We start from the raw sequence: 136,101 nt of genomic DNA, 5'->3' as shown, positions 1-136,101 counted from the left end.
CACCCACACACACTCACACACACACACACACACACACACACACACACGGACCATAGCTAATGACCATAATGCACTCTCAAACACGTCTCAAGACATGCTAATGCTGAGAAACAGACCAACACAGAAATGCGTTTGAGAAGTAGACGTACACAAGAAGTTATTTGCTTACCACTTACTATCAAATACACTCAGTATTTATTTAAATAATTAAAATCAGAAGCCATTAAATTAAAATAAATTGTTAATTTTATCAAAAAATGCTACAAGAACTCTCTTTCATATGAATAAATGTGTGGTTTTCACTCAGAAAACTCATTTCTATTTACAACTATTTTACAGGTGAACTCAAGAGGCATGTTGGGGCTTTGAAACAACGAGGGAGGCCGTCCCAGTCTAATCTATTACACCCTAAATCAATCATGTCTGGCTAATCTTTTCCCTGTAAGCAGATGGGAAAATAACAAGGCCGATCAATCCAAGCTGCACAGTTTCCTCTGCTATCTGGTGATTTACTGCTCTCGGTCTCATGTATCACGCCACAAACCAGACTGTGGAATACAAGGTGACTGGGAGAGAAACACAGACAGCTCTGGTAAGGGAGTGAAAGAAACTGAAATACATTTTAAAAAAGGACTACTGTGCTCGTGCTTTTTCATAACTCTTTCATAACTTTCAAGCTCAGTGTGTTAACAAGGCCGACAAGCTCATTTCACAGCATTCCCTTCATTCTGCTTGCACGCTTTAAGGAACAAAACGCTTTGTCATATCTCTCTGCATATAAATAAAAGTGCCAAAACAACATGGAAAATGTGGTGAGGAAGCACACGATTCTTGGCATTATTGCGCGGGTCCTTCCGCTGTGCTGCGTTCAAGCGGAAACGAGCGATTGTCAAGCGATCAACAACGTCCGTCAGTATCAACAGCCTGATTCTGCACCGTAGGCAGCAAATGCAGGCAGCAGCCAAGCCATAGACTCTACAGAGAGTACATTATGTAAACAACTTGTTTTGATGGAGTCAGGCTGCTGCAACCGGCATGTCCCACCAGGCCAGGGTGAGATCAAAACTGCCCCGAGGCCCTTCGTAACACCTCTCTCCACATACACTGAGGCTCTGCCCTCAGGGAAGGTGCTGCCAGGTCACCCTGAGAACCAGGACAGAGTGCGACAGGCCTCCAGGGACTCCCAGGCCCTTCAGCTAATCCCCGGAGAGATGAGGGAGGGCTCGGGGGAAGGGGGGGGGGGGGGGCTCTCTGCAGTGCACACTGGAGAGTGGTCAGTACAGATAGGAGTTTGCAGAAAAGGAGAACAAACATCGGACGCTTTGAATTAAACAGCAGCGCGCACACACACACACACACACACACACACACACACACACGTTGTAAAACAATACATGAACACTTCCAAAAGGGGTCCAATAAATAATACAAAGTGAAAACACGTCTTATTTCTGCTCCATTAAGTGGTTTTTAATGATTTCTTATGTCTTCTTATGCCATACCTCTTAAGTACTCTAAAAATGATTTAAACCGGAATAAAACTACGGACAAACAGTATGTATCCAGTGATGAGTGGCGTCACAAGCCGCTTTGGAAGACACTTATCTGAGATAAAATCACTTGTTAAAAGTCTGCACGTTAAAGCCTCAAGAAGTCAGGACGGTTAAGTAACCTACTGTTAAACTTTAAAGGAACTTGTTAAGAAGCTTGACAGAGATTGCTGTGGATTTCTCTTTTTCTGCCCTCTCCCACCGCTCTCCTCTTTCTCCACCCCCCCCCCCCCCTTTTTCATCCGCTCTCGCTCTCCCATACGCGGTTCTTTCTTTTTGAATGATTCCAAGTGACATGTTTCCAGTTCCTGGCCCCTTAACAGTGTCAATTAAAGCGAGGGAGAGAGAAAGAGAGATTGAGTGGGTTCCAGGGTTTTGGCTGCTGCTCTGCTCTCTTCAGTCCTCTAATCCGGAGAGCTGACATTCAGCCCAGCACAACAACCCCGGGAGCACTGGGAATCAAAGGGCTTCACACAGATTTTAGTAAAGGAAGGGGGGGGGGGGGGGGGAGATATTTGAGAGGTGGGCAACACCGAAAGAAACAATATTGAGAAAAACAGAGAGAATGAGCAAGAGGAATGGATGCAAAATAAAGAGTGGAAGGAATAGGATAGGGGAAAGAGGACAATCCAAGAGAAGAAGGGGAAAAAACAGGCAAAGGAGAGGACGGGTACGAGTGCCAGAGAGCTGAAGAGAGACACTAACAGCGAGTGAAGCACAGAGGAATGGAGGAAGAGAAGGACAGAGTAAAGGTTAGAAGCTGTGAAGCAGAGAGTGCTGCCAAGTCACACACTGAGTGCACTTACAGCATGCTGGGGTCTGAGAGTGGTTAAAAGGGCCTAAACACACACACTGACTTACTCTCTCACTCTCCTTGACACACACTGACACAGGCTCACACATTCTGGGCAACATGTCAGGCCAAATAGCTGCGTGAGGAAACGACCACGGAGGGAATCATAAAGTCAAACGGCCGTGAGGTCCAAACAGCAACACAATCACTGTCCAGATGGCTCGCTTGATTAGAGAATTGTTTCTGGAAGCGCTGAGGTTTTGGGTTTGTAGGATTTGCGGACTTATTTTGGGCCATCTGTGACATTATAGGACATTCAGATTGAGTTTTGCTTTAAGTGAATGAACCCTTCTTGAATATTTGATGCCTCCTACTTGAAGTCTACCTGCTTTCACTCCAAAGAGGCACATTCAGCTGTAGAGCAGTAAGCCACCATGCGGCCTCAGAGGGCAAGTTATCCCTCATGCAATCAATTATTTTCTTTGTGGCGCCACCTTGTGGTAGCTTAGAGTAACTGGGGGGAAAAAACACTATTGTAACAAATAAATATCTAGGTGACAATACGACAACAGGCTATGACAGATTGTTTTAGAGCTGACATTTTCTGTCTGAGTGTGGACGCATTTCTGTCCTCAGAGTAACTTATGTGACAGTAATAGTACATTCCACATAGAAATCAAATATTATAAGCATATCAATTGAGACATTTCTTCTTTGTCATACAGTACAGTATATTTAGAATATAATTGTAGGATAATAGGAAGTGTAGGAATAACAAACACACGCGCAAAATAAGCCTTTTCTCACATTTGGCAGTTACCATAATATCAGTGCAGTCTTCACCAGCGAGCCCTACTGTATGTCTTTGCACTCAGGCCATGGGGGAAGATTACATAACAACTTACACATTTAAATTTGGCCAACAAAAGCAACTATGCATCAATAAATATAACGCTTTGAGAGACGTTTGAATGTGAACTAAATTGGTATTTCTTTCCTGTATAGAAAATAAGCTTTTCAATACTGTGGTGAACCCCACAGGGAACTCATAAAGCAGTTCATATTTTTAATATATTAATAGCTTTAATATATTAAAGTAGTAATTTAGTTTAGTTCAAATGTATTTAATTTAATTTCATGCACTTCACCAATTCAGGTCTGGAGATCCGTTTTAAAGAAAACTTCAGTCGTAATCATTTTGCTCTTATTTTAAATAACGTTAAAAAAAAAATCTAAATAATTAAATAATCCTTCTGATGTCTGTTTAGAACAGCTGAGGCTATTGAACCTTAATATTTCTACTTTTCGATTGCAGATTCAGTTTACCCATTTGTCCTTCTTCTAAATCTAATTACAACTCATTTGCATAACTGCTTTTGCAAATGTGATTTAATTACTTTCAACACACAATTAAGCCCTATTAAGTTGAACGGCAATCAGCACCATGTGTCATCTTTAACAAAGGCCTGACAATGACTGTTATTATTTCTTTTAGAGACAATTACCAACATCAAACAATATAGTGCAAACAAATGCTTTGATATTTGACAGAACGGAGACTGGAAGCAAGCCTGCAGAGCTCCACCAGGAGTAATGCTGCACTTTAATGAATTTACAAAACAAGATAAAGCAACTTAAAGGAGGTACAGTGACACTAAATAGCTGTTGCCTCGATTGCTGGTACATCACTTACAAATACTGCAAAATTATGAGATGTTGTCAAAGGAATTATAATATGAAGAAAGCATGGGGGAATGACAAAAGTGACTATATAGTTGAATTAACCAATGAAAAGATTAATTATGGTATGCTTAGCAACAGATAACACTTTTCTGACCAGTTCAGAGCAATAGAAACATTATATATCATCATTAAAAATATATATTTTGTCTTTTTGTCTTTATTGAAAAGCCATAGACACAGACGTGAAATAAGAAGAGGAAGAAAGAAGTATAACATGCAACAAATGTCACAGTAATATAGTATGCACCTCATCTACTCGACTAACAGGGTGTTTTGATAATATGTGGGACAGCAGTGGAGTTACGAGTGAGGTGGACAAGAGACCATCAAAAAAAGAAATTGGATACTTTCCCACTGCTGAATGATAAAACAAAGAATAACCTTAACTCTGCTGTATAAAAATAACAGTACAGGTCATGGGAAAGCCCATTTCAACCCACACACACTGACCTGCTCTCACTGTCCAGGAAGACAGAGCCGCTGCTTTCACAGAGGGCCTCGCTGACGGGCGACAGGCAGAACGGGGAGGAGAACGTGTCCGAGTCCGAACCCATGGTGCTGTCCCGACTCACTTCGTCCGACAGCTCGCAGGAGCCCTCGTCGCCCTCCTCCCCCGCCGAGGGCAGCTGCTGCTGGTGTGAGGAGGAATCCGCTCCTGCCTCTGCCACCAGGCTGTGGCTCTCTGCACTGGTGCTGCTGGTGATGTTCCTATCCTCGTCCTCATCTTCCTCCTGGGCTGCTGGGTGACGGGGATGGGGTCTGGAGGGGACGTTTATTTTTAAAACATCATCAGTATTATGTATATTACTGATACAGGGGCTGCGGGCCGAGTGCAACAATGTTTATACTGTAACTGCATGCTTCTTTCTAATATGGAACATATTAAGGAGTGTTCTTTAACAGATGTATCATTGATTATCATTGTAATAACAAACTTAAACACTGTTTCTGTGCATCCAAGATATTTTACACTTTTTAGGAAATTGCTTTCCTACCGTCTGCCTCGGCGGCGTGCGTTCCTGCGTACAGGGGAGCTCTCCGGCGTGATGTAGCGCAGCGCCTCCTCATCCTGCCTCTGGATGCGGGAGTTGGGCACCCAGGTCAGAATCAGAGTGGTGCCAAGGCTCTCGTCCTTCTCCGTGTGCACGCACAGGTAGCCTACAGGGGGCGCCGTAAACCACGGTTAAGTTAGGAAACATTATGTTGAGGAAAAATCGGGTAGCATATGAGAGTAAAATGAAAAAACGTTTTATCAGTAGCAGGCAGCTGCAACCCAAAGACAAACATGAAACACAGTAAGAGATGACGACACATCCTGAGAGGTGAGTAGCAACCTTGCAACACACACACGGACAAAAATGGAGGATCACATGAGATAAGAGCTGGAGAAATTAAGGAAATGCTTTTAGTGCTCAGAACGGGGCGTGTTGGGAAATGTAAACCAGTGGCACAGGCCACTAAAGCAGACCAAATGTATACAATATAATATGTAAATAAGATTTTAGTCTGCGTAACAGCTGTCTTAGTGAAAGGAGGAGTTTAGTTCAGCACTATAAAAGCCTGTATTATGACAGCTGTAAATATGACTTGTATTTTATCATTTTTTGGTCAAATATAAGTGAATTCATTCCGCTATATATATTATATCATATATCATATATATCATATATTTGCAGTAGGAGGCCTAGCGTTCAATTGAGTGTTTATTCATCTTCTTTCTTTATTCGAGCTGTTTTTAAACCCTTTTTATTTGCGGTTTTTTTTATATTGCCTTGTGTTTCCTTTATATCTTGCCTTAATGCCTTTTATTGTTTTATGTAAAGCAGTTTGAATGACCTTGCAGTTGAAAGGTGCTATACATATAAACGTGCCTTGCCAATTTGCTGGATGAAATGGATTAGTAATTCTGTATATGAAAATAGGGTGGGACACATGGAGTCATTGGAATTTAAATTAAAACGATTTCTCACCTTACTTCTCGTCTCATTAATAACTGATATTACATTGACTTCATGATACGAGACTAGATGTTAGACGTCGTACAGTATTAGTACAGCACATTAATGTCATTTTCTGATCTTACCAGACTTTTATAGCTGTTCTATTATTTACCTTTACCTGCTAATTATTATATATCAAAAGTCTTATCAAGCAACAATGGTCAACCTCACAATATCATCGCAATATTGATATCGAGGTATTATTGGCTCCACACAGAAACACAGCGGGAAACTGAGTCCAGACTAACCTGGGTGGTGCTCGGCCAGGCCAGGCAGGGGCTCTGCGGGGTGCACACAAACATTATTTTTGGAGAAGATGATCTCGCCATCCAGGCCCGAGCGCAGCGATGAGCCTCCCGCCCCGGGGTTAAAGGTCAGGAGGTCGGAGGCCTTGGAGGAGGCACGCCGCAGGAGCCGACCCAAAGACATCTCCTCAGGCACTGGGACACTTTGCCCATCCTCTGAATATTTGGGAGTAGAAAAGGGAGTTTTATTTAGAGGAGGGGAGGTCAGGGGAATAATAGAAGATTTTAACAACAGTGTGATACGGCTTTGGGACTGCTCACATCCTTCACCTACACTTCACCTCCTCTGTCACATGTGTCCCTGTGTTTACTGCAGTGTCCTCTCTGCAGCGCTCAACCCAACAATGCCCTCTCCCCTCTGCACTCGTTCAGCATTTCCCTGAGACACATTTTCTTTGCCGCCGGCCTCTACCTACTAACACAAGCACGTTCACAGGATCTGTGTGGATACTGTACTACTGTGTACCCAAACGTGTCCCACCTTCTGTAAACACTACACACACACACACAAAGACATGTGCAAACACACTTCACTCCATCCGTGTGAAATTCCAAGCAGATATCAGTAGCCAACAGATGTCATCAACAGCAGCACAGAACTGGGATCAGCACAGCGCACACCGGTGTTTAACTTGTCTGCTTCAGAGAGAAGGTCTCGTGTGATGAGACAAACTCCAAGTCGAACAAAGAGCAACGCAGCTCTTCTGATGTTGCAGCACGGTGTGTTGTTGCGCTTCTCTTTGAAAAGACTTGAAAAGGAAAAACACACTAAAAGCCAACAAAGTCAAACTTTGTTTTCCGTTTTGTTTTATGCTCCTGTTCCATCACACGCCTTGACTTGTGTATCTGTATCTTTGGACTCTATATGTGTGTAACCTTGTTTTTTTTGTTGGTTGAACATTGACATGTGCTCCCCACTCAATCAGAGGAATGTTCCCTCCTTTTTCCTCAGAGGGCATGTTTACCCCGGCCTGATTAAGCAGGCACCCTACTTCCTGATGCCGGGCACCAGACAGGAAGTCTGCTGGCACGAAGTCCAGGCATCACCTCGGAGAGGTGACTTACTGCAGGCCATCATTTAAATAGTGTGGGGGTGTACATCTTGTAAAAAAGAGCAGCCGTTTTGTTTTTTTTGCAGATGTTAACAACCTTGTCAATATCCTCTATCCTCAAGCCACAACATTAGACTACATCTGAATATTAGCTGCGGCGACTGGGCTATTTGCATGGTAACTGCTTCAAATAGCACTACACTAATCCACTTGTAAATCAGGCAGAATTAACTAGTGTCTACATATACTCTGACTCTGCACTCCTACAAGACACACACTCTGAAAAACATGCTGCCTGATCATAATGACAGGCTGTGATCTTAAACATGACACACAGCTGTTTCCAGTAGCTTCATAACAGCAATAACACACTGGGGTGCTGCTATCCAGTGGGTATTTTGGTCCGTATGTGATTACAGGGCCTCTCAGGTCAGTTTGATAGGGCGCGTTCTGTCTAGTCCTCTCACTCCTCTCTTCTCACTTCATCTTTTATGCTGTCAACACCTCAGTGTGCTCACACACGCCCTCTCCTCGCTGACCTTTCACTGTTTTATCAAATGATTCACAACCTGAGGACACCCTAAAGTCTAGTCTCACTCTGACCTGCAGAATACTTCACTTTTTTAACAAGCTTTTAATAGTTTACCTGCCAACAACTTGAAACCTACACCATGGAACTGTAGCAGCGAGTATAGACGCTGCCAGGCTCTCAGCTTCTCACCTCTGGGCTACATTAATTAAGTTGTCACACTGACATTTGAATAGAGGAGCCCGTACTGAAAACCCCTTTACATCTGCGCTGCACACAGGCCTGGGGCAGCTGAAAGGAGACCAGCCACAAACAATCCTGAAAAACAAGGTTCTTGTGGACTCTGCAAAGGCTGTGTAAGTTATGAGGAAACTTTATGGATGACTCAATGGGAGTGTGGAAAGCACACAAACACTATTTGTCTTTCAGGAAAAGTGTTATAACGAGCCTCATGCCATAAAGTAATACAGTGCCCTTAATGTACATACACCTATCTTAGAAGGTGGCATACTAAAAAATTATATATATATATATATATATATATATATATATATATATATATATATATATATATATATATATATATATATATACACACTGTAAATATGATATTAAACATAACGTTGTTGATTTTATATATATAAAGAAACAAAGGTGCTCACATACTTCTGTTATAACATATATTAGCTATTTCAGATACAATTAGTCAACTGATAAGCAACAAGTAATTGCAGTACAGAAATGCCAAAACAACCAGTTTAGAAACAGTAACATCATGAGATAAATTGTCTGCCAGAGAGACACAACAGACACATTTATTTTTCAACTATAAAATGTCCCACTCAGGACATCTCATGGACAGAATATAAGGGCTCCTTATCTAAACAGTTTGTTTATAGTATGTGTGAATGTAAAGAGATAAAAGAAAAGAATATCAGCAAATAGTTTTTTTAAACTCTCAAAATAATATCTTTATCCACCTAGGAAAGAAATCCTGCAATCTAAGTGTGATGTTGATTTAAAATGCATTTCACTAAGAATGTCCACATATAGGCCCACATAACAATCCAAACTGAAGCCTCAAAAAGAGTTGGATTACCTCATGAATGTTTCACATAAGGAGTATTTATGAAATAACTATTGGATTGAGCTGCCTTACAATGTACAAGGGTGTTTGACATTATACTGCTCAGTCAGTGTATAGGGGGAATTTAGGTTAGAAGATGTTTGTGTGAGCCAGTGGGTAAACCACTAAAATAAAAAGATGGCTTGGAATATGGAGGTAATGGCCTCTCCCTGTCCTGACTGTGGCAGGACTGGGAGGGAAATGCCTCAGTGTAGTACGAGCCTGTGTAGCAGAGGCGTGCCATGATGTCGGGGGCTCCATCAGCTATCATTACACTGACAGGCAGCATCCGCCTGACAGCAGGAGAGGGAGGCTGGGACATGGCTTTTGCCACCACAGCATTATTTACACACAGGCACACAACAATAATATATGTGTGTTTTTGTCCCGAGCAGCTATCTGTACCATCTTGAGCATAAATATTTTAGTTTAGCTGCCTAGACCATGGCCGAAATCCTTTGCTAGTTACATTTCACGGTGTCCACCGCGTTTACAGGCAACTTTAAAGTTTGTTCACGCGAACAGCAGCAAAAGACAACGGTATTACATTATTCGCTCGTACCGGAGAAATGTGTAATTTCTTGGCTGTTGGCATACACCTGTTTCCAGCAGGAGAAATGAATGAATAGCAGAAAGGGGCCAAGCGGCTGAGCTCTCACCTTCAGTCCCGCCGCAGAAGTCTACAGCCCATGTCGGACATCCATCTCACAGAGCAGCCGGGGACCGAGCAGCATGTACAGGCGTCGTTTCACCGCCTTTCTCCCGGATTTAGCCCAGCTGTTACGAAGTATAGTCTTGTTTGTATCCCTGTGTTTTCCGACAGTGACACCACACGTTTGACTGCTGCTCTTTCGATAGCAAAAATAACACTTCCGGTTTTACCTTTCAAAGTAAACCCTCCTATTTGGACGAGCACGGTGCTGGCGCTTTAATTTGTAAGCTAAATGTGTCTTACTTCCTGTAATTACTTGGTCATGTATGTCTAACTTGACTTAACAGCTTCAAACCAATCCCCCAAAATCTGCTGCTTCCGGAATATCAAAGGCTTTTTCTATCACACTAACCGGGAATTTTAGATTTTAGATTGAAAACACGGAGAGACATCAGGACACGACTGCACTTTAAAACATACAGACATGTATTTTAAAATAACCAAAGTCATCATCCGACCCAGCCTACCTTAAAAATCTGATCCTCTTTCATCACAAGTGACGTTTTAAAGGTCACTGGAAACGCTTGAATGCAGTTGGACCATCATCAGGACCAGAGCTGGAGTCAGAGCATCTCGTCACACGGCTGCGAGGCTTTACATATCCCTTTAAAACCTGTTCTAGTTCAGGAAATACATTATTTATCTCCATGCTGAATTAATCATTTGCAAATTACAGCCCACGACCTATAAATGAAGTTTAAAATGTTTTAATTTGTTTGGGATTTGTTTAAATTTGGTTTAGGAAAAAACCTTCCCTTATACAATAAATAATTTATATATTTATTCAATATATCCTGTACAATGATGGTGGTACATGTAAATGCTATGGTTTGGAGGCGGCATATTCACACTAAAAAGCGTACAATGAAACTGAAGCTATTACAGCAGCAGTGCTCTTATTACTAACAATTTCTTTGCTGCATCATAACACTTTCATTTCTTCAAACTATTATATTGATCAAAGTGTACGCTATAAATTGTACGCTATAAAAAGGAAACTAGATTAAGACTGCGTTAAACAGGTGAGTCACGTGATCAGCTGGACAAGATGGCAGCATAGATTGAACCGGTTTAACCCAGTGTTGCTAATTCTGTTAGTTTATACCGTTGAGACAACTTGTTTTTAAATATTTTAGCCAATGTGAGTATTTGATTGAAGGCAATGTCTAAATCGAGCAAAAAAAAAAGTCGTCGTGTAGGAATGGTTCCGAAACAAGGCAACAGTGACGCGTTAGCCAGCGCGGTGCTGGAGAAGCAACGAAGCTACTTGGACTCGCGCTTCGACCAACTTCAACAGATGGGGAAGGACACGGAGGGAACATGAGCTGCTATCCAAACAGACTTGGTGGCACTAACTGAAAGCATCGGCACCGTAAAGGCGGAGATGTGCAAGACACGGGGTGATGTGGGGAACAATTCGGAGATGCTAGCCACCCACGAGGCTGCGCTGAACTTGGTGCAACTTAAGCTAGCGGACATGGAGGACCGGAGCAGGAGTTGCAACGTTCAGATATCTGGACTGGCAGAAGGTCTGGAAGGGTCTAACGCCATCCAATGTCTGACACACTCTCTTCCGAAGTGGTTCCCCTCCTTAGGTAATCTACAGGGCGAGTTAATGGGAGCTCATCGGTATCTAAAGCGACAACAGGAGGAAGCAGGAGGGCGCCACCCAAACACCTCCCGCCAAGACATCCTCCGTGCGGCGAAGGAAGCTCCGCCAGCCATGGATGCAGCCCGGGCCAAAGGTGTGGACTTCTTCCTCCTTTACCCCGCGACACTGAAGGTCAAGGGCGCTGGTCAAAATCAAGACGTTTCAGTCCCCGGGACATGCCGAGGACTTCATCGTCTCCCTACCGGCAGTGCAGGCTGGGTACGGGGACCCTGTGCGCTCTTCTGACGGTGAATAGCGGCCCCTTTGGATCGTGTTAAACTACATGGTCTCACTGTTTTGGACTAAATGCACACATGCTCTGCGTGGACTGGGATCTCCTCCAGAGTTTTGGATTATTTCTGCAGGCTGATTTTGGTCTGATGCTAGACTCGTCTGGAGACGGATTTGTCTTCATCTTTGTTTGGCTGGTCAGACTAACTTGCGAGCCTACTGCCTGATTTGTGGATCCCATACGACGTAATATACTTTGGACTTTAAACTAACACAGCCGGTGTGTTTGCTATTTGTTTTTGATCTATATCACGGCGGATCCGCTGTGCATGTCGGATGTGAATGGACAAACAGTGTATGCTATAATGTTAACCTATCTACGCTTTTGTTTCTCTTCTAATGCTCGAGTTAATTTGTGCCTTTGGTAATCTCATTTAGTCTGTTAACAACTGTTTTAGTAAGTTTTAAGTACTGGGTTGAGGTTTAAATTCAATCCTTTTGCAGCCCCATATCCAAACAGGTCACGGATCAATATACGAATATCCGTTTAATTTACCGTTTAGTTATTTTAAGTTTCGTTTTTATTCATTATTTTTCCTTATCTTGTTTTTGTTACCGGGGGAATTCATGGGGAATGGTGTGTTTTCGTCTTTGTCACGTTATGGGAAACGCTCACATGGTCTCAGATTGTTTATTTGGGGAGAGGCTCGTTCACAAGTTCAGTGAATATGGATGTTTGCCATCTGACATGCCACTCAGTTTATTGTTGACAGCTTCCAGAGCAGTGCAGCCCGATGAGTGATCTATCTGTTGTGTGGAACTGCGATGGGTTGAATGCGCCTCACAAGCGAACTAGTGTTTTGACTGTTACATCGCCGTAAAATTAATCTGGCTGTCCTACAAGAGACGCACCTGCTGAGTAAAGATTCCGGGCGTATTGCCAATAAAGTATCACACTATTGCATCCTCTTCAGCTAACTCCAAAGCCAAAGGAGTAGCCATTGTATCTAGACGTAATGTGAGCGTTAAGGTGCTGGACATATGGGACACTGCAGGGAGGATAACTAAAGCCAGGGTGGAAATGTGTGGGAGAAAGGTTTTTATGATACCTTAACACAAAAAAATGCTAGTAGTGGCAGTAGCGCGGCAATCTTGGGCTGGGAGTTTGGGACTAGTGGACACATGGCGAGCTTTTAACCCACTAGTAAAAGATTATAAAAAAAAAATTCAGCCAGACATAAATCTTTTTCTAGGATAGTTCCAGAAAATTGATAGTGTAGTGTTTTGCTTCCTGTTGCGCTCTCAGACCACAAAGGAGTATTCTGCTGTGCCACTGCGCAATTTATCCAAGCGCTGCCACTAGAAGGCGCCTCAACTCCACTTTACTAGGAAATGAAAAATATAAAGAACAATTCCTGACGCAATTGGAAAAATTTCTTGACATAAATATAGGTTCCGTTGAGGACCCTAGAATACTATGGGATGCAGTCAAAGGCTTTATAAGGAGCAACACAATATTGTTCTCTTCAAATGTATGTAAGGATAGAGCCGCCAGATTACGGGCTCTGGAAGCAGAGTTTGCTAATCTAGACTCTATTTTGCAAAAATAATTACTCTAAACAAACAGGCATCTAAACGTGATCTAGTCAAAAAAGAAATAAATGATATTTTGAAGCAAAGATCAGAATTTCTAATACATAGGGTTAGGCAGCGTTATTACTTCCACGGGTTTAGGTCCAGTCACCTCTTGGCTTCCAAAATCAGGTCTAGTGAGCACTTCGCAGATATTCCCTCCATTAAATCTTTGATTGATAATGTCACAACTGAGCCAAAGCAAATAAATGAGACTTTTCGCACCTTTTATTCCAATTTCTATAAATCAGAGGTTCAGTTGGACAAGAATAGATGTGATGCCTTTCTTGGTCAGCTAGACTTACCACAGCTTACAGTCACTGACTCTACCCATCATGATGATACAATTTCCTTAGAGAATTAAAAGATGCAACATGCAACAAAACAAATCGGCAGGTTTAGATGGGATACCTCCAGAGTTTTATGTGGCATTTTGGGATAAACTGGGTCCACTACTTTTGGACATGATAATGTATTTGATAGATAAGGGCAGTTTTTCGAGTGATGTGAACGTAGCCCTGATTTCCTTACTCTTAAAGAAGGATAAGGACCCGACAGATTGTGCTAGTTATAGGCCACTAAGTTTATTAATTCAGATCTTAAATTTATTGCAAAGGTGCTTGCCAGCCGCATTCAGGATTATATGCCAACATTGATTAACTGTGATCAGACGGGGTTCATAAAGTCAAGGCTAGCTGCTGATAATGTTACACGTCTTCTCCATATAATAGATGCTTCAGTAGACAAAAAGGACCCGGCAGCAGTGCTGTCTCTTGATGCAATGAAAGCCTTTGACAGACTAGAATGGTCCTTTCTGTGGTCTGTGCTGGAAAAAATGGGTTTTGGTAATGGCTTTGTACATATGGTCAAGGTGCTGTACTCTAATCCCTCAACTCTGGTGCTCACTGGGCAGTTGTCCTCCGCACTAATCCCTGTATCTAGATCTTCCCGCCAGGGATGTCCACTGAGCCCAGCACTTTTTGCACTCTCCCTTGAACCTCTAGCCCAAATCATATGGCAATCTCCTAATGTACATCCGATCTCTGTTCATGACACTCACCACCAGGTGGCGCTATACGCGGATGATATTCTGGTTTTCATGGAAAGTCCGACTCAATCTATACCTGAATTATTATCTATTTGTGAGGAGTTTGGTTGTCTCTCTGGCTTTGCTATTAATTGGTCTAAATCTGCCCTCTTGCCCTAAACGAGACGGCTAGAATGCACTTTAAGTATCTTGGATAGACATTTTCCCATCTTTAAATTGCATTGTAACATACAAATACTCAGAAGCATGGAACAGAATTAAAATAGATCTGGAAAGATGGATTGGTCTTCAGGCCGTATCTCTATAGTCAAAATGAACATTTTACCCAGGATTCATTTTGTCAGCTCGATGATCCCCCCCCCCCCCTCTCACCCCCTGTTGAATACTGGAACAAAATTCACTCTCATATTTCACGCTGTATCTGGAATTCAAAGCGTCCGCTATACAGAGGAGGAGGGAGGGTGGTGGTCTGGCAGTGCCTAATTTTAAGTTGTATTTTTGGTCATTTGTGCTTCGACCGTTACTGGTTTGGCGTAACCCTAATGCATCCATTTCCTGGCGTAATTTAGAAGAAAATCACATACGACCGTGGAACCTGCAAGATATCCTTTTTGCCAATTTAACAAATAAGCAATGTCAACTACGCTTTGGCCCTATAGTTTCACATCTCATCCAGATCTGGTGCATAGCTGAATCACAATGTAAGATTCCCTGCGAGTGGCACACGCTTTCTCCTATATTTGACAAAGGTCTGCTAATCGGCGGGAGACCGGTTTCATCCTCTCATCGGCGCAACAGCAGTATTCACCACTTGAGTGACATTTATGATGACAGGGGTTTGCGCTCCTTTCAAGAAATTAAGAACGCGTTCAATCTGCCAGGTAGCTTGTTTTTCTTCTATTTGCAGCTCAGATCTGCTCTCAAGGCACATGGTGTCCCATGGCAACAACCTTTACCCATTCATCCTCTTTATAAATTGTTTACTGTACAAGGAAAAAACAGGGGTATGGTATCCACACTGTATAATTTATTTTTGGAGGCTTCCTACGATAACCTACTGCTCGACAGAGTATATAGACTGTCCAGTTTTAGATCCTGATTTCAGTTGGGAGGGTGTTTGGTCAAGCATAAAAGAGGCCTCTCTGAATCCTGATTACCAACAGATCCACTTTAACTATATCCACAGAACATATCTAACCCCCCCGTAAACTTCACTGCATGCAAATGATAGACGATCCCTCATGTAGTTTATGCTCTATGAAGGCCCCTGGCACGTTCATTCACATGATGTGGGACTGTCCTCCAGTCGCACTGTTCTGGAATAAAGTGGCTTCTGGCATGTCACGTCTGCTTCCAGTGACAGTGCCGGTGACGGTGCCCGTCCTTCTGTTAAATGATCTGTCCAAGCTTGAGAGGCACATCTTACTAGCTGGCCTAACAGCTGCTAAAAAGATGGTTGCGGTTCGATGGAAGCCTCCTAATTCCCTCACCTTCAGACACTGGGTCTTTGCATCTCTGGATGTTGTTTATCTAGAGTTGTCGTCTGCCCGAATAAATAGGACAAGTGACACTAATGTAAACAATTGGCGCTTTGCAGTTGATTCCTTCAAAGATCGTGTCTGTCTGTCTGTCTCTTATATTTTTAGCTTACAGATGTATTTTGCAAGTAATTGCTGTATCTCATTTTTCTTTCTCTTGTGTACTTAAGTTATTTCGTAAAATAAATAAAAACCCGTTATGCTCTTGGTTGTACATGTTGTGTGTTAACATCAATACAAATGTGATCACAAAAGACTGCATTAAACAGTATATGCAACATCTTAGGAGAATCATAGTAAACAATAAGCAAAAAGAAACCTGATGAGTGCTCAAATGAAGAGCTGTGGAAAAATATATCTTTTAGACTCATTTTAATTTATAATGCACTCCAGTAACAAAGATATAAAGTCTTTAGTCAGTGTGGCAGTTAGCAGCAAAAATAACCTCGCAGGAAAACCTGATAGGCTAAAATGATGGCTCCCTGTTGGATATTGTCACATTTTAAAAAACTTGCTTCTTCCAAAGTACTATTTGGACAAAGAGGCAAAGCAAGCGTAAGGTGCCTCTCAAACTCTGGGATGGTTTGGACAGCTCTAGGAAATCCTCCGTTGTCAGTTCAGAAAAATACAGCTGATCTTTTCGGTAGCTGTGAAAAATAAAAAGGCTGTCTGTGGTTGTTGGGTAAGAAGAGTTCAGTGCATCAGAGAGCCCATTGGACTGTAAACACCTTCGACATGGGCAAGGCCAGACTGGTCACTGTCAAAACCTGTGGGAAGATCAAAAGAAAACACAGAGTTTGACTTAACGGTTAGATCATTTGGCACAAAGACGGTAAGCAGTAGACAAATACATACAGACCCTAATCTGCAGAATGGGATCAATATCTTTCAGAGTTTAAAGTTTAAAGGAAGTAGTGCCGAGTCACACACAACTCACCTTGGTGTCGCTGCGGTACGTGAAATCCCGGACTTTGTCCCCATTGGCTAACACATACAGGGGTGGTGAGGGCACACCGAACACCTGCAGCCCTCCCAGCACCAGACCGTCCAGAGCCCCATTCAGCCTGAGGGGATCACTCACCACCTGAGACTGAAGACATTTAGGGTCCATTTATGTTTTTATTTTGTCTAAATATATCATCCTGCATCATGCATCCTTCGCTGAAGACACTTTTCAATCAAGTAGCAGTGCAGTAAATTGCAAAAGATTGCCTCATCAGCTTTCCCAATGCAAATATGACTCGTCTCTTCCCCACCTGTCCAGCCATGAAGATAACGTAACAATAATTTCCCATTTCAAAGGTGTCGAGGCTGTCCCCGTCATCCCAGAACAAGTCGCCCCGGGCCCAGCCGCCTGCCTGACAGCGCCACGGTCAGGAAGAAAGGGTTTCCGCGTGAGGCTGCCGTTGTCAAAGCAGGCTCCTTCACAAGAGAAAGGCAGATCAAAGAAAGTGTGACGAAGTTATACAAACTGTGCTCTGCTCTCCAAAGTGTTTGGGCTAGTGTTCATCTGTAAGACGTCCGTCAGGATGTCATGATGGTTAGAGTTCAACACCACCTGATACAACATTTGATCATACGCGTCCATGTCACAGCAATTCTACTGAAAACTAAGGTTACTGCTTGACTAGAGGGGTAACAATTGTGATTACAGAAATGCAAATGTCCATTGAAAAAAATATTTTATGTTACATCAGCCTTAAACATGATTCTGCTAAATAGAAGTAGAAATTGTAAATAGGAATTCTAAGTACTTGTTTCAATGGCTTTAATAGTGTCTTGTGGATTTTTCCCCATCCTCACATATTCTATTAATAAATCATCTACCACATTGTGTGTCTCCGACTGAAACAAAAAATATACAGAAAGTGCTGAGGTCAGCAGACACCCACCTGCTGGGGGATGATATGTCCTTCCCTCACATGAGCGTTGATGGTGTCCAGAGGAGCTGGCAGGAGCAGGTACTGACCCGTACTGTAGAAAGGCTGACCCTAGAGAGCAATACAACACAGTTTACAGTTCACACTTGCAACGGTGAAGGCACTTGCAACGGACAAGGTTTTACAAAATGTAAACTATACTTTGGTGTTTTATTTTGACCTCTTTACTTTAGATTTCATTAAACCTTTTGTTTTTTTCTTTAACAAAATGAACTAAAACACTGACAACGAGGAAGAAGTTAGGTTTTAATTTAAATCAAACACTGTTACTAAGCTTGTTTCAATGCTGATCTATCGAGGAAACCATAAAGTTTAACAACAGAATGAAAATGTTATTAACTATTGTAGGGTATAAAGAATGTATAAACAGTTACTGATTGCTTTGAGTTACTGAAAACAAATACAACTTTCTGTCTACAAATGTTTAAATGGACTTGCTCTTCAGCCTTTCTGCAAATACATCAAGAGATTACAGAGCTTTAGCAGATCCACCACCACTCTGATTGCTTTTTCTGTGAAAGGAGCTCTCTACCGGATCACAAGACATTTGCTGCAGACTTCACCACTTTTAAGAGAGCTACCTGGTTAATTCAGCAACACACCTGTAGTCATGTTAAATTTGTAAATGTAATGTTTTTACTGTGTGCTTCATTGTATCTCGCTGTATTCAGTTTACCTGCTCTTTACCTAGGGACGGATGTTGCAAACACTTGCATCGGATGGTTGTTTATCAAACTAAACCATAAATATTAACATAAATGACCAAATCCCAAAAGGGACACAGGAAGTCATGTGTTACAGGAGGAAGCCTCAAACGTGGTCTTTAACAGTAAACAAACAGAAATGTATTGGAGTTGAGCTCACGCTGTGCAGGCTGTACCAGGTGCCAGCGGGCAGGTAAGCGGACAGCTCTACGGCCCCTTGCTCTAAGACTGGGCTGATGAGAAGTGAGCTCCCCCACAGGAACTGCCGGTCTATGGTCTGACAGTTGGGGTCAGAGGGAAACCTACGGAGGGAGGGATGGATAGACAAGGAGCAGAGAAAAAAGACAACATTATAGGAACTGAAGCATGCGGTCTTAATTGTTTCTTTTATGTCGGAGGATAGAGAGGAGAGCAACAATACTCCATGAAGAGAGGCCTGGCCACCGTTTCAGCAGAAGTGTGTACATGATGGAAGAGTGTGTAGAGGAACGGGAGAAGGGAGTAACGAAGGTTCAATGCACTCCGCATGGTTGCCTGGGCCTTCTGCCCAAAAACATAGGGCTCCTGAGGCTACGGGACACATAGAAACACACGGACAATGAGAAGATATAGAGTTACCTCTATTCATAATACATGAAGCAGATGGACTGCTCTAGACGCACTGGAAAAAAACATACAGGCCAGATTCTGAGGTCCAAAAAAACTAATGTAACGTTAAACAAAACACACTCGAGTTATGAATCACACAAGTTAGCAAACTGATTCAAACATGCAGTAAGTACACAGACACACACAAAAAGTGTCTCGGTCTCACAGCGTTCGGCTTGTCATTGTGGTTTCTCATAAATGGGTAGAAGGCCCCGAGCTGCATCCATCGTACACACAACTCCTCAGTGGTGTTCCCTCCAAAGCCACAGATGTCCGCCCCCACAAGGGGCACCCCGAACAGGCTGAACTGCAGCACGGCTGTGGGGTGGGGGACGGGGGGACGACAGGTGCAAAAGGTCAGTGTCAACCACATACAGATATGTCAAGAACTGGAGCCATCTCAGGCACAATGTGTATACATAGCAACAACACAGTATTATGACATTTCAGAAGCTGCATCTCCTCACCAGGGATGGAGTATCGAAGCTGCTCCCAGTCACTCCGGACGTCTCCCGTCCACACTCCAGAGAAGCGTCCGATGCCAGGGAAGGAGGAGCGAGACAGGACGAAGGGTCTCTTCCCTCGTACCTTCATGAGGGCGCTGAAGATGGCAACCAACCCCGGGATGAATACAGTATACAGAACCAATAACAAAAGCCAAAGAACAACTTGGTCCAGACATTCTGTGGTGTCACATCGACCTCCAGTACACGCAGTTTCATTTGAATTTAAATTGGCATGTTCTTAAAGAAAGTCTGTCTTTCTTTTCTTTCATTTTAAAATACCCAAACATACACTGGCAACCACGATAAAGCAACTTAAATTTCAATGAGCTATACCACTTCTTTCAATATGTTATGTTCATGTTGAACCACCCAAGTCACCACTCATCTCATCTTTTAAGCTTGAGTTTGACTAGAAGGTAAGACATGCGTGACTTTCCTGTCAATTTATGTCAAAAGATTTGACTTTGTTTGTTTGTTACAGTTGTTATCACTGTCCTATAGAGCCGACAGCTTCCATAAGATAGACCATTTTGTTGCTAATTGCGAACTTATTTTATTCTGCAACTCACAGTGAAATAACCAAGTGTCAAGTGCCTTAAACTTGCATTCTTTCAAATGGCCAGCAGGGGGCGACTCCTCTGTTTGCAAAAAGAAGTCTATGACCCACTTGATTTTTCACCTCAGTTAACATTGTAAACATGAGTTTACATGATGTCCATTTTGTAAATGATGGTGCCATTTAGAGTAAATTATATGATAAAAGAAGGAGATGCTTTGGGGAGGGTCAACCTTGTGATTGACAAGTCGCTACTATGGCGTTTTCTGTTTTGGGTGTACAGCTTTAACCCTTTCACAGTGTGTTTTCAGCTCATGAAAGTTAATTATAATATTTTGGTCTCCTAAAAATGTCTTGTTGAGCATTCGGTTGCACTTAGCTCCACCCTCTCATGTCACTTCTGGTTTCAAGTAACCAAGATTGTGACAGCCAAAATGCCAAACTGGAGGCAGTGGGTGACATCACGCTGACTACACCCACTTCTTATATACAGTCAATGGAAATAACCCAGCTCCTGTAAAACTAGCTCTGCATCACTGCATGGTCTAACCTGTGCGTAGCGTAGGCTTCAGTCAGTCCGTACATATTGTGCAGGTTGTAGTGAGTGGACAGCTTCTGCCGGGCCGACATACAAAGAGTTCCCGAGTTCAACTGGCCTCCAACAACCCCTGTTTGTATGACATGTCAGGGAGACACACAGGCTACAAATGAACATATGTAGCGACGAACAGATCAGTTATGCATCGATAAGTCATTTACATGGTATCACATGGTATCTTGTACAATATCCATATATGCACTTTATTGTATAAACTGACTATAAATGTGAAACCAATAATGTTTGAATGCCTTTCAATGCTGATAACACTGATCCAATCAACTTACTGGGTGTGTAGGGCGGGTTCTCAAGATCACTGTCAGGACAGCCCTCCACTGAGCCCTGCACAAAACTGGCTGGTTCATTCATATCCTGAGTGGAGCATGGGAGAAAAACAAGAGAGGATATATTATTCCTTATGTGAGTTTAAGGTGCACAAAACCTAAACGCGTACATGCCTCGGAACAGAAGACCTGATACACCAGAAGTCTTCTGTATTGGTGGATAAATAACCTGTGCTCTGTGTGTTTAACTACTCACAATCCATAGACCATCCACAGGAACTTTAGAATGAAAATCTCTGATGCAGTCCTCCCACCAGCTTCTGGTCTCTGAGCTGGTGAAGTCGGGGAAGGCTGTGGGGCCCGGCCAAACCTAGATGCACAATATGGAAACGTGGATGACATACACACATCACAATGGGACAGAAAAGCATTCATCCCCAGAAAAAAACAATAACAAAAGTCTAACCTTCCCTATCAGGATGTGTCCTGTAATATTTTTAATGAAGACGTCTCGCTTCAGTCCATCATCGAAGGGCGAGTAAGTTCCAGGTGGGCTGGCGCTGCTGATCCCCGGATCCTTAAAACAGAAACCAGGAGAGCATGACTCAGTCGAGTTAAGAAGGTTTTGCTGCCATCTAGTGGAAAACCACTGTACTGATTATTTATGCTAATTTAGAGAATTACACATTACTAAAACCAGTTTAAACTCATGCATGCATTTTAATGTTTTTATTAAATGCTAAAGTATATTATAGTTGTCATATATATGTCATAGTTAAATCAGCATCATCAGTTGGTGAGGTCTTTTAAACTTAGATTAAAGATGTCACACCAGGATAAGGATGTACTTCAAGCCTGTCTTATGGAACTCCTCCACCATCTCTGGGAGGTCGCCGAACCGCCAGGGGTCAAAAGTGAACACCCGGCGCTTATTTGCATAGTCCAGATCATTCCACTGCACATCCTGGTGATGAGAAAAGCAAAAAGTATTTCAATTGGTTGTCAGCATTGAGCACTGCTGATGATAACTAAAAGTATCTGAAGATATCACAGCACATTTTCACGTGATATTAAGACTGATTAATACTCACAATTTGTTCACAAATTCACAAAACCTCTCTGATTATTGTTATATTTGTACATAATAAATGCACATATATAGGAAAAATGTTCTGTGAGCCGTTTCAATTACTTCCCTTTTATAGAGCTTAGTGAATACTTCATTTATTTTTTTGTCAGGCTTGGAGATCATGTGTCAGAGAAGCATGATGCCCACTTTGGAGTTCCACAAGGGAGCTGCCTCGGTCCATTACTGTTCTCCCTATACTATGCTACCACTGGGGGACATCATTAGAGAACTACAGTGTGTGCTTCCATAGCTACGCGGATGACACGCAACTGTACATCTCTGCTGAACCAAATGATGCTACAGCTGTTAACTCCATCACCACCTGTCTGTCAGCAATAAATAAATGGATGAGCAATCATTTCTTAAAATTAAATGAGAACAAAACTGAAATCCTACTAGTAAGTCCTGTAACAAAAAGAGATGATGCTGAGTAACATGGGGAAACTTACTCCTTTGATTAAACCTGAAGTCACAAGTCTTGGTGTTATCATAGACTCAGGTCTAAGCTTTAAATCCCACATAAACAAGGTGACAAAAACATCATTCTTCCACCTTAGAAATATAGCTAAAATCAGACCATTTATAAATCAAAAGGATGCTGAAAAACTAAACCATGCTTTCATCTCAAGCCCACTCGATTACTGTAATGCACTCTTTACCGGCCTCCCAAAAAAAAACAACGGAGAGACTTCAGCTCATCCAAAACGCTGCAGCGAGGCTGCTGACTAGAACCAAGAGGAGAGACCACATCAGTCCAGTGTTAGCCTGCTCTACACTGGCTTCCAGTAACTTTTAGAATTGATTTTAAGGTCCTCCTTCTTGTATACAAAGCCCTAAACGGAACCGCACCAAGTTACCCTGCCAACTCTCTAATCAACTATGTGCCCCCAAGAACATTACGATCATCCACTACTGGTTTATTAAATGTTCCCAGAAACATCCAAAAGAAAATCGGGGATGCAACCTTTATCAATTATGCACCAAAGCTATGGAACACTTTACCTGCAGACATTAGGGAGGCAAGCTCGCTCAATATCTTCAAAAGTAAGTTAAAAACATATCTCTTTACTTTAGCCTTTTAATGGTGATATTTTATATCTCTTTACTTTAGCCTTTTAATAGTGATATTTTATATCTCTTTACTTTAGCCTTTTAATGGTGATATTTTATATCTCTTTACTTTAGCCTTTTAATGGTGATATTTTATATCTCTTTACTTTAGCCTTTTAATGGTGATATTTTATATCTCTTTACTTTAGCCTTTTAATGGTGATATTTTATATATCTTTATCTTAGCCTTTTAATGGTGATATTTCATATATCTTTATCTTAGCCTTTTAATGGTGATATTTCATATATCTTTATCTTAGCCTTTTAATGGTGATATTTTATATATCTTTATCTTAGCCTTTTAATGGTGATATTTCATATATCTTTATCTTAGCCTTTTAATGGTGATATTTCATATATCTTTATCTTAGCCTTTTAATGGTGAATTATTACTGGTTTAACATTGAATGTGTAAAGGTAACTGAGATAAATTGTTAAAAGTGTTTATTTTTGAAAAACTTGAGATCAAATAGACTGAGGAAGAGGAAGTTTCTCTGATAAATGTGTTTGCATGTTCTTTACACAATTAGTGGAAAAGTGAAAGATTAAAGAATGTATTGGAGAAAAACTGGCTTTAACTCATAAAACTTAACAAACAGGGGTTTGTTTATGAAGCGGGCTTTAGAGGTCCACGCTGTAAACGTAAATAATGGGTAGCAAAGGGAGTAAACCAGTTGAAGGGCCACAGGGGCCTATTGTTGATATCATACTTTCAAAATATGGCTCTGATAGTTTAAAACATTTACAAGAATGGTGTGCCAATGTTATTTTATACTATTTTAATTCTGGCTATTTTATACTATTTTAATTCTGCTATTTTTATAATGGTACTCCAGACTAATTTACATCAACACTGTGATTATTGTACTGTAAATGCTCTTATTCTGTCTAATCTTGTACTAATTGTTATGTTTTTGCTCTGAAGCACTTTGGGCTGCAATTCTTGTATGAAAGGTGCTATACAAATAAAGCTTATTATTATATTATTATTATTATTATTATTATTATTATTATTATTATTATTATTATTTACCATGGGAAATTTTGCATCGTGCATGCGCTGTGCCACATTCCGGGTTGTCTTAGAGGTCGTGTAACCCCAGCGACACAGATGAAAGCCCAACGACCAATAGGGAGGCATCATAGGAAAGCCTGGAGATAGATAAATGGCAACAGGGAAACACATCAACTCAAGTTCAAATATACAGTAGACAAACTTTGACAGGTTTTCACCTTAAAAAGTGCTAATTTCTCTTGCTGGTATGTATAAACAACTTTTTTGTTTTGCTACCTGAAGGTGTGTTACTGAATGTCAACACTGAATAGACATACCAATGACCATTAGGTACTGTCGTATAACACTTTGAGGGTCAGGACCCACAAAAACGTACAGGTCCAGGACTCCACCGATAGCCACCCAGGTGAGAGCGGGGGTCGGCTGCAACGTCACTTCTGCAGAGACATTTGGAAAATATATAAAGCAATAATAGTATTCTCATGTGTTTGAAAAATTCACACAAAGAAAATGGCAGTTGTGGGTCTTATACGAACAGTTAGCTCGGTACCGATTGCATTGCTGTTGAGAAGGAAAACTCCATGTGCCAAGCCGTCCTCCTCCTGTACTATGTAGAAGGGGTGGGAGCCATAGAGGTTAGCATCAGCCTGTAGAGAAAGAAACGTTTCAACATTTACAACTTGAACAGGGAATAGGCTGGAAATTACACAAGCTTGACTGTTCTTGATTTAAAAAGTCCAAATATGTAGGGATGTTGTAATATATTTTGCATAATGAACACTGAAAGAAAAAACGATTTGTGAGGCATGTTTTTTTCCTGCGTTAGATTATGTCTTGACCTTTCAGATTTTTCTTGTGACTTTGTGGTTTGGAGCCACTGAAAATGACTCACATGAGGCGCCATGTCTCTGTTCCAGAGGGTGACAGAAGTCCAGTTAAGGTCCAGCAGGAGGGGGGTGTAATGCTCCCCAAGGCCAGACACAAGGGAAGAGGCCAGTGCGGTGGACAGCTGCAGGTACTGGTCAGCAAACAGCAGAGGAGCGACGGTGGTATCCATGCTGCGCAGGCAGGACACAGAGGACAAACATGCACTACATGATGATCATAAGAATATCACCACACCACCGGTCATTTCACACAGTTGTGTTATCCATGACTCACAAGATAACATAAGATAAGAGAACCTTTTGTGCGCCATATATATATATATATATATATAGTATAAATAAGCTAAAATAAAGAAAGAAAAAATAAAAATTAATTAGTTAAGGAGAGCTTCAAAGTACAAAAGAGGGTTCAACACTTTAATGACGATGCAGGGTACTGGTTACAATAAGGTGCATCAGTGGTTGTATTAATATGTTTAAAAAACAAAACAAAAAAACTATACAGATGTGCTCACCTGTGTTTCTATCTTACAAATGTTAGAAATGACAGGCATATAAATATACATTAAGAATGTAAAATTTAAAGAAGTAGTGAATGGGACTATAACGATTAGAATAGACACAATCTGACTAAATATACGTAAGTAGGTTGTTGATAATGATAGCCGTAATTAGGGCTCTACGGACCGTTACTATGATGCCATCTATACAATGCATCTTGCAGTAAAACTACTCACATCACCCTTCCATTCGATTTTCGCCGCACGATGAAGCCAAATGGGTCAGACTGGTATTCAGTGGTGTAGAGGGCATCCTGGGTATCAGCTGTGCTCTGAGGAACACCAGCTGGGAGCTTAACTTCATACCGCTGAGATGATGGATCCTTTAACTTGAGAGAAAAACAAATGTCACTTCAGTTTTGTTTGTTTTTACCAGCAGATCCTAATGAACAGTGTGTATAGAATAGTAGAGGGTCATATCTCTTGATCTCATACATATGAGTGAATAAATTAGGTTTTGTGTTGAGTCATTCACACAACTATACCCAGCCCATATTGTCATACGTCACACCACAAATTCATATAAGAAAGGATTCAGAGTGCTGCATGTACATTTCCAAACAAAACTATTAAAACAATTAAATCGGCTCCAGAGACTTTCACAATCGGACTTTCATCGTACAACACAATCATACATCACTGACAAACACATTTACTACATAATACTAATCCAAATCCAAGTAAATACTAAATAAAAAGTCCATCATGCCTTCCTTTCCAGGCTTTTGGACAAAATGTTATCAAATGTAAACGGATAGAACATTTTAAAAAACATTTCTATTTTTGATCATCTGTACACGATAACATTTCAGGGTTTGTTGAGCCATTTCATGGAAAATCCACTCTCTTAAATCATAACAGTATGTATAATATAAAAGAACATGGAAATCACTTTCCACTTCTCCCAAATCACGCAGCTCACGCAATCTGTTTTCCTCCTGAATGTTTTTAAATCTGCCAACAGGAAGACATATTTGACACACACACAGCATCCATACTTAACATGCAAATCAAAAGGGAACTCCAGTGGGTCCTCCTGCATGTCCTTCATCAACTATTTTGACATGAGTGTTACTCACAGTGAGGTGTAAGCAGCCTGCACTCTCCTCTATGACTTCTAGTTGTAGATTGGAGATATCTCTGGGGAGATACGAGGTGTTAGGCCCGAGTCAGGGTGGCCTCCTGGCCTCGCATGGTGGGAGTGAGGGAACCCATTTTGTAACCAGGGTACAAACTGGGGTAGAAGCACCAAGGTGGTCCGGAAAAATTAGGCAGCGGGGCATAGCAGCATCCCCTCTCTTCACACTCTCTCTGGCTGAGAAGCCTGTCCCTGGCACAGTCGAACCGGCTCTCTGTGGCCATGGTACATTTATTATCTCTGGATATATCAGTCTCTTGGGAGCTTTCTGGATGGACTCTGCTTGTTTCCATTGATGTGTTCTGTAGTTTTGCTGGATTATAATTACAGAGTCTTTCATGTGCATTGGTTTTATTTTGTTTAGCATAGACTGATATAACCAGTCTGGTCTGATGAATAGACAAGTGGTTGATGTACAAACATGACAAAGCCAAGGCCAGGAGGAGCACAGATGCAGTTAAGTTAGTCAGCAGACCCATACTCTTCAGAGCTGCACTGCCAGGTGAGGTCAAAGGACACTCAAGGTGAGCTCTGCAATACACGCCTTGTGCTTCATATGGTGTAAATATTCAATAGTAGAGTAAGTTGTAACTATTACAGACAGCCGTCACGAACATATAACTAAGGAAGAATCGCTTACACTCACAGATTTTATTTCATTTTGTTGACGTTAAACCGTTTTTCATTAGCTCATTGGTAGCTGGATGTGTTAGCTGTAAGCTAGCAATGAGCTATCGAGCAGTTAAGTGTCGGAGCTCGTATTTCGCGTCTCTCTCCAAGCAAGTTACGTGCGAGCTCAGTGTTTGATGTTTCGCAAGGCACCAGAGCAAGCACAATTTCAGTGAAATATAATGTCAACAAACTAACACGTCTATAGCAGACGAAGGAAAGTGCCGACTAACACAAAACTAGGGCAAGCATAGTAGGACAAAAAGTGCTGAAAAAATACTGCTGCCGCTTCGACTTTTCCCTTTTCTTCTTCTATTGTTTTGTGAATGAACGAAAACTACAACAATCTAATTTCAGTAATAAAACTTCAACGTTTCAACCAAGGAAAGAACATGTATATGATAGAACAACAAACGCTATCATCGATATTGATGTTTGGGTTCCTGACCACACTCATTTAGGTATTTTCATAATTATTTTAGCAAATATGTGTGTTTTATTAACCTCCAAAATTGTGTAATACTTTAATCTGAATTATCTCTACCTAGGATCTAGTCCTAATTTTAAAAAATAATTGCATTCTTATATTGCAAGAATATATGTGTGCCATAAGTCATTATTTTTGCTGTGAAGCACTTTGGGCTGCAATTCTTGTATGAAAGGTGCTATACAAATAAATATTATTATTATTATTATTATTATTATTATTATTATTATTATTATTATTATCAATCAAAAACATTTGATGTGAACACCTGTAAATCCTGTGATCCAATCAGACAGCCATCATTTTGGTTTTCAGATCATTTTAAAATGTCTAAAGCTACATTGTTAGGTCCAACATATTTAGTAGGTATCACAATGAAGAGATGAACGGACAACACCCTGACTGAACTCACTGTTCTCATGTAAAAAATGAAAGTTAATCAAGGACTAGCAATTATGACCCATAACCAAAAAAAAGACAAACATCTCATAATTTTACTTTAACTGTTTAATTTAAGCGGGGGGTTTTTCTTTCTGAAGTTACATTTCTTGAATTTGCCGAATTATGTTCACACACTTTAACAGTTGTAAAAAATATTCAAGTTCTTTGGACAATGGTAAAAGTAGTAGTTAAAAAACTTGACGTGTAAGTGTCAATTTGTGTTTACTTTTCAAGTATAGGCCTAACAAGTCTGTCTTATAAAACGTTTATACTTATAAAGTATATAAGTTGCTGCACTATAAATTAATATCTTCTTAAAGACTCACTATCAGTTGATCTTGAAAGGTTGATGTAGGCTAGTTTGTGCAAGGAATGACAGCATAAAACTAACATTGAAGATTTATGAACAGTTTATTGTATTTGGTGATATGTTTTACTTATATTTAATAACACAAATGTTTACAGTCAAATATTTCTGCTGGTATAAAAAAACAAAGCTTTCAATACAAGAATATAAAAAAATTAAGTAAAAATAAAAGTACAGGTATGCTCTTTTTCATTTGTTGTTTCATGTTAAGAAAAGGTAGGTTTTCATAATTTGTGTAGTTTATATTCAACAATCAATACATTCTACTTACTACTCATGTTTTTCTGTTGCATATCAGTATGTATACACATTATTCTCCAACTGTACATAATGTTGCCTTAATACATTTATTGTTAAAACACAAACAATTCCCATTAAAGTAGTTAAATTGAATTACATTGCTTTCTACATTGTATCTTTGAAAATATAGAAGAGTGAATATAAGCCATCATGATCTACTAGAAGCCCAGACATTTAAGAACAGTGAATAAAAATTCATCTTGTGTGACACTTTCTGTCTCGCAGCAATCTAGTTCAGTGTCCAAATTATACCACCAAATTTGAAGCAGTTAGCAAAATCCAGGCACAAATGCTCAGTTGATATGCATTCAAAATGCATTATGATGCCAGGTGTGAACTGCTGTCCATGACACTTTCAGAGCTGTATTTTGTAGTACACGTCGGTTACCTACATATACTATATACAAGTCATAGAGGGAAAAATGTAAATACTAAACTATCTTACAAAACAATACTCATCCCATATTATGTGCGTCTACATTTTTAGTTTTAGTCATAAAAAGCTTTGTGTGTTTTGAATAGATCTTTTTTTTATATGTTCTCGCTCTTAGGGTGAGGTGGATACCAGGCCCAACACTTCAGCAAGTTTATGTACAGCCATATGTGACAGAATCATTGTTCAAAGACAAACTATTGTTTCACAGTGATGTTGCAGGCAACAAGGCCTCTGAAGGTAAACCCCAGGTAGAATATGATGTTTTCATTACTGTGAGGCACTGACGGAACATGAAGAGGCAGAATTCTGAACTTCTTCTTCTCTGGGCCTTCAAGGTAAACCACTCCATCTTCAGTCCATCCAGAAACTTGTTTCAGCATCTGTGGCAATCTCAGGCTTTTTCCATGCCTCTCCCCTAAACCACTTCATGCGTTTCTCAGAGACAGAGAACACCTTTGTGACTTTTTCAAACTTTTTTTTGTGGACAAATCTATCCAATCCATTCCCACTGCCCAGAAAAAAATGGGTATAAAGCCTTCTCTTCCGCTGAGGAATGTCCTTCATCTTGACCCAGTAGCATTTTTCCAGGTGTTCAACTGCTGATTGAACAATTTCATATTTGGTTTCTTTCTCATGATCTGTGTCATGATCCTCTGGCCAGAACAGCAAGGTAAGCAAGAACAGTGCACTTGGTAAACATTTCCTTTTATCGGTTGGGAACTGATGAGAAAGTGCCTGCAGATCTTTCAGAGGAGCTACCTTTCGAGTCTGTGGTGACAGGCAGTTCAGAGCAAGGTGGGCCATGATGTAATTGACAATATCCCTTTGATCAAATTTGGCCTTTTGTGGATTGCTGGGGTAGAGAGAAAGGATGGTCTCTAGACGACGCACGGTCTCCCTCGGGTCAGTTAGCTTGAAGAGGATGGATGTTATGTTACCCCCACCAAGGTGATAGATGACCATGCGTTTTTGGAAAGGAGTTAGATTTGCTGGGTTTGATTGACTGTGAAGTGCAGTAGAATAAGATTCACTGAAGTATTTTCCATACTCTGAAGATTTTTTTGCCAACCATGTCAGTGGATGGCTTATCTTTTCCTCGGGACTTTCAGGGGTCTCTTCTCCATCGACATCAATGTCTGTCTGGAAGTAACTGAGGTCTTCTGAAATCCATTCCAAGGCATCTTGCATCATCTTGGGAAAAGTTTTCAAACGGTCATGAAATGGTTCCCAAGCGTCCTTCACTTCCTCTGGAATGTAATCAGTTAACAGGTACTTCATACACTCTGAATGGCCATTGGCTCTGCTTTTAAACACTTGCGATGACGAGATCAGTTTGAGCAGGCTGCATCCAACCTCAACTTCAGAAAAAAACCCTGAGCTGTTAAGGTTTTCCATATCTTTCTCAGATGCTTTCTCACATTCTTGGAAACACTCCAGGGCATTCAGTGCAGTCTCTATAGCATCTGCTATATTTTGGGCTGTCTTTGGTACATTGTCATTGTCAATAGCTTTGCATTTAGCTTGGAACCATTTCCTGTACACCTGCCCTTTTGTGTCGAGTATGTAGGAGTTTTTGGGCTGCTGTTTCACGGCTGTCTCTGCCCAGCATTTTGCCTCTTCGAACTTTTCATAAGTGTAATGAAGACGAGCAAGTTGTTGTGCAAAGAATGCATCTTTATGGAAACGCTGGAACGCTTCCTTGAGCAACTCAATTGCCTTGTCTGGGCTTTTCTCCTTTTCACACACATGCTCAATCAGAGGAGAGAAAAAACTATCATATTTGTCCCTCTTTGCTTATTCTGGCTCGCCTTATGAAAAGGGCTCTCAGAAAGGACAGATATTCGTCCCTTCCAAATCTGTGCTCAAAAAGCACGTTCTCACAGAGCAATTTCATTGCCAAACTGCTTTGGGTCTGTTGGTTCCCCAAAAGTTGTTGGAGAATTTCTTTTGCAACCAGTGGGTGGATGATTCTGATTGATTCAATGTGCGTCTTGTCATCTCTAAGGTGCAAGAAGACTAGTTTAGCCTGATCGCTGAGTGATTTCTCAAACTCATGGTGGCGAAACCTTTCCAAGTGAATGGTTAAGGCAAGCAAAGCTTGACAATGAGACTGAGAGATGAAGGAGTCTTGAATATAAGTGTTCAGCAGTGCTACATAGAGAATGAGGCGAGTGACAATGGATTTACGGTCAATGCCTTGGAGCAAATTTTCCACAAACTGTTGAACATAACTCTCATTGAATCCTTCACTCATCAAAACAAATGTCAGGATAAAGTCAGGCTCATATCGTTCTTCAAGTGCCTCTCGTTTTCCAGCAAACTTTCTCTTCTCTTGATCAGACAGCTTGTGAGTGACGGACACATTCTGTAATGGAGACTCCTTGCATCTCTTCTCTGGATCATGTGATCGTCTGCAGCTTAACAAAATGAAACATAGAGTTCCATACTGGATTCTTTTGGTGTTTGTGGCAACTTCTAGTTCATTCCTGAGATCATCGAGATATTCTTTGTCTGAGTCTTCAATGAGGAGTAGCACAGGAAGACACGTCTGTGGATCTTTTTCTTCATGTTCTCTTAGTTCAACTGTATGATGCGCGACATCAGTGGCTGAATATGAAGGCTTCACAACGGCACACCTTAGATCTTTCCTGTTGTTCCACAGCACTTGTCTTGCCACAGTGCTTCCACCACTTCCTGGATGATGGTAGATGTTTATACTGTTCACCGGAGTTTGATCTGCATTCCATTTTAAAGCATCATTGAGAAGTTTGGAAACATCCAGATAAGCATCTCTTTCAATTACTTCTCCAACAAGCTCGCGCTCAGCAAGCCAGAAATTCAACCAATTTACTCTCCCACCACGGTAGAACTGCTGTTCAATGTTTGCTTTCTCCTCGTCGATGAAGTCTTCGCTTGTTTCTGAACAATGATCGACCGTCAGAATTTCCAGAGAATACATCTGTTCCTCTTCGTGTGTTTCAAGAAGACAGGTCCCTTTCACAAAGACTGGCAACTGTTTGCTGGCACATGTGTTTATGGGTTGTATTTGCTGCAGAGTTGAATTAATGTGGCTCATCTTCATCCCAACAACACTGGAATTCTTCACAGTTTCTTTTCCACATGACCCCTCTGTAAAGCTTTGCCACTTCTGGAAGTTTTTCTGTGATTCACAGATGCAGATGATGTCTTCATGGCCTTCCATGTCTGTGAAAAACTCATTAAAGGTGTGCAAGAGTGGTTTCTCAACTGGTGATGTGAGAAGAAAAATGACCTGGAATGCCCCTTTTGGCAAGATTTGCTTACAGATCAAAGACACAGATTCCCGCAGGACAGTCATTTTTGTCTTGATCCAAGTCATTTCATCACATGGAGTTTCATTTCCTTTGAAGTCAGTTCGACCGTTACAAAAGATCCAGCTAGTTTGCTCGAACAGATGCAACTGGCTTGTGAATTCTTTGATGCTCATGTCACCGGACATCCTATAGCTTTGCAGAGAATGCATGTTTGCAGCGTGATGCTGAAGGTATTTACTGCAAAGACCTGATATCTTTGAGTCTGGGTCAAAGTCAAACACACAGAACATGTTCATGTTAAGCAGCCAGCCAATGTTGCAAAGGTCATTAGGGTTGAATTTGTTGGTGACGAATATGAACCATTTCTCCTTTTCGATGAATTTCTTCCCACTAGTCATTAGCATTTTGAGTTTCCTTCCGAGGTCTTGGCAGAAATCCGGGGCACTGAGGAACTGATTTTTCTCTGCTTCTTCTCTATGAGCATCCCGATCTTTCACTCGGTCGTAGAAATCACTTAGGTCTTTGTCGCTCACTGGCTCTGTTTTTGAACCCACCCTCCGAAGAATTGTTTCTTTCTCATATTCTACTTTGTTAGATGACTCTTTGAAGTTGGGCAGACGAACTTTATACACCTTGCTCTTAACAATACGTATTGAAGGCACAATGTCAACCTCTACCACATACCTCTTTTCTGTACTTTCTCGATCCATAACCTCAATGAACCTTGGTGGCCGCACACACCGGCGTACATGGTCATTGTCGATCAAGATACTCTTCTCAATGTAGTCCAAAGCATCTACATAAATGTCTTTCTCTTGTACGGGGATACCTATTATTTCACCATGCACGTATTCTGCATCCTCCTTGCTGTCCATCACACCAAAGTGTATTGTGCCATTTGTTCTGATATTCATACAGCCAGTTGCAAATTTAAGGACCTCTTTGGCGAACTTAGCTTGGAGTCTTGTGCGATCCAGTGTACAAGCTACAGATAAAGACTTAAATTCATGGCATGGAGACGTCAGATTAAAAGCACCTGATTCAGGTTGCAGGACTCTGTGCTTTACATATATGAAATCAATCCCTTCTTCATCAAATGACCGTGGTCTGCAGTCTTCCTTTGAAGTCAACACACATTGTTTCTGAGCAGTTTGTCTGTCCTTTAAGACGTCTTGATCTCTCTCAGAAGTCTGTGCCGGTGGACCTTCACTTGTTGTAGGAAGACATTGCACAGATTTTTGATGGTTTTTCTGTTCCAACTCCGTTTTTTTGCCGCTGGTGAGCTTTTTATTTGTTTGAGACTTTTGCTCAGAGTTTATGAGCTCATCTCTCTTTTGAATAATCAAATGAGCAGGTCCTGATTTCATGCAAAATTCTGACTTCAAAAAGGTCTCATTCAGTACAAGAAGGGTTTGTCCATTTACTTCTTCCTCATAGAGCTTTTCTATGTACTGCTCCTTCACTCCAATGGATCTTAGCCAGGTGCTTACTTGAGATTCAGTCCAACCCTTGGGCGACTGCTCAAGTTCATCAGCTGTATAGTGAGAAAAGAAAAATCAATAAGTTTGATTAGAAATAGAATTAGAGAAGTTCTCTTCCACATTTCAGGCATATGTGGATCGCAAATTTCGATGTTTGGTAACAGGTGTCCTATTGTCAACTATTTATTATCTCTCTAAAACCATGTGTTCATCTATTTTATTTATTTGAGTTGTCACTCACCCATGATTTTCTTTCTCCTTTCGTCATCAAATGTTCAACTCTGGCGTTTACTATTATCACCTTCCATCTGCAAACAAAAAGGTTATACAGTTACTTTCAGCACATTATCATCTTGACATGTGTGGAAGAAATCTTTTTGTTTTAGAGACCAGGATGATGTTAAATTTTACAGCTCAGTGTGACCTTAAGTTGTCACTGCAATCAATGGATCAAAAGAGAGTGTGTGGGACTAGTAGAGCTGAGCTCCAACAAGCCCGCTTTGGATGGTCCAACACCAACCCTTCAGACAGGGTTTTAACTGTAACACAGAAGCCCCATTTACTACTACTTCACTTGCGAAAAGCAAAGCACCAATGTGAGAACATGCTTCACTTAATCCAGCCATACAATCACAGTGTGCGAGGATAACATCGCCGCTCTTCTCACTCACAAACCACGGCTTGAGCGGTGTATCTCGAGCTCTTTGAGAGTGATTTACACGGGCATGGACGAGCACCCTGTCATCTTTCACTGGTTTGGTAAGAAGACTACCAACCCAGCCAGAAACAAAGACATTATAAGCATCCAAGCTCTTGTATGCCTTCATTTGTGCGTTGGTTTCCCATGACGTTTGTAGCACAAGGTAGTTCACAATATCCGGATATTCAATCGGTGGTAATGAATCTAAATCCTCAATATAATCCGACGGCTTTAGCGTGTACGGGTCAAGGCCTCAAATTTGGACTTTTTCTCTGAATCTTGCCTTTGCAGAGGACTCCAGAGAGTCAACATACTTTGAAGACGTCGGAGTCGGATTTTCATTAGCTGTAAGCCGTAATCATCAAGATTAAAACAAATAAAGGCTTGAAATATTTCACTTTGTGTGTAATGAATCCATATAATATGAGTTTCACTTTTTTTAATTGAATTAGTGAAATAAACTAACTTTTCCACAATATTCAAATTTATTGAGATGTACCTGTATAGCCTACGTAGAAATGTTCACATTAAATAGTAAGTAAAGTATATAATGGTAAGCTCAAGAGTTAAAAAGTCTTGGGGCCTGGTGGTGCAGGACCAATTTAAAAGAAATAACGGAAGAAATGAGCGTGAACTATGAAAGTGTATTTGTTCCATTTAATCTGTGCGAACTGAATTTAGAGCTACAGTAGCTTTTGTGAAGTGTGAACTTACACAACACTGTTCCGGACAATGGCCACACCTGATGCTCTAAACATTATCCGGAGTTCATATGAGATAATGGCCTTTGAGTATATCACGAGTAAACCCTTTCAGATACAAGAAGTCATGCGAGTCATTGTTAATATAAAAATATTAATTAGAACACTTTAAGTTAGAGACTATAGAGTCCTCACAAGAAGAACAATACAAAGTGTGAGTGTATTTTTCCAGGTATGCTGTAATTGTCGTCTGGAATGATGTAATTAATGTAATTGTATTATTACTTTTATGTTTATATAATTGTAATGTCTACAGAAATATACTGATATAACAGTTGAAAAAATCCCCAAAGAGTAAATGAGTAAAAGTAAGAATTCAAGCATTTACTTTAGAAAAACTCTCCTGTTGGATTAGATATGTCTACATTGTGATCACTATTACCTCTCTTCAAACCAAACAGACCAAATTCCACACTTTGTTTCTTTTCTTAATTACCTACATAACACAAAACATACGAGTCATGTACGGCGGATATATATCCGCAAGCCACACCTGGTTAGAGATCATTTCTTTTTGTATGTCAGTTTGAGTGATGCAAAAACCTTTACACTCACAAAACAAATAAAAGTCGAACATTGTTCTTACCTCCGATAAATACTGACAGAAATCAGCTTTTGTCCCCTTTTCTGTTCCGGATTTTCTTTAAAAACAATCAATCACAATTTTCAGACGCCGTTACAGAGTAACATTAAACGCTGAACTGATGCAGCGTCACTGAATCTCTCTTAAAATAGTCTGTGGGGCTGCACCCACTGCACCTGTACCTGCGCAGCTCACCAAGTTTCGTTTTTGAGGAAATGCACAAACTGCATGAGATGAAGCCATAAAGTCTGTACCACAACAAATGTGGAAAAACAGCATTTACATTTAGGATTAATGAAGCTCCACAGAAAGCCAGATGACTCAGGCCTTGTGAGTCTGACAGCTGAATATTGCACATTAAGTAGGTAAACCAGGGATTTACCATTTAGGTTGGAACACAGGGACCTAATGAGGTCCAAATAAGAAAAAAGGAGTGGATCACCTGTTCGACCAGAACAGTAAAATTGTTGTTATATAACTTTCATTGAGCCAAACCCCAGTATTAACCTTGGTGTGATGTGGCTGCGTACTTTCATACCTGAGATAGCACACGTATGAACAGAACCGCCCCAGCAGGTTATATACTTGTGGCTGTGTACTTTCATACCTGAGATAGCACACGTATGAACAGAACTGCCCCAGCAGGTTATATCATTGGGCGTTAGCAGCGTTAGTGTTTTACAAATAATTGTTTTATTAACATGTTCAAGACACCACATGAATGGAGCCGAGGGAAATCCTGACCAGATACCCGGACCACTTGTACAGGCTCCCGTTTCCAATCTTTGAACAAAGTGATGTGAACACGTCCCAAACCTCTCTGGACCGAGCGTACCGAGATAGAACTGATATTGATGTTAAACAAGCACGTTTCCAATGTGCAAATGTAACTTTGTTTCTTGCCAAATTGCATTTTAGTTCATTTCTATGCATCAGTTTACAGCCTGATATTAGATATATTAACATGCATGTCAGTGTGTTCCTTTAGGACAGTACAGTGATGCATACACTGGCTCTGTACAGCTCTTTGTTATTGTGCTTTCCCTTTTCCCTAGCGGCATGCTTCATTTGCTTGCAATAAAATGCCTGGTAATGCTACAAAACGGAGACAAAGGACACGCTGTGTGCTACTCCAACAATGTTAACTTGACTGTAGAGTCTTTAAGGCACTGGGACTGTAGTTAAATATTCCACATGTTCCCAATCCCCATCTTTTGATGCAGCAAGATCAATAGACAACAAAATCTTAGTATAAAAAAAAAAATAGAATTTAATGTGCAAGTCATTAACTTCACTTTGACACCCTTGAAAAAAGTTATTAGACACAAGTTCTGCAGCCGGATTTCATATTTGACTACATAATATCATTAGAATAAAATGACCCACTTTATTTCAGATGCCACCCTGAACACCCTTCGGAGCAGTCCACTCTTACCGAGTCAGCACAATAGTCTTGACTAAAGAGAAGTAGTCCAGCATTAACTGGAATCAAGCACATTTAGCATAGTCAATTTTAAAGATCTGTAGCCATACAGCACAGTGATATTTAAAAAAAAAGAAAGAAAAGGAAAAAAAAAGGCACATCGGCCACAATATGATTAATCACCCATGATCCAAACTCCGACTCAAGTCCATACAAAAATATACATACAGAATCTGTGCAGTGAAGAGGCTCGCTCAGAAATACAACATTGAACTATAAAAAAAAACAAAAAAACTATCCAACAACATCCAGACATGTTTCACACAATAGAGGCCAGATATTTTTGGGACAAACACTTTTTTGGACATGCCGATATAAAGTTTAAAAAAAAATCTCTTTGCTCAGTCCAGCTACAAGATAAAGTCCGGCATCACCCGGTTGGTTATCTGACTTCCACGAGGCAGAGATAGACTAGTGGACGGTTCTGTTGGGGAACATTTTAACCCAGGTGAGCGGAAGGCACTTAATTGAGGGTGCAGCTGCTGCACCCAGCAGTGGATCCCAGGCACTGCAGGCCTGGTCCTCACCAGCTCACGGTGCAGCAACTGAGTCCCACTTGGTGTCCACTCTTGAAGGCAATGCTCCCGTCTGTGCGGGGTCCACCTGGCTCTGGTTCAGTTCACACCGATTCATTATCCAGTGTCGAAGGATCTGGCGGCGTGAGCGCCTCAGACTGACTGGATTCTTCTTGGCCGAGAGGATCTGCAGGCGATTCTGAGGCAAATGTTGGGTTCACTGTTAGACTGTGCAAGTCCGTCTGTGTGGACAGTGCTGGTGCTGCTGGCTGCACCGTCTCAACTGGCAAATGTGGAGATACAGGCTCATCTGGTGAAGAGGAGGGCACCGATTCAGCAGGCGTTGTGTGAGGGACCTGCACCGGCTGTGAAGAATGTGTAGGATCCTGGGGTTGTGAGGAGGGTGAGGATGTGTGTGTTGGCAGGGGTTGAGTACATGGCTCAGTTTGTCTTTGTGGCCCGACGTGCGTGTATTGGGCCTGTGTTTTTGCAAGCTGCTCTGCAGTATAGTAAGGCAGGAACGGCCTCTCGGACGCACAGCTCCGCATGGCCAGGTATGTGTGCATTAGCAGGTGGGGGAAGCGGGACGTGAAGTAGGAGACAAAGTCATCAGGGATGGAGCCCAGAGTCTCCTGTACCTCAGCAGGCAACTCTCGGTAATGATGTTTCTGTTGAAGGAAGGTCAAGTGTTAAGTCCAATCGTAGAGATCTGTTTCTTTTCAATTGAAAACGTGACAATGCCCTACCTTGTTTCTCATTGCACGCATCAGGTCTCTGACTGACCCACCCTTATAGGAGCGAAATTTTCGCAGATCTGCCAAAGGAAGAGAGAGACAGAATGAATCCCTGATTATTATCCAACAAGAAACCAATAGACAGGAAGTTCTGACTTGATAGAGCCGTCTTTTTATTTCATCCTGTTACTGAAATACCCAAACTGATCAGAGCCATTTTGGAAATACAACATAGTTGAGATGCATGAGTTCTCCACGTTTCATCAAAACATTTTATCGTTCTTATTCTTTACATTTGAGCCAATGTTTCCGTGTGAATGGAATTGAATTATGAAGCCCTTTGTAAAGTCAATCACCACATTACCTCTAGAAATTAATCATTGATAATATTTCTGACATTTATTGAGGATGATCGAGGAATCACCGCAACTATGGTTTGAAAGGTACATGTGATAAATCAGTGGTATGAGCGCTATAAATAGCACACAGCCGTGTGTAATCACAGCTACTCTGGCAACTCTGTTGGAGAACTTTGCCGACGCAACACAATCCGGTTAATTGCACTTCTTCGCTATTCTTCACATTGACAGGTCTAATGAGCGGTGGAGCAGGCACAAGTATCGACATGCAAACAGATCTTTATGCCCGTTTCTACAACCATTTATGGAGAACTTTGGGCTTGTGCATGTGCGCCTAGTTCCACAATGATTGCGATTTTTAAAAACTGAATCAGACGTCACAGCTTTACACATTTGAGAAAAAGAATGTGCATGCTTAGAGTCAGTCTGTGTAGAGTCACGACTAAAACTGTGTACGCAAACAGTTTGTCATCTGGCCTCAGACTTACTTCAAGTGAATGATAAATAAATAAATAAATAGGGTGGCATAACAAAACCAAGTATGGCAAATATAATACAATTAGTTTTTAAAAAAGGTAGTTGTTATTTAAATCTAGAAACAACATGAGTACACTTATACTATGTTCTAATATGCAATGAAGTATGAAATGATCTCAGTCTGTATTTTCCCAAAAGAAAGACACCTGCTCAGTTCATGGCTACAGCAGTGCCATTTGCTAAGTCAACAAAAAGTCCAAAGAACCAGTTTGTGTCGTCATCCTCTACGTTTTGTGTTGCCAGGCTACAGCATTCAGAGCAACTGAAATACTTCCACAAGAAGACTATTGTTCAACAGGGAGGGGGAGACCAGGAGCTTATATTTGACACGTTGTACACATTTCAGTTTCATACCCGTCTGCAGTGGCACTGTGATGTGCTCTCTCCAGTCACTCTTGACAACAGCCCTCCCTCCTCTCTCCAGCTGTCTCACGATTGGTCCGTCCAGCGGTTCCTTTTCTATTCTGTCGCTCACGTCCTGCACGCAATCACAAAAAAAAAGTAATTTCAATGTATATGCCAGGCAGTTTCATTCTCATTCAGAACATTATCTTACGCAACAAGCTTTTAAAAAAGGGAATGGGTCCCATTTGAATGAATGAGGGTGCAAGCAAAAGCCACTATGATAAAGTATTTGGATATGACTGACAAATCTATAATATAGCACATCAATGAAGTTCTGCAGGTTGATATGTGGCTATAAATATGGTGTTCATACATTATGTGGTGTAGATCATATGAAGAATTAGCTGTTTATGCATGATATATTTATTTTATTAATGATAAATCCAAGCAAAAAACATACATGAGAATTTATACATTTTCGAAGCCATCTGAGTGAGTGTGTGAGTGTGTGTGTGTACTGACTAGTCTGCAATAGCTCAACAGTAAACAGCCTTATGTGGTCTATACAATAAGAAGATAAAGTGTCAGATAAGGAAACAGCTGACCTGAAAGAACTGCAGCTCCTTCTCCAGACTCCAGAAGAAAGGTTGTTTGAGGACGCTCTCCGCTGAAGGCCTCCTGTGGGGCTCCATGCTCATCATCTGTTCTATTAGAGCTCTGGCTACAATGTCCTCTGATAAATGACACAAACATGCTGGTTCTGAAAATGTGCATTGCAGGGTGTGACCATGTGGCATACATTGTTTATACATTTTTAAACCCTCCCCGCCATTACTAATCTACGTTACCCACCAACTGCATTCCTATAGTTGTGCAAAAGTTTTAGTCCTCACCGTGCTTGTCAGTCTGCAGATGGTCGAGGCTGTATGTGCCCAGGAGGATGTTTGCTTGCCTCTGCAGAGACTTGCCAAAGGGATGGCTTCCCTGAGACACCACGTAGTAGAACACACAACCAGCAGAGAAGATATCAACAGCGCAGGTCTGCAAGGGACAAGAGAAGGAGAGGATGGAGGTCAGTGTGGCGTGTAATGAAACATACATTTACCACCAAATATCTTTGTATACAAGTTATGTAAACTAGTGTTGGTTTAATTAGGTCAATTAATGCTCCTTTTGGGCTCCACATTCACCCTTTGGACAGTTTTAAGAGTTCTGTTCTGTCAAAACTGGAGAACATTTGAGCTTCTTAGATAATCGTTCTGTGTCGTCAACTATAGCTTGTTTCTTTATTTAATCTATACATCAGACTTCTAGACACAGTCATTGTGCGCATTTTCAAAAGCGTATTTTGTGAATTCTGACAACCAACAATATTTCTAAACACCTGAGAGTGGGCATGGGATGATAGGAAAATTCCATGGCACGATTGTTCTGGCCAACATAATTGAGATTCATGATATTAACCCGATAATCAAATCAAAATGTCCTTAAAACTGTTAAACACACTGGGATCCATTTAACTTCCATTTTGTTAAGAAACAAATGTTTTTATTACATCACAGATAGGACGCATCTTTCTTTTAGTAAAAAAACAAACAATCTTAAATAAGGTATTCATACATCATAAAGGTCTCCCTGCATTAATAATTTATTTTTTATAAATAGCATTGTGAGAGTTTTTCTTTCTCACATAATTCCTGTTATTTTTTTAATTAATTTTTATAAATCAAGCTTTATTTTTTCTCTACCATGATAGCAAGCTAGACAGCTTTTTCAAGTTTTTTTCATTTGTTAGGGTTGTGTCTCTAGGACCTGATAACTACTAAACAGAAAACATTCAATGTAAACAGATAAACAATGAAAACTGTTGTCTTCACGTTCCCCCTCTGGCACGCTACGATACATCCACAATGGAGTGTTTCTCATCGCCATGGAATCCTATAAAAATCGCCCCATCCCTACGCGAGAGTGCTTCTACTCTACCACCGACTCACCGGGTTGTCTTTGCAGTCCTCACTGAGAATCTCGGGGGCGATCCAGCCCTCAGTGCCCGGCACACCAGACCTTCTACTGAAACTGTGGCGGCCCACTGCCAGCTTCTTACACAAGCCAAAGTCTGATATCATGGCCCGCACACGACCGTGGGCATTGGGCATGGACACCAGGATGTTGTGGGGTTTCAGGTCTCTGTGGACTAAAAAGGGAAAGTATGAAGGTGAGAGGTTACTTTAGTGGCGCAGATGTTTGGCAATACAAAACGGCTAATAAATATAATAATAATAATAATAATAATAATAATAATAATAATAATAATAATGAGAACGAGAAAGGCATTTTGTATTCAGTGATTGATACCTATGTTAAGAGAGTGCAGGTGGGCCAGTCCTGACATGGTCTGTTGAAGAAGCATAACCGGCTCGAGTCCATGATGCTCAAAATCCTTCCTCTCCACATACTAGAGATGAAAGACCAAAGTCAGTGTAGTCCAATAATTATAACACGATGTCTCATTTTCACATTGAATATGTGTAAAGAACCAAATTGATTTCAGCATGAGAAGTCCTTTCTGTAGTTTTAGTGCTCCATGCATGACATCAAAACTAATAATCACGGCTATTTCATTCACTTATTGACAATTTAAAAATCATATAGTACACTTACAGTGGGAGTACAACTGCATGCCACGGACACAAAAAGGTATCATTAAGGAAGCATCATTTAGTCCCGTATGGGCTGCTATTAGCAAAATACTTGAGTTTTGCTGAACACACAATTAACTCAACTTCTCCCAGACTCAAAAGGTCATCTATGAAGCCACTCGTTACCTCCTGAAGTGAAGCGGCACACAGCTCAATGGCGATGTACTGGAACTGACGGTCCCTCTCGGTGCAGAAGTAGCGGATGACATTCGGGTGCTCGTCCGACTCCCTCAGCAGCTGGACTTCCCGGTCTGCAAAGCTGAAGCACTCTGGGAGAATTCTCTTCACTGCAACTGCACGGTTGTCAAACTGACCCCTTGTGGAGAAACGATGGCAATACAACATTGTGATGTTATTTCAGTATTTTACAAACTAGACAAAAGGTTATCATGAATACTGGTTGACAGGTTTTTCCAGACTTACTTGTAAACAATGGTGCCCTCAGCACCATGACCCAAGACCTCTTTGGGACGGAAGGTTATGTTGCCCACTCGGACAATATTGGAGTCCTCCTCTGGTAAGACAAGCGCATCATTGGACAGTGAAAACTGGGTTGAAATTGTTCAAAAGTACAATCAAAGTGTGCGCACGTAATCTTAACTTCTCAATCTTTTACCTCCATCTTCGTGCTCATTGGCAGAGCTTCCCAGTTCAGACACAGACAGGTTGGAGTGGTTGGAGGCGCGGGGGGTGACATTAGGGCTGCTGTGGTCTGAGCATTCGGAGCGAGTTCGGGCCACCTCCAGATAGTCGCTGTCTGGGGCCAAACCCAGGCCCACGTCAGCAGGGGGGAATGGCTGCTGTCTCTGGAGCAGCTCCAACTTCTCCTCCATCTGTCTCTGGAACTCCTGGTGCTGCAGCTGCTGCTGCTTGTGAACACTCTGTGGCGAGAGAGAGAGGAGATCATGTCTGAGGCTCGAAGAATAACAAAAGTTTAAATCAGCAGTAGGGAGGCACAATATTGGATTTTTGCCGATATCTGATGGGCCTAATGTTGATCTAATTTTAGCCGATTGCCGCTGCCAATACAGTGCTGCTTGAAAGTTTGTGAACCCCCAGACATGGTCATTGTTTTTGTACAAAAATGTAAAATAGCCTTATTAAATGTACATCCAAACCCCAATTTGTAAAGCAGACTTTCCAAATAATGGACACAAACAAAGAAAAATTATGATTTTTCATTATTTATTCAACAAAAATGGTTTATCTCACAAAAACTGAACTCTTGACCTGCGCATACGTATGTGAACCCTTTAGTTAGTAGCTTGTGACGCCTCCTTCTGCAGCCATCACTTCAACCAAACGTCTTCTGTAACCCCGGATCAGTCGCTCGTATCTGCTGTTGGGGATTTCTGTCCACTCCTCCTTGCAGAAGCCAGTTGAGAGAGGTCGGAGGCACATCTGGCATGTACCGCCCGCTTTCAGGTCTGGCCACAACCTTGCTATTGGATTGAGGTCCGGACTTTGACCAGTCCAATCCAGAGTACGAATCCTCTTTCTTTTAAGCCATTCCTTGGTAGTTTGGCTCGTATGCTTTGGGTCGTTGTCTTGCTGCAGAACCCATTCTCGGCCCAGCTTCCGCTCTCTGACTGATGGCAGGAGATTCTGATCAAGAATTTGTTGATAGGCCTGAGAATTCATGTTTCCCTGGATAATATGGAGTCGTCCAGGTCCGGAAGCAGAAAAGCAGCACCAGACCTTCACATTTCTTGGACTCGTCTGTCCAGAGAATGGACTTCCAAAGGCCTCTGGTCCAAGCGCTCTCTGGCAAGTTGAAATGGGCCGCTCTGTTCTTTCTTGAGAGCAGAGGCTTCCTTTTAGCAACCCTTCCATGAATGTCATGTCTATTCAACTTTCGTCTGATTGTAGACACATGTACATTTAGCTCAGATGCTGCCAGAGAGGTCTGCAACTCTCCAGAGGTGATGTGTGGGTTGGCTTTTACCCTGATTTATTTTTCTTGGTGATAGTTTTGATGGGCGTCCACTTCTAGGCAGAGATGCGGTCATGTTGGATCCTCTCCATTTGTAAATGATTTGTCTTACAGTGGATGGATGGAGCTAGAATCTTTTGGAGATGGTCTTATAGCTTTCCCCAGACTGATGGGCTGTCAGTACCTTCTTCCTGATGTCCTCTGATATCTCATTTTCTCTCTGCATTGTTGTTCTGTGTGAGTACACCTTGGCACTACAGTAGTTTGCTTGGTTTCCTCTCTTTTAATCTGTGATGCCCAACACTTTTCCTAAGAATGTCTCATTTGATTGGTTTGCTTACTTGACTAAATAAGCACCCATGAACGTTACCAATGAAGCTGGGGGTTCACATACACTAATCCCATATTTCATGCAGTTTTTTGGCTACTCACACAATTCCTTCTAAACAAGTACATGCAACATAAACCTGACATTTCATATATAGAAATCTGGTGATGATAAAATAAGAAAATCATGGTAAAACAACAAAAACTCTAAACTGCTCAAGGGACACACAAACCTTTAAGCAGCACTGTATATGCACATTTGTTTCTCCACCTAATTGCAGAGAACATAAAAGTCTCTCCTGTAGTGGAATTAACATATTATTATTATTACTAATTGAAATGAGTACATATGCTTTATACTAGATATATTAATTGAATTATTAAAAAATAGGAGCCCATTATGTGGCTTAATCCTTAAAATTGTAAAAGATATTTTAGTAGATTTTTCTGTGCTAAAGTGGAAATCCACACTGCAGACAAACTTGTTGCACCTGCTTAGTCACCGGTTCCCGTCTCATGCGAATCATTTATAGTCGGCAGAAATGTTCATTGCGAGCCGATATTTTTATTTTAAAGCCGATATCATCGTGCATCCATTATCAGCACTAGCGGATTTGTGACTTATAGTCCTCTTTCAACATTTGCAAGATTTTCTATCATCACTAGGTAGTTGCAGAGACTCAACAGTCCACTAGGTGGTGATGTTTGACTTACTTTGGGGTAAGTGATCACAAAAGCCACCCAGCCAGCCAGGAGGAAAGTGGAGAAGATGATGGTGGCCATGTCTTTAAGCATAGAGTCCACCGGGGCCTCTGGACGCACAGTACGACCACTGGTCCCAGGTTCTTGGATGGATGTATCGGGCTGAGGAGAAGGGGGGCCATCATCCATACCGCTATCATTCACCTTCTACAAAGTGAAGACGGGAGGGAAGAGAGTGAGAAAAATCTGCACAAATCTTTTGATATCAGAAAAATCTTCTAAACTAAATATCTCATGACACAAAACACACACCTCCTCGACCTTCTTGTCAGGAGTAGGAGGGATGACGTTGCCTTGACTGCGAGGGAAGCTGTCTGGGAACTTCTCCAGGATCTTGGTGTGAGCTTCAGGGGGCGTCTCATGATGACCTGAAAGGCAGGGATAAACTTCTTAATGATCAATGATTTAATTCCAGATCTAAACCAGATATAATGCTGTCGAACGTATATTCACATCCAGCAGAGGGCAGTGAAACACAGCACAGTGGCCCATTCAATGCCCTGGACTTTAATAACCTTTTTAATATATCAAAGCCTTGCACATGAATTGTTAGTGAAGACTTTTTTCCAGTTTTATAAGTAGTGGCCCTGAAACTCTCTCCCTCACCGTGACATCAGAGTGTGTCGTTTATACCGGATATTACTTTGTGATTTGTGAACGGAAGTAGTACCTATGAGGAGCAGGTAGTTCCTCATGAAGTTCATACGGTTTCGCTCCCGATCCGCAGGGTTGAGGTTGACACTGGTGCTGGGTGTGATGACGCACTCCTTGTCCTCTTCAGTCTCTCGGCTGTCAGGACCCTCCAGCATGGGGAAGGTGCTGCCACGAGGCTGTGTGCACACACACACACAATTGAGGAAGTCAGATGCATTTCCTATCAGATGCCTCACAGGATTACGAAAGAAAACTGTAAAAAAAGCTTTTCTTCTTTAGTTTTGCATTTTAAGAAATGATATACACAATAGTAATACTGCAGTTACAGAGCATCCGTGCATTTGTTCCTGATCAATTAAAGAGTCTTTCTTGTAACAGTAAACTACTATTCCTTGGAACCAGGCCAGAGAGGCAAAGTGACGCAGGCAGCACAAGCTAAGACACAACTGGAACAGGATGTATTCAAACAAACTGGCTCACCTGGAAACCACTAACCAAAGATGAAGACAGATTATGAAATCATAAAACAAGTAGATACACTTTGACTCACTACAAAACCTGCACATATTCTATGTCCATGTCTTCCTGATAAGGACTGGGTTTTGCCTACATGAAGATACACATGTAACGGTCACTCACCACCACAGTGACTCCATCGTGCACCAGGGAGGAAGAGGCATAAAGACTGGTGGAGTATTTTCCCACGTACAAAGTGGCCCTGAAAAACAAAACAAATTTGAGTCAACCTGCTTGCATTCGAAAATACAGATGAATATTCCACGCCAAATAGAAGTGAGACAGGATACGATTTTGAACACATCTGGAGTGTATAACAGACTCAAAATGAAGAAGGACTTTCAGAGTTCTCCATCATCTCTCTAAGCGGCCGAAACCTTCACAGTGGCTCAACCACTGAAAGTCCCGTTTGTCCTTTCCAACAGAAGCAGGTGTGAACACAACATATACAAATAAAACCGTACTGCAGCGTGAAACCAGAGCTGAAACCAGGCCTGCTAGCACCCACTTGTTAGATATGACATGTCTAGACTATCCCCACATTAAGCAATCTCACATCTTACAAAAGCACATCTTGATTTCACCCTTTCAGTAAATTGGGCCCGAGGATTAATAGGTAGAAGTTGTTTGGCCAATGTTTTTCCCCTGAATGGCATTCTAGAGTAAGACATGTATCCAAATGAGAAATAGTAACAATCATAAAAGCAAAGAAAAGGGATAGTTAACACTTGGTATGCTTACATGAACTTGTTCTTGGGCTTATTCTCTTTGGGAAACGGGTACTTCCACTGTGTGATGCGGCCAACCTCTCCAGACATAAAAGTGAGGTAACGCAGGGTTTCCACGGCCACATTAGTATGGGGAACTTTGCGGAGGCCCTCGCGCTGCCAGATATACATGGCCACCACCGGAGAGTTATAGTTCTGCACCCACTGAACGTCTCCATGAGTCGCTGTCCACCGTCACCACAAGGCCGTCACCGTTGGACACAAAATGAGCCATCTCTGTGGGGGGAACCGAAGAGCGGGCAAGTGATGAGCACAGTCTGTCAGAAACTAAACGTGATGAAAGAGCGAGCGCGTGTCCAAGAGTCTTACTGTATTTGGTGACATCATCAGGAAGGGTCGAGGCATAGTCAGAATAGGTGGCATTCCAGCGCAGCTCTCTGTTCTTGGTGTCATACATGGTGATGGTGTACTCTTAACAGGGAGATGAACCATTTTCACAAAGGAAAAAAAAATTAGTCTTGTTGAGGTGAGGATAGGAGAAGATTAGAAGGGTTACAGCATGCACGACAAATAGGACTGTTGATTAACCAGATTAAAAATCAACAATTGACTTGGATGGGCTGCAGTGGTAATCTGAGTAAATAAATCTTGCAAGATTAGGGCGGGGAAAAACAGGTGGAACTTGTCTTGCTGGATTAGTTTTGTTTTTACCTGTGCGTCCCAGATAGAGAAGTGATGAAGAGGGACACAGCATCTCAGCAAAGGAGGAAGTCAAGGTCTGCTGCTTCTCACCAGTCAACAGGTCCACAACATACCACAAGTCCTGCTTCTTACCTGGACATGAGCACATACAGACACAATTAATTACCTCTGCCATGATGACAGCGTTCATATTTCTCTCGACTTCAGCTTCATAAGAATCATATTTATAAAACTACTTCATTTAATATTTATTGAATAGGTTGTTCTGTACCAAGGAGGTTGTGTTTTAAGGTTTTCACGAAACTTGGTGTGAGTTAAACGTTAAAGAAGATCCAAATCCATGGGCGGATATACATAGGATTTTTCACTTTTCACCGTCTTTACACATCGCAATGCTCTACTCTTACTTTTTCTACTTTCTTCCCCTTTTCTGTTAAAGGGCTTTTTGTGGTTTTGCCCAAACTAGGGTCAAATGATATAATGCAAACACACTCACGCCAAAACAGCCAAAACAGTGCACGAGTGCAGTCAAGGACACATAACATGCAGCCTTCACAGTTATGGGTGTTACTACTCTATCATTAGACGACCAACCCATCATGGCCTCTTAGCACCGGCATCTTGCTTATTCTGTCAATGCAGGGAGCGGCAGTAATGTACTATTCATAGATGATTAAAGATGAATGCAAACACCATAAATCAGGAAAAGGCCACGTCATAGAGTCCAGATGATGGTTTGGCCCGATAACTCCAACAAACTCTACTTGGCAAAAATGTCACACATCTGTTCATGTTTGAAATGAAAGGAGTTAGAATTCGAACCTTTGCGTCTCCAAAATGCTTTGTTCCAGCTGCAGCTTTATTGAATTGAATGAAAACAAAAGCTTCACTGATGATGTCTGTGGGGAGGCAAATGTCACCCGCTTCACTTTGAACAATGGCACAGTCACTGCGGCAGATTACCTTCCCACCGTTAACCGTTTCAAATTCAAAAGAGCACAGGCTACGACCGCAGTCTGTGTTGAACTGAAAGGTATCCCGATAACATCCGCTCATTTAATGTGAGGAGACGCACTGGGACCTGGACGAGGCACAGTAGAATTCCTATTTGAGAATTAGCCTTACCCATGTAAAGTACGCCATCAGAGCTGCGACAGGGAGAAGCTTGGACCAACTCGGGGATAGTGAACGGTAATTTCTGTTGCAGCAAAATGAATGAACGTTAGATAACCATAACATGCTGTATGTCCTGTGTCAAAACAGTATATGGGGAACATCATGCATGCACCACAGTTGCACCTGCAGCATGACTTATATACACATATGGTGAGAGGATATGGTTTTTATACAGAATAGGGAACTGAACAGTGTCTCATTAAACAGGGGCGATTATAGAAAAATGATTTCCTCTTACTGTGAGGCCTTCGTTGTTCTTTCCTCCCAGAGAGTACAGGCTGCCATCGTTGGGGTCAGGCAGAAAGGCAGGTCTAGGGTTAAGATTTAAGAAGATGAATCACATCTCAATGGAGGGAGTGACAGATAAGAAAAGCACAACAGGTTACCACAACAATTTGCCTTCAGCACCTTTTGTTACAGAGAGGTGCAGTGCACAAGAATATTTATATATACACCCATGCAGAAAGTAACTGCGAAAATACATACTCTGCCACATGTGTGGGGACCTGAAGAACTGGATCTGTGAGGAGAGAAAAGGAGACAAGGCGCAGGTCAGGACTGACAAGAATATCAACCAACAATGGAAACCGTGGCCAGAAGCTGTTGAGTAAGAGAATGCCATCTGTGACATTCAACCGCACAGAACACAAAGTCCAAATGAAGACAAGTTCCCGGGGAGCAAACATGAAAGGCAAACAGTCATGTCTGCCAACAGCTTTCAGTAAATGCATAAATAAAATAATACGTTTTGCAAATGAGTTTGCATTGCTGCCTCTTCCATAAAACGTGTAGGATCATTTGGGGGGTTTTCTTCTATTGTTATGTCTGTTTTACATTTGTCATTCTTAATACCTGCACTTAAAAACACCTACTGTTCATCTGCATGTTTCACTCTGAAAACAAAACAATAGCTCTTTAAGACAAAGACAAAGCGTGAGGCCCTAACCTCCATTGCGATTAGACAAACACACACCTCCCTACAGAACATACAGGGTGTGGACCAGGTGGTGCTGATCTCTGTGGAAGCGCCTGAAGGGGTCAACAATAGCAGGGGGGGGGGAGGCGTAGGATTACCTGAAGGTGGTCAATGGCCCTGTTAAGACTAGGCACTAACATCCCATCACAAGTGGACAGCTGTAAATACAGGTGTGAATGCGCCAAAGACACATTGAGACACGATCGCTCGGACCACATTGGGAGGTGGTTTTAGCAGTGTGTACGCAAAAGCGCCCTGGGTCATATTGATTGACCACCTGCTCAACAGACGTCCTCTGCGTAGGCGAAAGCAAACGCTCAGTCGCTAGCGTCGTCCACAGCGTCATACACTCTGTGCATTTTGAAACATTAGTACTTTGAAAGTATTTCTCATGTCACAAAGAAAAGAAGAAGAAGAACCGAGTGAATCTTGTGTTTTGGATGTTGTGTAATGTAACGTATGGTTTTTGTGAGTAACAACTGAAATGTATACAGACACAACACTCCAATAAGGGAAGTGAGATCGGATCACAAATGGTCACTCCAGACACATGTGGATTCTATTGCTAGGTGTAAAGTGACGTACTCAGAGCTGTGCCCTTGTGATCGGATCACAAAAGATGCATGTTAATACCAGGTCTGAACACCGCCATCGTCTCTTGTGCTCAATAAGCATCAGCATTCAGTTATGTGTAACTGCAGAAGGCGGTGAGATGGTTTCATAGAAATTACGCAAACACCGATTAGCTGGTATACAACTAAATGTTTGCAAAGCCGACAGCAAGTGATAAGCAAACAGCGAGAGGAAATGCACGTGGGCTGAGTTGTACGGTCTCGGTCAAGGGGAAAGATTTCTGCTTCCCCCTCCTTCTGTGGGTGTATGGTTGCCTGAGTAGAGCACAACAACAGGTGTGTGGGGAGCCTGGTACAGAACTGGTCAAATTTATATTCAATAGCTCTTCCAGGAAAAACAGATGATGCGGGGGAAGCTGCCTATGGCTCTGATTATTAATGACATGGGTATTAGGTGGACCTAACCAGGACTTGTGGGTTCAAACCAGAATAGTTTTAATATCTTATACAATCTGTAAAAATGTGAGATAATGTACAGTTTAGAACAGGAACATTCTTCAATTGTCATTCTAAGAAAGAGTTCACTTACTGAAACAACTGAAAATGTCTTGGACCTCTTCAGCACAGGTTTTCTGAAAACCCTTGGGTGATCTTATCTCATGTAATTCCCAAGTGTCTAGTTCCTACATTACCCTGGTAACCATAGTGCACGCTGTGTGCAGGTGACATTACAGCAAAGTTGCTTACTCTTGCCCACTCTGACCTTGATTACAGACTATTTCTGCCCCTCTCTCGGTTAATAATTACCCAGTTTCTGTGCCTAGCTAACACAACATCCAGAAGCATTTCCCTCAGCTTACTCCCACAAAACTATATAACTAACTAAGTCAATAATACCAATAAAAAGCTAAATTGACCAAATTAACTACAGGTGTATGCTTTTGAGTTTTTTTTTTTAAGTAACTTTTTTATTTCTCAACTGGCCATATTTGAAAATGCCTGTTTTACGACCATGTTTAGAAGCATTGCTGGGATAAACTAACCTTGGTTTAAATTCTGCTGGTGTCGACACCCCTTCACATTAACATCGTGGAGACTCATTTTAAATACAGTAAATAGACCCATTCAGATAACAATAAAACCAAGTGACACATGTGGACCCCACTTAGTTAAATTCTTAGTTAGGTAAAGTCTTTTTGTTGTGTTATACTATACCCTAACCCTGAAAGTGACAAAAGACACAATATCCTCATTGTGGTTCAAAAACAGCAACGGGAGCTCATCGTTTTCCTTGTGGCAACACAACAAAAGCACTTTGTTTTTGCAAATGTAACCCGAATAAGGAACTGTGACTTGAGAAAAACAGATACAACAAGAAAAGGTTACACTCGACTCTTGTCCTCTCCTCTTACCTTCTTTCAGAGTCCACTTGATAGAGCCTGATTTCTTGCTAACAGCATGCAGGTTTCCATCCAGGGTGGACACAAAGAGCAGGCTTTCAGGAAGGGAAACTGTGGTGGCGCTGCAAAACCCCTGCAGAAACACAATACAAAAATCAAGGTGATGTTCTATAAACAAAAACGCTCTACTTATTTATAGTCCGCACGAATTAAAGTGATAACATATTAAGAACAGACATTAGTAAGCAGCCATGTTTGATCATGTACGCTCCCACTTAAGTCTAAATGTGTGCTCCTAGCGACACACACACACACACACACACACACACACACGTTCCTGTCTGTGGCCTGTTTTCAGCAGCATTTGGCTGAAAGGGGGGGTTGGGGGTGATGGGTTGCCCCCAGGGAGTGTACCACCTTGCTCTGCTTTTCAAATCAATACCTTACAATGACGGCTGCAGAGCAAACTATGAGGGGGCTGACTCGCGAGGTAACAGAGGGCATGTCGCTGGGTGAGTTCAGAGGGTGCAAAGTAACAACCTATGCCGGGGGTTGCAACGTGGAGGAAGGTAAACAAACTGGAGAGGAGCCCGTGTGCATGTTCTCAACTTTAGCATTACACTCGTGTAACTCTCTACCACCCAGCAAAACCTTACACGGTTGGCTTGGCTTTTTATTTAAAACAGATTTCACAGTGAACCGATTGAAGAGAGTGCTTTAACTTCTCTTTGCACAGATGAATAGTGGGCCGACGGGCCATATGGGAACCTTTCCTTCCAGAACCCTTTACTCCCACTCGGACATCAGACATGGGAACACTCGATTCATTACATGACAGAAGTAAATGTGTCAATGACACCAAAGAGAAAACTCAAACAATGATGCAGCAAATCCAGTTGAACCCATAACCACAACGGCAGCTACACGACGCAGCCTCATGACTTGGCTTATGGCAGAATTAACAGCACTGTGGGTGATGTGTGCTCCAGTCACTCCACTATGGAATTATAAAAACGCCGCTCTCGATGACCAAGACGTGGGCTTCTTGTGGTTTTCTTTGGCACCGATGTGCAGGAAGAGGTCCAGTGGGGGCGTTCGAGAGGTCCGACTGCCCGCCAAACACGAGAAGACCGAATCAACTCTGCCTGACCAGTCTCTGTACTTCTTCAACATTATATGCAACTGGTACACATGAGCTTCCCTCAACTAAAAAGAGTTGTGGAGGCTGGGAGAACTGTTCATTAGCGTTTGTACGTTTCAAGTACGGACAAAAAGTTTCACGTTCCAGGCATTACCGACGTGCCAAATGTTTTCCTAGGCACCCTTTTTTAAAGTGATTTCTTACCGACTTATTATCTGACATAGCTTATTAGCACTTCTTTAGCACTTTCAGTGGCTCACCTATCAGGGTCAGAGATGCCACCAAAACCTGCCATCTTTACTAAAGGAGTATTAGACGTCGCTCACTAATCCCCGAGAGGCAGTGCCTACATAGATACAGTATAATGCAGATTATAATAACTGACACTCTTCTGAGCCTTTTCCCCACTTTTGAGGAGATAAGGACACTGGGAGGTTGGCGTGCTCCTAGGTCAGGCACAAACAAACCACCAGAGTTAGTGGGTCACGCCTGGGCACTTGGCATGGAGAGCAGCCACCCTCACCGAGTCCCTCTGGGTCACACAGTGACCAGTGCATGATAATCACGTTCTCCCTGTGTGTTCTATAGTTTAAACTTAACACTTGGAAATATGTGCCTGTTATAAACAGAAACGAAAAAGGCCAAAAACAGCTCTATAAGCTGAAAGTTTCACTCTCTCTACAGAAGGAAACTGGGTCCGTCCACATTTGCCTACCGGCCACTGCTGTAGTCTCACATCCTACACAAGCATGTGTGTCAATATTGTGCACCTGTGACGGTTCCCACTGTGCTGCAAACTCACAAGCCTCACACAAATGTACTAGGAGAATCATAACTAACTTGTTTTTGGGCCCCCCGTAACCTTCATCAGGGTTCTTGGTTTCGCAAGCAAATAACTCCCCCACCATCTGTTAGCCTCCTAGTTTTGGACAGACACCGATATTCGACAACTGTTGAATATTCTACGGTGTTCGGCTTCGGGAACATCTAGTTTACAATGTGTGGTTACTCACAGTGACTGAGGAAGTGAGTTATAAAGTTTTCTTGACAAACTTAAACACCGGGGCATTCCCTCTCGTTTCCTTATTGTGTGTGTAACACAGAAATATTAAAGATGTTGCGTAAGCGAGTTACATAATACTACAGAACTGGGCGAAACCAAGGTCTTGGCAGGTTCTTCTGAGGTCTGCACTTTCTCCTCTACAGTGAGGCCTGGCATAGCTTTAAGGGGACACTGACGACAACACTCCTGACGTCACTGGTAGCTGGCTGGAGTGTCACGGTGCTTCACAGCCTTGTGCATGGCAGACCAACCTGAACACAGGACACGCCGTAATTGGCAGCTTTCCCAGTGAGTGTAAACAAGCCCTTTGGTAGAACACCTGCCACATAACCCCTTGTTCAGATACTTTTATGTCTTCAAGATGGTGAAGTATTAACCCGCCAATCAATATTTAGAGCACCTGGGCAGAAGCTGCGAAACAAATCCTTCGCCTTAGAAGAAAGAGAATTGTTTGGGTAAAGAATAAGAGCCAGACAGACAGAGGGCCTCCTTATGGGAGAAAGACTGGACACATGTAGGAGACACAGAGGGAAGGGATGACTCCATGTGTAGAGAAAGGAGGAGATTAGTGGCTGTACAAGTCCTTATAAAAACTGGTCAGAAAATATGAGACGGGGGGGAGCAAATGCACACCACCCAGTGTCACCATCATGGCCGTCCTGCATCGTGGAACAAAAACAGGCTTCCGAGCGTTACTTTTAGGAGTCATCAACTGACGTTTTCTGCTTCACAACGTCTCAAAAAAAGGTTTGTTACTGCCAACAACAACAGACAGACGACATGAATGGGTGGGCTCCATAAGCAGCAAGTGTGTGGCTAAATTACATACAGCCAGAGGAATTAGTGGGGTAATCTGAAACACTGATGCACTGTTTAGTCTTACGGGGTGTGTGAAACAGACAAAGATTTTCATTTATCATCTGATTTTTCAGGCTTTTATGTGCTCATTTAGATATGCAGGCAGGGGAGAGAAGCAAATACAGACATATATACAAAAGGTTTTAAAATTAGTAGGAGGAAGGAAAATGTATGACTTAAAATAGCATTAAAGCAGTCATCTCCGCACGCCATATGGCCTCACCTTACAATGTGTGAGAGAAGTGTTTCTTGGTTCCTCTGCTTGGTTTTTGTCTGCACACAAGCAAGCGGCAAACCAACGGCTTATTTTTGCAGACATGTTGGTGTGAGGAGAACGTTCCACTTTTCATCAGAAAAACTGACGTTTAGTAGGGTAGGCCCAATTAACGTCTATACGTTTCACATTCTTTAATTTTAGTGAATAAGATCACTTCCTAGCAACCTTCCTTGTCAACATAGTCGATCAGCTGCTCTCTGCGTGGCGTTGCTTCTGTGGGGAGGATGTCACGTGTTGGCCCTGGTTCAGGCACACTCAGTCAAAGCATAGCCAATCTACTGTTGTGATAAGATAGTGTAAGATCGCAACTTTTACGAGCAAAACACTGGACTTAGTTCAATCTGGATCATTTCCACAAATAGGCAAAAAAGTAAATAAATTAAATATGGGCATAGTCACAGAGCAATGGGACAAATTGCAGCTGAGGGACATATTGTAGTCTCAAGTCTTACAAGGGATATTAGTGTTGTTGTAAAGGGCCAACGGATGTGTGACAGTGAGGCATCAGCGAGCTAGATTTTAGTCATCAACATATCCTCCATACAAAGGAGAATCAGCTGATTTTAAAATAGCTAAATTGTGAAGGAAAGGAAGTGAGATGAGCATTTTCTCTGTAGATCACACACACCCACAGTCTGTCTATAAGGCTAAAAAGAACCTGAGACATGATAGGGGATTATAAACTACTTTAATCTTCGTCTTAGCTGAAGTAGTAGCTTTGTAGCTAATGTCTCCGCCTGGAGACCTTCTAGGCATCTGGCTCAGCCCCCAATTGTGCCAGACACTAATACTAAAAGATCTCATTCTTCACTTACACATTCCTTGGTAAAAAAATGTTTGTATCCCAGGCTTCCCTTGCAAAGTTGTTGCTCCTTTACAGACAACACATTTGTGCAACCCATCACATTGCATGTGCACAAAGACATAGATGTTTGTGTGGTTGTTTTGCACTGGCATGGTGCAGGTTGTAGATTATTCAACTCACACTAACCGCAAAAGAATCATCATGCACAACAATGCAATGCTTTGGGGTGGAACTTTTTTTTTTTAATTGGGAGACTACAGATGAAGCACATACTGCATCTTACATCAGAGGGCTGTAGAGATCTAATCAACGGAAGGGGAAGGCTTTCAACGAGTCAGCGTTTTTTCAGTTTGATTTAAATGTGCGTTTAGATTGGAGTGTTTTAGTATTAATGTCTACAGCCATCTGTTGGCGACCCTAATGTCAAAGACCACAATATCCCCAAGACATCAGCCCCATCACCTTTGCACCATGCGGGACTCAGAAACACTGACTGATTAGTTTTGAGTTTGCTGCTCATGTCAAGGACTAGTGTTTAGTCTTGTGAAAAGATAAGGAGGTGTTGTGTTATCATGCAAGCTGTAGAAATATTAACATATCACCAAGCCTTAACAACATCAACACACAGACCCAAGTATATGCCCGAGGTTTCAACAGTAACACTATTGAAATGGCTTTTCTTGAAAATCACTAGTTTGCCAAAAAAAGACTTTGGGGGATGTTGACGACATGAAAATATTAAGGAAGTTGGGGAGAGTCTAACTTTAAAACACAATAATAAACACACACAGAGACATACACTTCGTATAGTCCCCGAACAGACATCTTTTTATGCTCTAAAAGGTTTCCTTTATTAGTGACACTGGACTGATGAATTGGAAGTGTTCTACGTTCATAATACAATGTTGGTGAAGTTAATTATAGGGTTTCTAAAGCCCATATTACTACAAAACTAGTGCTTTTATCCAGCAAGCTAACGTTAATACGAGCTTACTTCTATCATGGCAAGACCACACGCAGCACACATGGGAAATTAAAAGGTTCACTGAATGACACATATTTTAGTTTGGACTTTAATATTTGTGGCACTAAAAAGGGCAGGAAAAAAACAAGGGAAAAGTCAAGTTTAGCTCGTGTCATCTAACTTAAGCTAGCTTATCCAGTTAGCCCCTCTTACCTTTTGTGGGAGACCAGCGCAGCAAAGCAACGCCAAAATGCACCACAACAGGGCCCGACTGCTCACTATCCAGTCCATATTCTCTGGTCTCAAACCGGGATAGACAGATGGTCTGGACGGCCGTTGACTACATAGAAAACGTGTTTTGGCTTACAACCAGATGTTACGATTCTTCTTTTTAAATTAACGCTGTAACGTTCAAGGCACTGGGCCAGCAGCAGCAGCAGCAGCAGCAGCAGCGGCGGCGAATACAACGTTGGATCCGCTTCTTCCTGAAATGAAATGCGTGGGGGTTGGACTTTGGGATAGATATCCACACGAGTGGAGGAGGGGAAATGCTAGAGTCAGTAAAAGCCAATGAGAAAGGACCTAAGGACACCGGATGCGCTATAAAATAGATCCGGGGGACATTTTCTGCAGGAGTCCACCCCTTGAGAGCATGCTTTCTGAGGTCCTAGCAGTCCGACTCGATTTTTTTGTATTTAACATGGCTAGGAAAAGCTTATTTGTGTGCATATTATGGAGTCAGTATTATGATACCTGAAGTAAGTTTGCAAACAAATTGCTCACAATTTGATAATGCATTATGGTGCATGTTGGAGTGGCGTGACTAGGCCGCATCGGCGTGGAAACGTGGTAAGTTTAAATTAAAAAAAAAAAATGTTTAACTTCAAAATGCCAAATACTATGCTATACTTCCTCTTACCTACATTATGTTGTGCTTTCCACAGGGCCGGTGATAAACTGATCCATGGAGGGTTGCTGAGAGGCTAGCACAGCCACACGTGGACAGAAGGGTGGTGTGCTTCCAGATGGAGACAGGTTGAGGCCCAACATGACTGGCTGTAAGTATTTCTTTAAAAAATAAGTAGTTTTTTGGTTCGTGAATGATGATTAACGTGCGTTAGACTTCTGATGTGACAATGAAGTTAACATATTAAATCTGACTTGACCCACTAACATCTTTTTGGTGTGTTTCCATTATTGTGTTCACTCAGACATTTTATATTTACAGGAAATGGAGTGTGGTGTGGATGGATCCCTTCAATAGCAACATGGTAAGTATCTTGATTGCGCATAAATTAGCATATCCTGGTTATGTATGATGACTCTAATGCGTTAGACTTCTGATTTAATATGAAGATAATCTATAGCTGACATGACCCACATAGTCTTTAAATGGATGATGTTTTTAAATAATTGACTGTACTCAAAATTGCTTTTTCTTTTTTGCAGCAATCTGACTCTCAAATGGCCAAGCGACTGTACATGACAAGTTGACACCAGGAATTGTAACATTAACATGCTTGTGGGGTTTCCTATACATGCAATTTTGAATCTGATAACTTGAAATGGATTGGATCTGTGTGGATTTCAATGTCCCGTATGAATAAAGCATTTATAAACGGATGCAGTATTGTTGTGCATTTCATTCCACTTGTGGTGTTTTGTTAACTTGATTTTTGGCACTATACTTAAAACCTGAATGGCCTTTTCCTTGGCCATTCACAAAGGTCAAGAGTAGTGCAAGATTATATCTTGTTATAACTGGGGTTTCTTGGCAATTTTCCCGAGTCTCTCTTTTAGGACAAGACACACTAAATGTAATTCAAAGTTCATTTTTTTCTTTGCAAATAATTCAGATATAGAAACTATAGTAAAAGTAAATAGCGTTGAAGGAGTTAACATTGAATAAATTGCAATGCCGTTGAAATGGTTAGTTCTTATGGACTCATTGTGTCATAAGTATACTATAATATCCATTTATAACAAACACGAAGAGAGCTGGAAACATTAAACAACTTGTTAATTGGCAGCAACTATTAATTAATTTTCCTGCAGAGTCTTAAACCTTCGCTGATACAGCGTCTCAAATTCATGTGACAATTGGCTCTGTATCACTGATAATTGATATAAAGGGCATGTGTGACTTTTTATACATTAATAAAATGTATATTCTCTCTTTAGTAGACTAAACAATTGATAAGTATTAATAATTGCAGTGTAATCTATTTGAGGAAAATTAAAAGTTGCACTGACAAAGCCGCACAAACTCTTTCCAAGCAAAAGGTTTTATTGATCCACAACGATCAGAACCGTAACATTCTGTGACATCACTGAACACAACAGCAGTGTTTGATATTTTCATCATCACTGTGCAAATGAACAACACCGAATCTTGTGAGAACAAAGGGCATGTCTTGACAGACACAGTAATGGCACAAAGACACTTTCTCTATCCTGATAGCTGATGCAACAAATGTGGTGGCTCAATACGGAGGAATGTTTATTTTAAAGGCACTTTCTGCCTCATACACTTTGCCAGCACACGTATCTGAACGTAAAACATGTTAATTCATAGTTGCCTGTAAAACAGCCGGGCGTCTTGGCAGGTAACAGAGTTGCTGTTCTAGTTTAATGGTATTTCCTCTTGAATGTGTACAGTACAGAAAGAAACATCAATAAATAATTCAACAAAAAAGAGCATTCATTAGCTGGATGTCTTCTGACAACATTAAATAATATGGCTAATATCCAGTATGTTATTTATTCAAATAAGACAGGAAGAGTGGGTGTGTTTCCCTCTCTTTTCCCATAAAGAAAACTAGATTTATGTGTTCACGAAAGAGTTTTAGTGTCCTGCTGTCCAAACTTCAGATGTACATCACTGCAGTGGCCTTAATAGGAACGCAGGATAATAAACCAATTGCTTATTTGTCACGCTTACCTCACACAGTAGCCTTCAGACAGGACTGAAAAATTGCTTTGGCAAAAAATAAATAATTACTTTTTTTCTCTGAACATAACATGAAAAGAAGTCTTGAAGCATGTTGCGGAGAAGCACGTCGTCAGTGAATGAACTATTCCTTTGCACAGCCATGGAGCTGTATTACTATTTATACATTCATCAGACCTAGGCAATGTGGAGCTGCTGTGTTTGCAGGTATGCTTTAATTCACCCCTCTAAAGTCAGTTGTAGCTCTAATCCCTACCACACGGTTAAAAGCACACGGGCTGTATGTTATGATAGTTTCCACGGTGGATTTAAACTGACCTAGTGTCTTCGACGGACGCATTGATCTGTTTGCATAAACATGCCGGGCGACTGGCACAGGCAGCAGTGTGGATGGATGATCAATGATTTGAAAGCCCTGTGAAATATGTATCAATAGATGCAGGGGGCTTTGAGCAAAATCATCTCGAAATTTTAGGATTCTCCCCCCCCCCCCCCCCCCCCCCCCCCTCAAACGTTTGCGCACCCAGTCACGCTCATCTTCAGTGGAGTAGAGTTATAGCAACAAACCACTCGATTAGAAAGGTTGCACCGAAATCTACACCGTTCAACTATCCTGTTTGGTGCAGCTGTACATCACAGGTATTATGGTTCTTCTGATGGCTGTTTTGTCGATGCGCGACCACACACATTTGTTAAAGCAGTCTCGACATGCCCCATGTATCGTACTTCCATCAGAGAATGAATCATAATATTTTATGTCACACAAATAAAACTGTGTGATCGGAGGACAATCTGTGAGTCACAATTCTCTTCCGTTTTCCTGCTTGTCGTTGCCACAGATAATTTAGGAGTTCACCAACAATGGGGCTGGAACGTGGGTAAAAATATTGGAGAGTTGGCCCGGCCTGTTACTGCACCCGTTGGTCTCAGAAGGGCAAGGTTTTGTCATTGCCATGGTGATAAGATGTCCGTCATTATGCACTATGAACCGCAGTCTTCACTCTTCAGAGACCTCAGACTCCTCAGGTTCTGGGTCCTTCAAGGCATCATTTGTCACAGTAACTAAGTTGGCATTTGAACGTGTGTCCATGGCAGAGTGCATTATGGGTAGCCATACATCATCCATGTTTGGCATCACAAATATTTTCTGTGGAAAGAGAAACACAGTAACCAGCAAAGTCATTTTAGAAACATAAAATTACAAAAGGTATTTTCATTTATATATGCATTTTGATTATTTTTGTAATTCATTTATTTGAATTAAAATGTATTTCTATTTATTTTTTAACGTATTATTTGATATTTTATTAGTTTTTTGAATGTGTGTATATCGATGCACACATGTAATCTAATAAAGAAAGTAGAAAAACTGCACTTTTGTAAATGAAAATATAAAACCAAATAAAGATATCTGCTAATAGAAGTTGGAGAGAAAAAGAGACCTGAAACACATCCCCTGTGTATCCAACCCGGCTATGTCTGAAAACCAATGAAGCCTTAGTTCGGCTTTTGTTGAAAGCCAGATGTATACACTCACTCACATATGACAACAGTGAGCAGTGCAGCACTGTATTTTACTGGAGGCATGGAGGAGGGGGTGGTACATAATAACAACCCCCAGAGGAGTCAGGCAAGGATAAATGTAGATGTGTGGTAGACCTGACAGGGACAGTAGTTTGCAGGTGTGCCTCAGGGCAGTTATCTAGACGCAGTCGTATCATTACTTTGGATATATATGAGGGGTGGGAGGGCCACAGGCACACTGCTTTGAAGTGCATGTAGGTGGGCAGCCGTAAATAAATCCCAAAGCTAAATGCTCCCCCTAAAACATCTGGGGGGGGACATTATCTTTGTCCTTGAGTAAGCTGTCAGCCTCTCAGTGAGGCAACTGAGGTTTTTAAACTGCGCACAAGTTGATAAACACCATGTGATATGACATAGCCTACTAACTATATTGACAATGTAAATAAACTATTCATGATTTAGGATTTGCATCTTTTTCTCCGTGTATACCTGGAATTCCTGGTCCAGTTTCCTCTCAATCCAGTCGGTCACATGAACTAAAGTGACCTCCCTCTCACCCAGTTTAGGCCGTGCTTTAAGCTCTAGGTGAGGCGGACTCCTGAAACCATACCTGACAATTAGGAGAAAAACATTCATGTTTAAAAATGATATAATCTCTTGCAAGCAGATTTCAGACAGGCTCCATTAAAGAAGGCATCTTTGTTTATTCTAATGTATTAAATACATTTTCCTATTTTACAACGTAAGGCACATTGTTTAGGAAATGTGCAACATAAATTAAGATCACGATGATGGACAAGTCATAATTAAGCTTATAAAGAACACAGTATGTACTTAATGATATAACATTCCACATCTTTAATGAAAATACACACTTTTGTGTACATTTAGTTCACTGGTGATTAAACCTTTATTCCTCTTTCATTGTATGCATGTCTATATTTGCCCAGCAGAGGGCGCCAAGTTATACTCTCAAACTAGGATATCCATACATTCACTAACTACATCCTACAGTCTTCAATGCACTCCTCCCTGGAAGTGAACATACCATATCCTGTCCGTGGGGGGAGGTGGGATGTTGACAGCCAGCGTCCCACGGAACTCCTGCACCTCCACGGTGAGCAGCAGTGGCGTGTTTGACACCTCCTCCATCTTCTTCTTAATGAACTCCGTCTCTGTGGCTTTCTGGAAGTACTTGGACTTGGCTATCTTGTCCACAAAGCGCATGATCTTGCTGGGCCTGTGGCCTCCCACGTAGCTACATGAGCAGAGGGTGGAAGCAGAGGAGGAGGGGAGGCAAAGAGTGAGTCAGGTTCTTTATTTATTCATAACAGCATCTCTTGCTACTCAGCACCCACGATGGAGGGGAGTGACCGGGTGCTACACTAAATCAACAACAAGCTTTTAAAACATGTGGGACTGAGTGGTTGGCTGGGCAGAACAGTCTGCTTCAACACATCAGTGTGAATCTGTTTTCGCCCCTTTTCAATTCAGATACGTGATGATGTTGTAAAGAGACATTAGCTCACCCCTCGGCTCCAGGAAGAATGGCTTTGTCAGTGAGGAGTTCAGGAGGGTCTTCCTCATCCGATGAGCCGGCACTAGACGACTCCTCATCGCTGTCTGCCAGACAGTACGTCCGTGGCCTGGACCTGTCGCACACACACAAACACTCACTGTTGCAAAGTCAGGCTGTAATGGCTTTTAAAACTAATTCCCATTAAATGAATCCCTACTTTTATAAATCAAATGACATTATTCTCCAATGATTCACTCAAGATAAGAAACTATAAACCAGAACAAAATGTGTTGTTTCAGTGACAGGCATCTTTTCGCAAACTCACCAGCCATTGAACAAATCCACAGTGGTAAGCGTCCAGAGAGAGGATTCGTATATAAAGAGAAGGAAGGAAGAGCCAACAGAAGAAATGGTAAGAAATTGATATGTAAATCTAATCAATCAACATCCAGCTCAGAGCGGTTTGTTTAGAATAAGAACTAGTCCTTCAAACATACTATTTTGGCCTAGTCACTAGAGAATGTTTTATAAACCAATGAGGAAAACAAACTCAAACAATCACTCTCAAAAATCTGTAAGACGTCTAAAAATCTGACTCATGCTCATAATCTTCACGACTTAATGTGACGGAAAGTCTCACCACTCTTTTCCTTGCTCCCCGAGTCCCTCGCCCTCCTTCCCCAGACGGGCCAGGTTCATCTTGGTCTCTAGTGTCATGAGGAAGGAGCCCGTGTATGAGACCTCCAGATCAAACCACAGACCTGGACACATAGTGAGGGAAACCACACAGACATATTATGTTTAAATCTTAATATGCTACTTTACATCCTCAGCAATACCACAGCAGCATTAAAAAATGACCCAACACTGAATGCTATTTCTGTGAATAAACAAGAAGCTCCTGCCTTGTGTCTAATTACTGTAAAGGTCCCCTGCAGAGCTGTCAGGAGGACAGTCCCCTCCTCTAGCAAACACTGAAAAGGTCAGCTCTGGGGCAGCGGTGCCTCCTTATTGGCTTATCAGACTACTTCCTGTTTACACATTACACTTCTCAGGAGGCGATGAGACAACAATTCAGATTTCGATCCCCCTGCTGTTTGCTCGATGAATCCTAATGTCTATGACTGCCTCGCTCATTCCTCCTCTTCATTTTCCAATCCCTGTAAATGCTCATTGATTTGCGTGTGTGGCAGCAGCGTCAGAGAGAAGCTAAGTGACAGTATTACGTCAGCATGTTGGACTGTGTCTCGTTGTCTCTGTCTAGAAAAGAGACACACGGGAGGGAGTGCCTTCATTTTGACGCCACCCTCATGCCATATATTAGATTTACTTCACCACGATTGCTAGATCAGAAACACATTTAGCACCTCAACTTTCATCTACGTCTTTACAATGAGCATTACAGTCACGGTGCCATATCACACAACCCTATTTTATGTCCAATCTTATTGACAGTCCAGAAGAAGATGTCATCTGGTCAATGTCCTGGATAAAACATTATATTAAATTATATGAGTAATACCAGGCTCTACACAAGCTTGTGTGCATTTAGTAGTTCTCGGAGCACAGTATAAACATTGTAAATCAAATCATGTCCTCCCAACATTAAGGAGTCAGGAAGCACTCACTCACTCACTCTCTTTTTTTTTTTATCATCATCATCACAAGAGAAAAGAAATATCAACAAGATATGAAATTAGGAATGTAACTATCGAAGCCAATGCATCATGTTGTGTTCATGCAGGTTTACAGCACAGCCCTTCGAGAGATGCCAATCCTCCAGGACTAATTATGTGCTGGGATCAACTGATTATGCTTTGTGAGTATATTTCTGTGGGTGTGTTGGTTCAGACAGAACACATTAATGAGCATTGCAGACTCAGCCGTGGAAATGTGTCTAACAGGAGAATGACTCATGACTGGCTGCTTCAACTGAATAGAAAATTGTATTACCTTGTCAATGCTTTTATATCTTTAGACGGAAGATCGAATTAGACTAAAATCGTCTTTGGACAAATATGGCAACTTACGCGTTCCATCCAAATGAATTTAGGGAAAAAATAGCAAGCTTAATTACAAAAGAATCTCCTCCTTTGCTTACTCTCTGCTTAAAAGTACTAATGATTGGAACACAAACCTTCTTAAGCATCTCTTTTCTCATTTTCTCCACAAACCGGCCATACAGGAATTTATATGCCCCACATCTCTGTATTTTCTCTGTGTGTCCAACCCATCCCTTTGCTGGGGCTCAAGACAAGCAGAGGGCAGGGTGAGTCAGTGTCTCAGTAATGGATGAGGGGGACCCAAGACGTGAAGTTTAATCACTGGGGCTTAATAGAGCGAGGCAAGTGGAGGGGCTAGACTCCAGAGAAGAGAGGCAGAGAGGGTTGGAGGGAAAGGGGGAATGTCTTCATCCAGAGAGAAGAAGAGCAAATCTCAGGGAAGATGGAGGAATGGTAGGAGAGGGAGATGAAGGAGATGGATAGATTGAGCGGAAAAGAAAAATGAGAGCGTGTCTCACTGTTCTGTCAGAAAGGCAAGAGGGAGAACTGATAAACAATCTGGGTTGTGATGAAGGATGGCGGATGGCAGAGGAAGGGGAAGATGATGGCTGGCAGAAAAATAAAAAAGATTCTCTCGTGTAGCAGACCACCACTGTGTGGAAAACATGACATACCTAGTGTAGCTTCTCTTCCTACCTTGGTGGTCCACAGAGGGTTTGGAGGCATGGAGGATCTTAGGAATGGAAAAGCCCATGTCTAGCTCTGTCAACGTCAGTTCGTTCATAACATATGGCAGCTGTAACACGGAAGACAGTTAAAAATAAACATTTAGACTTCGCAGAAAAGACAAAAAAGACATGAAATACATCCATCAAAACGGTCTCTTGAACTGATCACAGTGTAGAAACATTTTTCTCTGATTTGTTAGTTATACTATGGAAGCTAGTACCAGTACCCACCCTGATCTTACTGAGCTTCATCTGGATCTTTTTGGAGACTACATTGGCCCAGTATTTCTCTCCCAGAAAGTCCCAGAACATCCGTCCCACAAAAGCGTTGACCCAGGCCTCAGGCTCCACAGTCTCCTCCGAACTCCTGCGTCTCTGAAGGACCCACATACAGGTAGGTACTGTAGCTTTAATTTTCTTGACATACGACTAAGACAATCAAGTATAAAATCCGTCTATATCAAGCCTGGGTTTGATCCAGGCTCCATCTACAGTACTTCCATGGCACAAGCTTGCCCTTTTTAATCTCCTCTGTACACATTCACAATATAAACTCATACAATTAGTCTGAAAACTAGATTTTGACACAGGTCCACTCTACATGGCATTGTCACAAGCATAAAGGTACTCTGTGGAGCTTTCTTGTAAATGAATACAGTTCTGAATATCTTACCTGGATAAGAAAACTACAAAGTGTAAATGCAATCAGTTTCAGCGTGAACACATTCTTAAGAAAAGAAAAGAAATTGGCCAGCAAATTGAAAGATCACCTGACTCTGCCTCTTCCTGCTAGCTTAACAAATCCCAAGTAATATCACTAGCTATTTGTCTGACGACGCCTGTCCATGCCATTGTTTTCCTTGACCTGGGAAGTGCCATGTTTGCTGACAATTAATCAAAATTCGGGAAGAATGCAGATGTGACTTATTGATATTGTTTCACTAACAAATCTACTTATAACTACATATTACCTATGACCAAGTGACCAGGGTCCCAAAAGACTGGATCACTTTACCTGATTGCTTGTGTATTTCCTTTCAGCCTTTCATGTATCTCTCTGTCTCCTACCTTTTTCGCAGTTTTGGGGCTGCTCTCGGGGCTGGGCCCAGGGCTGTCAGTGGCAGTAGGGCTTCTCTGTGGCGCCTGGGGGTTGACATATTTAGCCATGAAGACATTATAGTCCAACAGCATCTTCTGCTTCATGCCTCCAGTAGAGCCACAGTTGAGAGCAGAGGAGGCCTCTCTGTGGCGAGACTGAGACAGCTCATCCAGGCTTCCTCGGCTGCTGCTCCTGCTGTCGGCCTCCAGACCTCCACAGGATTGGGTGCTGCTGCTGCGGCTGTGGGAGGGCAAGAAGGCTACAGGAGAAGGAGGAGAAGGGTGGGATGAGTAAGGGGAGGTTAATGTGATACTATTATGCATCAACAACATTTTCTGTGATTCAAATCACTGCATCATATTTCACATACATAATGCATGCTCAAAGCCTTGGATAGGGAGGGTCTGTTTTTTACTCATCTCTCACAGCAACACTCTGAATCAACATGCTTTACACCAGCTGCCACACTGCATCCTCTCTCTGACTCATATTAGCACTGAAATAGTCATTTTCAACATAATTGCTATGTATATCCTCAAAACAGGCCTGGTATTTAAATCATCTTTCCAGTAATCCTGTCCCAGACCCACACAGTGCTACTGTTTCCCTTTGAATTAGGCCTTATCCTTGCAGGATTGTATCCCTCAGTGGAGACCAATGCTATAATATGCTGCTTCTCTGTGCATGTAATCCTGCTGACCCATTCACACTTATCTGTTCGCTCAGTTGAGGGGATTGGCAGTCTCTAATCCGGGATGTATGCACAGATCTGATGGCTATGCAGTTACGTACTCAAGAGAATGGCTATTCTGACTGTTGGAAGTGATGTGTGTCTGTCCAAATACAGTATGGAGTGTGGAAAGGGTGCAACATACAGAAAAACACACACTGTAAATGGCTTTGTGCATCTTGGTGAGTGATACTGTACATAGCTCAACTCACCACTCTTGCAGATGGCAGGCAGACTGCCACCCCTGCCCTCTGACTTCATTCGGGACGCTAGAAGAAATCTCCGGAACCACTCTTCCTTTTCCCGGCCCGTCCTCCCAAACAGGTAGATTGTCTGATCGCCGCCTGCAGAGGTTGGTCTTTTGGGTTCCTCTGCTGATCCTGATACTTCAACTTTGTCACATTTGTCCACGCGTTCCAGCTTCTCACCCAGCCCTGTTAATTTCTCCTCCCCAGCTTCAGGCTTCTCTACCTGGGCCTTTGACATGAAGTCATCCTGTTTGGCCAGCTCAATGCAAATGGGGTACTTCTTGTTCCAAACTCTCTTCCTAGCCAAGCTTTGGGGCACCAGGTAGATCTATGCGGGGCATATAGACAGAGTTCATATAATCAAACGCATGAAGATGACGATGTTGGACTGTGCTGTTGTTGTTTGCCCACTTTGAAATGAGGACAAAACAATGGTGTGAGTCTAAAAGTAATATATAACTATAAATACAATGTGACAGACTTGCCCCAAGGTGTGAGTGACAGCAACTGGGGGCATGAAACTTTTTCAACATATAAACCAAAGTAAACAATGCAGGCAGGAATACAAGTGCAAATGAGTCATCTCTGATGTAATTATATTTATCTAACCCAAAGCTCAATTTGTCTTTGACCAGCAGTGAAAAAAATATGTCCTTTGTATTCTAAATGATGAACGTAGCTAGCATAGTAGCTAGCATTTGCCATTATGTAGCATTACAGTATGTTGTAGTGGTAGTTAAAACAATCAGAACTTGACTGTGAGCAGTAAAATGCATGTTTGAGGACACAAAGAAAAGTCCAGCAGGACTAAACATCCACAACAATGAAGGTGAAGTTACACTTTAGGCCTTTCAGTTCCAGAATATTGAGAGTAGGGTAGCTGCATGATGAGGACAACCATAATGACCCCTGTGCTGCATGATATGAGAAATGTCTTCTTACTCTCCTGCCTTCAGATATACAAAATCATTGAGTCAGCGCTTTGCTACACGCACAAGAAGCAAAGTTGTGTGTACAGGGTTAGTGACCTGTGATTTTCAGTTCATGTTTACACGCACTATGTGACACTGAAAATGAGTAGGTTTGTCACTGAACTTGACCTATTAGCAAGCATGCACTCAGGCAGAGGCAAACATGAGGGGACGTGTGCTTGATGTCACTTTCTGTTAAGCTTGTCTTCAAAGTCACAAACACACTGACGAGTCAGCAGAGACACACACGGTTAACACATTATTATATTTCTTTCTCTCACATTCGGAAATTTCAGCAGGTCTCTCTTTCATTTCTTATTACCCACATACACCCATGACCACCACACCTTGCTGTCCGTCAGGTCATAGATCTTCTGGCTGATGTAGGTGACATCAGGTTTAGGCTCGTTGTGTGTGGCACGGCGGGAAATGTTCCGGTTGGGCTTGGACAGACGCAGCACGGAGCCCTCTAGACGGACGTAAACAGAGTGGGTCAAGGTGGCGTGGTACATCTCCGGGTCGTAGCAGTGGATCTCATTCATCCAGCCCTGAGAGATTGCGGGGGAAGAGGGGAAGAGTTTTAATTGACACCGACTCAAAATCTATTCTCACAGCACATGTACACACATCAGACTCGTATTCAAAGTCCACAATGTAGGGGTATACGTTTACTAGTTAAGTGTGGTTACTGGGGAATTCATACTGTACACAGATGTATTGTTTTTGTTGAAACCTGATGTTGGAGGCTGATATTGATGATGTGAAAGTTTTTTAAAAGCTGATAATGACATATTGACCGATAAGGACGCCTTAAATTCTTTTCTTAAAGAAAAGCCTTTAAGTTCTTCCTGATGGACAAAATATATATTTAGTTTTTTACAAAACTATGTAATGGTGACCGCAAATATTTGGCATTCTTTGTACTGTAAGCAATCCTTTTTACTTATAGCCAACATAGATGGCGATAACCAATACATATGTGATTACTAATATCACAATGTATTGTGAGGCTTTACTCATAAAACATAAAAAATAACCAATTTAGTCTGCCAACTGACTAAACTAAATCACATACCAGTATATTTCAAAGTTCACACAAAGTTCATACAACGCAACAAACGATAAAGTGGTGCATCTGAAACACTGACTCTTTGTTGAAACTCTGATGAAGAGAAAGTGTGTGTCCCCTGCTGTTGCCCTGCCCCTGCTCTGGGGATCTATCGTTCAAACGCGTGTCTCGTGGTCTGCACAACTGCTGAGCTCCTCTTTTGGAACAGCTGTGCCCTCTAGCCATAAGGCTCTCCTGCGCAACAGCTTGGTAGCCTCTAAGGCGCACACACATACACACAAGTACACAAGCTTACATAATCTCTCAAAGTACTAAACATTTCTCTTCTAGCAGAGCACGGAGAACAGGGGGGCAAATGTGATGGCCACTCTCATTCGAATGTTTGGTCACTGGAGGAAAAAGTGTAATAAAACCCCAATATGTTGCTGCTGGTCCCCATGAGGCTGTATAGTTTAATACTCATCAAACCTCCCACCTTATCAGTCCCAAAGGAGGCTCTGTGAGCAAAGCCAATTCGATTGAAACAACAGGGGAAATTTCAGTGCTTGACTAGTGCGAAAGTGAAGAACACAAAACAAAAGCTCTTTGGCACAACAATCCTACTTACTACAATTTGGCTTAGGCTTGATAATAAAGAAGTACAAACATTTTGCATTCTGTTCACTGTATGCCGTTCTAGATTTAGGATGATTTCTCCAAGGTACGACAGAATAAAATGCAGTGGCATAGCCGTATATCACACAGATAGTATCAACCACATGTGTAAAACCTGTAAAGGTAAAACTAATACTTGACTCTTGGCCAGGCCAGCCATTAGGAATTATGGACAGGGGGACACACATTTCCAAATTGGGCTCCTTATATACACCTACTCCAAGTCGTCTCATTTTATATAATACCAGTATCCTCACTCTAAGCCTTAATACTGAGCCCTTATTCAATGGAAATAAACAAGGTTATTTTAAAGTGGGAACATCTTTTTATTCCAATGTGTTATCTAGCATTGGTATTAAATTACATTTCAATTAAATAAACCTACGCCAAAAATAACAAAACATGTGAAAGTGAATAAACTCAACTATCATCATACTCGATCGTAGTCTTGGCCGTATAGAACAGGGTGCTTCTTTTGCAAATGTGCATTAAAAGCTGTGACTTTCCTGTAAATCTGCACAAAGCATGCCTCTTAAATATACAATTCATAATGTTGCAGCAGAGCATGACCTTAATGATAATCCTAGAGCCAGTGAAGGACACCTGCTAAAAAAAGTTTACATTTTGAAGTCATATAGCAACCTGCCCGTCCATGCCGTGCTTTGTCTCACCTTGAAGGTTCCTGGTTCTTTGATATCCAGCTGGGCAACATTCCAGTGCTCTATCCTTCCCCTCCCTCTTCTCATCCCTGATGAGGAGCGTCGCGGAGAGGACAGCCAGAGGACCAGCAAGGCCAGCATGAACCCAGCTACTATCCCATGCACAACCGCACATATATATGGAGGCACTGGAAGGACTATATACCAGTACACCAACTGTGTGAGGAAGATGAGGCCAGTCACAGGCACAGTGTCCAACTCCTCCTCCTCCTTCTCCTCCTCCTCCTCCTCTTTCTCCTCCTCCTCTGTGTCAAGTTCACTACATAACCCAGTGCTACCAGTATGGGGCTGCCGGGAGCTGGGACGATCCCCGTCTGGTGTTTCTGTGTCGGTACATAACTCAAAGTCTTCACTGTACAGTTCACAGAAGTCCTCGTCTTCCTGTCGAGCTACCAGGGCCGACATAGAGCATCGGCCCAGAGTGAGAGAAGGAGATCTGGGGAAAGTGGACGAGGAGGCCTGGGTGAGGGCTGGGGCGGGTGCCAAGGATGGGAAAGAGAAAAAAACAGAGTCAGGGCCCTTGCCCGTGAGGGTTTCTTCCTCTTCTGCCCCTTCCTCCTCCTTGATGCTATAGTTGTTGTTACCCTCTGTGTGTCCATTTACCGCTGTCGTTCCGCTGAGCTCTGACGCACTGGAGGACAGCGATTTCGTACGATGAGCGCCACTTCCAACAGTTCCCACGCCAGACTCATCCCCCATGATCTTACTAAAAAGCTGCAGGGGATCTGACATCACCTCCGACAGCCGTCGCTTGGTATCCTCTATCCTGGCCTCCACCTCTTGGACCTTGAAGAAAGACCTACCATCTGGGGACATGATGGGGGAAGAGGGGGCTGTTTTGGAGTCTCCACCTGCTTGAGTGACAACGACGGGGCTGGAGCACAAGCGAGGCTGGGAGAACTGTTTGAAGAGCTGCATGTTGCGAGGTGGAGGCCGCTGGGACGGCTGTGCTTGCTGTTGCTGATGAGGGGGCTGATGAAGAAAGTGATGAAGAGGCCCTTCCTGGTGTTCGGCCTTTGAAGTGTCCGTGGAAAGAGACTTAACAAAAGATTTCATTAAGTGACGGTGCCGTGCTTGCGATGGCGCAACAGTGGTGGGCGCAGCAGTGGTTTCTCGAGACTCAACGTCATTGGACAAGGACCTGACGAGGCTGAGGAAAGGCTTGGAGGAGGACATAGCTGCAGACTTGCAAGGGGAGGAGGCGCTGGAGCTCGAGGATGGGGGATTGGCTGAAGGTCGTTCAGAGGGCCAGGAGGAGCTGGCAGGAGGGGTGGAGCCCAGGTGGGGCTGCGTAGAGGTGGGGATAATAGTCATGGCTGGAGAGGGCGTGTGTGGATGGGGGTCCGAGGGCTGCACAGACAGGGTGGTGGATGAAACAGGGAGCACAGCAGCAGATTCAGACAGCAGCTCCTCGTTTGCCTCCAAGCCTGCGGTGACGGACAGGTCATCAGCCCCTGAAGCTTCTAGACCTTGAAGTTCCCCTGCACCATCAAGCTCCGATTTAGCCTCAGCAGATACAAGAGGTACGCCGTAGAGCTCCTCTTCCTCGTCGTCTTCCTCCTTCCCCAGAGCAGAGAAGTGGATGGTGATGGTGTCACGAGAGAGGGAGCGCTGCACCTGCAGCTTGGGTCCAGGGGCGTGACGAGGGGGAGGAGTGTCAGCATGCTGGCCACTTCCCCAGCTGCTGCTGCCCTGACTGCTCATCACCACCCTGCACAGGGCTCAAAGCCTGGGAGAGACACACAGAGACAGAAGCAGTGCACTGTTAATAACTACAGAAACATTGGTATATACAGCAACATCAGTGGGAAGGAGGTTCAGAATCAGCAATCTGATGAAATAACTGCAGAGATCCCCACATGCGCTATACACTCTCCAAGCACACACACACACACACACACACACACACACACACACACACACACACACACACACACACACACACGAGCACAGTGCATATGACAGAAGAGAACAGCCCTGCAGCTCTATATTCATCCTAATGTGAGTAGACTGGACAGGTATGTCCATGCTCCCCGATCCATTAGCCCTCATTATGCAAGGCTTTAGCTGACAGACTGAGTCGCTCTCAGGCCTGGCCTCTCTCTGTCTTACCAGCACAATACTCATTCATTCACCCCGGCTATGGCAACATGATTAATGGGTTACTTCAGAACACATGAGCCTTGAGGAGAGGGGCCCATCAGCATTTCAGCTGTATTTAACTCCACCCACCACAGGGCTGCAGACTGCAGCTGACTAAATGCTGGCGAAGACAAGACAGGATAAATCCAAAGGAAGGCTGCTACACTGATGAGTGGATGGATAATCATCATTATTGGATATTATTATTTGAAAACATTTTGATTAGTTTAACTTAGACCAACATTAAGTTGATTATGTTGTCCACATGGGGGCAGTGCAAAAAAATTCACAACATTGACACTTTATAAAGTTGATATGGCTAACATGTTTTTTCACATCAGATACAAAGCAATGTTAGCATGAATTTAGAGTCATGTTTCTGGCCAGCTGGTGAATTGAATTCGATAATTCACTTTCATTTAACCTCTGTTTGGGTCTCCAACACTTTGTCTGCCATTTGGTGTTGTCCATGTAGCCGTTAGCGTACTGGTGATTTATCTGAGCTTTCACATTGAGTGCTGCTGCCGGAAATGTTGGTAATGAGAGTAGTGAGACGGGAACCAAACAGTTGCATGATAATTCTCTGTGGGTATCGCTCTCTTCACATTACACATCGTCATTGAACCCATTGTTCATAGAAACATAGAAATGAGTGCAGCTTTAAACTGATGTGATAAAATAAAGAGTTGAGACTTTTCTGCTCTAATTTATTTAAAATGATGAACCTCAAAATGCATTGCCTTCAATTAACAATAAATGCCTGAGATGCAAGTATTCTTTTTACTCATTTATATTCATAACTCAAATATTGTTCTGATACTGCTCATTTCCTTATTGTGTCCATCATTTAGACTTAAATGGATTATTTTACTAGGCTATAACTCATGTATTGCATTATCTTTGCTTTATGGGATCGTAAAAAACTTACGACCCCCCCCCCCACCCCTCCAAAACCCCACACACGACAATATGCAGGACTTAATCACACAACAAAGCAGCGGTTAGGCTCCGGTGATCACAGGAACAAGGCGTCTATTGTATAGTCTCAACACAGTGGAACCAAAGTCATTCATCATGCAGTGATTTCACTGAACGAGGCCTCAAGTTGTTATTGAGTTATTGTGCCTGTGTATTCCTCCACATCGCATAGAGTCCATCATCCCTGGTTAGCTGAATCTAACAGGCAGGGCAAAACAAGCATACACAAACACAGAGTCACTCTGCTGGTTGATAGAAATGCCCTGTAATGGAAGGAGGAGGGACGGAGCGAAACAACAGAGCAGTTAGCTTGTGTGATTGTCTGCATTTCTGAAAAAGCCCCGGCGCCCCTTGGGGCTCTCCGGTTGGCACTGCATCTCCAGAGATTGTATTTGCTGGGATGGAATAACAGCGCATTAGACTTCCGCAGCCAGCCTTTCACTTGGCTGTGCTACAGCAGGTCTTGTGTGTTGCTTCTGCCATGGCTGTGCTAGGGGCACAACAGATCGAGTAAAAACAAGGAACGAGAGAGACAGAAAAGAGAGCAACAAAGAGAAGAAAGATGAAGAGCCACGGGGGGGGGGGGGGGGGGGGGGTCTGTAGAGGCTGCAGACGACCTTTCAGAGACAAGCTTTTGAAGTGGGATTCTCAAGACAAGATGGAGAGAAAACATGCGGTGGATGACAGACGGAAGAGTGATAGAGAGGAGGGAGGAGAAGGGAGACAGAGCCATGGAGATGGAAGTGGTTATTGTCGTCACCAAAGCCTGAAGGACGGATTAAAACATTGTGGAGGTCGACAGGGTGAGCAGGGAAGGATGGTTCCAAGTTGGTTTCAGGTTTTAGGAGGGCACAGCCAAAAGACACCGGATCATGCAAAACCATAAATGTCAAGTTCTTAAACGTTCATAATAAGTGTGTACTGTTTTGTACTCATGTCTACATACAGTATATACACAGAACTGAAAAGGTAAGACAATGATTTAGATCGAAAGAGAACTAAATCATTTTCAAGCACAACTGCCAAAGACTTACTGGATTCAGTTACGAATTGTATTTTTTATTTTTCATAAATCATAGCAGACAAAACAAACAATTTAAAAGATGTCATTTTGGGTTGGAAGCTGTGACGTTTTTCACAACATTTTAATAGACTAAAATATCAGAAGATGAATTGATGATGAAAGAAAATGTTAGTTGCAGTCCCAGATTGAAAATACAGAATTGTTTTTTATTGTTTTAGCTCTCTAGGCTTACATGAAGGTACATAAGGATTAAAAGACTCGTACACCGCCCAAATAAAGGAGGCTATATGAGAGCTAAAACAGTCTAGTGCTTTTCAGGTTGAATACAGAACGACCTGCACAATGTTTGCCGACACACCCACAGCTTTAGTTATTTCCTCTCATCAATGCACCAGTACCATTAAAAGCCCAGTGTTTGTTTTAGCCGCTCCTGCATGAGGATGAGGAGAGGAGAAGAGTCTGGCACGGGGAAGAGACTCATTCAATTAATCAAAGCAAGCAGGGCTACTCTAATCAGCTGAAGCCAGCACCCCGGGAGACGAGAGAGGAGGGGAGGGAGGTTAAAAGCAGCAGGGTGTAAGAAGGATGTAAGGGGGTGAACAGACAGTAGAAAAGGAAAGGGTGAGTTAACAACATGAGAGCAAAAAGAGAAAAGCAGAACATGGTACAGAAATAGTAGTGACCATTTCCTTATTCACAATCTGTGATCCCATGGTTTTGTCCCCCAAAAAACAAAAAAGAGAATGAGTGGTGAAGAGGAGGGAGGTACAGAGTGGGTGCTTGAAGAGAGATGGAGATGTATTTATGAACAGTTTGTGCCGCCTTCAGCATATTGAGTCTCTCTTCTCTCAGCTGAATGAACCACTGAAAACCACCAATTTACTCCATTTGTTTTGAGTAAGAAGCGCCCACTTAATTGATTTAACACCTCCAGCTGTTTCTCAAAAAGACAATTTTCTTTGTTTTGTGCTCGTTTCATTCCTGCTAAAACCACAGCTGATATACTGTGTGTGACAGATGCTGCAGCGCGTTTCCAAGTCCCTACCTTTCAGTGTCTCTTTCTTTCTTTCTTTTTTTGACAGAGACTCACCTGGTCTGCCTCTCCTCTCTATGCATTTGATGGATGGGTAGATACTTCTGGACTGTCACACACCCTGACACATTTCAGGCCCTGAGGAGGCGTGCGGAGGAACTTCTGTCGGAGGGTAACAAAATCAGCACTATTTATAGGCTGGGATCAGTTCCCAGGCAACCAGCAGACACTCCAGGAAGTTACTTGTCCCAGGCCACTGAAAGGTCTGGCACATGGCCACCTATAAAACAGTGAATTGTCATTTTTATACTATCGTACTTACATATTAAAAAACAAGATATATTATGTTAACTAGTGAGCTCCAGAGTGCGTTTGACAAGTCAAAGTGTCTTTATAGTTCGTGCTAAAAACCTGCATAAGAAGTCGTGTCTATTGATTATGAATAAATTGTAACATTGGTATTTGAGACGTTGCTGCCTTCTGTATAAATCTTAAACCCAGGTTGACCTCACTGAATCAATAGCGATGGAAGATTGTCTTTAAATATGATTAAACCGACCAGTATGCTGCAGTATGAGAGAGGAAGGGGAAAGAGAAGAACTGGAGGAATAAATGAACAGCATCAAAATAAGTTCAATCAAATGAGTCCTCCAGCGATTTAGCATTGCATTCCTATAACATAGTCTGACTTACGATGGACAGTAAAAAGAAATATCTGGTGCCTACATTACCCAAAGTACAACTCAACCGTCAACATTTTGGTCTAACACTTTGGGTGTGCTGTGGCAGTAGCTGCTGATGTAGCCTCAAGCAGAGACGAGGAGTCGGCTACTAACGTCTGGTAAGTTCACTTCTTTCTAACTCTACACCCCCAGATTTAGTTATTTTCAAACTGCAGACTTCAGCACTAACCAACGCTGATTAAAGAGACACCAGAGGCAATTTATCAGACTTCCCGGTGCTCCCTCTGGAGCTCCCTCCCTTAACAGAAGTACGCCCCAACACCTGTAAACAGATATTGATGTGTAAAATCAGTGAAGTTCCTAATTCAGACTTTTACAGTCCCTAAGCACAAATTGGCCACCATATATCTGAATTTGTAAGGGTTAGTTTTAAGTTATGGATCAATACCAATGACTCAACAGTTACTCAGCAGGTGCTGAGATATTTTGGATTTTAAAAAACACACTTTGAAATAACACATCCACAGCTTTGCAAAGACCTGGACAACGTGGGCGAACCAGACCATGGTCAAAAGATGATTTGAATCATATATTTTGTTGGTGTTTCTGTTGGATTTTTGCTTGCTGTATTTGTTCAATTGCTGATGTGATTGGATGAGTGAGTCAGCAGGTGTCGAGGACAGACTGACATGACCTCTGCTGAAGGATGTTAAGTTGGCATGCCAAGTTTCCACAGAAGGAAGATCAAATAGAATAGGAAAACGAGAAAAACGAAATGAAGTCTGGCGTCAGGAGCATACTGAGCAGATGACTGTGTGAGAAATAGGGCAGGAGGAAAATGGAGAGCAAGTCAAGTAAGAAGCAAGTCGGCGAGGCATTAAAAGGGGTGGGTGACAGCGGGAAGATAGATTGGGTGAGACAGAGAGATTGAAGATGAACACAGGATGAATACACAGACACAGAGAGAGAGAGAGAGAGAGAGAGAGAGAGAGAGAGAGAGAGAGAGAGAGAGAGAGAGAGAGAGAGAGAAAGTCGTTTGTCACTAACAGCCCAGAGACAACACACACATGCACAGATGCAATTGCCTGGATGTGTGTGAATGCAAACAAAAGCGACACAAAGGGAGGTTGAACTGAGGGAGTCAGGTAATGAGCAGCGGGGTAGAGAGAGAGAGAGAGAGAGGGAGAGAGAGAGGGAGAGAGAGGGAGAGTAGAGAGAGAGAGAGAGAGAGAGATAGCGAGAGAGAGAGAGAGAGGAGAGATGCGAGAGAATAGAGAGAGAAGAAGAGAGAGGGTGAGATAAGAGAGAGAGAGGGAGTGAAATTTTAGAGAGGAGATAGAGCGGGCTCTCTGCCGGAGAGATAGATATTTGATGGGCGAGAATCTAGAGACGTCCCGGATATCTAGTCCTCTCTCATCGTCGTCTCTACTACCCTCAGACAGACTTAGATCAGGAACTGATATATAGACTCTTCCTACATCAGAAGATACTCTCTCTCTCTCCTCCTTCCATGTTCTCTCTCTCCTCTCTCTCGTCTCCTCTCTCTCTCTCCTCTCCTCTGTCTCTCTCTCTCTCTCTCTCTCTGTTCCCTCTCTCTCTCTTCGCTCCGATCTATCGCCGTGGCGACAAGCTTCCGGTCTCTGTCTCTTCGAGACTCGACAGAGCGCCAGATCGACTAGCAGAGATAAGAGTAGAGTGGCTCTAGATCGTATAGATACTATCGATCGATACATATCATATCTTTGCTTGCTCTCGAGAGAGAAATAGAATCAGTTGATCGATTATTTAAAATTGTTGCCAATTAATTGAATGTTGATGAAAAAAAGAATCCTGTGAAACAGAATGTTTGACATATTACTCAAAAAGATCTGATCTATAATTTATATCAAACGTAATATAACATTAAAATGAATGGCAAAAAGAAAGTGATTCACAGCGAGCTGTACAGGCTGTTATGATGGAGCTGCTCCAGCAGGGGACGGCTATCATACAGACAGTGAACAACACTGACACTATTAAAGTGTGATGTGTCAATATGCCTGTTAGACCAATATATTTGCGTAACAGCAAAAGACATGCAATCAAACCTCCAAATGCACACTCACACACTCACACACACACACACACACACACACACACACACACACACACACACACACACACACACACGCACGCACACACACACACACTGCTCCAAGGTCTGAGCCCATCGCCTGGCAGCATAATGAGCTCCGGCAGCATCAGAGGAAACACTGAGCAGAGGTTTGACGGCGAGTACCGCTGCTCTGAATCTGTTAACGAAAGGACGAGAGAGAATAAAAACAATAAAACAGCCAGGGAGATAAAGAACACTCACGCAGCTGCGCTGGATCAAACCGGTTTTCTTCACCTCTCTTTCTCTAACCCAGAATCCACCGTCAACACGTCAAACATCAAACCTTGCCATGCAGATCATCTGGTGGTTGCCATGCCAACAGTGAAGCTTTCATGTTGTTCCGCACTTATCCCTTTTGTTTGGCAGGGCAGCTCCTCCTCACTGTATAACCCTGGTCTCCTCGCAGTGTGTGTGTGTGTGTGTGTGCGTGCGTGTGTGTGTGTGTGTGTGTGTGTGTGTGGGCACTAAACCACAGTACCAAATAGAATGAAGAGGGTGAAAGACAAAAGAGAAAGTATGTGTGTGTACATTAATTTGACTTTCTCAAAGACAAAAGAGCGCCTGATCAATTAACAACCTTTTATTGTGGTTCTCAACATCAATACACGTTCTCCTGACATCCTGAGTTGTTGACTCTGATCTTCTCTGACAGCGTCGAGACATAAATGTGCTTGTTTTCATCATTACAAGCTGTTGGTTTGTTCAAGTAGCGCCATATGGGTTTAACACTCGCCTTCGATGCATTGAATATCGATGTCTGGTGCCGCATAACCCGATTGCACACTTTAGAGATCAAAAGGTGGATGAACGCAGAGTTCTGACCAAACACACAGGCATCCAAATATATTAAGCAATTTATAATCTGTGTAAAAGCTGCTTGACAGCCCGCAAACAGCCGGAGGGTTTGGTATTAGTCATAATCCACCCTATTACATGATGAATGGAGAGATAGAGGGAGGGAGACGTGGGGGGTGGGGGGGGGGGGGCAGAGACAGAGAAAGACAGAAAAACATTGACTGCGAGTGTATTTACAGACACAGATTAATATTAGAACTGGTGTTATGCTTTTACACTGTATGATCACCAGGAATAAGTGTTACTTTTAGTGGCGCTGTTTTGCAGAAGTGTGAGGGTGCAGGGAATACAGTGCGTCTGATTAGTAATCATAACAAGAAGACAGGCTGTGAAAATGAAGACGGAGAGATAATAGCCTGTGGCTAATAAGAGAATAAAGCGGAAGAATCTTAAATGTAATATTTTAAATTAGTATTCATGGATCACTGTGTAAAGTTGTTGCAAGCTCTCATGGTGTTCTTTAAATGCTCTTTAAATGATATGTACATTTATCTTTGTTCATTTACTACCTCCAGCTCGACTTCAAGAAGCAGCACCGGCCTCAGACCGCCATTGTTAGAAGATATCACTGAAAGCAGCTCAAAATATCTACTCCATTAATCCCCCCCCCCATTTTTGACAGTGATGTGTCACACAATACAGGCATCATCACAGACACTGAGCTGAATTAGCATATAAGTTACATGACATAACAAAGGGTGTATTTCTAACAGTGGCTCTGCATGTTTGCAATCTTTGCAGCATTAAACTTCCTGTGTCTGATCACACAAAAGCAGCAGCACTGGTGCTAAGTGAGAGCCGATCCACATTTTTGTGAACGGTCAAGAGCAGGAAAGCTCCTTTTTGCCATCTTAAGTGAAACACCCATGAAACAGTTACAGATAGTAGTATTTTAATTTCCTAAAACAGCTGGGCACCGTAGTTTTTAGCAAATGTTACTCAAACAGGAGAACATTGAGCATGTGTTGGGGACTATTTTCAGCTGTGGACTAATACACATTTGGTGCTCTAGTGATTATTTACAGCAGCAGTGAGTGTGTGATGAAAATAAACTGCAATACCTTTGTTCATTGTAATGAAGGAACCTGTTGCCCAGTGCAACAGTGTGGATCTCTAAAGCGTTTTTGAACAACAATGGAGCTCTATGGGAATATGGGAACAAAATATATCAGGCTTCGACTACACAACTTTGGCTGCGGCGTTGGGGAGTAGAGAAATATAAGCAGTTTACTTCAATTTTGCAATAGCTTACTGGTAGTTCAACTACATTCATATTTGCATAATGATAAAAGTACTGAAATTACTTATTACCAGTGTGTGTGTAGTTAACTAATGAAATTACAAACAATCTTGGACTATAAAAGGAACAGAATTATTTTTCGTTTTTATTTTACCGGCCAAAAATACAAATTAAATACTTTTTAGTGGGGTATTTTATTTTTTGGTTTGACTTGTGAACAAAGTGGGCAATTTTTGAAATAAACTACATTTTTTGCTAGCATGTGATTTTTTTTATATTATTGTTGTTATTATTCTACTTTTTTTAAGTAGCTTTAGTTAACCAAACTAGATTTCTCCCTCGCTGTAGTTCAACTTCTTCCAGTGTGAAATAATTGGCAGCTTGCAAAGCTACACTTTCAAAGCAGCTTCTCCAAAACTGCTTGTTAGTAGAATGAACTGTTGGTTTCACAAGTGTGAAGTGCACCTCATACATATAACTGACTTGCATGCTGAGTACATACCAAGTGTGTATTCAGTGTGTAGGTCAAATCTCTGTGTGTGATCTAGTCAACAAATACTTCCTCCTTTCTCTTCGACGTTAACTTCCTGTATGGCGATAGTCGCAATAAGAGGAAAGCACCACCCATTACTCCCTCTCTCTTTAGTGTAAGCACAAACAGATGTATCTTCAACAGAATCACTTCTTTGTCCAGTTGCAGTAAAGCACTGCTTATAAAATAGCTTAGCTAGTACAGCATGTGCTTTGTCAGTGTGGTTTTATTAAATGCATATCATGGTCAATAGCTGGTCAGCAAGTGCTTACACGCACACGCACACACACACACACACACACACACACACACACACACACACACACACACACACAAAAAAGGCAGTTAGAAGCCATTAGCTGTTACACTTGTAGCTGCTCGTCAAAGTGACAAGTGCCGATGGCTGTTCCGCCGGCTTTTTCATTTAAACACTGAGTGTGTGCATAAGGACCATGTTCCATTGAATGTATGAATGCATTTGTGCATGTGTGTGTGTCCTTTCACGTCAAAATAGTGCAGTGTGTCAAGTTATCTAGCAAACCAATCGATAAGCAAAGTCACGTTTCCTGCTGCACTTAACATCAGTATCATATTCGCCATCAGTGTGGCTTTTGCAGACACTACATGGCAATAAGCATGTGGACACCCATCAGTGATGGATAGTACCCGACTTTCTGATATAGAAAAGGCCTTATGATATTGCAGACCTCCGTCATGGCCAATGGTGCATTCACATGCTCCTCGGATAGTCACATTTCCCAAGTTGGGAAGTCGTTCTTCCGACTTCTGTGTGTTTATGAGCTTTAAGTCGTAATGTGGAAACATGGACACTACAAAGAAGATGTGTTGTATTTAATTGCTCAGAGCGTTTAAACAAGACATTGGAATCTTATTCTGAGGCATTCATATGAATTTCCCCTGTCGGGAACTATGTCCTATATCGCCATGTTAACAAAAGTGACACATCATTTGTGTATCTGCCTCATGATTCAGATCCACTCCAAAATGTAATGGGTCCTTCCTTGACCCATTCTACATCCTTCCACCAAGTTTCATGACAATCGGGCCGGTCTTTTTTTTGCGGAATCCAGCTGACAAACAGAAGAACAAACTGAGCCGATATGGGCGATATGGCCTGGCTTGCAGGTGGTCCGACTCAACCCAATGGTGTTGGATGGGGTTGAGGTCAGGGCTCTGTGCAGGTCAGTGAAGTTGTCCACACCTAACCACCATTTCTTTGTGAGTCTTGCTTTGTGCATGGAGGCATTGTCATGCCCCAAAACTGTCCAACAAAGTCAGAAGCAGTGTCGCCTAAAATATCACATTATGTTTTGCAATGAACTTTTCCTTTAATTGCAACTGAGGAGGTCAAACCAGACCCAGAACAAAGGTATATAGAAACATGTGTCTACATACTTTCGGCCATAGTGTACCTCTAGCTCAGTCAGAGTAGGTAGAAAAACAAACCAATGCCTGTCGGGTGCTATTTTTGTACAATTTTGCTAGGCAGGCGCTGCCCTTCGTCCTATCGCGTAAGGATCTGCTTTCAACCTCAGAACAACGTAATCACGAGATTCAATTGCACCTTTCTACAACAAAACTCCTGTCTGGAAAACCAAATGAGAAAGTGAATGATAGACACACTGCAGTATTTACAGATACATTTTAATATTTAGAGTAGTTAAAATAAACTGGAACACACACGGTTCACTGAACTTCACTTGTTCTTACAGGAACAACACATGTATCCTATTCTTTAGTCTAATGTATCTTCTATTCTACCCTCAAGGGTTTTCCTCAGAGTTCACACATAAATGGTTTTATCTGGCTCAGTTTGTATCCGTTGACATCCTACATGAGTAGGAGGAATACCCCTGGTGATTACTATTATAGAAATCTAATATATAGTGAGCTCCAGGGGCTACCTCTGGCACCTTCCCCTTGTTCATATTACTACAAACTTTGGATGTGTCACCATTTGTTCTTATTTCCCCATCTTCTGCTGATGGCACCCTTTGCTTGATGGCCTGGCTCTGATCACACTTACTGAATGTCATAACAGTGGCATTAAGTCATCATTATAAACTTAGATTATTGTACTGACTCTTTTCTCAAAACATAAAAGCTTTAAACTGGTTCCTAGAATGAAATAACTACAATATCACACAAACATGTACACTGCCCTGACTTTATCCAGCATGGCGTGGAACCATGTGGGCTCGAGTTAACACATCCCACTGAGACGCAAGTTCAAACCTCAAAGGGTCAGCCGCTGACTCAAGAGTCGGCTCGCAAGACGCCCTCAAGCTAAATTATTTTAATTTGCTGCAAAATGTGAACTGCCGTTCAACTTGAAAATTCACAGCCCGCAGCACACACACATGTTAACACAGACGCATCCAATCCACAGCGACTTCTTCAGCTTTACACTTACACATTTCTTAGTTCATATTGTGTTTTTGGCTTTTCTGTAATGCTCGAGTGTTTCAGAATGAAGGGCTTGAAGTGTGCCATCAAACCCCCTTTTTTTTTTTATCCACAAACAATAGCGTATTCAGATGGATCAGCTGGTACTGTTTGCTTTTACCCTCATAGCTATTTGTCTAATTGAGCCTAAGAAGAAAGAGTATTCCCTTTAGCTTACACAAGCCCCCTTCATCTACAAACACACATCAGTGTGGGACACAGATGTTGTTGTTTTTAAGTCATTAATGCATCATGTGAAAATGAATACTGCAGATGGAGCCACGTGCGTGTGTAACAATGTTGTAGATGTGAATGAGGTTTGGGGTTGAGTAAGAGAAGTCGAGATGAAAGCGACATAATTAAGGAGAGGAAAATTAGGCAGGGTGCAGCCATTCAAGGCCATGGATCAATTCCAGCACACACACACACACACACACACACACACACACACACACACACACACACACACACGCACACACACACTCACCCTCAGACACAAGGTCAAAGAGGGAGAGGAGAAGTCTTACCTTGAGATTTTAGAGGCATTCAATCTCCTCTTGCTACACAACCTGCACTCATGGTGCTAACATGCCTAGAAAAACAGAGACGTAGAGATACATTTGTTTAACGGGTAACGTACAACTGATGTCATCATGTCATCTACTTTCAGACCAGCCTCAGTTGTTTGGCTGTGAATTAACAATATGTTAGGGTGGGACACAATTGTAGACAAGTGGTAGGTGATAAACGGAAAAACTGCGTCACGCAAAATCTTACAATTACTTCTACATAACGTAGTAGATTTCCATACACACCTGTATTAGAAGCCACATTACAGCTTCTTAAGAGACAAGTTCACATGAGGGCACTGTGCAGAAACTCACCCTAAATGATCTGATAAGCAATGTTGTACAGGCCTATGGTGATCTATCCCTGGAATAAAGAGGGGATTTGGTTTGACACTGAGATGAAAGTCTACGTGATCGATGTCTTGTGTGGCTGTGATGCTGTGGCCTGCTAAGGGAAGTGTGTGTGTGTGTGGGGGGGGAGAGAAGACAGGAAAGGATTGAGCAGCTCATGTACACCTGTACAGTTCCCATCAGGCTACATGAATAATGAGCCACAGTTGCTCCACAGATGCATCAGCCACCAACCTACATGAGTCCACACAGCTGTGATAGACAAAATGATCCAAACACTGTGAGGATTTCAAATCTAAAACAGCCACAGAAATGTGCTTTAGTAGGGAAGTACACCACAGTACATGTGGGCCATACTGTAGCATCATGACAGCTTTATTTCATGTGGTTGCTGCTCGTGCTTTTCTCTTATTTAACACTAATAATCCAAAAACATTTAAAGCTATGGCTCCTGTGTCTCCATCCGCCCCTTTCTCCTCCTCACATCCTGACTCTAGCTCTTTATGTCTGTAGCTGGAATACACCCATGGACCAAACAGCTGATACTCGAATCAAACAGAGGAATAAAAAAAGAAAAGAAGGAAACGCACCTCTAATCTTACCGTAGTTATCGCATCTTCATGAGCAGGCCACTGGTTCTCTCGGCATCCAGGCTTTGAATCTGCGTAATTCGAAGAGGATCCCTGCGTGTAGAGCTTTCTATGTGCAGCCCGGAGCCTGCGGAGGGACGGAGCACGGAGGGGTGCCGAGGTGCTGGCTGGCCTGTGCACCCAGCGAGAGTCCAGAGCAGAGAGACAGTGATCAGACCTGATCCCCGGCGCGGCTTGTTACGCCACAAATGCACGAGCTCTGGGCGTGTATTGTTTTGGTGAATGGGTGATGTTCAGACAGCGCCACCCCCCCTCTCTCCTCACCATTTACAATGACATTTACACCCGAAGAAGCATCCCAACGTCGGCACACTGGTGATTCATATTTTATTGTGTTGCAGCAGGAGAGTGTGAATTGCGTCACGGCGTTGCAGCATGCCTATAAGACGCGGATCCCCCCCCCCCCCCCCACAAACAGCACTAACAAACCCCCGTCTCCCTTTAATAAAGGCTACCAGAAGAAATGAGCAGCAGGTGAAAACACAGAAGCTCAGAAATTAAATATAGCTTCTTTATTTTTGTTTAGATGACGCCATGTTTAATTTTATTTTAAAACATATAAAGCAAAACATGCAGACACAACCTTCCCCTAGATCAGATCCTCCAGGCGCACAGTCCGAATTCCGGCTCGTTTGCTGTGATTATATTTGCTTGAACAGGCTGCCACCTACCGGGCCGAGTTCATTACGTCAGAGGAGACTGTCCACATGAGTCTCCACACAGAGGCGTCTGTATGCTCAGCCACTTCCTCTGTCACCTGACATCACGTGTAACATATTAATTATTACAGATCATGGTCCCACAAATGTTTGTTGATGCATCTGAGGTGATTTTCAGCAGCAGCGGGAGAGCAGAGACATGTGAGTGGTGAAGGGATCCATCTAGTGGTGGACGAAGTAGTAATATGACACAGTGTAGACCAGGGGTGCCCACACTTTCTTGGCTTGTGAGCTACTTTTGAAATGACCAAATCCAAGTGATCTAAGTGATGTGTTCATCACTTAAATGTTGCAGCTGCTAAATGAGGAGTTTATGTTGTACTATATATACTGCCTGGTAGCCACCGAGGGATAAATACAGTTTCTGATCGCATATTAATAATGCATGATAAATTATAAGTAGGCCCACAGTAAGAAATGGAAATATTCAAGTAAAGTATGCAACAAGTACCTCAAAATTGTAATGCTACATTGTAAAACAACTGAACACCTGCAGGACCCGGCTCATATTGGGGAGGACAGATACAGTCTGTGGGATGTGGATTAGCAGCACCACCTTCAGGCCATAGTGAGCACATAGTTACACTAAGTATTCACAAACTGAGCAACTCTGAGCAATGAAGGGACAAAAACATTTACTTTAGTGAGAGGAGCGGGTGACCCCATTGTTCGGTATGACGCACTCTTTTATAAAGCTGTCATTGGTCGATCAAAATGCACTCTTAGTGACAAAGGCCATAGATTTGTAATTAAAAATGAGAAATAGATGGATAAAATACAATGAATACAAATGTTAAGAATAAATCAATCACTAAAAGCATAAAACAAATATATTTTTATATATATTCTTTTTTCAAAGAGGACACTGATGTAATAGAAATAATTGAGTCTTTACTAAGACATGATGTAATTATGGATACTGTTTTTTTTAATGAACATCTCAGTTAAATAAATTGTGAGCCATACTTTAAAAGTAGCCTACAAATTGTTTTAAAACACAGGCGTACATGTGCAGTAGTCATTCATATGCTGATAATAATTACAATAATATCTGATTGTTATATTAATTAAATCTACATTTATTTACCAATGTCTCACCTTAGGAGCTCTCTTAAGGGCTGAGATGCTTTATGAATGTCTTTCATCTTTACCAGGATCTAGTAATAACTTTCTGGGAAAATTCCTATAAAAACGTCATAATTCTGAGAATCTTCTTAGAGTTTCGTCACCAGGAGCAACTGTGTGTACCAGGAAGCTTTATGAATACGGCTCCTGGTGTTTGAGACCTTGTTCTGAAGCTCACACTGGTCTGCACTTACTTAGGTGTGTGTTCTTATTATTGTCCAGGCCCTTTTCATCATTTGTTACAAACAGCAGAAGAGGTGCAGCAAATGTCCCAGGTCAGACGTAAAGCAACGTTTCTTCTTCCATCTGCTACCAGGAAGATGACATTACCAAAAAACACAGTGACAGTTTGAGCTCAGGTCTCTGCCTCCACCAGTAAGATCATGAATGGAGACAAAAAAATGTATAACCAGAGATCAAATTAGGCTTAACAATACATTATTTCAGCATTATATTACTTTTAATGCGAAAGGTCATTCATGACCTTGGAAACGTCATCTGTTGAAGAAGATCATGTGATATGATCAAACACTTGAGGGGAAGCTACTCAGTGGTACCTCGAGGGGAGATTGTTTTTGCAACTGTTTTCTTCGAGGTCAAGAAATCACTTTGAACCTCAGCTTACAAACCAGCTGAACAGATGAGAAGTATTTTTTGACCATTTACAATTCCATGACAACTGGGCAAATCCCGACTGCTGATAAAGATCATGTGATATGGTTGAAAGCCCGAGAACACCTGCTAAATGGACCTTTTGTCATGTCTTGGTTTTTTTTGCTGTTCTATGAGCGAGAGAGAGAGATGTTCTGATTAAACGAGTCATACTAAAATAAAGATAAGAGGAAGAAGAGGGTGTATACAGAATGGGTACATCTTTATTAATCATAATTGTCTCATTGCATTTTCCCTCTGACGTGTTCTCGCTGGGGTGTAAAAAACAAACTGGGTCAATTATCACTTATATAACAGGGGGTTGGCCTTTTCTAAGGTTTCAGTAGCTCTCTCTACCTTTCAAAAGTTATTTAACAGTATGATTCACATCAAAGCACTCGGGACCCCCGCTGCTAAACTCAAAGGCCAGACGTCCCATTTCCCCTCTGAAGCTCTAATAACCATCCCTTTATGAAGTTCATAAAACCCACTCCTCAGTAGACCGCTGCAGATGGTGGGCCAGGCTAATAGCAGGAAAAGTCGCACAGGCCGCCACCTCGCTTGGACTCCTTTGAACTGAACCATATACAGATTGAACAAGGGGGGGCAACCATATGCATGTTTCTGTGTGTATATGAAAGGAGGAAGAGTCTCTATGTACATGTGTGTGTGTGTGTGTGTGTGTGTGTGTGTGTGTGTGCGTGTGCGTGTGCGTGTGTGTGTGCGTGTGTGTGTGTGTGTGTGAGTGGGCATGTGTGAATTTGTGTGTCCTCGTCCTTATCCCGTCACAGCAGGGGAGAGACATGAAAGCCTTTCTACAGTGTTTGGTAATTGCAAAGACCTCCGTTCCTCTCCTAAACAGCAAAAGAGACGACAACCTCATCAGGAACACGGTCAAAGATATTAAAACAAACTGTACAGATGTGCACACACTTTTGGGGCAGTTGACCAATCAATAGTCTTGACTGTGTAAAAAGTACACAGAAGTGTGTGTGTGTGTGTGTGTGTGTGTGTGTGTGTGTGTGTGTGTGTGTGTGTGTGTGTGCGTGTGTTTCTTCTCCACACAGGCCTTTCTTTGTAGTGTGTAACCTTTTGATCTAAATGGAAAAAAGGGGGCTTAGGTGGGCCAGTGTGTTTGAGAGGGGAGGTTATGCTAAAAGGAGTAGGGAAGGGGGGGGGGGGTGAGTTGCCACCTTTTCATGTTACCTCTCCTCTGTTCAGCTTTCTAACGAATGTCAACGCTGATAACAAAGCCTCATTTGCATATCATAATCCCCATCTCTCGACCTTCTGATCAGGTGTACTTGGAAGCACGGCTGTATTCTTTCAAAAAGAGAAAAAGATAGAGAGCAAGAGAGGAAAAAAAACCCAGTTCACTTTGAAAGCTGCTTGAAGTTTTCTGCCAGAGTTCAAATAACACTAAAACATGTGCATGGCATTGAGTGGCTGATTTGTATTAAAAAGAAGAAAGGCGGAGGGATGGAGGGGTGAAAGGAGGTCAGAGAGGGGAGACTGAGGGAACTTTCTGGAGCTATTAAAGCCAAAATCCTTTGGATCTCATGTCACTACACATACAGATGAGCGGAGCCTTTTTGTATCCAATCTTTGAACTTAGACATGACGTGCTTGGTGCCCTGACCCCAACAAAATTATCGTATTTTTCCTCAAATACATTTTTCATATTGTCTTAAAATTCTTCAATAAACGGCAAGGAATTGGCGTCTTGATTTTCATCATCACCAAAGCAACTTCTTTCCTTTGCGTCGCATTCACAGCTGAGCAAAAGATCTCGGCCAAGCTCCAGAGGAGCTGCTGCTGAGTGATGGCAGAGTGAGAGAAAGAGGCGTGGATTTGTGGCAATGTTTGCTGCAGAGGTCAAGGTGTGTGTCAGTGTGTGTGTCTGTGGGAGAGTGTTATTAGCAACTCTGCATGTCATAGCAACAGATCCAAAGGTCACGGACCACCCCAACTGTGTGTTCACACACTTCATCATCTACCACCACACTGATCAATAGTGGCTGGACTGTTCATCCGGGACAGAGGGTTTGGATGGCGACCAATACACGATGTTTCTGCCTTCTCTCTGTCGGATACTCCTTCTTGGCTTGAACACACTGTTCTCAGCAGCCTATGGTTTCTGAATCCCAGTTGTGAAGACCAGACGTCCTTTCCCATGAGTGAAGAGGGCCTCCAGCAGAGCTGCTTCAGCTCCTCCACATTCTCATAGTCCTCCGATTGGCCAGAGTTGTAAAGCTGGGCCCTGGGAGTCACCCGCCTCCGCTCTGATCCACTCAGCCCAGCTCTGCAGCAGAGGCTGTCCTGCCAGCTCCTTTATCCCAGCTACCGCACACCCAGGGCGGGCAAAGCCAGACTGACAGTCCCCCGCTGCCTCCAGAGCCTCCGTCTCATTTCCCCCTGTAGCCGCCCACCACCCCTCTCAGCTTTTCAATCTACGAAGCAATTAGAAGGAGATCCCTTTCTTTTGTCGTCTATCCGTGGAAAGAAGAAAAGCGAGAGAATGAGAAAAAAAGAAGAAGGAGGGCCAAGTTGTTGGTGGTGGTGGAGCTCAGGCCTAGCTAGGAGCCACTTGTGAAGCCCTGGGTATTAGGACTCACATGGTTTGTTTGGAAAGGCTTCTCCAGGGGCCAAAGTGGGATTACGTTGCAGATTGCAAGTTCCCATGGAAGGGGCCTATACCAACGAGGGCTTTGGTGGGTGGGTTTCAGGTTGGGGGCCATAGAAGAGGTCTTTATGAGTTTGGGGTCTGTCTGAATGGAAAGGGCCAACTCCCAGCATGCTAGCCCTCCATATTAGATGGACACAGAGAGGCTATTGAAGTTACCCAGACATCCCCCCTTTATTTCTTTCCTTTTCTCTCCCTCTCTCTACTCTTGAAGGCTTAGCTGTTTGCCAGTCAAGAAAAGAGTAAAAGACTGTTCTGGGGGCTGAAATGAATCTTGTGTTCATTTTTTTATGATGAAAATACCATCTGTTGTCTGTATGTTTGAGCAAACACAATATGATACGAGTGTTAGCTGCTTCAGTTAAGTTTGAACCTGCAGTGTCTGACATTGAAGCCGTGGAGATCACCTTGAAATATGTCAGATGAATAAAGCTCGGATTTATTGTCTGAACTCATATTTCTTGATATTTATCTTACAATTAAAGCATGTTGTGCTTTTTTTAAATTAATTAAATATTTTGGTAATATTAGATCACAACATTTCATCAGCCAAAAGGACTTTAAATGGAAAGGAAACAAGAACAACAGACGGTCGTATGAAGAGTGAAAGAGGACGAGAAGGACCTGAGGGACTCTGGTGAGGCCTTTGAAGCTACATCATAATGTTATTCTTTCTAATGTGTGATAAGATGCTGGAGAGCATCATTTAAAAGTATCAAGGAAATAGCAGAACCCCAAAAGAGAGGCGTAACCTGATGGAAAAAACGTGATTCTTCAATTTAAGTGCTAAATCTCAGTGAAAATAGAGTCCAGGCTAGGACTGACATTTTCATTCCTGTGTTAAATGACAGAGCCAACTTAAAATGCACGAGCATGTCTGGACTCATATTCTTATTTGGTGGTTTATTTTTGTTGATATTTCAAAGTGAATGTCAAAATACCAACAAAGCCTCTAAATAACCAATGTGCAATTCAGTCTGAGGACGTGGTTTGAGTCAGTGTGGCATCTCTCGAGAAACTGTTGTTATTTTATTATTTAACACGAGAACTAGGAAAAATAATACATCACATCATAAATCATAATACAAGCATACATCACTAAAAATTCCCAATTCATCCACTCATACATAGATGTTTGGTTTATTCATGTACGTTTTCCGTGGAGGCACATAACTGTACCCTCTAGTGTTGAGCTTTCGGTACTACACATTGTTGCCTAAACTGAAGAACTACAGTGATATGAATGACAGCTCAATGTTCACACATACAGGTAGCATTTTCAATTTAAAACATTTTAAGATCTGATGTGCAATTGAAAGAAGCCTACAGAATTTTTTTAATAAATAAATCTAATTTGCTAATCAAAAAACTGAAAGATTAAAATATATATGATGATCCAACATATTGATATACATAGCCTAGTTTTGCGAGCAAAAAACTTCAGTCTGAAAAAAAACAAAAAACGTATGAAATTAAGATTAAGGACATTTTACTTAATCTGACTCAATATGTTTTGGTTTTGTAAGAAATGTTCTATTACAGGCTGAATGTGCGTGTGTGTGTGTGTGTGTGTGTGTGTGTGTGTGTGTGTGTGCACCATTATACCATGACACGTAAGTAAGTTTATCACAGTATTACCTCATGATACCTCATACTAAAACATTAGTACTCAAAATAATGCTTAAATTGATACAAATACAGATAATAATAATAATAATAATAATAATACTTAGCTAATTATAACACGAGTGTAAATACTGATGTCCTGTTGGTTAATCTGTGTGTGTGTGTGTGTGTGTGTGTGTGTGTGTGTGTGTGTGTGTGTGTGTGTGTGTGTGTGTGTGTGTCTGAAGTGAACTGATGGCAGACATGTCACCAGGACCATTGACTCCAACATAATTCCTTCCTGACATGCAAAGCAATGAGGCTTAGAAGAGAGAGAGAGAGAGAAGGATGGACTGAGAGAGAGAGAGAGAGAGGATGTGTGTGTGTGTGTGTGTGTGTGTGTGTGTGTGTGTGTGTATGTGTGTGTGTGTGTGTGTGTGTGTGTGTGTGTGTGTGTGTGTCAGCAAGGAGTCCGTCACTACCAGAACTTGATTTGAAGCAGCAATTTATGAATCAGCATCGCTCTCCAGATGTCTCCCATCCCATACCCTCCTCTCCCTCCTGCCCTTCAATCTCTCCTGTCACCTATAGAGCACCAACCAACCCCCCCAGTGCCCCCATCAGTCTCTGTCTGCAGACTCGCTCCCCTTCTACAGCTGCCCCAACCCCCTCCAGCCATATCTGTTTGAGCTTTGCCGCCGCAATGCATAAATACATAAATCTGGTGTCAGTGTATGCATTAGTGTGTGTGTGGTGGGGGATGTCAACATATAGACGATGGGCCGGCAACCCCACAGGCAGACCCCTTTCATGTGTCATCAGATCACAGACGCTCAGTGTTTACACACCAGACCCATCCAGACACAAAACCCCCCCCCCCCACCTCCATCTGCCCCAGCCGTGTCCCCCAGACCCTGTCACCCTGGTAGGGGAAGCTCGGGGACAAAGGCTGGGAGTGAACCTGGAGGTGGTGGTGCCAGACTGGCTCTCTGATCTGACCGACTGCCGCAGACCTGATGGGAGATACGACCAGAGGTCGGAGGCCAAAGAAGCCATAAAAAAAGTCAGCTGACCTCCTCTAGTATGGCTCAATCCCAGATGCACTCCCTCAAACCCACACTTGATTTAATGTCGTATAATTACAGCGATTTGAATGTAATGTCATTGAACCTTACATGGTTACTGAGCTCAATCTGACAGAAGTCACAGCATCATTATTCCTGCGCCAGCGTGTGATTTCACAAAACCCTCAAAACAGATCATTACCGTCTTCAAGTTACAAACTGTCACAAGAAACTAGCGGCACTGGATGGTAAACAGAAACATGTGAGTACCGTGATGATTTGTGCAATGAGGTATAGTTTTGAAGATGCATCTCTTCAATAGTGATGACTGAGAAAACAGGAGTAACATTTCTGTTTCATCTCAAATCATGACAGTATGAAGATAACATCTCCCAGATTCCATTAAACAGCTGAATTCAACTTAAAGATGTGGCGTAACAAACCATGAATCATTTTTTTCCTTCCTTCCTGAAAAAAAAAGGTAAAGAGGAAAGTAGACGAAAGGAGAAGAGCAGAAAACAACAAAGCTAAAGGAAGCATTTTATCCTGCTGTGTTAAATTGGGTGTGACTACGAACGATTCTGAGGCCCTGAAAAGGATAAAAAAATACACCCACACACACATACACACACACACACACACACACACACAACAAAAACAAATTAACATCTAAAATGCTCCGGTTCGTTTCAACCATTCACTTCAAACCGTCATCAGGCCTCTAATGGGGGCCAAGTTCAAAGCTCCACTAGACTCCCGCTGCTTTGCTGAGATGGAGGAACAACACTTTCGGCTCCCTCTCCCTCCATGTGTTTGTTTATCCTTTGCTTTGCTCTCTTTCCACCGTGTCTTCCCTTCTTGCTTCCATCTCTCTTTCATTGCTAACCCATTTTTCATCCCTCCTTTTTCTTTGAGAAGACCCCTCACTTTATTCAGCCTTCTCTTCAACTTATTTTTCTTTGCATTCTCTTGCCCTGTCTCCTTCTCTTATTTTATTTCAATATTTGATTGCACGGTACATTCGGTTCTCTGCAGCCCTTTTGTTCCTTCGCGTTCTCCCTCTTTGTATCTCCATCCAGCCTTCATCACATATGCCAGTCTTTCAAATTTTGACAGACATTGATCAGTACGCAGTCGCGGGAATGCTGTCCTGGTGCAAGTTTGTTCAGAAAGCCTAGATCCAAACAGAGCCTTGAACAGCCCGCTCTCAAAAGACAACCACTGGTCTGAAATAGACAGTTTGCTCAGCACTGCCCCGCAGATATCTGCCAGGATCAAAAACCCTTCCCGTCTCCCCCTCTTTCTCTCCCTCTCCCCCCCTTTTCTCTTTCTGAGATGGCACTTCCACAAATGTTTAACTCCAGCTATCTGCTCATTAAGAGGTCTTCAAAGCCTTCCATTGATGTAAAAGCATCCATTTGAATTTGTAATCACCCTTTGCTGTACGGCTGCTGCGCTCAGCGTAATTTCCCTCGGATTTTCTGATAGCCGGCTCAAAGAGCTAACAACCCGTCTTCTCCTCTCTGAGCAGCGGGGGAAAGAAAAAGAAAGGGACTTTATCGAACTTTTGGAAGCAGGGAGGTGCATATTTGTGAAGGCCTTGGGTTTGTTTATATATGCTGACAAAGAGAGTAAGAATATATAGAAATTCACTCTGCCGACAACGCTCACAAGAAGATAAGAGCGGTGAGAAAAACCCACTAGAGCTGGATAAGGTTTGTTTGAAGATTGAAGTTCTGTCGTCATCATAGAAGCCACTTTTTTTCTTGAAAGAACCAGAAATTGGTTTGTCTATAGGGAGCACCTTTAACTGATATTGCCTTTAATGGTAGGTATTATTTTTTACATTCCACCGCACAAACATAAAGGTGTCTGAGGCTGTGAAAAAACAGACTTTGCCCACATGATAGATATGAAAAGAATGCCAGGCAACACATTTGGTATAGCGACCTGCATGCATATTTAACTCAAACATCCTCTGTGTGTTGAGGATGATGGAGAGCCAAACTCTGTCACTCTGCTTCAAAAAATATACTGAAAAAAACGGCTGAAAAAGAAGAAGAAATCCGTCAGATCCTTGAGGCAGAAGAACATACCTTTACATCTGGAGTTCCTCACAGGAAGGAAGTGTTTGAAATCTAATACATAAACATCATTCCCCCGGCTCGCCAGTTTTCCCTTCACCTGCGGGAAAAAAAACGGGCCACTTTGGGGAACTTTTCCACAACACAGTCCTCCTTCAGTAGGTTCAATAAGAGGGCTGACTGGGATTTGGCTCCTGCCATGTTTCATCAAACACACTTGTCTTCAGCCGTCGCAGGCCTGTCTGTCAGTCAAACAGCTCCTCATAAATAGCACTTTCCTCAGGTTTCCACTGCTGTCTACTGAAATGTGGATATTAACTGAGCTCTGTACAAGTTACATTTTTTTACTATTGAATTCTCAGGAGCTAAAGACAACTGGGAAATATGGCGTACAGCCTGCTAATGCTAATACAGAACCACTAACACTACTGCTAATACTCACGCAATCCTAATACAAAACTAACATTAAAAGTAAAACATTGGTTTTCCTCTTTTTGGTTATTATAGACTTACTCTTCGGAGTAAGTGCTACGATTTCAGGGCAACAAACATGAGCGGTCAGAAGAATAAACAAGCTAGTTCAAGCTAGTAAAACGTATTGGGAAGAGAAAACGAAGGTAAACGGTCAGATTACATCCCAAGCTGTGCACAGTTAACATCCATCACAGTTCATGGGACACTCTCGACAGACCGATACGACCTGAAAATCGCGACTGTTGCCAAACTAGCATTACTGCTACCTAGATAACTTGCTAGCATGCGCTGCCAGTTGACCACACTGACTGTGAGTTTGACGTTATCTTAGGACTTTATCATTTATTTAGAAATATTACGATTAATACATTGTGTTATTATTGTGTTAGGAATGTAAAAGGATATTTTGCTACCATTATAAGTAAGTACTTTTATTACAGTAATAAATCATGATAATGCGAATAACCATGTGACCATATAAATCAGGGGTATTCAACTAAAATTCAAAGAGGTCCAGTTAGAGAAAATTTCCACGAGCAAAGGTCCGGAGCATCATCATGTCTAACGTGCGTTATGAATTAGTGTGATATATATATATTGAAGCCTACGTCTGCACGTCATCAACAACTGACTGTCAAATCTAATAAAGAATTTAGACAATATTTATTGTCACTTAACATTGAACTATACAGATATATATATATATATATAATACTGTAGATATGTATAATGTTCTCCTCGGGTTGCATTTAAAAATAAAATTGAGAAAATAAATAAAATAACTTTTGAGAAATTGTGCATCTTAATTAAAATAAAGTGCTTAATCTTAGAAAAATAAAATAAAGTGTAGCAGCAGCTTGAGTTTCCCTTTTTCTTTAACTGTTTCACATCTTCATTTAAGTCTCAACCAATGTTAGAATAAATCAGTCTCAACACATTTTAACAATTGAACAGTTTAACCCAGACTAGCACATCCTGGGTTAAACTGTTCTCTGTGGCTGATGATACTGACAGGTGGACTATTTGCTTTATTTTTTCACAAATCAAAATCATATTGGGCTCTGAGTGCTTATTTTCTGTGCCCTCAGTTCAGACCTGAGTGGGTATGTTTGGTCAAAAACGTTGTGCTTTGCCTCATAGTGGCGTTTCACATCACCACTTCTAATGAGCACCACGGTCTCTGAGCATATGAGACACAGGTGTTGTGTTCCCAGTGGGAAGGATGAACATGAATGAGTCCATTCTGGGTTGAAATCTCTGTTGACTTTTCTCTTCTTGGAGAGCGCCATGAGTAGTTATTGTTCTCTCTCTGTCTGCCGCTCACTCGTCTCTTCGTCTGTGTTTCTCTCCCTTTCTCCGTCTTCTCTCCCTGTATCGCTAACTCGTCTTTCCGTCTGTCACGCGCCTCTCATCTGTCTGTATTCAGAGTCGCAATGTTTGCCGGTTGGAATGCACAGATTTGATTGGCTGAGTAGCATCACGTGGGATGGCGTCTGGATCCGCCTGTTAGTGACTCCTGATATAAATGGTCATTTTAATACTAAAACATTAGTACTTAAAATAATGCTTAAATTGATACAAATACAGATAATAATAATAATAATACTTAGCTAATGATAACACAAGTGTAAATACTGATGTCCTGTTGGTTAATCTGTGTGTGTGTGTGTGTGTGTGTGTGTGTGTGTGTGTGTGTGTGTGTGTGTGTGTGTGTGTGTGTGTGTGTGTGTGTGTGTGTCTGAAGTGAACTGATGGCAGACATGTCACCAGGACCATTGACTCCAACATAATTCCTTCCTGATGGCCTTTTCTTCAGGCGCAGATGGAGACTAGGGGCTCTTGACCTTTGACCCACACCACTAAATCACATCAGTCAATGGCTGCGAGGTACTCTACCAGGCAGATGGGCAGCTGCACACACACACACACATACACACACACACACATACACACACACACACACACACACACACACACACACACACACACACACACACACACACACACACACACACTAAACAAGAGAATTATACAGGCATGTTTTCACATATCACACAAAGAACTACACACACAGGTCGATACATCTTTCTTACAGTCTTGCTTTCAGGCACTTGCAGGGTCGCACAGATTAATGTGCAGACACACGAACACACACAGCACCACTAAATAATGTTCTTTTATATTTGTTTCTAAATTATTCTCTGTCATCTGTGTCCTTTTACTCAGCCACATCAAACACTCTCCAGCTCTCTCCTACACTTTGTTTTAAACTCTTCTTCTCTTCTTTTCTCTTCTCTTCTCTCTCCCTCTTTCGGGTGAATAAAACACAGACTATGAGAAAGACAGAAGGAGAGAGATGAAGAGAAGTGTCGACAGAAAGACTAAGAAAGAGAGAGAGAGAGGTATGCAGTGAAAGAAACAGACAGAAGAGGAAAAAGAAAGTCAAGACTTATTCTTTTTTTTGCGGTAAAACTGTTTCAGAATCAAAATCAGAAATCCTTTAATTGTCCCAAAACCTTTTCTTTGCATCAACACAGACCACCCTGTTGTTCTTTGTTACAAAAATATGTCTGAACTATGTCAGAAGAAAACCATTTACAGTACGTTTGGGTTCTAACCAGTATGCTTCTCTTACTGTATGATGATCAGTACAAATTAAATTATTTCTCAGGAGTTTCAGACCTGCTGCCACGCAGTATCTTGAGGAGCCTCACACAGGGACAACCGTACCTTTGAAAAACAACTTTGCACAACTGCTTTGCATGAGAAACAGGCGAGCAGAGTTGAAATGTGGGCTGGGTTCCCTCACACCGACGTGCTGCTTGCCCACGCTGCGCTCCTACGGAGGTCCTCCTCACTTTGTTGTCCTCACAGCAGGCACCTGCATTCCCGGCATAGCTGTCTCCAAAGTTTCAAGAGCAGCTCACTATCTCTCTGTCTGCTGGTCTCCGTCTCTCTCTGCTCAGACCTCCATTGCCTTGTTGCCTAGAGACGAAAAGCGAGCAAGAATGGGGACAACGGAGAGAGAGGAAGAGGGGGGCCTTACCAGAGGAGGATGAAAGAGGAGAGATCAGAGGGGAGGACAGGCCAGCAGGGGAGTGATGAAGTTTGTTTGGGATACTTTGGATTTTTACTGCCATTGTGTGGTGCCAATATCCTCTCTTTACTCTCTGGCCCCCAGCTTAAGGAAAACTGTTTTCCTTTTTTTTTTTTTACAGGTGCTAGTTTGCTTTTTTTTTTTCACACAGAAAAAAAAAGGGAAATGTACGGTTTAGAGGACTTTCAGTTTCTGTGATGCCAACATGACAGGTATTATTCTGATCAGTAAGAAGTTGTTTGTCTGGAGCTAAAATATCAGATCATACGGGTGATGAGCGTGGAGGTTCCTTTATTGACTTTGGTTATACATTTCTTGTAAATCACATCAAATATTTTGAAGCCCAGCTTAATTTTCTATCATTTGGAGAGCCGCAGGAGGATCAAGGAGGCCTTTCCCATCCTAAGTCATTTTAGAGGAACCGACACTTGCATTCAGCAATTATGAAAAAAACATCATAACTCATGACATTTTCTCTTACTGTGCTAAGTTATGTTACAAGGCATTCTGGGATTTGTTGAATTTTGGAGGACATTATGACGGTTGAGAAAAATTGTATCACAAAATATCACCTAGAAGGCAATGGACAGTTCAACAACACACATGGAGATAACTCATACGACAAGACTTAAGTCTTAGGATAACATCAGACGATCAGACATTTACCAGCCGTTTACTAAGAGATATACGGTATGGCCAGATCTTTTAGCTATTACCATATTTTTTACTCCGAGGCAGCAGACTAAGATTCATGATGTAAAACATACGCTCTCTGCTGGCATGCAGCAGTGGAAGGGAGTTGTTGTGAAAGCCTGTCATTTTGAAAACAAATCCATAACAAACTTCTCTCAACTCAAGTTCCATGGTTACCACACACACACACACACACACACACACACACACACACACACACACACACACACACACACACACACACACACACACGTCTGTGTGACAGAGACACAGATTTTCCTTTTGGAATCTCAACATTCCCATTTCCTCCGTGCCTCTCTTTGTGCAGTCCTCCTGGCTTATTTATGTTTCCTCCCAAACACGGTAGCAGCTCCCCGTGGCTCTGATCTCGCCTGCCACCCTGATGTGTGCACACACACCGACCCCTGTAAACCCTTGTGCTCTCTGGATCTCTCTCCCTCTTCCTCATTAAACCTCAACCATCTTCTGCATCTTTGTTTTTCCTCTCCTTTTGTGCTCTGAGAATTGCTTTGGGGCATGAAGGAGGTTTGGTTAAATGTCCTGTGCCCTTCGTGACGTCATCAGCTGTTGTTCTCTGTCACAGCGCCTGAGGTTTGCCTTTGAAGCCAAAGGCTGCTCGTGAAGACGCATCTGATGGCTTTTGCCCTCTCTTTCATTCGTTCGCTTTCATCCCTCTGTGCAGCAACCGACATCAAGGGAGATTCCTAACAAGCATGTTATTTAGACAGTGATGTCATGGCCATGGGGATGTTGTGTTATGTCTGAGGCCGAGCAGCACCAGGAGGGAGAAAACACAGGATTTAGAGTGGTTAAACCTGGCTTTAACATCCAAAACATAATGACAGTAGACGGTTATATCATAGACTGCTTGGTTCAGCCTTTCCCTTCACTTTAGACAAGAGTGCTGGAGAAAACCATCTGTAACATGACAAAGCTATGACACTCTTTGGATAATATTGTTATTTGGGCTGAGATCATTGTTAAAGCCGCAGATAAAAGCAAAACACCATGTGCTGCGCTGACTGGAGAACATTTAAGTAACTCTCAGAGGCCCTGTGGTCTTTGCATGGCAGCCGCCCATGTCCAGATCACAGTACTTGATAGAGGGCCGGCTGGATCAGCAGTGTGCCCACCCTGAATAAAGCCTCTATTGTTGGCTGCAGGTGTGTGTTTGTGCATATCAGTGGTACTTGGCAGAAGGGAAAGGAGCAAAGCGAGGGGGGTAAGTGAACACCTTGAGTCAGCATGTGCAGGTGAGGGGTCAGGAGGGCAGCGATGGCTGGTTGGAGAAAAACCTTCGGAGAACAACTGGAGATGGAAAGATGGAAGCATATTGCTGATGTGTAAAGGAGGTGACGATTTAATAAGGTGGAGAATTAGCGTTTAGCAAGAATTAGAGGAAAGTAGCATAGCATTGTGTAGTTTTGGGCATTGTTTATATCAAGTAATATAACATTGTGCTACTCACCAAATTAATTGCCTGGGAGATCTGGGAGCATGGCCTCATTGTAAAAACACAACTTGATTGTTTCGAGGATCAGAACGGTTATATACAAATATAAGAGAGGATATGTTTACTATGCTGCAGATAAAGTGAGGGCCAAATATCTCTGCGTTAGCCACACCGAAATGTTGAAAAGTTTTCTGCTGAAACTTGGTATGGGCTGGTCCAAAAGGAGACGGGGATGAGAGGTGACAGTCTGGCCAAACAGGTCTGACATTGCTGCAGACACACCAACACACACACGCACACACACACACACAGCACACACACAGGTAATTAAAGTGTTGGGTGACAGAGTGTCGCTTCCTTTGGCATCTCAAAGTTGGAGCCGCCAGCGGGCACTCTCTCTGGTTTTGCTTGTCTTTCTAATTTTATGTTTCCCAGGTGCAGTGTCTGGTTTGCTGGCCAGGCTGACGAGCCGGTTGACTGACAGCCGGACTAAATGTTGGTCTGGCTGCCTGACTGACAAGCTGGCGGGCTCTTCTTTCCTTTTATCTGGTTGCATCCACTGCATTGCCATTCCCGTTTGCTTGTCTGAGCATCATCAGCTCTGGTTGATTACTGTGATCATTGTTATTCACATATCCATCTCACATCTATCAAGAATTTAGAAGGCTGAGAGCAGAATGTATGCTTTCTTAAAGGCTTAAGAATTTGTAGATTTCTCTCTTTTTTTTATAAAAATGGTGGAGGTTGTGCCAAGCCCCAACCTGAGCCAAGCCCTCGAGCCAGTGTATTCTCTCATTTCAGCCACCAGGAATGGGCAAAGGTAAGACAAGAGGTAGATTCCCTACAAAGAGTTGTGTATGTGCGCGCATTTGTGTGTGTTCAGTTTGTAATCCAACCCTGCCAGATAGCTCCAGGGAGAAGGACATTCTCTGTTGTTGTTTCCCCTTTCCTGCATTCCTGCTTCCCCTTGACGTGTGGCACCAGAAAAGGTGAAGGATGAACGAGGAGGAGGAGGTGGAGGAGGTGGTAGAGGTAGGAAGAGATGTAACAGGTTGTTTCATGCCAAACTGATCACCTCCGTGCTCCCTCCCAGAAACAAATCACATTCATTTCCAGCAGGCACCTGCTCTCATCAAGACTGAAAAAAACACACAGACGCGTGCACACACACTTGGTCTGCGCTGTCTCCTTTGTGCCACCTTCCAACCACACTGCTCCGCTGTCAGGACTCAGAGCAAACAAGACTGCTCTGCTCTGAAGTGAGAGCAACACTCTATTTTTGAGTACAGTGGGAGATGATGAGGCCACACAGAAGCTTTGTGCCAAGCGCTCAGGGCTGGAGAAGCCAAGAATATACAGAATAAAAGCAGAGCGTGACAGCAGGAAAAGAAGGTATGCTCAGGTATTGTTTGGAGTCGAGCCTACTGTGTGTGCAGCGGATTCAGAAGTTTGTTACAAAGAGCAAAGTAACTCTGCTCCTGAGGGAAGCTCTACATCAGCCTGCCTGCACTGAATTCCAATATCAGCCACTTAAAGTATGTAAATACACTACACAAAACTGCAAATAGTATTCAAAACTGTGCGCTGTGTAAAAGTGTGCAGATACTATGAGAGCAGATCCGTGAAATAATCTCAGCATTTAACCAGGGCCGTAGCCAGGATATTTTAAATTACTGGGGTCATTAATCCAAATTGATAAGGTTCAGAATCAAGGACCCAAAAGCACAACTCACAGGCAGACAGGTTAGGATAAAAGTTAACTTTAGTCAAAATGCGGGCAAGGGTTAGGATCAGGCAAATCTTTCCAATTATGGGCAGAGAATCATCAAACCGTGGGAAGGCTGAAGGCTGACAAGCTAGGCGAATGCAAACCAGACAATCTGGCAAAGACAGAATAGAGATGGGCCGGTATATATACTGCTGGACTGATCAGGGAACAGGGAGCAGGTGAGTAAGTGGGCGGAGATGGCCTGCAGGGCTGGAGGTTGGTGACTGGCAGAGTAATATGTGGAATCGAATACAGAGCAAGTAACAGAATGAATATTTAGGATCTGGTACTGTCCTGACACAAATTCCCATAAGAAATGTCTGACTACACACCAAAAAATACCTTTTATTTTTCATATTATATTTATTCATTAAAGATTCCTTAACACACACAAACACAATTTTGTGAAGCAGAAATATGTTTGCATGTATGCCCGGCCATAAGGTCACACTGCCAGGAAAACAATTCTGGTAGATAAATGTTCCTTTTAATCCACTTTTTAACTTTTAAAGTAAGTGATGTGATGAATATTAAAATCAATCTTAAAAAAACCACAATTTGTAATTTGTCTGTACATGTAGAGCGTGAACTACGCACATTTCCGGAAACAATACAAATGATGTGACATCAGCGTCCTCCATGATGGTAAATATTCAAATACAACTTAATTTTATATCAAAATAAATAATTTTGCAGTTTTGCATTATTCTCTTCAATCTTGAAATAACATGTGATGCTGTGCTGAAAGCTAGATGTTTGTGGGGGTGAGCATTGGCGGGGAGCCAGCACTTTGTGTTGTTGCTCCGAGTCAGACGAGACCTTAGCATGTGTCCCAAACACACACACACGCACACACACACACACACACACACACACACACACACACACACACACACACGAACACACACACACACCATCATCACAGCTCTGGCCCAGCCTTCCATCGAGGGTTTAGACAAGCTTTGTTAACATGATGGCGAACCTCAAAACAACCCCCATCTCAATCCTTTGCTTTCCCCCCCCCTTACACACACACACACACACACACACACACACACACACACACACACACACACACACACGCACACATCCTCTCTCTCTCTCTCTCTCAGTCCATCCTTCTCTCTCTCTCTCTCTTCTAAGCCTCATTGCTTTGCATGTCAGGAGAAAAAAGTGATCAGAAGCGATCATGGCAAAGACTTCTTTCTCACACACACGTCCATTTGCACATATACACTATATAAATGTATGTTACAGTAATTAAGTCACACACATCAGACATCTCGAGAGATGCACAGCATGATGCATATCTGAAGCCACTGGCGAAGCAGGAGGATATAATATGTGCACTTTTATGTTTGTTCGTGTGTGTGTGTGTGTGTAGTACGCTCTTGTGTGCTTCTCCTCAGTTAGCTAATTAAAGCAGAGCGTGTTGCAGGGGGTCAGCAGACCTGTGTGACGCGTACCTGACATGATTGATTGTGACTGTCAGGGCTCTCAGCTGGGTGTCTCCCTGCATCGGCCCCGAGTAAAGGATTACACAGGCCCTTGGTAACCTTGGCTGGCTTTGTGTGCCTGGGTCCCGCATCAAAGACCCGGCGGGAGACATTAGCATTTTTAATGAGCGGGCAAGGCCCCGTGCTGGTGCAGGATGCCTGATCACTTTCATCAGAACGACACAGAGCAGAGACGGGAGGATGGCACAAATGGAGGTCAGTGCAAGAAACTACCTACATGCAGGCAGCCAGACACATAAAATACTTACTTAAACTACGTCTCACAACACACACCGTACTGCTTTTTTATTTATTGTGCACAAGCAGCTGCAGTGTTCTTCCTCATCTTCAATGCACACTCTTCCTCTCTTTTTCCCTTTCTGGAAGAGATGAACAAAGACATAAAGCTTCACATCTCTGTGTGACTCTGTCCTCTCCCCCTCTTTTCCTTGGAACAATGCTAGTAAAGCCTCTTCTAGCAGACGTAAAAGCAGGATGAGGCCTATTTTGTTTAAGAAAGTGCTCCATGTTCAATTAAACGGAGACCTCTGAGTGCCCTTCAGAAAAAGTTGTAAGAAAAAGACAGTTGTAAGAAAAGCCCAGCAGAAAAGAAAGAAAGTGAGAAAACTCAGCGGTGAAGAAGAAAAACGCAGAGAAGGAAAGTAGAGCCAAATCGCCTCCAGTGGAGGATGTATGTTGAAAAACTAAAGCAGCACGCAGAAAAAGAACCCTGAAACATTCCCAACTTGGTGCCTAACTATATTTGTTAATTTGCTTCTGACACCAGAACCTCTAGGAAATGATGAATAAATGAATGCCTCCTAACTTCTCTCTGGCTGAATATTGAGAAAGTAGCAACAGGGGCAAACATATGCCATGTGTGCCGTGTGACAAGCACATTAAATCTTCATCACAGGAAAAAGCCTCTTTATTGGCAGCTGTAGTTTCAACACGATGCCAGGAAGAGCCAGAGGACAAAACAATGGAGGGAAATAAGAGAAGAAGTAAAGAGAGTCACAAACTGATAATAATGAGAGGAGCTACAAGGTAACAGGAAGAAGAATATGATTACCAGGAATAGTAGATCAAATTCAAATCCAGTTAGGTAACATCATCAGTCTATCACTCTTTGATGTTTCCTTTTTGCTCTCTGTGGTGTGCTATCATCACAGACTCCTTGCAAACACATGACAGCTTGGAATAAACCCTAAAATGCAGAAACAGTTGCTTCAATGCCTGAGATGCAAATTCGCCACAATAGCGAAGATAGCAGCTAAATCTCTGCCCGTGAATAGCCCGGCGAAAGACTTCCAAGTCTTAATATCCCTTTAGAAGTCTATTATCTTTGCCTGGCAACTTGCATCTTAACAAAACACACAATCCCAAACACACTTTAAAGCAAACTGCAATCCTCGCATCTGGCCTTATCAACAGCTCGACCCAGTAAAACAAAGAAGCCTATTTATGTGTCTTTATGAGCTGTTTTTCTTCTCTTTTTTTGGTGTATCTTGCACACACATACACACCTCCCCCAGTTCTTCCTTTGAGGATGACGTTTAGATATGGACATCGTTTGATGTGACTCATCAAAGCAGAGATCGGGGTGTGACAGGAGCGTCTCCCGATGTTTCCCTCGCTCTCCCGCTGTCAGCCGAGCGGACACACAGTCAGGAGCCGGGAGGTGACCACTGGAAACTTTTTATTTGATCAACTGATAGGCACATACAGGCGCTCTCTTCAGCTCAGTTCAAAACAGAAATCAAGGATACAAACGTGGCGGGATGCATATGCAGAGAAAGGTTCCCTGATGGGCTCCACTCTGTGGGTGGAACATAAAGGTGCAAAGGACATGAAGGTGTGTTAAAGCTGTGTGTATGTAGTGGTCTTTTCACAACATCTGCACTGGTCTGCATTCTCTCCTCAGAGACGATAGAGAGAGATGAAATGAGAACAAACAAGTGCAGGAGAAGAGAGGCAGCTCTCAGCAGCATCCTGCCTTTTGGACTTTAAAGAGCAGGAAAGAGACTGCTCAGCCTTTCTCGCCTGTTACGTCCAACAGATAAGGAGAGACGCACCAAAAGGAACATTGGGGACAGAAAGAGAGGGAGAAATAAACTGACAAGTCTGTGCAAGATGATAACAGGTATAAAAAATAAAAGAACCAGACGCCTTAATCTGTCAAAAATCTATGATGGTAATTACCGGCAATGTTTGTGCTCAATCAATGTGAGAAATGAAACAGAGTCTACTAAGAGTCTACATGCTAGCAGCTCTGTGAGTAAAGCAGGGCATGCTTTAAGGTGTGGCTACCTTGTTATTGACAAATGAAAGTTGTTCATTTTTTGAGTACTTTTGTTTTAAACAAGTTTTTTGATAGTCCCAGTTAACGTGAATCACCGATGCACCTTGCTAACCAAGCTAGCTGGCACTAGCTTTAGCTGCTAATGGTACCTGGCCCAGCTGGGCCTCACTCCTGTCCATCCCCACCCTTTCGTCCAAATAAGGTCACTTGTGGGTACAAAAAAAACCAAGATGGCGACAACCAAAATGCTTTGGCTTCAAAATGGTAGGCTAGTCCACAAACCAATGGGTGACGTCACAGTGATTACGTCCACTTCTTATATAGTCTGTGATGCTAACACAAGAATGCTAACATCTCACAATGACAATGCTAACATGCCGATCTAAGAAGGTATAATATTTACAATGTGCTCCATAGTTTAGTGTGTTAGCATGCTAACATTTGCACGAAAGTAGCACAACAACACAAAATACAGTTGAGGCAAATAGGAATCATGGGAATGTTGACAGCTTTGCACATATTTAACTGTAAACCAAACTGCTGGATGAACAGTTTGAACTGCTGGTGGTTTTTATAATTCATCCTTTGGGGAACATGAATGTCTGAACCATATTTCATGGCAATCAATCTAATAGTTGTTGATACATTTCACTAAAAACCACAAATGTCAACCTCGTTGTTCAGCAAAGTAGATCAGTTCTACCAAATGTGGTTTAATTCATCCTCTGGGGAACGTTAATGTCTGTTCAACATTTCATGTACTATCCATCCAATAGTTGTTGTCTGGACCAAAGTGTTGGAATGACCAACACATGGCAAAAAGGTTTATAGAGTTTAAACAAATATGCATTTCTTCAATTATTTTATTTTTATTTTTTTACTGCATTAGATCAACTGTCTTTCTCGAAGGGAAAAAGATGAGCTGAGCGACATCATGTTCAGACCAGTTCTTTGTTTGGCCACATCAAAGGCAAATCCTTGCTTTAGTAAATGCAGTTAATGTGGCCGGTGTGATGATTTGTAGCAGCGACAAGACGGCAGGCAGTGCAAAGGCAACTTTAGCTAGTTGAGCTAAAGTGGTGAAATGACTGCAGAGTCTACAGCTGCAGTTCAAAGCCTATCAGCATTTGAATCTTAACAAGAAAAAAAGGCCCCTGTGCATAGGGAGAGAGGGCAGAGCCTGGCTTAGATCTTCAACCTTTTTGAGCGCACACACACACACACACACACACACACACACACACGCACACACAAAGTCACGGCTCAGGCAAAACACACACACTGACATCAAAACACAAACATTAAAGGGCACACAGACAATCACATCAAGACACACAGCAAGAGCCACAAGAGTGCTGACACACAAATGTACAAAAAGCAAACAAGCTCATACACACACATCAAGAAATCACCAAATAAACACACCCACACACACCCAGCATGAGTCCTGTGTCCCTTGCTGGCCAGCTGTGGGAGGTCACACAGACATGACAGTTCTGCTATCAGGCCAGCATTAAGGCCTGCCGCTTTAAACACAGCCTTTTGAAGTCACACCAAAGTCAGACACTAGGGTCTCTCATCTCCCATCTCCCTTTTAACACTGCAGTGCCGACATTTCATTCTGCCCCCCTTTTCATGCTCCCGGCTTTGAATTCTGCCTTTTAAAGGACTAATTTTAACTTCTTCATGGCTGGAAAAACAGGCAAAGGTGTGTCGTTAAGACTCTTCCACCTGACGTGCTTCTTTTTTCTGCCAAGTAACGAGAGTTCAAAGGTAGCCAGAGTCCAGCAAAGTAACGCCGTGCCTCTGATGTTCAGTGTCAGCGAGCTGATAAATGGAGCATCGCACCTTTGACAGGTTTTGCACGTCAGCTTTAATGTTGAAGGTATCACGTTTAAATGATTGTGAAAATGATCGTGACACCAAAGCATCATGAGAAATGTTCCTCACACAACGTGTAACAAAAGGTGAAAATGTGTTTTGTTTTAATGAAGCATTCGTTATTTTCCCCATTTGCTTCATCATTCTGATATGATGTAACAATCATTAAAACAAAAAACCCTGCACAAAACCTTGTTGGTTCAATTTCTTTTTCCATAAATCAAAAAAAGTCCTCAAAATAAAACAACAAAGATGTTGTTTGTCTGTGTCAGTGCCATTATGATCCATTTGATAGTCATTTTTTCAAGTTTAAGCATCTAAAGCTCAACATTTCAGAGCAAAATCACTTCATTTCAATAGAAATCCCATGATCAGTGGAACAAATCTGTGCATAGAAGACAATATTGGTAATAATGAGCTTTGCTCCAATGAGCTAGCTGGCCAAGTAGTCACTATGTCACCAAGCTTTCAACACCTTGCTCGTCTGTATCGCAGTGGTATAAGAATGTCCCGCTACTTTCTGCTTTGCTGCCGTGACATAAAGGTCACTGTACGATGTTTGAACACATGAGTAATGCTGTTGTTGTTCTGGTGAGGACAGGCCACAGAAGCAGACTGTTGAAGAAACAATGTATTTTACAGGAATCAGTTCAAGTCACCCCCCCCCCCCCCCTCCCTGGTAGGATAACATCCCTATGTAATTCAGAAGCCCACTTTGTTAAAAGGCGGCGTGTTTTACTGAAAACTTAAAATAAGTGATGACAGGCTGAGTTTGAGTTGCTGAAAAGTGGTCGTCACAGAACCCTGTACCGTTTGCTTTTGGGTTGGAACATCTAACTTGTTTGTTTTAGTGTGTATGTACTGTACTCTCGCCCCCCCCCCCCCTCCCCCTATACGATTGCTTTCCCCTGCTGAACTCCTTCCCCCCCTCATCTCATGACTTTTATGCTCGTACAGAAGGTTTTTTAAATTGTAAAGCGTCTTTGTGTATCTAGAAAAGCGCTATATAAATTAAATGTATTATTATTATTTATATTACTATTATAACACACACACACACACACACACACACACACACACACACACACACACACACACACACACACACACACACATCCCCCCCACAGCCCTCCTCTGTAGCTGACCCAGTCTAATTTTTCTGTTTACGCCACTCAGTGTTTCGAAGTTGAACAGATCAAACGCACTGCTAAGCTGTGGGTTTGTTTACTCCGGCTCTGACCCACGCCCAGCCAGGGACGCGCAAGCACTGCAGCTCTTTTTCCAAATTTGGCATTTTTTTGCTTTTCATCTGGATCACAGCCTTCTCCTCCCTCCCCTCCCTCATTCCAACTTCAGATGACTCTCTCTGCCCTCTTTGCCCCTGAAAAGTTTTGTTCAGCAGACGCCCGAGGTTTTTAAATGTCTCACCTAAATGTAATCAATCGATTACCCTTTTCTGCTTCTTCTCTCCTGCACCCGTGGATCCTTCACCCGTAGTCACACTCCACATGCCTTCTTTCATCACATTTATGAAGTGTATTTCTTTTCTTTTTTTTTTTACTCAAAGCCTCTCCTTGATTTTTCCCTGCCTTCTCACACGTTCTCTGTTATCCTTTCTAATTCTCTCCTTTGAAACAATTCTCCTCTCTTTATGCGCTCTCCCAGTCACGCACAAGTACACGCACTCCCTTGCAAGCAAATGCACTCACATGCATGCTCACACGTATGCTGATGCAGACTGTGTGTGATGTGAAGCCAGGTCCGTTCCTTTCCCAGGCAGACAAGCAGGAGCGAGGACCCCCAGCTCACACATATTCACCTCCCTCCCTGGCTCTTTCATTCTCTTTCCTCCCTTTCTTATTTCTTTCCAACAAGGGAAAGGCTGTGGATGGAGACATCATTCAGGGGGAGTCCAGGAGGTCGTAGCAGTGTAAGAACCAGCAGTGATGATTGTGTAAGGCCATGTGGTAACCAAGTAATGATTTTGACCGCGGCCTTCACTGTCCTCCATCTTTAAAGCTTACCAGCATGGATCTTTTTCATCTGTAGTCTAATCCTTGGATACAGGATTAAGAGAGGTTTCTTCTTAGGGTTTCTACACTTTAAAGCATAAAGAGATTGTTTTGGAAGGAATTGTAGGGAAAATAAGAATTTCCTAGAAAGAACTTCTCTATTAAAACCAAAGCAAATAGTCATACAGTTGTCATTAATTGTTGAACACTGCATTGTATTGTTGCTGGTAGACAAATTAATTTGACTAAAATACACAAACTATTTATTAGAATGAATGAATTAGAAGTGTACAAAGTTTTCCCTATAATTAGTACCAAATTACTTAATTCTTTCTGAGTAACTTCCAAATTCATAAGAGACTATGACCCGGTAAAATAAAACACTACTGAGATGAATGTCCCTGATAAAGTAATTGTTATGGGTCATTTTGGCAAAGATTATATCACACTAAATCATTGCCCTTGCATTGTGTCCTTTTAGTGTTTTTGGGACTGTGTAAAACAGCTCATTACCCAGAAGGCTTGGGAGTTATGTGGGTGTTGCTTGTATCTAACATAATGAAGGGGGGGGGGGGTATGTGGTTGGGTGTTCACGTGGTTCACAGTCTAACTTTACTACATACTGTAGTGAATTCAAAGAGCCCTGAGGCATCATGGTAATATGCTCCCACACAGTTACAACCAACAAGAAACCTGATCTACAGGAGGACATTGGAGACGTACAGCCGACTATTTCAATGGAAATATGATAAATTTGTAGTGTGAGAACGTGTCCTTGAATTCTGTTCGTGTTTCTGTGAAGGACAACGCTTGTCTCCCTGATGTTGAAAATAAAGAGGAGTGTGAGGCTGATTAGTTGTGATCCTGCTGTGTTTTTCCGTTTCTGGTTTACATCGAGGGGGCATGAGAGCATCCATATTGTTTAATAATCAGTGGGATGTTTAGATTGTACATGCAGGTTGGAGCAAAGAGAAGCCAGACCCACCATCTCTGCATGCAGCGCCCCAAACAAGAACCACATGTCCCCGTCCTGGTTGTTCTTTAATTCTCTCTCTCTCTCTCTCTCTCTCTCTCTCTCTCTCTCTCTCTCTCTCTCTCTCTCTCTCTCTCTCTCTCTCTCCCTCATACCCTACTTCCCTCTCTCCGCCCCATCCTCATACTAACAGACTCTCCCCAACCTCTCACCCTGGGAAAAAACGTGGAAGCTCAAAGATTCAAAAACACATGTGGTTAGCCATAAAACTTCACATGCACTCTGTGTACCCTAATCCCCCCCCCCTCCCCCTGCAACCCCACGCTCCCATCCCCTCCAACCACTCAGCCAACCGACACACACACACACACACACACACACACACACACACACACACACACACACACACACACACACACACACACACACACACACACACACATCGACCTACAAGGAGGAGAAAAGTCCTACATAAGAGGAGATGTGGAAACAATGGGACGAGAGGAAGCAACATCAGGCAACAATCTGAGCTGTCTGTGGTGGGGAGCAAAAACAAAGAAGTTTGGGGGGGTTGGTGGTGGGACTATGGCGACAGTCAGAAAGAAGGTGACTGCAGGCTACCATTCCTGCACGGGCCCAGAACAATGCCTATCCTGTGGCTTGGTGGGGCTGCGCTGTGCACTTGGTGAAATTTAAGACAAACGTAAACACCAAAGGAGGACAATGGTGCTCACTCTCTTTACAAAAGATGCTTTTCCTTCTGCTGCAGGGAGGATGCACACAGAATCCCCCGGCGCGGCCCGACCAGCTATCATACCTCACGTCCTCAGCGCCCTTTTAGCAGCACAGCATATGATACCGCCGCGTTCCACTGGTGGCAGATTGGGTTTCTGGCCCACAACGTCAAAACCCCTGTCTTCCTTAATTCCCAAAGCATTTGTGAGATACATAATCTCTTCAGATTCTTGCCATGTGATTAGGGAGGGAAATATAATGCCTTTTCTTTCAGTCCTGTTGGGGGGGGGGGGAAAAGTTGTCTACTTTGGAAGATTTGTTTCAGCCTTCAAATGTTTTGCTCACATATGTTGATCATTAAATTACAAGGCACTTGTCTTTTAAAAACAGGAGCAATGCAATGTATTGTTCCAGACTTATAGACATAGGATATCTTCTCTAATGGTATTCCGTATTACCTCACTCTCCTATAATTCTCTTTCAGTAATACTACATTTGACAATAATAACCCTGTTAATTTCTTTTTGATGGATAGGTTCTGGTTCTTTTTGGTCAAACAGCTGTCCTCTACAAATGTCAGCGAATTTGGCATTGGTTGAAACTGATGGTGCGAGTCTGCCATTGGTTAAAACGGAGTGTCGGGCAGTATAAAGTCACGTGATTGGTCACATGGTAGGGGGATCAGCTACCACAGTGGCGCCTGGCTAGGTTCCAGACGAGGCCCCCTGGTTGACCACAGTCCCATGGCTGTCTGGGTCGATGCCTGTGTGGAACAACTCGCATGGCTGATCCAGGTTCCAAATGAAGGGGTTCAGGACCCAAAATTGGGGGTCTCACTCTCTCGTATCCGTCTATGGTGGAATGATTGGAGTGTATTTAAATGAGGTTGAGGTTCGCGGTGAAAGACAGTGAACAGCGCTTTTTCCCATGGCCTCTACGCTCAGCTGTGCGGTTTGATGTTTTAGATTTTACATTAACCTACATTGTGTTTTTTATCCATATTTTTTGTGATAAAATCCTTCATATTTCTCACTACTTGCAAGGCATCTCCATCTCCATTGCTTTGTAGTGGATTTTCAAGGTGTTTTGTACTCTTAACAATCCATTTTGGAAAGTGACTAGAACAGTCATGCCTGCATATGGACGTTAAAGTCTTGTCTCCACCAATCAAAGCGCATCTGTGTGATCTTGTTTCCACTTCCTGTTTGAGTGCCTGTGCGCTGTTGTTCACAGTGAGAGCCTTTGATCTCGCCTCATGTGGGCGGGACAGGTAGCAGACGTTGGATATCATCGAGAGAAACAATAGCAGGCAGAGATGTGGACATGAGGGTGGGGTGAGGGTGAGGTTGCAGGTTGGCACAAAGTCGTGCCAATTCATTAGAGTCCACAATTGGTGAACCGTCAGTGGCCCAGATATCTGTCAGTACTCATTTCATAAGACGAGGACCTCCTGAGGGCAAGAATGTATGGATGTAACATAAAGCTAGAACACATTGTGTTATTATGGGGACGTCGGGGTGCGGACTAAGCCTCGAAATCACTCGGAAAAGATTGAAACTCAACTCAATTTACTTGCTTTTTTTCCCAGAGTTTTCAATGGCATCTCATGCTTTTTATAAGTGAATTGAGTTTGCTCACTTGGCATGAAATTGACTCATTTCTCATGACACCAAGGTTGGATTAACAATGAGCAATGTGTGAAACTGCCCCGAGGCCCCAGAGTAACCTCAAAAGTGCCGGTCCACTGTGTGTCAGTTGGTAATTTGATTACTTGCAAATTTGTTTGTGAATTAGCACCACTGATATCAACCGGGGCCGGCATAATTACAAAATTGTGTGGCCCTATTTTAGAAGGGCCCCATGTCCAAAATCTAGTTCTAAAACCTTTAGAAAATGACCACAAACTAACTGAAATGCAGAAAACCTGGAACATGTAGTCTTCCAGTATAGGATTACTGGTTGGTTTCAAGGTTCCTTTTGCATAAATATAATTTTGCAGCTTAATCCAGCCCTGCATCACGTGACTTAAGTATTCAACTTTACCCAGATGCGGGCGGCCATAAATACTAAGCAAACTCCATACTCTGATTAAGACTGTGAGATGTGAATAAAAGCTCTGGAAAAAAGCTGTAAGTGGATCTTGAGTTAAAGTTATTCGGTCAGACTAATATTGTGTTTTCTTTCTCGCTTCGACGCTGGAGAAACAGAGATGTGGGCAGTAAATCTGAAGCACAGACAGCTACATAATGTTCTGTAAAAAGCACTTTCTCTGGAAACCAACTCAAATACCCCAAAATCTTAATGCTCACCCAAAAAACACATGTGTTTGAATAGCAGTGTAGAGTCTACCTAGCCCGGTGAACTCTTCAAAAAGATGACCCCATCTAAAATAGCCCTCTATACAAAGATGGGTTCACAGGCCTTGTGACAGCAGAGCGCCGCGGAGTGAGAGCCTCTTAGTTCTAAAGAGTCCAAAGGATGGCCTTCAAGTGTATGCACTGACCTTTGCTGATGAAAGGGCTGAAAATGGTATTTTAACAATATCATGATGCCCTTTCAATATGAAAGGCAGCATATAAGCAACACTCTTAGCCAATGAAACCTAAAAAGAGAGAGGGTGGCAGAGGAGCGCCGTGTGCAAAGTGTGTGTGAAGACATCAGTGTGCATGTGTGTGAAGCTATAAGTCATTACATATTTTTATTAAATAAGGCATCATTTAAGGCAGGGGTGGCCAAAAGGTCGAGGGTAGTGCGGGTAGATCGCTCACCGTTAAAAAAAAAAAAATATATATATATATATATATTACCTCAACAGAACTCCCGTTTCGCTCCCCCCCCCCCCCACACACACACACACACGTGTGGGCGCCCCTGATTTAAGGTAACCTGGTGTACACCATGATATATAAATATAAGTAACGAGAGACGGACTAACATTGTTTATTTTAAGTCTTTTCATGAGATATCTTGACCATAAGTTAAATGTAAAATAAAAACACCTGCCTTTAAAGGGTAGAGGTTTGATTTTCCTATTAAAGAATGATCAATGATCTGAGAAAATTGACCAAATGTTTATAGTACTTTGTTGCCTCTAGTTATATTTGTGCGATGTCACACTTTTCATTTTATCTTCAACGCAGTTCATACCTGAGATTTGTACCGGTAGTGTGACCTTGTGTAGATATTATAAATAGTGTTGGGCAATTAAAACATAGGTTCATCATTTTTGTGAGTTTTATCTGTTCACTGGGACCCTAATGGAGTGTGAGCTAAAGAGCACATTACACACACACACACACACACACACACAGAGTTCACAAAGTGCCACAGGAGACTGAACGGTTAACCATGCAAATGCCTGGGTGAAATGTACTTATGGTACGCATTTACCAAATGTCTCATTAAAACACACTTAGATTCTCTCTCTCTCAGTCTTACACTAAAACACTCAGAGGCTCTGGCGGCCAAATTAATGCTGTATGTTTTAATTTCCAACATGGAGTCCAGGGAGTAAATTAAGAGCTGATAATGGATGCAAATCTGGCGGAGATTTCTCACTGGATCCAGCGAGTTACACACAAACACACAAACAACCCCCCCCCCCCCCCCACCATCACAAGACACACACAAAACCATAGGAAGCCATTTGGTAATTTGAAAAATAGAACATTTTAATAAAGGCTACATCTCTTCATAATTACAATAATTAAAGTACCGAGGCATCTTCTCAACTGAGCTCTATAGAACGCATAATTTACAGTTTACAAGTGGAGCCAAGGAAGCCATGAAAAATATTATAAAACATAAACATGATGAAACAGATACTAAAAGGCATAAAAATATCTTTTCAACATAAGGCCCCTTGTAAAAACCAAGGGAGTAATAGGACCCTGAAAATTGGGTAAAACACGGCAAGAATCCATGTAGGCACAGCTACTGTACTCATTTATAACACTAGTGTACATAGTGTATATCACCACCATAATTATCATCTGCAGCTCATAGTGCAGGTTTCAAATACACACAGAGTAACCCTACTCAAAATCAACTCAGTCACACAATCACATAGGTAAGCACGTTGGGGAGCACATTATAGAGCTTTTTGTTGGTAAATATTAATATTGGTGTAAACACATTTTGGGGACTCTAGGACCTGTTCAGGGCAGTTTCCTCTTAGTATATACGTAGGCTATTTGTGCGATGCCTGCGCCACTGAAACAAAGGCACTAAGACGCGACAGATCAAGGCTAGCTGGGCAGAGTCCCAGAGTTGGGAATTAAACGTTTATAGCATTTGTCTTCCTTTTTTTTCATAGTACACTCAGAGCAGATGGGGACACAGCCACAAATAGCACTGCAGTAGTAAATATATTATCAAACTTTAAGTGATAGAGAGCCATTCTCAAAGCTTCAGCAGTAAGCTCTCCAGCCAAGAGATCAGAGATGATGTCCCACTAAATCTCCAGGAACAGGAGTGGATTTTTTGAAGAGGTATTTTTTTTAAGTTTACAGTTCAATACGAGGGGCAGAAAATGAATAAAACCCATTTCCTTTGCTTGAGAACTGATGCTCAGAAGGGGGGGGGGGAGAGAAAAAAAAAACACGGATGTGGAAAATTGGAGAAGTTTCTCCAACTCCAAGCAGCTTGTCCATGGAGGAGTAATGGGGTTGGGGCAGGGATATTTCCAATAAATAGCAATAGAAATCTTAACACAGCAATACGAGCATCACAATACAATGCAATGTACATGTATATCTGCATATACATATTAGCGGTGTGCTAGTGGGTGCCCAGGGGCAGATGCTAGCACGGGCAGGTGCAGGTAGGAAGTCAGTCTCAGATTCTAACCCACCGCCCCGCTTCTTTGAGGAGTGGTCATTCACCTAGAGTCTCTAGAGTTTTCTCTTCTGGAAACATGGAGATGTTTCAGTCGAGCAACACAGTCTTATTTTCTTCACTTCAAGGCGGGCTGTTCACATGATAGTCCTGTGATGGCGATAACTCGTCCCCTTTCCTTTTTCCTGTCCATCTGCCCAAACCTCGTCGACATTCCTTCAACAAACGTCTCCAGTCCTACAGTCTTAGCTTAAAAAGACACATACTCTGCGTGTGTGAGCATATGAGCGGAGTACATCCATGGAGGTGTGAAGCGTCCGTATAATCCACAACATGTGAAGGTCTCACTCCATCCTCTCCACCTTGCCCAGGATCTTGCCCTGGTATGTGGGCAGCAAGGAGCTGTCATCTGAAACCTCCTCGAACACCGCACCACAGTCAAACTCGTCGCTGGCTTTCTTAAAGTAGTACCTGCAACAGAGAAACGAAACAAGAGTTAACGCCGGAAGAAAATAGCCTTTTTCATACACAACAAGCATGACTCGTGATACGTTAAGGCTTCCAAGCTCAAAGACAAAGAGCTTGTTGCCACCACCTTTGACATTTTTTAAACATCAAGCCTCATTTCCGCCATCCATTAAAAGCCACTCGGTACACAACTAACCAAGAAGCCTGCTGAGCTGACTTCTCAGGGTGGGGGGGAGGGGGGGAGCCTGCTGCTAAAAAGTCTAAAACAAGAGGCTTGCTCTCTTCATCCCTCCCTCCACTCCTCTCTTTTACTTCTCCCTTTCCTTTTTCTCCATCGTGTTGTTGCGAGTTTTGTCCCGGCTAACAGGGGCCAATTAGGCCAGCGTGCAAATGAAGGGGTCCTTTGACAAAGGCTGACATTTTGGATGCCTGCAAGTCTGCCTGTCATTACCCCCCCGACTCCTACACAACACTCTCGTACACGATAGAGGACACACATGCACAGGCTTTCACTCACTCCTCATCCCCGTTTCATTATTACAGGGATGAAGAAAAGAACAGAGACAAAGTGGAGGAAGAGAAAGAGCAGGCAGTACACTGTGTCCTTCCTTACCCCCGTTGATAGCACGAGCTCTCGCTGAGAGCTATAGGAAGGGCAGCCGACTGACAACTTTCTGTGTGTGTGTGTGTGTGTGTGTGTGTGTGTGTGTGTGTGTGTGTGTGTGTGTGTGTGTGTGTGTGTGTGTGTGTGTAAGAAAAAACAAAAATCCAAGGAGGGGCTTCTCGTCAGCCATGACTTCACTGGGCCATTAATGATGCAACCCCCCCCCCCATCCTCATTTTAGAGGAAGAGAAACCAGCAGGGGTGAGTTGGTTCGGGGGTGGGGGGCTCTCCAAATTCACTCATTAACTATGTAATGGAAAAATGCCTCGATTTGCTCCATGTGAGGGGCGACTGGAATGTGGGTATGTTTGTGAGCATTTTGTTTTTAATGAGACGGGAACATGCAATACTTATAAAACGAGAGCTATAGTCTTTAAAAAAAAAAATCATGGCAAAGGTGCCCCCAGTGCTCATGCGCCTATCACCGTGAGGGTGGTCACTAATAAAAAGCAGCTTTGTTTGAAATACAGGAAGGCTTCAACTAACGGAATACAAGAAGTCTCTCGGGAAAGTAAAGCGAGTAAATAAGTAGATAACCAAGAGGACATAAAAGAGCACAAGACACGCCTGATAATTGTATCCTCCTTTCTGATCTGGAGGAAGAACGGTGTGGGGGGGGGGGGGGGGGGGGAGTGGAGCCATCCTACAAAAAAGAAATCTTCAAAGAGCCATGATCTTTTTTGCTGAGAGAGACATACAGAGACAGAGAGAGGCTGAATTTCCACTGGAACATGTTTTATGTGGCTAGATCTGTTTTTCCCCCCTTCCCTCTCCGTTTGCACTGACATCTGGCACCAATATCGTCTGGCAGGGCCCAGCAGTACTGTTCTTTGTTGAACCGCTGCCATGTTGAAATGACCCAACTCCACACATTCTCGGGCTGCTATTAAAGTGCCGTGCAGCCCTCTCCAAAAAATGTGGATGTATGACACAGGAACTGAGACAGTGAGCCAAAGAAAGAAGACAGTTTGGAGGGGGGGGGGGGGGGGACAGACAGATGTGGAGAACTCGGAGCTAAGCACTTGTCACATTTGTTGATCTAAAAAGCTGCACACATCTGGACAAGGGAGAGGTCTCTATAAGTTATTTTGCTCAAGAAATAGTTTGATACCTGTAATTATTAACACCATACTCAAGCCATGCTTTTCCTGGAGACCATGGCAGCCCAAACAAAAGAGGTTTGATCTTTTCCCTTTAATGCCAACTGGAAAGGAGCAATCAAAGTTAAAATCTCTCTCCGCAAACACACATCGAAGCTGTGCGGCCTCAGTCAGGGCCCTGAAGTACAACAAGCGAATCTGGCATTTAACAATCTGCCTTTCAAAAATATCCATAAAATGATTGCAACATGTGTAAACATTGTGCGTGTTCAACGCAAGCACATTCATGCGTGCACACAGGCACACACCAGGGCAGAAAGAGGGAAAAAAAGAGCCCCTGATAGCATCAGTGAAGAATTTGCACGCTGGCCATTTGTGTGAGTCTTTGTTGGTTGAAATGAAAGGGGCCGGGGCTTCAAAGCCATGTGTATTAAGTGTGCCTTAGCATGGAAATCAATACCAGATGGGACCCAAATCGCTGCAGTTCAAACTCTTCCACTAACCCCCACACCACCCTCCCTCCCTCTTGTCCTTTCCTTTTCATTGCTCCCCCCTCAACATACACACATACAAAAACCACAGGCCTGAATCTGACTGCACACACACACACACACACACACACACACACGCATATAATCAAACAGTGATAACAGCGCTCCACATAGACCTGTATAAAGCAGTAATAAATGTGGGGGAAACATCAGGTCACACAGGCACCGACAGACAAAAGGTATAAATGTACCACTAGATAATGTAAACTCGATATTACTCCTCTACCAATTTCAGACTCAGTTTGTTCTCGATCATTGTTTTACATCAAGGCCAATGAACTGATAGCGTTTTATTGCCAGCAATCACAATATCACTGAAGCACCGGTGGAACATATCGCTCTCGTAAATCTTTGAAATCTCTGTGTAGTTGAATTTTACATCTACACACCTGTAGTTGCCCTTCTTGCGGAGCTGCTCCTTGAAGTGGCCCAGGGTGAGACTGTGGCTCTTCATGTTCCTCCGGTAGGGGATCTCCTCACCACAGAAGAAATACGTCACCACCGTCTCCCCACCTAAACCCTTTTTACACTCCTTCGTCCTGAAAGTAGACAAAAAAGGAAGTGTGTGTTAGAAGAAGTGGAAACACTCACGATACTTAACAAGATAATGATCAAAAGAGAAATCAGAAACGAAGCAACGCTTCTAAAGGAACTTTAACAGCAGTACTAGAGCAGAGCTACAGTAACAGCACCCTGACTGAAGAATACAACTAGTGAGTGAGTGACCTAGTGCCTTCAGTAAGTGTGTACTTATGTGTTGTGTAAATGTGTGCATGGAGAAGTGGCACAGTATTATCAATTCCCCTTCAGCTATGTCCAAGGCTTTGTAGGCCCACTTCAGACGAGCTCTCTTTGCAAAGCTCTGCTCGCCCCAGCCGACTGCCAAGCTCACTGAAGGACAGCCAATAAAAATGATACATATATATGAAAGGGATGTCTCAGTCAGGTGGTGCAGTGACTACACACTCCCCACACACAGCACACATACACAAGATTCATGCAAACAGAGGCAGAGCCAGGCATCTGTGTACAAAGCTTTAAAAAAAGCTTCCACAAAAAAGGGGGTCACCTTCTCTTGTGCGTGACTGTATGAGGGTGTGTGCACATGTGTGATGTGTATGTTTTCACATGACTACACGTCTTTCTCCCTACATGTGCGGTGAGCAGGTGACAAGCAGGAAGAGTTAAAAGGGTAGAAGTACACTGCAAGGTGGAGGTTATGGCTGAGAGGAGGAGGAAGAGGAGCAGAGAGGAGGAGAGGAGAGGGAGGGCAGGACGCTAGAGGCATCGTACTCTTCTGATTGGAGACCGGGGCTGGTTGTGAGGAGGACAGCAGGGCTGGGATTGGCTAGAGACAGAGGCACGGACCCCTCCCCCTGGACAGGGTGGCTCTTCTCTTGTTGGAGACTGGACATTGAATGCCTGGGAAGAGATATGGCATAAATGTTATTACTGAGATAATAATAATAATAATAATAATAATAATAATAATAATAATAACAATCACTTGATAGTCACTCTAGTGAAAATCCAAGACATCAAGCTAAAAAAATCATAAAGCAAGGGAAATAAAATAAAATCTGACCGTGGCTAAGAGCAATATTCAACAACTACTCTAGTTTCTATGCACCTTTGCTTGGTGGTCTTGGTGGAGACCTCCTCCAGTCTGCGGCAGGCCTCCTCCAGCTGGGCCAAAGTGTTGGGAGGGGGCAGGGGAGGCATAGCTGGGTCCTGGATGAATGGCTGGGCTGGCTGGTGGCTACGTAGGTGGCCACAGCTTCCGCCACCACCCCACGTGTGCGTTTGTGTAGAGGAGCCTCCAAAGGATTTCTTGGTGCTCTGGTTGCTGCAAGGGAGAAAATAAATAAGACGACATGCATTAACATCTGGTGGGACATAAATTAGGATATTTTTGACTTAAATAAAACGTAAAACACAACAAAAACCAAAGCACTCTAGGCACCGGTAACTGCTTACCTGTGAGACTTGTGCCTGCCTTGCCGTTTACTTTCCAGGATCCACTGCAGCACATTCTGGGCGGAATCTGTTGTGTCGTTGGGCAGCTGTAAGGGACCACAGTCGTCCATACACTTCTCTGCTCCTCCATCATCAGTTCCTGAATGCCTGGACAGAGAGCTGGATCGCCTGGTAGGAAGCGAGAGAGGGAATTAATATTGGTATTTTTTTTATACTATTGATACGAGAAAACTGAAAATAAATGAGACATGAATTCAAAGAGGTGCTTGCAACTGACCCCAGACTGTCTGTGGAGATGGCCCCACACATCTCCCTGCCCAGGCTGCGGCTGCGCTGGTAAGGCTGGCACTCGCCACTTGTGGAGCACAGGCCATGCACCCTGAGGGCTGCCTCCCTTTCAATCTGCTCCTTGGACTTGGGACTGCCATGGTGGTGGATGTAGTGGTGGTGGATGTGTTTTGTGCTCTGCTTGCTTACGAGGGTCCTGTTGGGGCCCAAGGCCATAGTGATGTCCCCTTGGTCAGGACTAGGGACAGAACAGGAAGGCCCCGTCCTAACCAGAGCCTTGATTCCAAAGCATGCCCGTGTGATGGGCCTGTGCTCTGGGGAGGTGGAGCGAGGAGAGTGGCGGATGACAGCGGGGGACTGGCAGCCGGGGGTCTTCAGGACGCGAGACAGGTGTTCGTCCAGAATTGCCTGGGGGTCCTCGTCAGAGGAGCCAGGGAGGAGAGTCAAGGGGTGGGGAGAGAGCTGAGGGGCACTTCCCATGATCTCTGTGTCGTCTTTTTCCTCCTCCTGGTAACAAAGCATAAATAATCATCAACTGAGGAATTACATAAAAACACCTTACAGTTGATTTTTTTCATAAAAAAAACAAAACAAAAACAAACATCTCATACAAACCTCCTGAATCTGCTGCAGCTTTTCCTCCAGAGAGTTGAGGGTGTCCTGCTTTCTCTTCAGGCGCTCCAGGCGGGAGATGAGCTGGGCTGCAAAGTCTGACGGCTCCATTGGGACCATCTCCTTGGGAGGACCGCGAGTACGCTTTGGGGAGAAGGAGATACATTAGCCATTGTATCATGTGTCATCGCGCTCAAACTTCTACAAAGATACATACTACTCTCCCCTCAATGGTCTACATTTATGCATTGTTTTCCACCATTGGTGGTACTGATCATGGCACACTCATGGCTACCCAAGGCTACGGGGTTGTTTTAAAGTGTGGCAGGCCTGGTGTATGGTCATGCTGGGCTAGACCTCGGCTGGTTCCCTCTGTCATCATCAGCAGGCCTCTTTAAAGTCAGCTCACTTCAAAGGCTTTCACGTCAAATATCAAACACTCAGTGGGGGGAGAATAGGGTGGTGGAGGGAGGGATGGAGGGATAGATAGATGGGAAGCAGTGGCTTTACATCTAGGAATAAAAGCCACATATCGACAGGGGGTGGAAGAGAACTCCAGGGAGGAAAGGATGAGGGATTAAAAAAATGGGAGAAGTTGAGATGCAGAGATGTGTGCTCACAGGGGGTGGGGCAAAAAGAGAAAACGAAGAGAGGGAAGTATTGAAGGAAAGAGATAAAAGGTGCCAAAAAAGGATGAGTGATCAGAAAGGTTGAGGTAATTTATCCCCCCCCCCCCACCTTTGTCACATACTGGGCAACTTTGAGGTACTGTATAGTGACAGTATGAGAATGACACACACACACACACACACACTGCACACACATCTTAAATTATTTGCATTTTTGCACAGGGGCTTTCTTGATTTTTCTTCCTCTTTTTGTTTCTCCCATCTCTTTGTAGTAGGGATGAAGGGGAGAAAAGAGTGAGAAAGAGAGGCGCTGTCTGATGGAGCCTGGGGCTCGTGCACCATGGGAATGGAAGCCATCGCCAAAAATCAGACGCGAAAACCAAAACAAGAACAAAAGCGAAAATAAAGCAAAAAAGGAGGACAGTGAGAGAAAAGTGTCGAGAACCAATCTGTGGATGTTTTCCTCATACAAGTAACACTTGCTGCATGTCTCCTAATGTTGACAAAAACGAGGTTACAGAAAGTTTATTTTAACAAGCTGCTTCTTTTACTATTACTTGTGCAAGACGTTCCCCTGCCACTGTATCGGACCTCCTTTCCTGTTCTTCTCTCAACCTGAAGTTAGCCTCTCTTAAGCCTTAAGCTACCAACTCCCCTCTGACCCACTGAGAGCTCACATGACACGCTCAAACTCTTCCCTAAGATCCCTCACTTTTAGGGGAGGGGGCTGGCTGAGTGTGTGTGTATATGTCGGGGGGTGGGGGGGGGGGATGTTCTGTGGAAAAAAGGGGGCCAGCTCTGTTGGAAGTTGTCACTTCCCTGTGCGTTTGCCTCATTCATCCTTGGATCAAAGTGCTGTGTGTGCGTGAATGTGTCTGAGTATCTTTGTGTTTTTGTTGGGAACCAGGCTGATTTCAGAGCCCTCGGGATAAAGCGGCAGAGATCTTCCTCATTTCTCCCTATTCTCCATATTTACAGCATCTGTAGGGAAGAAAAAACCCTGGGTGTGTTCCGAGCGCTGCGGCAATAAACAGCTTAGAGACCCCCCTCGTTTTCCGCAGACTTCAAGGAACCCTAATGGGGGTGTAGGTGACACCAAAGGTAGCGAGGGGGCTCATGTTTGTATGTGCACTTATGCAAGTGTGTGTGTGTGTGTGTGTGTGTGTGTGTGTGTGTGTGTGTGTGTATGTGTGTGTGTGTGTGGGAGGCTGGGTCTTTGACGTTACTCTTCAGATCTTTGCTGGTGTTGTTGAATCGAGAATGCCGAATACAGTTTGTGTGGTACTATTCATAGAACCAAGAGAGACCCGGAACAGAGGGTGGTATGGAAATTACACTGTGGGACCCAGGTTCAAAAAGACTTTGAATCATGTGTGTGTGTGTGTGTGTGTGTGTGTGTGTGTGTGTGTGTGTGTGTGTGTGTGTGTGTGTGTGTGTGTGTACACTTACAGGGAAAGCAGGCAGAGAGACTTGGCTGTTCATCCTCATGTTGCGCTGCATCTCTCTCTGTAGCTGTTTCTTTGAGCCCAGTTTATATGGAGGGATGCCATCTCTGGGGGTGTACAGACAGATCACAAAAGGTCAATTACCCAATCAGATACACCATTTAAGACCAAACAGCCATTCAGGAAGAAGCTTATTAGCTAACTGGGTAGATCAAACGCAGTTCAAGCGAGAATAAATCTAATCAATTAATTCACCAGTCCATTTTGTTTTTCATCTATTAGACTTCATTTGAGAACAATAAAGATACTCAGGGAGGTACATCATGCCATGTTACATGGTTCTGAGTGAGCTGGTAAGAGGTTTTGTTTGTCCTAGAAATTAAACTCTTTTTCATCACTGGCTCCAGCACAGAACTGGGCATTCTTCCTTTCAAAACTACACACACACTTACACACTGCAGTCACAGTGCGCTCTGCTCTACTGGCCAGAACTAGTGTCAGCATTAGCATTCCCCTACTGACTTTTATGTTGAGCTGAGGACACTGTTAGCATTAGCAACTCATTATACTTATTCAAATAGTTACTGCAGGACAGGACTCAAGGGTGTAGCTAACCTGGTTAAATCTATCCGAGGGACTGAATGGCTGACTGGCAAAAAAATTTAATCAAACAACAAACAGAAGCTCAAGCTTCAAACTGAAGCACTTGACAGCGTAAAACAACGTCTTTTCTCCATGCTAAACAGCAGTTTCCTGGTGACCTAGCCTAACTGAGGAGCACTTTTCTACTTTTGCTTTGAAATGCCAGTCATGCGCATAAGAAAACCCGCCCCCCACCTCCTCCTCCTTCCAATCTTCATTTGGCAAGCGCTGCCTCTGATCTCCGCACATCAAAAGGCTGGTTTGTAAGATAAGGTAATGTTTGAAGTCTGCGCAGCTGCATTCCCCAGCGTCCAAGCAAATCCATAAATAAGATATAAGCAAAAATCCCCCCTCCACCACTCTATTTCTCTTCCACCCCAACCGCCTCCTCCCCCGTTGCTTTTTCCCTTTTCTATTATTTTCTTTATCTGTAAATGAGATTCAAATGTTTATGGATCCTTGCAACTGACCTAAAGAGAGGCAGATATTCTGATCAAGGCCAGAGCGGGCAGTAATTGAGGTGTGTGTGGGGGGGGGGGGGGGGGGGTGGATTGTGGCCACGGCTTTGTCACTGCACTGGGCAAAGTACAGCAGAATAGGACTACATGAGCCTCGGCCTCTTTGAAGCAGGGCTGTCTAGAGATATGCCAGAGCAGAGAACCCCGTTGTAAAAAAACATCAGTGTCTCAGTCTTTAAGGATCATTAGCTCGGTAATGGTTAACCTTGCTGCTTCAGTGACATCATCCATGTAGGACTTGACACCTCCCATGTGAGATGAGGTAAAGAAGAACTCTTACCAAGATTCTTCTGCTTTCTGTCCAAAAACCAGCTGACCTGAGCACTCTTGGCCTTGAGCTGTGCACCATTCAATGACTTCATAGCACCCTGTCACTTGAGACACACGTGATTACGCCATGTAATCCTTTTGAAGAACGAGGCCGTGGGCACGTACACAGATAAGCACAAACTACATGAGGACAGAGGACTCACTATTTTTGAGCGGAAACGATTACCCAATTTCCTGATTAGTCAATCCGTACGCGGTTAATCAACAACAGTTTTGATAATCTAGGGATTGTTAACGTCATTTAGCAAGCAAAATTGCCAAACATTTGCTGACTTCAGGTTGTTCAAATGTGAACTTTTGTTTCATTGTAAATCAAATATCTTTGTAACAGAACTTGTGACAATTTATAGACTTAATTGCTAATCAGTTAATCAAATAAAGCAATAACCAGACATTGAAACCAACCATTAGTTGCAGTTTTCACTTTGTGAAACTCTTTCAATGGATACACTAAATGTAAATCTATACTATACTCATGCCCATGTGTCAACTCACAAAGTCTCTCATAATTTATACAATAATGTTAAGAAATATAAAGAAAAAGTGTTGTTTTGTAATACAAGGAGGGGACATGGCACTGATTCATGCCTTATGCTGGCTGCCCCAGTGTATTCAAGTGTTTTCAAGGGGCCACAATTCACCAATATTTCCACCACAGCAAACCAGTTTTTCAGTTTGGCGCCAGTCAACTGAAACAAGGCGTCACGTTATCTTTTCTTTTTTTGATTTCCACAGCATATCGTTTCACATTTCTGAAACACCCTCACGGTTTGGCATTCTCTCACTCACAAACACAAACACACACACAGTTAATATTCACTTACACACTGCGGTCAGTCATAGACATGGCATCGTCGGTCAAGGCGTCACTGGACACCTCGCTGTCGTTGGTGCTGCTGACTGGGGCGAAAGAGCCCACATGGCAGGGGTTGATTGAGACTCCTCTCTTGTATGATCTGGGGAGATTACAACAACAACAATCTGATTAATACTAATACAACACTATGAAACAGTATCCAACAGGTGGGTGACATTGTCTCATGATAACGATCAAGGCAGGTTGCATCTGAGGTTTTAATGACGCAAAGAGGAAGAAGTGTGAATATGACCTTGTCTGCTACTAACACAACTACAGCCTGTAATGAATGAATGTGACCAGCTACTCCACAGCCGCCACCCTTCAAATACAAGTTCATGTGCACTAGGAAAGCTATGGTTTTCTCCTTATGCCCCATTTATGCCTTCTTAAATAGCCCACAAATTCTTTCTTTCCATTTCTCTCATTCACACTCACTCTTTCCTCAGCATTCATCTCCCGCTGTGCATGCATTCTTGCCATGGTACAGGAGGAGGAGAAAAGGGGGGAGTGACCAAAGGGTAGGGGGGAGTATAGAGCGGAAGCATGAGAGTGTGTCAGAGAAGGAAAGAAAGGGGAGAGGAAAAAAAGGGGGGTCTTCATGAGGGAGAGACCCAGCAGGACTAAAGCTGTAGGCCCCCAGCTCCAAGCTGACCTTCAGAGGGGCTTGCAAAGAGTCAGGTATTTAACACAGCTGGCCTCGCATTCTTCCCTCCCTGCCTCTCTCTCACCCCCTCATTTATCCTTTCTCCTCCCTCCCTTCTTTCATGAGTTGCACTCCCCCCTCCCACTACCCCTCTATCTGTCCTTCCTTTCCGCTCTCTTTCCCCTCACTTTCGCTCCAAAAGCATGCCTCGTAGTCCCCATCCCGGAGTTTTTAAAAGGAAAAAAAGATAAAAAAGTGGAAATGGGGGGGGGGGGGGGGGGGGGATGCAAACAAGAAAAGAGGGAAGAAGAGAGTGAGAGGGTTTGTGTGGGGAGGTGGGTGTTGATTCTATACTGTAGCTGCTGCCGTTCAGGGTTTGTTTTTAAAAACGTCAGATGAGAGGTGAGGAGAGGAAAGCGGAAAGAAGAGAAATGGGTTCCACATGTTTGGAATCTGTAAGGTGACAATGGGGCTTCAAAAGAGGACTATACTCTCACTTTTGGGCCATACTACAAGAAAGTCCCCACCCCTCCTACCAACACACACAAGCAGTCAACCAAAAGCGGATAGCTGTCAGTTTACTAAGCCTGTCACTCATAAAAGTTAAGATCTTTGTGCAACTTGTAGTTCAGTGTCCCATTAGCAACAGCAGAAGATGTCCTAATCATAGGATTTCCATTTTAAATGACACCAACATCTTAAAAAGGTATAGAAACTCCTCAAGTTGTATGCAGTTTCAATGTAAACTTTGATTTTACCCTAAATATACAGGCAGCAATGGAACGGCCATAATAAAGCATCAAAATGAAGCTACAGAACATCCATTTCACAGTGCCGTCTATAGATCTGCTATAGATGTACATCTCTGCCTAAAGCTTGAGGACAGTGTGGTACAGGAGGAGGCATAGCATAGCAATGTCATCATCTATTATTTGCTGGCTGGGGCCAGAGCCAGCCGTGCTCTGTGAACTTTTCCCGTGGAAGACGATCCCTCATTCTGCTGAACTATTTCAAAGTGCCGGAAATCCAGGCGAGCGCCAGCAGAGGGCTGGTGCTGCTGGAGATGGTGAGAGGGGCCAGAGAGCCAGGGAGTGAAAGACAGAGTTTTATACACACTTAACAGAAACCCTGAAGTGATTTGGAGAAAAAAAAAAACACACGTGTGGCACTTTTACGCAAGAGAAAAACGTTTCCAGTTGCCTGTTATGTGGATTATTACTTATGTACACAGCATGAATTCTAATCAAAATTACAGTTATAAAAAAGGTGTTGCAGCCATACCTGTATCCCATTTCCATCACCTCCACAGCTCTCATGGACACGGTGGCCCTCTGTGCCTTCGCAGACAATCCAAACAGCGCTTTGGCTTTAAAATCACAACTCCACAGGTCGCCGAGCCCGTTCGAGTTGACGTGACTCGGGTTTTCTCCCCCAGTCCTCACATACTCGAGGTAAATGTCAGAGGTGAGAAACATCTGGTACGCATTCTCCTCCATGTTGGTTTGGATCTCCGTCTGCGCCTGGTCGAACATCGCAGAGTCTGTGTGTTGCTTCTTGATATTATCCCGTATGAATGTTTTCGTCGCGGGCTTGAGCTGTGTGGCGACAATGCTGTCGTTTTCGATGTAGCGCTTGTAAATTGCTTTGGCGACTCTCTGCGTTTTGGTATCCTTGAGGTCCATTTGCCTGAAGCCATTGCAGGCGAACCAAAAGTCTAAAGTATCGACACATTTCTCTCGCTCCAGGAATGTCCTAAAAAGAAGAGCACCGTCCTGGTCCCCGAGGAGAGAGTGCAAAGACTTTGTCCACCGGGAGAGCGGTGAATCCGGGGAGGCACTCCCCTCTGGCTCCCCTAGACCATCCTCGTTCCTCCTCGCCGACGGCCCTGGAGAGACGAGCAGAACCGATTTGGGGGGTTCCAGGGGTTTCATCATTGCGAGTTTGCCGGGGTAGCAGGGCGCCTCGCCCTCCTCCCCCGGCACCGGGGGTCGAGGAGCATCTTCTCGGAAACTACTAGCGATATGGTCCATAAGCGCCCGGCTCATGGCTCTGAAGGGAGCAGGAGAGAGCCTGTGTGTTGTTCGCCTCCTCTGAGCTTCTACTGTAATCTCCTCACTCTCTTATGTCAGCGGGGGAGCTTCTCTCTGGCTGCCCGTCTTCTCTCTGAAACACAAAGTATTGATCTAATCAAAACCAGATCCGCCCCAACTTCAAAGGGGGAAGAGACGCAGTAAGAGTCTTTTCAGACCCTCGCTGACTTCTTCAGAAAAAGACAGCCTAGTTCACAGAAACAAATGTGAGAAAACGCTGCAGCAGCATTACATAAACAGCATTTATTCAGATCTCAACCTGGAATGTGATTTCTACCGAGGCGCTATTGGTTAAATAAACAATAATTTATTAACAGTGATTTCGCACACGCACAGTCGAGCAGAAAACCACCTGAGCGATGCCTGAACTGAGTCTACATTACCTTATTTTTCGGCAACACCACGAGAAGTAACAGGGGTTATGAATTGAACACCATTAATAAGTCATTAATCCTTGAAGCGGACACGGCTTAAATAACGCTTCCGGATCCATCACACCTGATGTCAGAGTTATAGCCTGGCTGCCTGCTGCAGAATGCAAGCACATGTCTTTCTACCATCCCTGACACTCATTTCTGCGTCTCAACATCTCATCACAGGCGACTAAATCACGTCAAATTGAGCCTCCCCGTGAGTACCTGTAGGACATTAATGTGGGACAAACTCGGAGATCGAAAAACGTGACCAACATAGTTAATGGAGTTAACTGGCTGCAGCTGATTAACTACTCCTGGAGCTTTAACATGTTCAAATATGTTTCAAACACCCAGCTATCTCTTGTCCCATTATCGCAGAGATTATGTAGCAATTTTGTTACATGCGATTGCTTCAACACCGCTAAGTATTAACGTTACAATGTATGAGCGGATGATGTGCAACATTGCAGATGTCACTTTGTATCAGTGACAAACGGTCACATTGCTCAAGTGTTAAACTTGTTAGAGGCTGTGACGTTAGAGAGACAGCTCCGTACACAGAACAACTGTAAATCTTCCTTTGCCAAATCTTTTAGGCTACTTGTCGAAAAAGTAAGCAACTCTAAAACATTGTATTCAATGAGACCGCGTAGATTACAACCCCACTCACGTTCATACTGTCACGTAGTCTTGTAAAGTTTCTTAAATGTAACCTATAAGGCAAAAAAAACAACAAGTCCTCTTTAACGTCCAATCCCAAGTACACCAAAGTCTCAGATCTTGTGGGGGAGAAATTCCTCAAAAAGAAACGAGTACTTATTTTTAATGTTTTACTTTAAATTTAAATATGAAATTAAACAATATCGAAGGGAAAATGAGGTGAATGACACAGAAACTATTCGACGGGTTTTTGGGGTCCTTAAATACAAGAAAAGCGGGTAATTTCCCCCTGAACATTACTTCAAAGGCGAGTCAACAACACATCAAAGGGAACTCCAATGGGGGCTAGTATGAGGAGGCACACACTCTTGTAACTTACCATCGATCCACGAGTTTTCTCCTCAAATTAAACTCCAGTAGTTGTTTTTTATCCACAAAAAAAGCGCGTATAATCCACAATATTCGTCTCCACGACGCGTCCACATACAGTCCGTTCAGCTTTGAGTCGGTTTACGGAGAGAAAAATGCACTCGAGAGGAAAAAAATACCGCTTTTCTCCCTCCTCCTTTTCTCCTCCCTATGGTTTCAGGCTGCCATGCAGCACGGTAGGTCTCTCCTGTAGGCGACTCCAACACCAACTGAGCCGACAGGCTGGAGCAGCGCACTTCAAAGTAAAGAACCGACTGCCGGGTCCCGACAGCTGCATAAAAAACAATTGCCGCTTGATGCCTCAGAAACAAATTGAAGCAAGTGTTGGAGCTGCCCAGATACGTTGCAATCACTCTGGGTGAAACATATTTTAAAGGTTGATCGGTTTATTTCCTAACCCGCGTGATTTCTGACACGTTTTACCAGTCTTTTCCCAGATCACGAAGTTGCAGCTACATAGTGAGGACCTTATCAAAGACAAGCAATCTTGAGCCAACTCCCCGAGGCTTTGGAGCGTCAGAAGTAACTGATCTGCCGCCCCAATAGCATTATCGCTACAATCCTTCTGTTGCTACATAAACTTTAAAGACGCAGGGATCCTTTCTTTTCAAGACCCGCATAGTTTTTAAGATTAACCCATTGGGGACCCGGGAATGCACAATGCATGCACTGGCGTGCATCAAATGGCACGCTCATATCCTCATATACATGTTTGGTCACATTATAGAAGACAATAGCCCAGGAAAATAATGACACTATGTGTTTTAATCCCCTTAAGAGTCTATTTGGAAAGCATAGAGAGACACAGATGTGTCCCTCTTGTAGCCCTCAAAGACTTATGAAAGAAACCTTCAGCAGTAAAAAAAGATTTCTACATTGGGCTCAAACCTAGGCATTTTAAATGAAAACTCACTTTAAGTATCCACAGACTTCATTAACATACAACATGTTGCAATAGAAAGTCAAATCATAGTGCTGTTCTTCACTCCACAGCTCCTACCAGTGGCAATAAGGGCACATGGTACATGTATGCACACCAGATTAAAACATCTGTTCACCAATGATAAATTCCCCGAAGGACTTTATCATGTCATTTATGCAACAGAAGAAATACTCCTCTCAGCAGCTCTGTCAGTACAGCTCTCTGCTTTGTGCATGCCCCCTTAACTGCTGCAGATAACATGAAAAGGAGTGAAAAGCCCATAGACAGATCAGACATTCAATATACATCCATTCACTGGTCTGACTGAGAGGAGGTGTTTGGATGCAGACAGTAGTTGACATTTTGGACATTTTCTTTATCCGTACTGGACTAGATACAGGCAGTGATGTTACTAGTGTTTATAGAACAGAGTCAAGAGTGTTTTGGATAGGTCTTTAGTTTTCAAATTAGCGTCCACAGGAGACCCTTTGTACAAGATGACTGGCTATATTCTTGAAAGGGGGACAGTAGGTGTCTGCGTGTCCTTGTTGTCTCAGTGGACAGACATTCAAAAAGTACAGCACAAAGACGGCAAACACTTTGATCAGCCTGTTTGCTAAAGGTGCTGTGAAACTTTCTCCCTTGATGCCTAGCTTCCCATCAATGTTTATTAAAGAGGAAATTGCTCTTGAAGAGGCCATGATGACTAAAGGATTACTCATCATTCAAAGGCCACTTTATCGCCTTCAAATTCTGCACAAAAACATTCCCAATGCGTCTACATCAAACTTACTGTCCCAGCAAAAGATCAACAGCAGTGATAACAAAGCAGGGACACTTGTACACTTGGGGGTACTTCTAAAAAAAAAAAATATTTCAATTAATAAAAATGCAATTATTGAGCTAGTAACACCTCAATGTGTTGAGGGCATGGCTACTAAGTAATGAGCAGAGAAGTTGAAACATTCAAAGGGATGGATAAAAGTAATGGTTAAAACAGCTGAAATAAATGTCAGTGTAAAGCAGTCTTTCTCAAAGAGTGGTCCGCGGACCACTGGTGGTCCGTAAGTGACCACTAGTGGTCCGTGAGTATATTGGTAAAATGTCACATTTTAAATGAATATATTATAAGTTTAAAGTGTTTCTCAAACTGTTTAAAAATGACTAGTATAGACTAGAGCAGGGGTGCCCACACTACTACTTTTAAAATGACCAGGTCCATGTGATCTACCTGTATTAAAAATGCTGCGACGGGGGTGTGTGTGACTGTAGGTGTGTGTGGGAGCCAAACAGAGCAGAGGAGGGAATGTGATTTTGTGTGCGTTACTGAGTCCCAGGAGAGCGGTTCGCTGTCCAACCACCACCCGGCTGAAAACTGTGAAACTCTGCTTGAACGCGAAAGGTCCAGCGCTAAAGTGAAGAGAAAATATCACAGCGACTACATCAAATCTGGATTTTTTTGTACTGGAGATGAAGAGGATCCCAATCCACACTGTTTTGTCCAACGTTGGCGAACGAGGCTATGAAACCCGCCAAACTCAAGCGACATTTTGAGAGTAAATACAAGGATTACTTTGGGAAACCTTCAGGATCTTTTGAGAGAAAACGTGATGAATTTAAGAAACACACGACGAAGGCGCCCTCAGTTTGCATTTTGCGTATCTTTCAGTAGCTAACGATCTTGCTGTGGGTAGATTGCGGCTCTGTACGGACATAAACTCAGTAATAAATGTAGTCTACGTTTCATATGTGTAACATCTATCAGCATTCACCGTTTGAATCGCATATGAACGAAATGCTTGTAGAATCCGTAGTTGTATTTGTATTGTTGATTTAATGTGTGAACGAGCGATACAGAGAAGGTCACATCAAGCTCATTATTAGGCTGTCATTTGTAATATATTGTTGGAGTGGTAAGCAGGCCTATTGTTTTTGGATGTTTAGGGAGTCAGGTGGTCCATCAGTGTTTTTTTATTGGTTAAGTGGTCCTTGGTCCCTTACCTGTCAACCCTCCCGTTTTTCCCGGGATTATCCCGTATTTTTCTTTTTATCCCGCTGTCCTCCCGTTTAAATATTTTGCCGTAATTATCCCATATTTTTAACATAAAAAAAATAAAAATAGGCCTAATATAAAAAAGTGTAGGCTACAGTGGTAAAGAGGCCGCTGGTAAAGCAGGTGGCAGTATTATGTTTAACTTTAGTTGAAAAACGTTATCCACCAGTAAACACACAGAAGAAAACAGGAACAATAACACAGAAGAAGAA

At 42.8% G+C, this 136,101-nt stretch overlaps 6 protein-coding genes and 1 long non-coding RNA gene across 12 annotated transcripts in view; 1 reads left to right on the top strand and 6 right to left on the bottom strand.

The window, feature by feature from the left end:
• tbc1d16 (TBC1 domain family, member 16) overlaps positions 1 to 9,979 on the bottom strand; it is a 23,437-nt gene extending 13,458 nt beyond the window's left edge. Inside the window, 4 exon segments of the mRNA XM_029438623.1 lie at positions 4,537 to 4,845; positions 5,082 to 5,244; positions 6,335 to 6,547; positions 9,758 to 9,979. Coding sequence (XP_029294483.1) covers positions 4,537 to 4,845; positions 5,082 to 5,244; positions 6,335 to 6,515 — 653 coding nt within the window. The 5' untranslated portion in view covers positions 6,516 to 6,547; positions 9,758 to 9,979.
• Positions 9,980 to 16,265: 6,286 nt separating this feature from the next.
• Positions 16,266 to 27,842, bottom strand: gaa (alpha glucosidase). Its single transcript, XM_029438286.1, is given in 21 exon segments — positions 16,266 to 16,677; positions 16,848 to 17,000; positions 17,167 to 17,268; positions 17,270 to 17,332; positions 17,803 to 17,901; positions 18,715 to 18,856; positions 18,976 to 19,124; positions 19,369 to 19,520; positions 19,670 to 19,803; positions 20,815 to 20,932; positions 21,150 to 21,234; positions 21,403 to 21,516; positions 21,613 to 21,723; positions 21,979 to 22,110; positions 24,419 to 24,537; positions 24,718 to 24,837; positions 24,951 to 25,047; positions 25,293 to 25,458; positions 26,025 to 26,176; positions 26,927 to 27,007; positions 27,009 to 27,842. Coding segments are annotated over 21 exon segments (2,811 nt in total). The 5' UTR covers positions 27,465 to 27,842; the 3' UTR covers positions 16,266 to 16,611.
• A 1,450-nt stretch (positions 27,843 to 29,292) lies between these two features.
• On the bottom strand, positions 29,293 to 36,615 carry samd9l (sterile alpha motif domain containing 9 like). The gene is given in 5 exon segments (XM_029436722.1): positions 29,293 to 30,068; positions 30,070 to 31,476; positions 31,478 to 34,512; positions 34,701 to 34,767; positions 36,507 to 36,615. Coding segments are annotated over 4 exon segments (4,635 nt in total). The 5' UTR covers positions 34,705 to 34,767; positions 36,507 to 36,615; the 3' UTR covers positions 29,293 to 29,879.
• Positions 36,616 to 37,749: 1,134 nt separating this feature from the next.
• Positions 37,750 to 58,320, bottom strand: ern1 (endoplasmic reticulum to nucleus signaling 1). Its single transcript, XM_029438221.1, is given in 23 exon segments — positions 37,750 to 39,169; positions 39,248 to 39,315; positions 40,486 to 40,609; positions 41,082 to 41,209; positions 41,370 to 41,517; positions 42,471 to 42,670; positions 42,832 to 42,931; positions 43,302 to 43,491; positions 43,599 to 43,689; positions 43,792 to 44,056; positions 46,150 to 46,344; positions 46,450 to 46,565; positions 46,868 to 47,027; positions 47,491 to 47,569; positions 48,109 to 48,311; positions 48,313 to 48,371; positions 48,465 to 48,566; positions 48,807 to 48,929; positions 49,923 to 49,995; positions 50,212 to 50,284; positions 50,460 to 50,493; positions 52,934 to 53,054; positions 58,243 to 58,320. Coding segments are annotated over 23 exon segments (3,294 nt in total). The 3' UTR covers positions 37,750 to 38,605.
• Positions 58,321 to 58,650: 330 nt separating this feature from the next.
• On the top strand, positions 58,651 to 59,649 carry LOC115012618 (uncharacterized). The gene is made up of 4 exons (XR_003832709.1): positions 58,651 to 58,878; positions 58,974 to 59,087; positions 59,258 to 59,300; positions 59,479 to 59,649. It is a non-coding gene; the product is annotated as an uncharacterized LOC115012618 (long non-coding RNA).
• A 1,842-nt stretch (positions 59,650 to 61,491) lies between these two features.
• On the bottom strand, positions 61,492 to 87,193 carry tex2 (testis expressed 2). Of its 5 annotated transcripts, none has more exons than XM_029438259.1 (13): positions 86,862 to 87,193; positions 85,879 to 85,943; positions 72,196 to 73,972; positions 70,149 to 70,349; positions 68,795 to 69,158; positions 67,822 to 68,111; positions 66,985 to 67,128; positions 66,722 to 66,821; positions 64,663 to 64,783; positions 64,033 to 64,149; positions 63,552 to 63,761; positions 62,993 to 63,113; positions 61,492 to 62,126 (listed from the first exon to the last, which is right to left on the bottom strand). In XM_029438259.1, the coding sequence occupies exons 3-13, from the start codon at positions 73,945 to 73,947 to the stop codon at positions 61,977 to 61,979; spliced, it is 3,570 nt and encodes a 1,189-aa protein (XP_029294119.1). In that variant the 5' UTR covers positions 73,948 to 73,972; positions 85,879 to 85,943; positions 86,862 to 87,193; the 3' UTR covers positions 61,492 to 61,976. The 5 variants fall into 5 exon arrangements, with proteins under 5 accessions (XP_029294119.1, XP_029294117.1, XP_029294121.1 ...); XM_029438257.1 differs by having other exon boundaries at positions 86,874 to 87,193; XM_029438261.1 differs by lacking the exon at positions 85,879 to 85,943 and having other exon boundaries at positions 86,874 to 87,193.
• Positions 87,194 to 117,407: 30,214 nt separating this feature from the next.
• axin2 (axin 2 (conductin, axil)) lies at positions 117,408 to 133,371 on the bottom strand. Of its 2 annotated transcripts, XM_029437530.1 has the most exons (11): positions 132,865 to 133,371; positions 130,601 to 131,482; positions 128,642 to 128,773; positions 126,332 to 126,434; positions 124,257 to 124,397; positions 123,631 to 124,148; positions 123,354 to 123,521; positions 123,007 to 123,222; positions 122,670 to 122,798; positions 121,766 to 121,915; positions 118,938 to 119,064 (listed from the first exon to the last, which is right to left on the bottom strand). In XM_029437530.1, exons 2-11 carry the CDS (start codon positions 131,362 to 131,364, stop codon positions 118,938 to 118,940), a joined length of 2,448 nt encoding a protein of 815 aa, XP_029293390.1. In that variant the 5' UTR covers positions 131,365 to 131,482; positions 132,865 to 133,371. The 2 variants fall into 2 exon arrangements, with proteins under 2 accessions (XP_029293389.1, XP_029293390.1); XM_029437529.1 differs by lacking the exon at positions 132,865 to 133,371 and having other exon boundaries at positions 117,408 to 119,064; positions 130,601 to 131,364.
• Positions 133,372 to 136,101: the final 2,730 nt, after the last annotated feature.

This window comes from Cottoperca gobio, chromosome 8 (assembly GCF_900634415.1).
Source record: "Cottoperca gobio chromosome 8, fCotGob3.1, whole genome shotgun sequence".
NCBI lineage: Eukaryota > Metazoa > Chordata > Actinopteri > Perciformes > Bovichtidae > Cottoperca > Cottoperca gobio.
Note: the sequence above shows the minus strand (reverse complement) of the source record. Positions and strands in the feature narration are given on the sequence as shown.

Excerpts from the sequence above, each read along its gene's own strand:
- axin2 (XM_029437530.1), bottom strand. The coding sequence starts at position 131,364 with ATGAGCCGGGCGCTTATGGACCATATCGCTAGTAGTTTCCGAGAAGAT. Across the intron at positions 124,398-126,331 it reads TCTCTCTGCCTGCTTTCCCT|CGTACTCGCGGTCCTCCCAA; the intron begins GTAAGTGTACAC and ends TTCTCCCCAAAG. Across the intron at positions 121,916-122,669 it reads CCCGGTCTCCAATCAGAAGA|GACGAAGGAGTGTAAAAAGG; the intron begins GTACGATGCCTC and ends GTCTACTTTCAG.
- tex2 (XM_029438259.1), bottom strand. The coding sequence starts at position 73,947 with ATGAGCAGTCAGGGCAGCAGCAGCTGGGGAAGTGGCCAGCATGCTGAC. Across the intron at positions 64,784-66,721 it reads ACCCTCTGTGGACCACCAAG|GTCTGTGGTTTGATCTGGAG; the intron begins GTAGGAAGAGAA and ends CTATGTGTCCAG. Across the intron at positions 63,762-64,032 it reads ATTCTTCCTGGAGCCGAGGG|CTACGTGGGAGGCCACAGGC; the intron begins GTGAGCTAATGT and ends CTGCTCATGTAG.